Source organism: Nothobranchius furzeri, chromosome 3 (genome assembly GCF_043380555.1).
Source record: "Nothobranchius furzeri strain GRZ-AD chromosome 3, NfurGRZ-RIMD1, whole genome shotgun sequence".
NCBI classification, from domain to species: domain Eukaryota; kingdom Metazoa; phylum Chordata; class Actinopteri; order Cyprinodontiformes; family Nothobranchiidae; genus Nothobranchius; species Nothobranchius furzeri.
The window spans coordinates 31,749,698-31,893,876 of record NC_091743.1 but is presented as its reverse complement, the minus strand read 5'-3'; positions in this window follow the sequence as shown (position 1 = coordinate 31,893,876).

The window sequence follows — 144,179 nt, the reverse complement described above, 5'->3', positions numbered from 1 at the left end:
TGGACCTTGTTTTCACTCTAATGAACCCAGAATGATGTGAAATTGTGCTTCGTGCAACATAATTCTGGGTGCCATTTAAAAACCATAAGTGCTAATGACTCCATTCCTTTTTGTGGTTGTAGGGGCTGTTGATTGGAGTATACTAAAACAAACCTGATCCCTCTAGGACATTCAGAAGCCAAGTTATAAGCCCACAAATGTGTAACTGGACTACTTCTTTAAATTGACACCAGATCCGGTGACCTTTGGGACATGGTTTGACCCCATTAGGAAAGTGCTATCATCATGAAACGTTCAGATCACTTACAACTCAATAGATTCTACCTTCCTGTAACGTTTCAGCCTGATTGGACCTTGTTTTCACACAAATGAACCCAGAATGATGTGAAATTGTGCTTCGTGCAACATAATTCTGGGTGCCATTTAAAAACCATAAGTGCTAATGACTCCATTCCTTTTTGTGGTTGTAGGGGCTGTTGATTGGAGTATGCTAAAACAAACCTGATCTCTCTAGGACATTCAGAAGCCAAGTTATAAGCCCACAAATGTGTAACTGGACTACTTCTTTAAGTTGACACCAGATCCGGTGACCTTTGGGACATGGTTTGACCCCCTTAGGAAAGTGCTATCATCATGAAACGTTCAGATCACTTACAACTCAATAGATTCTACCTTCCTGTAACGTTTCAGCCTGATTGGACCTTGTTTTCACACAAATGGACCCAGAATGATGTGAAATTGTGCTTCGTGCAACATAATTCTGGGTGCCATTTAAAAACCATAAGTGCTAATGACTCCAATCCTTTTTGAGGTTGTAGGGGCTGTTGATTGGAGTACACTAAAACAAACCTGATCTCTCTAGGACATTCAGAAACCAAGTTATAAGCCCTCAAAGGTGTAATTGGACTACTTCTTTAAAGTGACACCAGGCCCGGTGACCTTTGGGACATGGTTTGACCCCCTATAGGAATGTGCGATCATCATGAAACGTTCAGATCACTTACAACTCAATAGATTCTACCTTCTTGTAACGTTTCAGCCTGATTGTACCTTGTTTTCACACAAATGAACCCAGAATGATGTGAAATTAGGCTTCGTGCAACATAATTCTGGGAGCCATTTAAAAACCATAAGTGCTAATGACTCCATTCCTTTTTGTGGTTGTAGGGGCTGTTGATTGGAGTACATTAAAACAAACCTGATCTCTATACGACATTCAGAAGCCAAGTTATAAGCCCACAAATGTGTAACTGGACTACTTCTTTAAATTGACACCAGATCCGGTGACCTTTGGGACATGGTTTGATCCCCTTAGGAAAGAACTATCATCATGAAACGTTCAGATCACTTACAACTCAATAGATTCTACCTTCCTGTAACGTTTCAGCCTGATTGGACCTTGTTTTCACACAAATGAACCCAGAATGATGTGAAATTGTGCTTCGTGCAACATAATTCTGGGTGCCATTTAAAAACCATAAGTGCTAATGACTCCATTCCTTTTTGTGGTTGTAGGGGCTGTTGATTGGAGTATACTAAAACAAACCGAATCTCTCTAGGACATTCAGAAGCCAAGTTATAAGCCCACAAATGTGTAACTGACTACTTCTTTAAAATGACACCAGATCCGGTGACCTTTGGGACATGGTTTGACCCCCTTACGAAAGTGCGATCATCTTGAAACGTTCAGATCACTTACAACTCAATAGATTCTACCTTCTTGTAACGATTCAGCCTGATTGGACCTTGTTTTCACACAGATGGACCCAGAATGAAGTGAAATTGTGCTTCATGCAACATAATTCTGGGTGCCATTTACAAACCATAAGTGCTAATGACTCCATTCCTTTTTGTGGTTGTAGGGGCTGTTGATTGGAGTACATTAAAACAAACCTGATCTCTCTAGGACATTCAGAAGCCAAGTTATAAGCCCACAAATGTGTAACTGGACTACTTCTTTAAATTGACACCAGATCCGGTGACCTTTGGGACATGGTTTGACCCCCTTAGGAAAGTGCTATCATCATGAAACGTTCAGATCACTTACAACTCAATAGATTCTACCTTCCTGTAACGTTTCAGCCTGATTGGACCTTGTTTTCACACAAATGAACCCAGAATGATGTGAAATTGTGCTTCGTGCAACATAATTCTGGGTGCCATTTAAAAACCACAAGTGCTAATGACTCCATTCCTTTTGGGGTTAATGGGGGCTGTTAATTGGAGTACTCTAAAACAAACCTGACCTCTCTAAGATATTCAGAAGCCAAGTTTTAGGCCCACAAATGTGTAACTGGACTACTTCGTTAAATTGACACCAGATCCGGTGACCTTTGGGACATGGTTTGACCCCCTTAGGAAAGTGCTATCATCATGAAACGTTTAGATCACTTACAACTCAATAGATTCTACCTTCCTGTAATGTTTCAGCCTGATTGGACCTTGTTTTCACACAAATGAACCCAGAATGATGTGAAATTGTGCTTTGTGCAACATAATTCTGGGTGCCATTTAAAAACCATAAGTGCTAATGATTCCATTCCTTTTTGAGGTTGTAGGGGCTGTTGATTGGAGTACACTAAAACAAACCTGATCTCTCTAGGACATTCAGAAGCCAAGTAATAAGCCCTCAAAGGTGTAATTGGACTACGTCTTTAAAGTGACACCAGGCCCGGTGACCTTTGGGACATGGTTTGACCCCCTATAGGAATGTGCGATCATCATGAAACGTTCAGATCACTTACAACTCAATAGATTCTACCTTCTTGTTACGTTTCAGCCTGATTGGAACTTGTTTTCACACAAATGAACCCAGAATGATGTGAAATTGTGCTTCGTGCAACATAATTCTGGGTGCCATTTACAAACCATACGTGCTAATGACTCCATTCCTTTTTGTGGTTGTAGGGCCTGTTGATTGGAGTTCACTAAAACAAACCTGATCTCTCTAGGACATTCAGAAGCCAAGTTATAAGCCCACAAATGTGTAAATGGACTACTTCTTTAAAGTGACGCCAGGCCCGGTGACCTTTGGGACATGGTTTTACCCCCTATAGGAATGTGCGATCATCATGAAACGTTCAGATCACTTACAACTCAATAGATTCTACCTTCTTGTAACGTTTCAGCCTGATTGGAACTTGGTTTCACACAAATGAACCCAGAATGATGTGAAATTGTGCTTCGTGCAACATAATTCTGGGTGCCATTAAAAACCATAAGTGCTATTGACTCCATTCCTTTTAGTGGTAATGGGGGCTGTTAATTGGAGTACTATAAAACAAACCTGATCTCTCTAGGACATTCAGAAGACAAGTTATAAGCCCACAAATGTGTAACTGGACTACTTCTTTAAAGTGACACCAGGCCCGGTGACCTTTGGGACATGGTTTTACCCCCTATAGGAATGTGCAATCATCATGAAACATTCAGATCAATTACAACTCAATAGATTCTACCTTCTTGTAACGTTTCAGCCTGATTGGACCTTGTTTTCACTCAAATGAAACCAGAATGATGTGAAATTGTGCTTCGTGCAACATAATTCTGGGTGCCATTTAAAAACCATAAGTGCTAATGACTCCATTCCTTTTAGTGGTAATGGGGGCTGTTAATTGGAGTACTCTAAAACAAACCTGACCTCTCTAGGATATTCAGAAGCCAAGTTATAAGCCCACAAAGGTGTAACTGGACTACTTTTTTAAAGTGACACCAGACCCGGTGACCTTTGGGACATGGTTTGACCCCCTATAGGAATGTGCGATCATCATGAAACGTTCAGATCACTTACAACTCAATAGATTCTACCTTCTTGTAACGTTTCAGCCTGATTGGACCTTGTTTTCACACAAATGGACCCAGAATGATGTGAAATTGTGCTTCGTGCAACAAAATTCTGGGTGCCATTTACAAACCATAAGTGCTAATGACTCCATTCCTTTTTGTGGTTGTAGGGGCTGTTGGTTGGAGTACATTAAAACAAACCTGATCTCTCTAGGACATTCAGAAGCCAAGTTATAAGCCCACAAATGTGTTACTGGACTACTTCTTTAAATTGACACCATATCCGGTGACCTTTGGGACATGGTTTGACCCCCTTAGGAAAGGGCTATCATCATGTTACGTTCAGATCACTTACAACTCAATAGATTCTACCTTTCTGTAACGTTTCAGCCTGATTGGACCTTGTTTTCACTCTAATGAACCCAGAATGATGTGAAATTGTGCTTCGTGCAACATAATTCTGGGTGCCATTTAAAAACCATAAGTGCTAATGACTCCATTCCTTTTTGTGGTTGTAGGGGCTGTTGATTGGAGTATACTAAAACAAACCTGATCCCTCTAGGACATTCAGAAGCCAAGTTATAAGCCCACAAATGTGTAACTGGACTACTTCTTTAAATTGACACCAGATCCGGTGACCTTTGGGACATGGTTTGACCCCATTAGGAAAGTGCTATCATCATGAAACATTCAGATCACTTACAACTCAATAGATTCTACCTTCCTGTAACGTTTCAGCCTGATTGGACCTTGTTTTCACACAAATGAACCCAGAATGATGTGAAATTGTGCTTCGTGCAACATAATTCTGGGTGCCATTTAAAAACCATAAGTGCTAATGACTCCATTCCTTTTTGTGGTTGTAGGGGCTGTTGATTGGAGTATGCTAAAACAAACCTGATCTCTCTAGGACATTCAGAAGCCAAGTTATAAGCCCACAAATGTGTAACTGGACTACTTCTTTAAGTTGACACCAGATCCGGTGACCTTTGGGACATGGTTTGACCCCCTTAGGAAAGTGCTATCATCATGAAACGTTCAGATCACTTACAACTCAATAGATTCTACCTTCCTGTAACGTTTCAGCCTGATTGGACCTTGTTTTCACACAAATGGACCCAGAATGATGTGAAATTGTGCTTCGTGCAACATAATTCTGGGTGCCATTTAAAAACCATAAGTGCTAATGACTCCAATCCTTTTTGAGGTTGTAGGGGCTGTTGATTGGAGTACACTAAAACAAACCTGATCTCTCTAGGACATTCAGAAACCAAGTTATAAGCCCTCAAAGGTGTAATTGGACTACTTCTTTAAAGTGACACCAGGCCCGGTGACCTTTGGGACATGGTTTGACCCCCTATAGGAATGTGCGATCATCATGAAACGTTCAGATCACTTACAACTCAATAGATTCTACCTTCTTGTAACGTTTCAGCCTGATTGGACCTTGTTTTCACACAAATGGACCCAGAATGATGTGAAATTGTGCTTCGTGCAACATAATTCTGGGCGCCATTTACAAGCCATAAGTGCTAATACTCCATTCCTTTTTATGGTTGTAGGGGCTGTTGGTTGGAGTACATTAAAACAAACCTGATCTCTCTAGGACAGTCAGAAGCCAAGTTATAAGCCCACAAATGTGTAACTGGACTACTTCTTTAAATTGACACCAGATCCGGTGACCTTTGGGACATGGTTTGACCCCCTTAGGAAAGTGCTATAATCATGAAACGTTCAGATCACTTACAATTCAATAGATTCTACCTTCCTGTAACGTTTCAGCCTGATTGGACCTTGTTTTCACACAAATGAACCCAGAATGATGTGAAATTAGGCTTCGTGCAACATAATTCTGGGAGCCATTTAAAAACCATAAGTGCTAATGACTCCATTCCTTTTTGTGGTTGTAGGGGCTGTTGATTGGAGTACATTAAAACAAACCTGATCTCTCTAGGACATTCAGAAGCCAAGTTATAAGCCCACAAATGTGTAACTGGTCTACTTCTTTAAATTGACACCAGATCCGGTGACCTTTGGGACATGGGTTGATCCCCTTAGGAAAGTACTATCATCATGAAACGTTCAGATCACTTACAACTCAATAGATTCTACCTTCCTGTAACGTTTCAGCCTGATTGGACCTTGTTTTCACACAAATGAACCCAGAATGATGTGAAATTGTGCTTCGTGCAACATAATTCTGGGTGCCATTTAAAAACCATAAGTGCTAATGACTCCATTCCTTTTTGTGGTTGTAGGGGCTGTTGATTGGAGTATACTAAAACAAACCTGATCTCTCTAGGACATTCAGAAGCCAAGTTATAAGCCCACAAATGTGTAACTGACTACTTTAAAATGACACCAGATCCGGTGACCTTTGGGACATGGTTTGACCCCCTTACGAAAGTGCGATCATCTTGAAACGTTCAGATCACTTACAACTCAATAGATTCTACCTTCTTGTAACGATTCAGCCTGATTGGACCTTGTTTTCACACAAATGGACCCAGAATGAAGTGAAATTGTGCTTCATGCAACATAATTCTGGGTGCCATTTACAAACCATAAGTGCTAATGACTCCATTCCTTTTTGTGGTTGTAGGGGCTGTTGATTGGAGTACATTAAAACAAACCTGATCTCTCTAGGACATTCAGAAGCCAAGTTATAAGCCCACAAATGTGTAACTGGACTACTTCTTTAAATTGACACCAGATCCGGTGACCTTTGGGACATGGTTTGATCCCCTTAGGAAAGTTCTATCATCATGAAACGTTCAGATCACTTACAACTCAATAGATTCTACCTTCCTGTAACGTTTCAGCCTGATTGGACCTTGTTTTCACACAAATGAACCCAGAATGATGTGAAATTGTGCTTCGTGCCACATAATTCTGGGTACCATTTAAAAACCATAAGTGCTAATGACTCCATTCCTGTTTGTGGTTGTAGGGGCTGTTGACTGGAGTACATTAAAACAAACCTGATCTCTCTAGGACATTCAGAAACCAAGTTATAAGCCCTCAAAGGTGTAATTGGACTACTTCTTTAAAGTGACACCAGGCCCGGTGACCTTTGGGACATGGTTTGACCCCCTATAGGAATGTGCGATCATCATGAAACGTTCAGATCACTTACAACTCAATAGATTCTACCTTCTTGTAACGTTTCAGCCTGATTGGACCTTGTTTTCACACAAATGGACCCAGAATGATGTGAAATTGTGCTTCGTGCAACATAATTCTGGGCGCCATTTACAAGCCATAAGTGCTAATACTCCATTCCTTTTTATGGTTGTAGGGGCTGTTGGTTGGAGTACATTAAAACAAACCTGATCTCTCTAGGACAGTCAGAAGCCAAGTTATAAGCCCACAAATGTGTAACTGGACTACTTCTTTAAATTGACACCAGATCCGGTGACCTTTGGGACATGGTTTGACCCCCTTAGGAAAGTGCTATAATCATGAAACGTTCAGATCACTTACAATTCAATAGATTCTACCTTCCTGTAACGTTTCAGCCTGATTGGACCTTGTTTTCACACAAATGAACCCAGAATGATGTGAAATTAGGCTTCGTGCAACATAATTCTGGGAGCCATTTAAAAACCATAAGTGCTAATGACTCCATTCCTTTTTGTGGTTGTAGGGGCTGTTGATTGGAGTACATTAAAACAAACCTGATCTCTCTAGGACATTCAGAAGCCAAGTTATAAGCCCACAAATGTGTAACTGGTCTACTTCTTTAAATTGACACCAGATCCGGTGACCTTTGGGACATGGGTTGATCCCCTTAGGAAAGTACTATCATCATGAAACGTTCAGATCACTTACAACTCAATAGATTCTACCTTCCTGTAACGTTTCAGCCTGATTGGACCTTGTTTTCACACAAATGAACCCAGAATGATGTGAAATTGTGCTTCGTGCAACATAATTCTGGGTGCCATTTAAAAACCATAAGTGCTAATGACTCCATTCCTTTTTGTGGTTGTAGGGGCTGTTGATTGGAGTATACTAAAACAAACCTGATCTCTCTAGGACATTCAGAAGCCAAGTTATAAGCCCACAAATGTGTAACTGACTACTTCTTTAAAATGACACCAGATCCGGTGACCTTTGGGACATGGTTTGACCCCCTTACGAAAGTGCGATCATCTTGAAACGTTCAGATCACTTACAACTCAATAGATTCTACCTTCTTGTAACGATTCAGCCTGATTGGACCTTGTTTTCACACAAATGGACCCAGAATGAAGTGAAATTGTGCTTCATGCAACATAATTCTGGGTGCCATTTACAAACCATAAGTGCTAATGACTCCATTCCTTTTTGTGGTTGTAGGGGCTGTTGATTGGAGTACATTAAAACAAACCTGATCTCTCTAGGACATTCAGAAGCCAAGTTATAAGCCCACAAATGTGTAACTGGACTACTTCTTTAAATTGACACCAGATCCGGTGACCTTTGGGACATGGTTTGATCCCCTTAGGAAAGTTCTATCATCATGAAACGTTCAGATCACTTACAACTCAATAGATTCTACCTTCCTGTAACGTTTCAGCCTGATTGGACCTTGTTTTCACACAAATGAACCCAGAATGATGTGAAATTGTGCTTCGTGCCACATAATTCTGGGTACCATTTAAAAACCATAAGTGCTAATGACTCCATTCCTGTTTGTGGTTGTAGGGGCTGTTGACTGGAGTATACTAAAACAAACCTGATTTCTCTAGGATATTCAGAAGCCAAGTTATAAGCCCACAAATGTGTAACTGGACTACTTCGTTAAATTGACACCAGATCCGGTGACCTTTGGGACATGGTTTGACCCCTTATAGGAATGTGCGATCATCATGAAACGTTCAGATCACTTACAACTCAATAGATTCTACCTTCTTGTAACGTTTCAGCCTGATTGGACCTTGTTTTCACACAAATGAACCCAGAATGATGTGAAATTGTGCTTCGTGCAACATAATTCTGGGTGCCATTTACAAACCATACGTGCTAATGACTCCATTCCTTTTTGTGGTTGTAGGGCCTGTTGATTGGAGTACACTAAAACAAACCTGATCTCTCTAGGACATTCAGAAGCCAAGTTATAAGCCCACAAATGTGTAAATGGACTACTTCTTTAAAGTGACGCCAGGCCCGGTGACCTTTGGGACATTATTTTACCCCCTATAGGAATGTGCGATCATCATGAAACGTTCAGATCACTTACAACTCAATAGATTCTACCTTCTTGTAACGTTTCAGCCTGATTGGAACTTGTTTTCACACAAATGAACCCAGAATGATGTGAAATTGTGCTTCGTGCAACATAATTCTGGGTGCCATTAAAAACCATAAGTGCTATTGACTCCATTCCTTTTAGTGGTAATGGGGGCTGTTAATTGGAGTACTCTAAAACAAACCTGATCTCTCTAGGACATTCAGAAGCCAAGTTATAAGCCCACAAATGTGTAACTGGACTACTTCTTTAAAGTGACACCAGGCCCGGTGACCTTTGGGACATGGTTTTACCCCCTATAGGAATGTGCAATCATCATGAAACGTTCAGATCACTTACAACTCAATAGATTCTACCTTCTTGTAACGTTTCAGCCTGATTGGACCTTGTTTTCACTCAAATGAAACCAGAATGATGTGAAATTGTGCTTCGTGCAACATAATTCTGGGTGCCATTTAAAAACCATAAGTGCTAATGACTCCATTCCTTTTAGTGGTAATGGGGGTTGTTAATTGGAGTACTCTAAAACAACCCTGACCTCTCTAGGATATTCAGAAGCAAAGTTATAAGCCCACAAAGGTGTAACTGGACTACTTCTTTAAAGTGACACCAGACCCGGTGACCTTTGGGACATGGTTTGACCCCCTATAGGAATGTGCGATCATCATGAAACGTTCAGATCACTTACAACTCAATAGATTCTACCTTCTTGTAACGTTTCAGCCTGATTGGACCTTGTTTTCACACAAATGGACCCAGAATGATGTGAAATTGTGCTTCGTGCAACATAATTCTGGGTGCCATTTACAAACCATAAGTGCTAATGACTCCATTCCTTTTTGTGGTTGTAGGGGCTGTTGGTTGGAGTACATTAAAACAAACCTGATCTCTCTAGGACATTCAGAAGCCAAGTTATAAGCCCACAAATGTGTTACTGGACTACTTCTTTAAATTGACACCAGATCCGGTGACCTTTGGGACATGGTTTGACCCCCTTAGGAAAGGGCTATCATCATGAAACGTTCAGATCACTTACAACTCAATAGATTCTACCTTTCTGTAACGTTTCAGCCTGATTGGACCTTGTTTTCACACAAATGAACCCAGAATGATGTGAAATTGTGCTTCGTGCAACATAATTCTGTGTGCCATTTAAAAAGCATAAGTGCTAATGACTCCATTCCTTTTTGTGGTTGTAGGGGCTGTTGATTGGAGTATACTTAAACTAACCTGATCTCTCTAGGACATTCAGAAGCCAAGTTAAAAGCCCACAAATGTGTAACTGGACTACTTCTTTAAATTGACACCAGATCCGGTGACCTTTGGGACATGGTTTGACCCCCTTAGGAAAGTGCTATCATCATGAAACGTTCAGATCACTTACAACTCAATAGATTCTACCTTCCTGTAACGTTTCAGCCTGATTGGACCTTGTTTTCACACAAATGAACCCAGAATGATGTGAAATTGTGCTTCGTACAACATAATTCTGGGTGCCATTTAAAAACCATAAGCGCTAATGACTCCATTCCTTGTAGTGGTAATGGGGGCTGTTAATTGGAGTACTCTAAAACAAACCTGACCTCTCTAGGATATTCAGAAGCCAAGTTATAAGCCCACAAATGTGTAACTGGACTACTTCTTTAAATTGACACCAGATCCGGTGACCTTTGGGACATGGTTTGACCCCCTTAGGAAAGTGCTATCATCATGAAACGTTCAGATCACTTACAACTCAATAGATTCTACCTTCCTGTAACGTTTCAGCCTGATTGGACCTTGTTTTCACACAAATCGACCCAGAATGATGTGAAATTGTGCTTCGTGCAACATAATTCTGGGTGCCATTTAAAAACCATAAGTGCTAATGACTCCATTCCTTTTTGAGGTTGTAGGGGCTGTTGATTGGAGTACACTAAAACAAACCTGATCTCTCTAGGACATTCAGAAACCAAGTTATAAGCCCTCAAAGGTGTAATTGGACTACTTCTTTAAAGTGACACCAGGCCCGGTGACCTTTGGGACATGGTTTGACCCCCTATAGGAATGTGCGATCATCATGAAACGTTCAGATCACTTACAACTCAATAGATTCTACCTTCTTGTAACTTTTCAGCCTGATTGGACCTTGTTTTCACACAAATGGACCCAGAATGATGTGAAATTGTGCTTCGTGCAACATAATTCTGGGTGCCATTTACAAACCATAAGTGCTAATGGCTCCATTCCTTTTTGAGGTTGTAGGGGCTGTTGATTGGAGTACACTAAAACAAACCTGATCTCTCTAGGACTTTCAGAAACCAAGTTATAAGCCCTCAAAGGTGTAATTGGACTACTTCTTTAAAGTGACACCAGGCCCGGTGACCTTTGGGACATGGTTTGACCCCCTATAGGAATGTGCGATCATCATGAAACGTTCAGATCACTTACAACTCAATAGATTCTACCTTCTTGTAACGTTTCAGCCTGATTGGACCTTGTTTTCACACAAATGGACCCAGAATGATGTGAAATTGTGCTTCGTGCAACATAATTCTGGGTGCCATTTACAAACCATAAGTGCTAATGGCTCCATTCCTTTTTGAGGTTGTAGGGGCTGTTGATTGGAGTATACTAAAACAATTCTGATCTCTCTAGGACATTCAGAAGCCAAGTTATAAGCCCACAAATGTGTAACTGGACTACTTCTTTAAATTGACACCAGATCCGGTGACCTTTGGGACATGGTTTGACGCCCTTAGGAAAGTGCGATCATCTTGAAACGTTCAGATCACTTACAACTCAATAGATTCTACCTTCTTGTAACGTTTCAGCCTGATTGGACCTTGTTTTCACACAAATGGACCCAGAATGATGTGAAATTGTGCTTCATGCAACATAATTCTGGGTGCCATTTACAAACCATAAGTGCTAATGACTCCATTTCTTTTTGTGGTTGTAGGGGCTGTTGATTGGAGTACATTAAAACAAACCTGATCTCTCTAGAACATTCAGAAGCAAAGTTATAAGCCCACAAATGTGTAACTGGACTACTTCTTTAAAGTGACACCAGGCCCAGTGACCTTTGGGACATGGTTTTACCCCCTATAGGAATGTGTGATCATCATGAAACATTCAGATCACTTACAACTCAATAGATTCTACCTTCTTGTAACGTTTCAGCCTGATTGGACCTTGTTTTCACAAAAATGAACCCAGAATGATGTGAAATTGTGCTTCGTGCAACATAATTCTGGGTGCCATTTAAAAACCATAAGTGCTAATGACTATATTCCTTTTAGTGGTAACGGGGGCTGTTAATTGGAGTACTCTAAAACAAACCTGACCTCTGTAGGATATTCAGAAGCCAAGTTATAAGCCCACAAAGGTGTAACTGGACTACTTCTTTAAAGTGACACCAGGCCCGGTGACCTTTGGGACATGGTTTTACCCCCTATAGGAATGTGCGATCATCATGAAACGTTCAGATCACTTACAACTCAATAGATTCTACCTTCTTGTAACGTTTCAGCCTGATTGGACCTTGTTTTCACACAAATGGACCCAGAATGAAGTGAAATTGTGCTTCGTGCAACATAATTCTGGGTGCCATTTAAAAACCATAAGTGCTAATGACTCCATTCCTTTTTGAGGTTGTAGGGGCTGTTGATTGGAGTACACTAAAACAAACCTGATCTCTCTAGGACATTCAGAAACCAAGTTATAAGCCCTCAAAGGTGTAATTTGACTACTTTAAAGTGACAACAGGCCCGGTGACCTTTGGGACATGGTTTGACCCCCTATAGGAATGTGCGATCATCTTGAAACGTTCAGATCACTTACAACTCAATAGATTCTACATTCTTGTAACGTTTCAGCCTGATTGGACCTTGTTTTCACACAAATGGACCCAGAATGATGTGAAATTGTGCTTCATGCAACATAATTCTGGGTGCCATTTACAAACCATAAGTGCTAATGACTCCATTCCTTTTTGAGGTTGTAGGGGCTGTTGATTGGAGTATACTAAAACAATTCTGATCTCTCTAGGACATTCAGAAGCAAAGTTATAAGCCCACAAATGTGTAACTGGACTACTTCTTTAAATTGACACCAGATCCGGTGACCTTTGGGACATGGTTTGACCCCCTTAGGAAAGTGCGATCATCTTGAAATGTTCAGATCATTTACAACTCAATAGATTCTACCTTCTTGTAACGTTTCAGCCTGATTGGACCTTGTTTTCACACAAATGGACCCAGAATGATTAGAAATTGTGCTTCATGCAACATAATTCTGGGTGCCATTTACAAACCATAAGTGCTAATGACTCCATTCCTTTTTGTGGTTGTAGGGGCTGTTGATTGGAGTATATTAAAACAAACCTGATCTCTCTTGGACATTCAGAAGCCAAGTTATAAGCCCACAAATGTGTAACTGGACTACTTCTTTAAAATGACACCAGATCCAGTGACCTTTGGGACATGGTTTGACCCCCTCAGGAAAGTGCTATCATCATGAAACGTTCAGTTCACTTACAACTCAATAGATTCTACCTTCCTGTAACGTTTCAGCCTGATTGGACCTTGTTTTCACACAAATGAACACAGAATGATGTGAAATTGTGCTTCGTGCAACATAATGCTGGGTGCCATTTACAAACCATAAGTGCTAATGACTCCATTCCTTTTTGGGGTAATTGGGGCTGTTAATTTGAGTACTCTAAAACAAACCTGACCTCTCTAGGATATTCAAAAGCCAAGTTATAAGCCCACAAAGGTGGAACTGGACTACTTCATTAAAGTGACACCAGGCCCGGTGACCTTTGGGACATGGTTTGACCCCCTATAGGCATGTGCGATCATCATGAAACGTTCAGATCACTTACAACTAAATAGATTCTACCTTTTTGTAACGTTTCAGCCTGATTGGATCTTGTTTTCGCACAAATGGACCCAGAATGATGTGAAATTGTGCATTCGTGCATTACAATTCTGGGTGCCATTTACAAACCATAAGTGCTAATGACTCCATTCCTTTTTGTGGTTGTAGGGGCTGTTGATTGGAGTACTCTGAAACAAACCTGATCTCTCTAGGACATTCAGAAGCCAAGTTATAAGCCCACAAATGTGTAACTGGGCTACTTCTTTAAATTGACACCAGATCCGGTGACCTTTGGGACATGGTTTGACCCCCTTAGGAAAGTGCTATCATCATGAAACGTTTAAATCACTTACAACTCAATAGATTCTACCTTCTTGTAACGTTTCAGCCTGATTGGACCTTGTTTTCACACAAATGAACCCAGAATGATGTGAAATTGTGCTTCGTGCAACATAATTCTGGGTGCCATTTAAAAACCTTAAGTGCTAATGACTCCATTCCTTTTTGGAGTAATTGGGGCTGTTAATTGGAGTACTCTAAATCAAACCTGACCTCTCTAGGATATTCAAAAGCCAAGTTATAAGCCCACAAAGATGTAACTGGAATACTTCTTTAAAGTGACACCAGGCCCGGTGACCTTTGGGACATGGTTTGATATCCTATAGGAATGTGCGATCATCATGAAACGTTCAGATCACTTACAACTCAATAGATTCTACCTTCTTGTAACGTTTCAGCCTGATTGGACATTGTTTTCGAACAAATGGACCCAGAATGATGTGAAATTGTGCTTCGTGCAACATAATTCTGGGTGCCATTTACAAACCATAAGTGCTAATGACTCCATTCCTTTTTGGGGTAATGGGGGCTGTTAATTGGAGTACTCTAAATTAAACCTGACCTCTCTAGGATATTCAGAAGCCAAGTTATAAGCCCACAAATGTGTAACAGGACTACTTCTTTAAATTGACCCCAGATCCGGTGACCTTTGGGACATGGTTTGACCCCCTTAGGAAAGTGCTATCATCATGAAACGTTTAGATCACTTACAACTCAATAGATTCTACCTTCTTGTAACGTTGCAGCCTGATTGGACCTTGTTTTCACACAAATGGACCCAGAATGATGTGAAATTGTGCTTTGTGCAACATAATTCTGGGTGCCATTTAAAAACCATAAGTGCTAATGACTATATTCCTTTTAGTGGTAACGGGGGCTGTTAATTGGAGTACTCTAAAACAAACCTGACCTCTGTAGGATATTCAGAAGCCAAGTTATAAGCCCACAAAGGTGTAACTGGACTACTTCTTTAAAGTGACACCAGGCCCGGTGACCTTTGGGACATGGTTTTACCCCCTATAGGAATGTGCGATCATCATGAAACGTTCAGATCACTTACAACTCAATAGATTCTACCTTCTTGTAACGTTTCAGCCTGATTGGACCTTGTTTTCACACAAATGGACCCAGAATGAAGTGAAATTGTGCTTCGTGCAACATAATTCTGGGTGCCATTTAAAAACCATAAGTGCTAATGACTCCATTCCTTTTTGAGGTTGTAGGGGCTGTTGATTGGAGTACACTAAAACAAACCTGATCTCTCTAGGACATTCAGAAACCAAGTTATAAGCCCTCAAAGGTGTAATTTGACTACTTTAAAGTGACAACAGGCCCGGTGACCTTTGGGACATGGTTTGACCCCCTATAGGAATGTGCGATCATCTTGAAACGTTCAGATCACTTACAACTCAATAGATTCTACATTCTTGTAACGTTTCAGCCTGATTGGACCTTGTTTTCACACAAATGGACCCAGAATGATGTGAAATTGTGCTTCATGCAACATAATTCTGGGTGCCATTTACAAACCATAAGTGCTAATGACTCCATTCCTTTTTGAGGTTGTAGGGGCTGTTGATTGGAGTATACTAAAACAATTCTGATCTCTCTAGGACATTCAGAAGCAAAGTTATAAGCCCACAAATGTGTAACTGGACTACTTCTTTAAATTGACACCAGATCCGGTGACCTTTGGGACATGGTTTGACCCCCTTAGGAAAGTGCGATCATCTTGAAATGTTCAGATCATTTACAACTCAATAGATTCTACCTTCTTGTAACGTTTCAGCCTGATTGGACCTTGTTTTCACACAAATGGACCCAGAATGATTAGAAATTGTGCTTCATGCAACATAATTCTGGGTGCCATTTACAAACCATAAGTGCTAATGACTCCATTCCTTTTTGTGGTTGTAGGGGCTGTTGATTGGAGTATATTAAAACAAACCTGATCTCTCTAGGACATTCAGAAGCCAAGTTATAAGCCCACAAATGTGTAACTGGACTACTTCTTTAAAATGACACCAGATCCAGTGACCTTTGGGACATGGTTTGACCCCCTCAGGAAAGTGCTATCATCATGAAACGTTCAGTTCACTTACAACTCAATAGATTCTACCTTCCTGTAACGTTTCAGCCTGATTGGACCTTGTTTTCACACAAATGAACACAGAATGATGTGAAATTGTGCTTCGTGCAACATAATGCTGGGTGCCATTTACAAACCATAAGTGCTAATGACTCCATTCCTTTTTGGGGTAATTGGGGCTGTTAATTTGAGTACTCTAAAACAAACCTGACCTCTCTAGGATATTCAAAAGCCAAGTTATAAGCCCACAAAGGTGGAACTGGACTACTTCATTAAAGTGACACCAGGCCCGGTGACCTTTGGGACATGGTTTGACCCCCTATAGGCATGTGCGATCATCATGAAACGTTCAGATCACTTACAACTCAATAGATTCTACCTTTTTGTAACGTTTCAGCCTGATTGGATCTTGTTTTCGCACAAATGGACCCAGAATGATGTGAAATTGTGCATTCGTGCATTACAATTCTGGGTGCCATTTACAAACCATAAGTGCTAATGACTCCATTCCTTTTTGTGGTTGTAGGGGCTGTTGATTGGAGTACTCTGAAACAAACCTGATCTCTCTAGGACATTCAGAAGCCAAGTTATAAGCCCACAAATGTGTAACTGGGCTACTTCTTTAAATTGACACCAGATCCGGTGACCTTTGGGACATGGTTTGACCCCCTTAGGAAAGTGCTATCATCATGAAACGTTTAAATCACTTACAACTCAATAGATTCTACCTTCTTGTAACGTTTCAGCCTGATTGGACCTTGTTTTCACACAAATGAACCCAGAATGATGTGAAATTGTGCTTCGTGCAACATAATTCTGGGTGCCATTTAAAAACCTTAAGTGCTAATGACTCCATTCCTTTTTGGAGTAATTGGGGCTGTTAATTGGAGTACTCTAAATCAAACCTGACCTCTCTAGGATATTCAAAAGCCAAGTTATAAGCCCACAAAGATGTAACTGGAATACTTCTTTAAAGTGACACCAGGCCCGGTGACCTTTGGGACATGGTTTGATATCCTATAGGAATGTGCGATCATCATGAAACGTTCAGATCACTTACAACTCAATAGATTCTACCTTCTTGTAACGTTTCAGCCTGATTGGACATTGTTTTCGAACAAATGGACCCAGAATGATGTGAAATTGTGCTTCGTGCAACATAATTCTGGGTGCCATTTACAAACCATAAGTGCTAATGACTCCATTCCTTTTTGGGGTAATGGGGGCTGTTAATTGGAGTACTCTAAATTAAACCTGACCTCTCTAGGATATTCAGAAGCCAAGTTATAAGCCCACAAATGTGTAACAGGACTACTTCTTTAAATTGACCCCAGATCCGGTGACCTTTGGGACATGGTTTGACCCCCTTAGGAAAGTGCTATCATCATGAAACGTTTAGATCACTTACAACTCAATAGATTCTACCTTCTTGTAACGTTGCAGCCTGATTGGACCTTGTTTTCACACAAATGGACCCAGAATGATGTGAAATTGTGCTTTGTGCAACATAATTCTGGGTGCCATTTACAAACCATAAGTGCTAATGACTCCATTCTTTTTTGTGGTTGTAGGGGCTGTTGATTGGAGTACACTAAAACAAACCTGACCTCTCTAGGACATTCAGAAGCCAAGTTATTTGCCCACAAAGGTGTAACTGTGTAACGGTTTTTAGGTTTTGCTTTATTGACTAGATGAATATGGACGTTGGGCGCCAGTCAGGTCTCCCTCCTGACACATGGGATAAAATAACAAGAAAAAATAGGCGTACAAGTTGCAATGGTGATTGAACATAAAATCTCCCGTTACACAAGGAAATATGTTACTAGACATACACCCTTACATTAAGTTGTCTGACCAAAAAAATGAAATGAATGGAGGTAATAGTCCAGAGGAAAATCAGGTTTGAGCAATTTCACAGATGCAGTTTATTTAGCTGAATTGTCCATAATGGAGGAGCGGTGCTTGCAGGTGAGTGAAGAATTTTTACCCTTGTATTGGAAAAGTTGACAGGGGTCGTTTAACAAATGAGAGTGATGAGAAGTTTGAAACACACGTTCTCACTACAAAGGAAATAATTTTCTTTTAATAATCGATTCCATTTTCATCCTGCCATTGAGCAAACCCAAATTCTGAGTTTAGTTTTCTTTTTAACTCACGTTTTAGTAGATCGTTTGCTTGACGTAAGGATCTCTTCAATGGGCAATCCGATTAAGCAATCCCCCTTTAAAAGAATTTTCAGATGAGTTTTGGCTTCATTTTCCTTTTCTCGCTACGGTCAGTAGGAACTTACATCAGTGGTCAAGTTGCGATGAATATGGTGCGTCCAGGTGATGACATCATCAAATAGCGAATTTAGAAACTTCCAGCGTCTCTTCCAGATCTGTCTCAATCCTTGAGGGATTAACAGCCTCTTTGATTAAAAAACAGTCTGTTTACTCAGTAGAAATCACTGTGCACCTGTGTTCACGTCACTCTGTTCACAGGTGGAGAGAAAGTCTGTGGAGCTTGAAGGCACTTTCTATTTTTTTCCTGTTTAGGGTGCGGCAGCCAGCTGCGCACAGGTGCAGCAGATTTATAATCAAGAAAAAAAAGGTGAGAGGAGCGGTGGAGTGCTTAGCTCTATATTGTCATGACAATTCCAGATCGTTACATCCACCCCCCCTTATGAATACCAGCATGGTAGGTGGAAAATTCACAATACCATGTCTGTACATTTTAATTGGGTTTTGATTTTGATTTTTTTATTATATTCTTTTATATTCTGTTTTCCATTAAGATTGTTGATCAATGGGAGGAAATCCAGTGAAATCTTCCTCATCACTGTCTTCTTGGAAAATCTTAATGATTTTTTGTTTCTGTAGCCTGTCCCATTCTCTTGCCGTAGGATAACAAGGTTTCATTTGCGATACATGGATTATTCTATGGTCTTCTCCAGTATCTTCCAGCACGATTTCATAAATTACAGGACCAGTCTGTTTGATGACTCGATATGGTCCTTTCCATCGAGGTGCAAGTTTTGCTGTGAATGGTTTATCACCCTTTGATAAATGATGCGTGCGTATCCAGACACGATCTTGGTCGGAGTACGTGTCATCACGGTGTCTTTTGTCATAGTGTTTTTTCTGGCTCTGTTTTGCTTTTTCCAGGTGATCTGTTGCAAATCTTTGCAGTTCAGCCAAGCTTTTGCTTGTAGAATAGGCAGGAGTATCGGGATTACTTAGATGCGGGTTGAGTTCGGCATCTAGAGGTCCTCGGAGATGGCGTCCAGTATTCAGTTCGGCTGGAGTGATTCCAGTGGATTCATGAACGGCGGTGTTTATGGCAAAACGGAATTCGGGTAAGAATCTGTCCCAAGTTTTGTGTTTTGCATCTACATATGAGGCCAACATAGTTTTAATGTTGCGATTGACTCTTTCCGTCAAATTCGTTTGTGGGTGATATGCAGAAGTTCTTTTAGGTATCACGTTCCATTTTTTACAAAGTTCATCATAAAGAGAAGAAACAAATTGAGGTCCTTGATCAGAGATTATGTATGTAGGTACACCCCAGCGAGTCAATATTTCCTTTATTAAATGTTGTCCTACAACTTCAGCTGTGGCTTTGCGTAAAGGAAACATTTCGACCCACCGGCTGTAATAGTCAACAAATACTAGCAAGTATATGTTACCATTGTTGCTGCGAGGAAAGGGGCCCATGAGATCTACTCCGAGCATTTCCCATGGTTTACTTATGGTGGGCTGTTGAAGCTTACCAGGAGGCTTTCTGGTTTCGGGTTTGCATACTTGACAAATTTGGCAACAGCGCACATAGTCTCTGACATCTAAACTCATTTTTGGCCAATAGACAAGAGCTTGCAGTCTTTTATAAGTTTTATATCTGCCTAAATGTCCTGATAAGGGATCGTTATGGTAGTGGTATAGAAGCTGTGATCGGAGAGAAGACGGTATGTAGACTTGATAAGTGGTTTTGTGAGGCAGTTTAACCACTCGGTAAACCTTGTCTTCCAATACTGTATATGTGATTACTTGACTCTCCTTTATTTCACCTTTTTCCATTATTTCAGTGTATAACTTTTGGGCAAAGGGGTCTGTTTGTTGTTCTCTCCAGATGTTTTCATCTGTAATTTGCAAAGGATCAGATGTGTCTCTTTTTGATCTCAGTACAACAGCACAAGAGGAAAAAGAATGTTCTGAGTCCATGAGTGGAGCTCGTGAAAGGGCATCCGGCACTGTGTTGTATCTCCCTTTCCTGTATTCCACAGTGAAAGTGAATTCTTGTAGACGTAGGGCCCATCGGATTAATCTGGTGCTTGGTTTTTGTGTTTTGAAAACCCAGATTAATGAAGAATGGTCGGTTACTACAGTAAATGGTTTTCCTTCCAGGTAATATCTCCATTTTTCTAATGCCCATACCACAGCGAGACATTCCTGTTCTGTCGTAGAGTAATTTCTTTCTGCTTTGTTTAGAGTTCGACTGTCAAAGGCGAGAACTTGCTCCGTACCTAACCCAGTTTGTTGGGCTAAGACTGCTCCAAGACCTACATCACTGGCATCTGTGTACACAATGAAAGGTAAGTTGAAGTTTGGATGTCCTAATACAGGAGGAGAGGTAAGCAGTTGTTTAATAGTTTCGAAAGATGTTTGACATTGAGGAGTCCAATTGAATTTTTCTCCTTTTCTTTTCAGTGCATTCAATGGTTCAGTGAGGTGAGAAAATCCAGGTACAAAGCGGTGGTACCATCCCGCCATTCCAAGAAACCATTGCAACTGTTTGAGGTTCGTTGGAACAGGGAAGTCTTGTACAGCTTTGCTCTTTTCTTCATCCACAGTTATCCCTTCTGAAGAAACAGTGTGCCCAAGAAACTTCAGGTGTGTACGGAAAAACTGACTTTTGTCCATGTTCACAGTTAAGTTAGCTTCACGTAGTTTATCCAATACAGCTTGAATATCCTGTTGATGTTGTGTATGGGAGGAAGAGTAAATGATGATATCATCAAGATATACAAAACATTTTTTTTTCCTTTGAGTTCTCCAAGGACGATTTCCATCAACCTTTGGAAAGTAGCTGGTGCGTTCTTCAATCCAAAGGGCATTACTTTGAATTGGTATAATCCAATGGGGCATACAAAAGCAGTTTTCTCTTTGTCTGTGGGGTTCATTTTGACTTGCCAATATCCACTATTGAGGTCTAAGGTGGTGAATATGGTTGCTCCAGCGCGAGATTCTAGGATTTCTTGTATGTTTGGTAGTGGGTACGAGTCTGTGTGGGTAGCAGCGTTGAGTATGCGGTAGTCTACACAGAAACGTAGTTTAGGGTCATTTTTTTGTACCAGTACAACTGGGGCAGCATATGAGGAAGTAGAAGGCTCAATGAAGCCCACAAATGTGTAACTGGACTACTTCTTTAAATTGACACCAGATGCGGTGACCTTTGGGACATGGTTTGACCCCCTTAGGAAAGTGCTATCATCATGAAACGTTCAGATCACTTACAACTCAATAGATTCTTCCTTCCTGTAACGTTTCTGCCTGATTGGACCTTGTTTTCACACAAATGGACCCAGAATGATGTGAAATTGTGCTTCATGCAACATAATTCTGGGTGCCATTTAAAAACCATAAGTGCTAATGACTCCATTCCTTTTTGTGGAAATGGGGGCTGCTAATTGGAGTACTCTAAAACAAACCTGACCTCTCTAGGATATTCAGAAGCCAAGTTATAAGCCCACAAAGGTGTAACTGGACTACTTCTTTAAAGTGACACCAGGCCCGGTAACCTTTGGGACATGGTTTGACCCCCAATAGGAATGTGCGATCATCATGAAACGTTCAGATCACTTACAACTCAATAGATTCTACCTTCTTGTAACGTTTCAGCCAGATTGGACCTAGTTTTCACACAAATGGACCGAGAATGATGTGAAATTGTGCTTCGTGCAACATAATTCTGGGTGCCATTTAAAAACCATAAGTGCTAATGACTCCATTCCTTTTTGAGGTTGTAGTGGCTGTTGATTGGAGTACATTAAAACAAACCTGATCTCTATAGGACATTCAGAAACCAAGTTATAAGCCCACAAAGGTGTAATTGGACTACTTCTTTAAAGTGACACCAGGCCCGGTGACCTTTGGGACATGGTTTGACCCCCTATAGGAATATGCGATCATCATGAAACGTTCAGATCACTTACAACTCAATAGATTCTACCTTCTTGTAACGTTTCAGCCTGATTGGACCTTGTTTTCACACAAATGAACCCAGAATGATGTGAAATTGTGCTTCGTGCAACATAATTCTGGGTGCCATTTAAAAACCATAAGTGCTAATGACTCCATTCCTTTTTGTGGTTGTAGGGGCTGTTGATTGGAGTATACTAAAACAAACCTGATCTCTCTAGGACATTCAGAAGCAAAGTTATAAGCCCACAAATGTGTAACTGGACTACTTCTTTAAATTGACACCAGATCCGGTGACCTTTGGGACATGGTTTGACCCCCTTAGGAAAGTGTGATCATCTTGAAACGTTCAGATCACTTACAACTCAATGGATTCTACCTTCTCGTAACGTTTCAGCCTGATTGGACCTTGTTATCACACAAATGGACCCAGAATGATGTGAAATTGTGCTTCGTGCAACATAATTCTGGGTGCCATTTACAAACCATAAGTGCTAATGACTCCATTCCTTTTTGTGGTTGTAGGGGCTGTTGATTGGAGTACATTAAAACAAACCTGATCTCTCTAGGACATTCAGAAGCCAAGTTATAAGCCCACAAATGTGTAACTGGACTACTTCTTTAAATTGACACCAGATCCGGTGACCTTTGGGACATGGTTTGACCCCCTTAGGAAAGTGCTATCATCATGAAACGTTCAGATCACTTACAATTCAATAGATTCTACCTTCCTGTAACGTTTCACCCTGATTGTACCTTGTTTTCACACAAATGAACCCAGAATGATGTGAAATTGTGCTTCGTGCAACATAATTCTGGGTGCCATTTACAAACCATAAGTGCTAATGACTCCATTCCTTTTTGAGTTTGTAGGGGCTGTTGATTGGAGTACACTAAAACAAACCTGATTTCTCTAGGACATTCAGAAACCAAGTTATAAGCCCTCAAAGGTGTAATTGGGCTACTTCTTTAAAGTGACACCAGGCCCGGTGACCTTTGGGACATGGTTTGACCCCCTATAGGAATGTGCTATCATCATGAAACGTTCAGATCACTTACAACTCAAAAGATTCTACCTTCTTGTACCGTTTCAGCCTGATTGGACCTTTTTTTCACACAAATGTACCCAGAATGATGTGAAATTGTGCTTCGTGCAACATAATTCTGGGAGCCATTTACAAACCATAAGTGCTAATGACTCCATTGCTTTTTGTGGTTGTAGGGGCTGTTGATTGGAGTACATTAAAACAAACCTGATCTCTCTAGGACATTCAGAAGCCAAGTTATAAGCCCACAAATGTGTAACTGGACTACTTCTTTAAATTGACACCAGATCCGGTGACCTTTGGGACATCGTTTGACCCCCTTAGGAAAGTGCTATCATCATGAAACGTTCAGATCACTTACAATTCAATAGATTCTACCTTCCTGTAATGTTTCAGCCTGATTGTACCTTGTTTTCACACAAATGAACCCAGAATGATGTGAAATTGTGCTTCGTGCAACATAATTCTGGGTGCAATTTAAAAACCATAAGTGCTAATGACTCCATTCCTTTTTGTGGTTGTAGGGGCTGTTGATTGGAGTATACTAAAACAAACCTGATCTCTCTAGGACATTCAGAAGCCAAGTTATAAGCCCACAAATGTGTAACTAGACTACTTCTTTAAATTGACACCAGATCCGGTGACCTTTGGGACATGGTTTGACCCCCTTAGGAAAGTGCGATCATCTTGAAACGTTCAGATCACTTACAACTCAATAGATTCTACCTTCTTGTAACGTTTCAGCCTGATTGGACCTTGTTTTCACACAAATGGACCCAGAATGATGTGAAATTGTGCTTCATGCAACATAATTCTGGGTGCCATTTACAAACCATAAGTGCTAATGACTCATTCCTTTTTGTGGTTGTAGGGGCTGTTGATTGGAGTACATTAAAACAAACCTGATCTCTCTAGGACATTCAGAAGCCAAGTTATAAGCCCACAAATGTGTAACTGGACTACTTCTTTAAAGTGACACCAGGCCCGGTGACCTTTGGGACATGGTTTCAGCCCCTATAGGAATGTGCGATCATCATGAAACGTTCAGATCACTTACAACTCAATAGATTCTACCTTCTTATAACATTTCAGCCTGATTGGACCCTGTTTTCACACAAATGAACCCAGAATGATGTGAAATTGTGCTTCGTGCAACATAATTCTGGGTGCCATTTAAAAACCATAAGTGCTAATGACTCCATTCCTTTTTGTGGTTGTAGGGGCTGTTGATTGGAGTACATTAAAACAAACCTGATCTCTCTAGGACATTCAGAAGCCGAGTTATAAGCCCACAAATGTGTAACTGGACTACTTCTTTAAATTGACACCAGATCCGGTGACCTTTGGGACATGGTTTGACCCCCTTAGGAAAGTGCTATCATCATGAAATGTTCAGATCCCTTACAATTCAATAGATTCTACCTTCCTGTAATGTTTCAGCCTGATTGGACCTTGTTTTCACACAAATGAACCCAGAATGATGTGAAATTGTGCTTCGTGCAACATAATTCTGGGTGCCATTTAAAAACCATACGTGCTAATGACTCCATTCCTTTTTGTGGTTGTAGGGGCTGTTGATTGGAGTATACTAAAACAAACCTGATCTCTCTAGGACATTCAGAAGCCAAGTTATAAGCCCACAAATGTGTAACTGGCCTACTTTAAAATGACACCAGATCCGGTGACCTTAGGGACATGGTTTGACCCCCTTAGGAAAGTGCGATCATCTTGAAACGTTCAGATCACTTACAACTCAATAGATTCTACCTTCTTGTAACGTTTCAGCCTGATTGGACCTTGTTTTCACACAAATGGACCCAGAATGATGTGAAATTGTGCTTCATGCAACATAATTCTGGGTGCCATTTACAAACCATAAGTGCTAATGACTCCATTCCTTTTTGTGGTTGTAGGGGCTGTTGATTGGAGTACATTAAAACAAACCTGATCTCTCTAGGACATTCAGAAGCCAAGTTATAAACCCACAAATGTGTAAATGGACTACTTCTTTAAATTGACACCAGATCCGGTGACCTTTGGGACATGGTTTGATCCCCTTAGGAAAGTACTATCATCATGAAACGTTCAGATCACTTACAACTCAATAGATTCTACCTTCCTGTAACGTTTCAGCCTGATTGGACCTTGTTTTCACACAAATGAACCCAGAATGATGTGACATTGTGCTTCGTGCAACATATTTCTGGGTGCCATTTAAAAACCATAAGTGCTAATGACTCCATTCCTTTTTGTGGTTGTAGAGGCTGTTGTTTGGAGTATACTAAAACAAACCTGATCTCTCTAGGACATTCAGAAGCCAAGTTATAAGCCCACAAATGTGTAACTGGACTACTTCTTTAAATTGACACCAGATCCGGTGACCTTTGGGACATGGTTTGACCCCCTTAGGAAAGTGCTATCATCATGAAACGTTCATGCAAAATAATTCTGGGTGCCATTTAAAAACCATAAGTGCTAATGAGTCCATTCCTTTTTTAGGTTGTAGGGGCTGTTGATTGGAGTACACTAAAACAAACCTGATCTCTCTAGGACATTCAGAAACCAAGTTATAAGCCCTCAAAGGTGCAATTAGACTACTTCTTTAAAGTGACACCAGGCCCGGTGACCTTTGGGACATGGTTTTACCCCCTATAGGAATGTGCGATCATCATGAAACGTTCAGATCACTTACAATTCAATAGATTCTACCTTCCTGTAACGTTTCACCCTGATTGTACCTTGTTTTCACACAAATGAACCCAGAATGATGTGAAATTGTGCTTCGTGCAACTTAATTCTGGGTGCCATTTACAAACCATACGTGCTAATGACTCCATTCCTTTTTGAGGTTGTAGGGGCTGTTGATTGGAGTACACTAAAACAAACCTGATTTCTCTAGGACATTCAGAAACCAAGTTATATGCCCTCAAAGGTGTAATTGGGCTACTTCTTTAAAGTGACACCAGGCCCGGTGACCTTTGGGACATGGTTTGACCCCCTATAGGAATGTGCGATCATCATGAAACGTTCAGATCACTTACAACTCAAAAGATTCTACCTTCTTGTAACGTTTCAGCCTGATTGGACCTTTTTTTCACACAAATGGACCCAGAATGATGTGAAATTGTGCTTCGTGCAACATAATTCTGGGAGCCATTTACAAACCATAAGTGCTAATGACTCCATTGCTTTTTGTGGTTGTAGGGGCTGTTGATTGGAGTACATTAAAACAAACCTGATCTCTCTAGGACATTCAGAAGCCAAGTTATAAGCCCACAAATGTGTAACTGGACTACTTCTTTAAATTGACACCAGATCCGGTGACCTTTGGGACATGGTTTGACCCCCTTAGGAAAGTGCTATCATCATGAAACGTTCAGATCACTTACAATTCAATAGATTCTACCTTCCTGTAATGTTTCAGCCTGATTGTACCTTGTTTTCACACAAATGAACCCAGAATGATGTGAAATTGTGCTTCGTGCAACATAATTCTGGGTGCCATTTAAAAACCATAAGTGCTAATGACTCCATTCCTTTTTGTGGTTGTAGGGGCTGTTGATTGGAGTATACTAAAACAAACCTGATCTCTCTAGGACATTCAGAAGCCAAGTTATAAGCCCACAAATGTGTAACTAGACTACTTCTTTAAATTGACACCAGATCCGGTGACCTTTGGGACATGGTTTGACCCCCTTAGGAAAGTGCGATCATCTTGAAACGTTCAGATCACTTACAACTCAATAGATTCTACCTTCTTGTAACGTTTCAGCCTGATTGGACCTTGTTTTCACACAAATTGACCCAGAATGATGTGAAATTGTGCTTCATGCAACATAATTCTGGGTGCCATTTACAAACCATAAGTGCTAATGACTCATTCCTTTTTGTGGTTGTAGGGGCTGTTGATTGGAGTACATTAAAACAAACCTGATCTCTCTAGGACATTCAGAAGCCAAGTTATAAGCCCACAAATGTGTAACTGGACTACTTCTTTAAAGTGACACCAGGCCCGGTGACCTTTGGGACATGGTTTCAGCCCCTATAGGAATGTGCGATCATCATGAAACGTTCAGATCACTTACAACTCAATAGATTCTACCTTCTTGTAACATTTCAGCCTGATTGGACCCTGTTTTCACACAAATGAACCCAGAATGATGTGAAATTGTGCTTCGTGCAACATAATTCTGGGTACCATTTAAAAACCATAAGTGCTAATGACTCCATTCCTTTTTGTGGTTGTAGGGGCTGTTGATTGGAGTACATTAAAACAAACCTGATTTCTCTAGGACATTCAGAAGCCGAGTTATAAGCCCACAAATGTGTAACTGGACTACTTCTTTAAATTGACACCAGATCCGGTGACCTTTGGGACATGGTTTGACCCCCTTAGGAAAGTGCTATCATCATGAAACGTTCAGATCCCTTACAATTCAATAGATTCTACCTTCCTGTAACGTTTCAGCCTGATTGGACCTTGTTTTCACACAAATGAACCCAGAATGATGTGAAATTGTGCTTCGTGCAACATAATTCTGGGTGCCATTTAAAAACCATAAGTGCTAATGACTCCATTCCTTTTGTGGTTGTAGGGGCTGTTGATTGGAGTATACTAAAACAAACCTGATCTCTCTAGGACATTCAGAAGCCAAGTTATAAGCCCACAAATGTGTAACTGGACTACTTTAAAATGACACCAGATCCGGTGACCTTAGGGACATGGTTTGACCCCCTTAGGAAAGTGCGATCATCTTGAAACGTTCAGATCACTTACAACTCAATAGATTCTACCTTCTTGTAACGTTTCAGCCTGATTGGACCTTGTTTTCACACAAATGGACCCAGAATCATGTGAAATTGTGCTTCATGCAACATAATTCTGGGTGCCATTTACAAACCATAAGTGCTAATGACTCCATTCCTTTTTGAGGTTGTAGGGGCTGTTGATTGGAGTACATTAAAACAAACCTGATCTCTCTAGGACATTCAGAAGCCAAGTTATAAGCCCACAAATGTGTAACTGGACTACTTCTTTAAATTGACACCAGATCCGGTGACCTTTGGGACATGGTTTGATCCCCTTAGGAAAGTACTATCATCATGAAACGTTCAGATCACTGACAACTCAATAGATTCTACCTTCCTGTAACGTTTCAGCCTGATTGGACCTTGTTTTCACACAAATGAACCCAGAATGATGTGAAATTGTGCTTCGTGCAACATATTTCTGGGTGCCATTTAAAAACCATAAGTGCTAATGACTCCATTCCTTTTTTTGGTTGTAGAGGCTGTTGATTGGAGTATACTAAAACAAACCTGATCTCTCTAGGACATTCAGAAGCCAAGTTATAAGCCCACAAATGTGTAACTGGACAACTTCTTTAAATTGACACCAGATCCGGTGACCTTTGGGACATGGTTTGACCCCCTTAGGAAAGTGCTATCATCATGAAACGTTCATGCAACATATTTCTGGGTGCCATTTAAAAACCATAAGTGCTAATGAGTCCATTCCTTTTTTAGGTTGTAGGGGCTGTTGATTGGAGTACACTAAAACAAACCTGATATCTCTAGGACATTCAGGAACCAAGTTATAAGCCCTCAAAGGTGCAATTAGACTACTTCTTTAAAGTGACACCAGGCCCGGTGACCTTTGGGACATGGTTTTACCCCCTATAGGAATGTGCGATCATCATGAAACGTTCAGATCACTTACAACTCAATAGATTCTACGTTCTTGTAACGTTTCAGCCTGATTGGACCTTGTTTTCACACAAATGGACCCAGAATGATGTGAAATTGTGCTTCGTGCAACATAATTCTGGGTGCCATTTACAAACCATAAGTGCTAATGACTCCATTCCTTTTTGTGGTTGAAGGGGCTGTTGGTTGGAGTACATTAAAACAAACCTGATCTCTCTAGGACATTCAGAAGCCAAGTTATAAGCCCACAAATGTGTAACTGGACTACTTCTTTAAATTGACACCAGATCCGGTGACCTTTGGGACATGGTTTGACCCCCTTAAGAAAGTGCTATCATCAGGAAACGTTCAGATCACTTACAACTCAATAGATTTTACCTTCCTGTAACGTTTCAGCCTGATTGGACCTTGTTTTCACACAAATGAACCCAGAATGATGTGAAATTGTGCTTCGTGCAACATAATTCTGGGTGCCATTTACAAACCATAAGTGCTAATGACTCCATTCCTTTTTGTGGTTGTAGGGGCTGTTGATTTGAGTACATTAAAACAAACCTGATCTCTCTTGGACATTCAGAAGCCAAGTTATAAGCCCACAAATGTGTAACTGGACTACTTCTTTAAATTGACACCAGATCCGGTGACCTTTGGGACATGGTTTGACCCCCTTAGGAAAGTGCTATCATCATGAAACGTTCAGATCACTTACAACTCAATAGATTCTACCTTCTTGTAACGTTTCAGCCTGATTGGACCTTGTTTTCACACAAATGGACCCAGAATGATGTGAAATTGTGCTTCGTGCAACATAATTCTGGGTGCCATTTACAAACCATAAGTGCTAATGACTACATTCCTTTTTGTGGTTGTAGGGGCTGTTGATTGGAGTACATTAAAACAAACCTGATCTCTCTAGGACATTTAGAAGCCAAGTTATAAGCCCACAAATGTGTAACTGGACTACTTCTTTACATTGACACCAGATCCGGTGACTTTTGGGACATGGTTTGACCCCCTTAGGAAAGTGCTATCATCATGAAACGTTCAGATTACTTACAATTCAATAGATTCTACCTTCCTGTAATGTTTCAGCCTGATTGTACCATGTTTTCACACAAATGAACCCAGAATGATGTGAAATTGTGCTTCGTGCAACATAATTCTGGGTGCCATTTAAAAACCATAAGTGCTAATGACTCCATTCCTTTTTGTGGTTGTAGGGGCTGTTGATTGGAGTATACTAAAACAAACCTGATCTCTCTAGGACATTCAGAAGCCAAGTTATAAGCCCACAAATGTGTAACTGGACTACTTCTTTAAATTGACAAAAGATCCGGTGACCTTTGGGACATGGTTTGAGCCCCTTAGGAAAGTGCGATCATCTTGAAACGTTCAGATCACTTACAACTCAATAGATTCTACCTTCTTGTAACATTTCAGCCTGATCGGACCTTGTTTTCACACAAATGGACCCAGAATGATGTGAAATTGTGCTTCATGCAAAATAATTCTGGGTGTCATTAGCACTTATGGTTTTTAAATGGCACCCAGAATTATGTTGCACGAAGCACAATTTCACATCATTCTGGGTTCATTTGTGTGAAAACAAGGTACAATCAGGCAGAAACATTACAGGAAGGTAGAATCTATTGAATTGTAAGTGATCTGAACGTTTCATGATGATAGCACTTTCCTAAGGGGGTCAAACCATGTCCCAAAGGTCACCGGATCTGGTGTCAATTTAAAGAAGTAGTCCAGTTACACATTTGTGGGCTTATAACTTGGCTTCTGAATGTCCTAGAGAGATCAGGTTTGTTTTAATGTACTCCAATCAACAGCCCCTACAACCACAAAAAGGAATGGAGTCATTAGCACTTATGGTTTGTAAATGGCACCCAGAATTATGTTGCACGAAGCACAATTTCACATCATTCTGGGTCCATTTGTGTGAAAACAAGGTCCAATCAGACTGAAACGTTACAAGAAGGTAGAATCTATTGAGTTGTAAGTGATCTGAACGTTTCATGATGATCGTACATTCCTATAGGCGGTCAAACCATGTCCCAAAGGTCACCGGGCCTGGTGTCACTTTAAAGAAGTAGTCCAATTACACGTTTGAGGGCTTATAACTTGGTTTCTGAATGTCCTAGAGAGATCGGGTTTGTTTTAGTGTACTCCAATCAACAGCCCCTACAACCTCAAAAAGGAATGGAGTCATTAGCACTTATGGTTTGTAAATTCCACCCAGAATTATGTTGCACGAAGCACAATTTCACATCATTCTGGTTGCATTTGTGTGAAAACAAGGTACAATCAGGCTGAAACGTTACAGGAAGGTAGAATCTATTGAATTGTAAGTGATCTGAACATTTCAAGATGATAGCACTTTCCTAAGGGGGTCAAACCTTGTCCCAAAGGTCACCGGATCTGGTGTCAATTTAAAGAAGTAGTCCAGTTACACATTTGTGGGCTTATAACTTGGCTTCTGAATGTCCTAGAGAGATCAGGTTTGTTTTAATGTACTCCAATCAACAGCCCCTACAACCACAAAAAGGAATGGAGTCATTAGCACTTATGGTTTGTAAATGGCACCCAGAATTATGTTGCACGAAGCACAATTTCACATCATTATGGGTCCATTTGTGTGAAAACAAGGTCCAATCAGGCTGAAACGTTACAAGAAGGTAGAATCTATTGAGTTGTAAGTGATCTGAACGTTTCAAGATGATCGCACTTTCCTAAGGGGGTCAAACCATGTCCCAAAGGTCACCGGATCTGGTGTCAATTTAAAGAAGTAGTCCAGTTACACATTTCTGGGCTTATAACTTGGCTTCTGAATGTCCTAGATAGATCAGGATTGTTTTAGTAAACTTCAATCAACAGCCCCTACAACCACAAAAAGGAATGGAGTCATTAGCACTTATGGTTTTTAAATGGCACCCAGAATTATGTTGCACGAAGCACAATTTCACATCATTCTGGGTTCATTTGTGTGAAAACAAGGTCCAATCAGGCTGAAACGTTACAAGAAGGTAGAATCTATTGAGTTGTAAGTGATCTGAACGTTTCATGATGATCGCACATTCCTATAGAGGTCAAACCATGTCCCAAAGGTCACCGGGCCTGGTGTCACTTTAAAGAAGTAGTCCAATTACACCTTTGAGGGATTATAACTTGGTTTCTGAATGTCCTACAGAGATCAGGTTTGTTTTAATGTACTCCAACCAACAGCCCCTACAACCACAAAAAGGAATGGAGTCATTAGCACTTATGGTTTGTAAATGGCACCCAGAATTATGTTGCACGAAGCACGATTTCACATCATTCTGGGTCCATTTGTGTGAAAACAAGGTCCAATCAGGCTGAAACGTTACAAGAAGGTAGAATCTATTGAGTTGTAAGTGATCTGAACGTTTCATGATGATAGCACTTTCCTAGGGGGGTCAAACCATGTCCCAAAGGTCACCGGATCTGGTGTCAATTTAAAGAAGTAGTCCAGTTACACATTTGTGGGCTTATAACTTGGCTTCTGAATGTCCTAGAGAGATCAGGTTTGTTTTAGTATACTCCAATCAACAGCCCCTACAACCACAAAAAGGAATGGAGTCATTAGCACTTTTGGTTTGTAAATGGCACCCAGAATTATTTTGCATGAAGCACAATTTCACATCATTCTGGGTCCATTTGTGTGAAAACAAGGTCCGATCAGGCTGAAACTTTACAAGAAGGTAGAATCTATTGAGTTGTAAGTGATCTGAACGTTTCAAGATGATAGCACTTTCCTAAGGGGGTCAAACCGTGTCCCAAAGGTCACCGGATCTTTTGTCAATTTAAAGAAGTAGTCCAGTTACACATTTGTGGGCTTATAACTTGGCTTCTGAATGTCCTAGAGAGATCAGGTTTTTTTTAATGTACTCCAATCAACAGCCCCTACAACCACAAAAAGGATTGGAGTCATTAGCACTTATGGTTTGTAAATGGCACCCAGAATTATGTTGCATGAAGCACAATTTCACATCATTCTGGGTCCATTTGTGTGAAAACAAGGTCCAATCAGGCTGAAACGTTCCAGGAAGGTAGAATCTATTGAGTTGTAAGTGATCTGAATGTTTCATGATGATAGCACTTTCCTAAGGGGGTCAAACCATGTCCCAAAGGTCACCTGATCTGGTGTCAATTTAAAGAAGTAGTCCAGTTACACATTTGTGGGCTTATAACTTGGCTTCTGAATGTCCTACAGAGATCAGGTTTGTTTTAGTATACTCCAATCAACAGCCCCTACAACCACAAAAAGGAATGGAGTCATTAGCACTTATGGTTTTTAAATGGCACCCAGAATTATGTTGCACGAAGCACAATTTCACATCATTCTGGGTTAATTTGTGTGAAAACAAGGTACAATCAGGCTGAAACATTACAGGAAGGTAGAATCTATTGAATTGTAAGTGATCTGAACGTTTCATGATGATAGCACTTTCCTAAGGGGGTCAAACCATGTCCCAAAGGTCACCGGATCTGGTGTCAATTTAAAGAAGTAGTCCAGTTACACATTTGTGGGCTTATAACTTGGCTTCTGAATGTCCTAGAGAGATCAGGTTTGTTTTAATGTACTCCAATCAACAGCCCCTACAACCACAAAAAGGAATGGAGTCATTAGCACTTATGGTTGGTAAATGGCACCCAGAATTATGTTGCAGGAAGCACAATTTCACATCATTCTGGGTCCATTTGTGTGAAAACAAGGTCCAATCAGGCTGAAACGTTACAAGAAGGTAGAATCTATTGAGTTGTAAGTGATCTGAACGTTTCATGATGATCGCACTTTCCTAAGGGGGTCAAACCATGTCCCGAAGGTCACCGGATCTGGTGTCAATTTAAAGAAGTAGTCCAGTTACACATTTGTGGGCTTATAACTTGGCTTCTGAATGTCCTAGAGAGATCAGGTTTGTTTTAGTATACTCCAATCAACAGCCCCTAACCCCACAAAAAGGAATGGAGTCATTAGCACTTATGGTTTTTAAATGGCACCCAGAATTATGTTGCACGAAGCACAATTTCACATCATTCTGGGTTCATTTGTGTGAAAACAAGGTCCAATCAGGCTGAAACGTTACAAGAAGGTAGAATCTATTGACTTGTAAGTGATCTGAACGTTTCATGATGATAGCACTTTCCTAAGGGGGTCAAACCATGTCCCAAAGGTCACCGGATCTGGTGTCAATTTAAAGAAGTAGTCCAGTTACACATTTGTGGGCTTATAACTTGGCTTCTGAATGTCCTAGAGAGATCAGGTTTGTTTTAGTATACTCCAATCAACAGCCCCTACAACCACAGAAAGGAATGGAGTCATTAGCAGTTATGGTTTTTAAATGGCACCCAGAATTATGTTGCACGAAGCACAATTTCACATCATTCTGGGTTCATTTGTGTGAAAACAAGGTCCAATCAGGCTGAAACGTTACAGTAAGGTAGAATCTATTGAGTTGTAAGTGATCTGAACGTTTCATGATGATAGCACTTTCCTAAGGGGATCAAACAATGTCCCAAAGGTCACCGGATCTGGTGTCAATTTAAAGAAGTAGTCCAGTTACACATTTGTGGGCTTATAACTTGGCTTCTGAATGTCCTAGAGAGATCAGGTTTGTTTTAATGTACTCCAATCAACAGCCACTACAACCACAAAAAGGAATGGAGTCATTAGCACTTATGGTTTGTAAATGGCACCCAGAAATATGTTGCATGAAGCACAATTTCACATCATTCTGGGTCCATTTGTGTGAAAACAAGGTCCAATCAGGCTGAAACGTTCCAGGAAGGTAGAATCTATTGAGTTGTAAGTGATCTGAACGTTTCATGATGATAGCACTTTCCTAAGGGGGTCAAACCATGTCCCAAAGGTCACCGGATCTGGTGTCAATTTAAAGAAGTAGTCCAGTTACACATTTGTGGGCTTATAACTTGGCTTCTGAATGTCCTAGAGAGGTTAGGTTTGTTTTAATGTACTCCAATCAACAGCCCCTACAACCACAAAAAGGAATGGAGTCATTAGCACTTATGGTTTGTAAATGGCACCCAGAATTATTTTGCATGAAGCACAATTTCACATCATTCTGGGTCCATTTGTGTGAAAACAAGGTCCGATCAGGCTGAAACGTTACAAGAAGGTAGAATCTATTGAGTTGTAAGTGATCTGAACGTTTCAAGATGATCGCACTTTCCTAAGGGGGTCAAACCATGTCCCAAAGGTCACCGGATCTTTTGTCAATTTAAAGAAGTAGTCCAGTTACACATTTGTGGGCTTATAACTTGGCTTCTGAATGTCCTTGAGAGATTAGGTTTGTTTTAGTATACTCCAATCAACAGCCCCTACAACTACAAAAAGGAATGGAGTCATTAGCACTTATGGTTTTTAAATGGCACCCAGAATTATGTTGCACGAAGCACAATTTCACATCATTCTGGGTTCATTTGTGTGAAAACAAGGTACAATCAGGCTGAAACATTACAGGAAGGTAGAATCTATTGAATTGTAAGTAATCTGAACGTTTCATGATGATAGCACTTTCCTAAGGGGGTCAAACCATGTCCCAAAGGTCACCGGATCTGGTGTCAATTTAAAGAAGTAGTCCAGTTACACATTTGTGGGCTTATAACTTGGCTTCTGAATGTCCTAGAGAGATCAGGTTTGTTTTAGTATACTCCAATCAACAGCCCCTACAACCACAAAAAGGAATGGAGTCATTAGCACTTATGGTTTGTAAATGGCACCCAGAATTATGTTGCACGAAGCACAATTTCACATCATTCTGGGTCCATTTGTGTGAAAACAAGGTCCAATCAGGCTGAAACGTTACAAGAAGGTAGAATCTATTGAGTTGTAAGTGATCTGAACGTTTCAAGATGATCGCACTTTCCTAAGGGGGTCAAGCCATGTCCCAAAGGTCACCGGATCTGGTGTCAATTTAAAGAAGTAGTCCAGTTACACATTTGTGGGCTTATAACTTGGCTTCTGAATGTCCTAGAGAGATCAGGTTTGTTTTAGTATACTCCAATCAACAGCCCCTACAACCACAAAAAGGAATTGAGTCATTAGCACTTATGGTTTTTAAATGGCACCCAGAATTATGTTGCACGAAGCACAATTTCACATCATTCTGGGTTCATTTGTGTGAAAACAAGGTCCAATCAGGCTGAAACGTTACAAGAAGGTAGAATCTATTGAGTTGTAAGTGATCTGAACGTTTCATGATGATCGCACATTCCTATAGGGGGTCAAACCATGTCCCAAAGGTCACCGGGCCTGGTGTCACTTTAAAGAAGTAGTCCAATTACACCTTTGAGGGATTATAACTTGGTTTCTGAATGTCCTAAAGAGATCAGGTTTGTTTTAATGTACTCCAACCAACAGCCCCTACAACCACAAAAAGGAATGGAGTCATTAGCACTTATGGTTTTTAAATGGCACCCAGAATTATGTTGCACGAAGCACAATTTCACATCATTCTGGGTTCATTTGTGTGAAAACAAGGTCCAACCAGGCTGAAACATTACAAGAAGGTAGAATCTATTGAGTTGTAAGTGATCTGAACGTTTCATGATGATCGCACATTCCTATAGGGGGTCAAACCATGTCCCAAAGGTCACCGGGCCTGGTGTCACTTTAAAGAAGTAGTCCAATTACACCTTTGAGGGATTATAACTTGGTTTCTGAATGTCCTAAAGAGATCAGGTTTGTTTTAATGTACTCCAACCAACAGCCCCTACAACCACAAAAAGGAATGGAGTCATTAGCACTTATGGTTTGTAAATGGCACCCAGAATTATGTTGCACGAAGCACAATTTCACATCATTCTGGGTCCATTTGTGGGAAAACAAGGTCCAATCAGGCTGAACGTTACAAGAAGGTAGAATCTATTGAGTTGTAAGTGATCTGAACGTTTCATGATGATAGCACTTTCCTAAGGGGGTCAAACCATGTCCCAAAGGTCACCGGATCTGGTGTCAATTTAAAGAAATAGTCCAGTTACACATTTGTGGGCTTATAACTTGGCTTCTGAATGTCCTAGAGAGATCAGGTTTGTTTTAGTATACTCCAATCAACAGCCCCTACAACCACAAAAAGGAATGGAGTCATTAGCACTTATGGTTTTTAAATGGCACCCAGAATTATGTTGCACGAAGCACAATTTCACATCATTCTGGGTTCATTTGTGTGAAAACAAGGTCCAATCAGGCTGAAACGTTACAAGAAGGTAGAATCTATTGAGTTGTAAGTGATCTGAACGTTTCATGATGATAGCACTTTCCTAAGGGGGTCAAACCATGTCCCAAAGGTCACCGGATCTGGTGTCAATTTAAAGAAGTAGTCCAGTTACACATTTGTGGGCTTATAACTTGGCTTCTGAATGTCCTAGAGAGATCAGGTTTGTTTTAGTATACTCCAATCAACAGCCCCTACAACCACAAAAAGGAATGGAGTCATTAGCACTTATGGTTTTTAAATGGCACCCAGAATTATGTTGCACGAAGCACAATTTCACATCATTCTGGGTTCATTTGTGTGAAAACAAGGTCCAACCAGGCTGAAACGTTACAGAAAGGTAGAATCTATTGAGTTGTAAGTGATCTGAACGTTTCAAGATGATCGCACTTTCCTAAGGGGGTCAAGCCATGTCCCAAAGGTCACCGGATCTGGTGTCAATTTAAAGAAGTAGTCCAGTTACACATTTGTGGGCTTATAACTTGGCTTCTGAATGTCCTAGAGAGATCAGGTTTGTTTTAGTATACTCCAGTCAACAGCCCCTACAACCACAAAAAGGAAATGAGTCATTAGCACTTATGGTTTTTAAATGGCTCCCAGAATTATGTTGCACGAAGCACAATTTCACATCATTCTGGGTTCATTTGTGTGAAAACAAGGTCCAATCAGGCTGAAACGTTACAAGAAGGTAGAATCTATTGAGTTGTAAGTGATCTGAACGTTTCATGATGATAGCACTTTCCTAAGGGGGTCAAACCATGTCCCAAAGGTCACCGGATCTGGTGTCAATTTAAAGAAGTAGTCCAGTTACACATTTGTGGGCTTATAACTTGGCTTCTGAATGTCCTAGAGAGATCAGGTTTGTTTTAGTATACTCCAATCAACAGCCCCTACAACCACAAAAAGGAATTGAGTCATTAGCACTTATGGTTTTTAAATGGCACCCAGAATTATGTTGCACGAAGCACAATTTCACATCATTCTGGGTTCATTTGTGTGAAAACAAGGTCCAATCAGGCTGAAACGTTACAAGAAGGTAGAATCTATTGAGTTGTAAGTGATCTGAACGTTTCAAGATGATCGCACTTTCCTAAGGGGGTCAAACCATGTCCCAAAGGTCACCGGATCTGGTGTCAATTTAAAGAAGTAGTCCAGTTACACATTTGTGGGCTTATAACTTGGCTTCTGAATGTCCTAGAGAGATCAGGTTTGTTTTAGTATACTCCAATCAACAGACCCTACAACCACAAAAAGGAATGGAGTCATTAGCACTTATGGTTTTTAAATGGCACCCAGAATTATGTTGCACGAAGCACAATTTCACATCATTCTGGGTTCAGTTGTGTGAAAACAAGGTCCAATCAGGCTGAAACGTTACAAGAAGGTAGAATCTATTGAGTTGTAAGTGATCTGAACGTTTCATGATGATCGCACATTCCTATAGGGGGTCAAACCATGTCCCAAAGGTCACCGGGCCTGGTGTCACTTTAAAGAAGTAGTCCAATTACACCTTTGAGGGATTATAACTTGGTTTCTGAATGTCCTAAAGAGATCAGGTTTGTTTTAATGTACTCCAACCAACAGCCCCTACAACCACAAAAAGGAATGGAGTCATTAGCACTTATGGTTTTTAAATGGCACCCAGAATTATGTTGCACGAAGCACAATTTCACATCATTCTGGATTCATTTGTGTGAAAACAAGGTCCAACCAGGCTGAAACATTACAAGAAGGTAGAATCTATTGAGTTGTAAGTGATCTGAACGTTTCATGATGATCGCACATTCCTATAGGGGGTCAAACCATGTCCCAAAGGTCACCGGGCCTGTTGTCACTTTAAAGAAGTAGTCCAATTACACCTTTGAGGGATTATAACTTGGTTTCTGAATGTCCTAAAGAGATCAGGTTTGTTTTAATGTACTCCAACCAACAGCCCCTACAACCACAAAAAGGAATGGAGTCATTAGCACTTATGGTTTGTAAATGGCACCCAGAATTATGTTGCACGAAGCACAATTTCACATCATTCTGGGTTCATTTGTGTGAAAACAAGGTCCAATCAGGCTGAAACGTTACAAGAAGGTAGAATCTATTGACTTGTATGTGATCTGAACGTTTCATGATGATAGCACTTTCCTAAGGGGGTCAAACCATGTCCCAAAGGTCAACGGATCTGGTGTCAATTTAAAGAAGTAGTCCAGTTACACATTTGTGGGCTTATAACTTGGCTTCTGAATGTCCTAGAGAGATCAGGTTTGTTTTAGTATACTCCAATCAACAGCCCCTACAACCACAAAAAGGAATGGAGTCATTAGCAGTTATGGTTTTTAAATGGCACCCAGAATTATGTTGCACGAAGCACAATTTCACATCATTCTGGGTTCATTTGTGTGAAAACAAGGTCCAATCAGGCTGAAACGTTACAGTAAGGTAGAATCTATTGAGTTGTAAGTGATCTGAACGTTTCATGATGATAGCACTTTCCTAAGGGGATCAAACAATGTCCCAAAGGTCACCGGATCTGGTGTCAATTTAAAGAAGTAGTCCAGTTACACATTTGTGGGCTTATAACTTGGCTTCTGAATGTCCTAGAGAGATCAGGTTTGTTTTAATGTACTCCAATCAACAGCCACTACAACCACAAAAAGGATTGGAGTCTTTAGCACTTATGGTTTGTAAATGGCACCCAGAAATATGTTGCATGAAGCACAATTTCACATCATTCTGGGTCCATTTGTGTGAAAACAAGGTCCAATCAGGCTGAAACGTTCCAGGAAGGTAGAATCTATTGAGTTGTAAGTGATCTGAACGTTTCATGATGATAGCACTTTCCTAAGGGGGTCAAACCATGTCCCAAAGGTCACCGGATCTGGTGTCAATTTAAAGAAGTAGTCCAGTTACACATTTGTGGGCTTATAACTTGGCTTCTGAATGTCCTAGAGAGGTTAGGTTTGTTTTAATGTACTCCAATCAACAGCCCCTACAACCACAAAAAGGAATGGAGTCATTAGCACTTATGGTTTGTAAATGGCACCCAGAATTATTTTGCATGAAGCACAATTTCACATCATTCTGGGTCCATTTGTGTGAAAACAAGGTCCGATCAGGCTGAAACGTTACAAGAAGGTAGAATCTATTGAGTTGTAAGTGATCTGAACATTTCAAGATGATCGCACTTTCCTAAGGGGGTCAAACCATGTCCCAAAGGTCACCGGATCTTTTGTCAATTTAAAGAAGTAGTCCAGTTACACATTTGTGGGCTTATAACTTGGCTTCTGAATGTCCTTGAGAGATCAGGTTTGTTTTAGTATACTCCAATCAACAGCCCCTACAACTACAAAAAGGAATGGAGTCATTAGCACTTATGGTTTTTAAATGGCACCCAGAATTATGTTGCACGAAGCACAATTTCACATCATTCTGGGTTCATTTGTGTGAAAACAAGGTACAATCAGGCTGAAACATTACAGGAAGGTAGAATCTATTGAATTGTAAGTGATCTGAACGTTTCATGATGATAGCACTTTCCTAAGGGGGTCAAACCATGTCCCAAAGGTCACCGGATCTGGTGTCACTTCAAAGAAGTAGTCCAATTACACCCTTGAGGGCTTATAACTTGGTTTCTGAATGTCCTAGAGAGATCAGGCTTGTTTTAGTGTACTCCAGTCAACAGCCCCTACAACCTCAAAAAGGAATGGAGTCATTAGCACTTATGGTTTGTAAATGGCACCCAGAATTATGTTGCACGAAGCACAATTTCACATCATTCTGGTTTCATTTGTGTGAAAACAAGGTACAATCAGGCTGAAACGTTACAGGAAGGTAGAATCTATTGAGTTGTAAGTGATCTGAACGTTTCAAGATGATAGCACCTTCCTAAGGGGGTCAAACCATGTCCCAAAGGTCACCGGATCTGGTGTCAATTTAAAGAAGTAGTCCAGTTACACATTTGTGGGCTTATAACTTGGCTTCTGAATGTCCTAGAGAGATCAGGTTTGTTTTAATGTACTCCAATCAACAGCCCCTACAACCACAAAAAGGAATGGAGTCATTAGCACTTATGGTTTGTAAATGGCACCCAGAATTATGTTGCACGAAGCACAATTTCACATCATTCTGGGTCCATTTGTGTGAAAACAAGGTCCAATCAGGCTGAAACGTTACAAGAAGGTAGAATATATTGAGTTGTAAGTGATCTGAACGTTTCAAGATGATCGCACTTTCCTAAGGGGGTCAAACCATGTCCCAAAGGTCACCGGATCTGGTGTCAATTTAAAGAAGTAGTCCAGTTACACATTTGTGGGCTTATAACTTGGCTTCTGAATGTCCTAGAGAGATCAGGTTTATTTTAGTATACTCCAATCAACAGCCCCTACAACCACAAAAAGGAATGGAGTCATTAGCACTTATGGTTTGTAAATGGCACCCAGAATTATGTTGCACGAAGCACAATTTCACATCATTCTGGGTCCATTTGTGTGAAAACAAGGTCCAATCAGGCTGAAACGTTACAAGAAGGTAGAATCTATTGAGTTATAAGTGATCTGAACGTTTCATGATGATAGAACTTTCCTAAGGGGGTCAAACCATGTCCCAAAGGTCACCGGATCTGGTGTCCATTTAAAGAAGTAGTCCAGTTACACATTTGTGGGCTTATAACTTGGCTTCTGAATGTCCTAGAGAGATCAGGTTTGTTTTAGTATACTCCAATCAACAGCCCCTACAACCACAAAAAGGAATGGAGTCATTAGCACTTATGGTTTGTAAATGGCACCCAGAATTATGTTGCACGAAGCACAATTTCACATCATTCTGGGTCCATTTGTGTGAAAACAAGGTCCAATCAGGCTGAAACGTTACAAGAAGGTAGAATCTATTAAGTTGTAAGTGAGCTGAACGTTTCGTGATGATCGCACATTCCTATAGGGGGTAAAACCATGTCCCAAAGGTCACCGGGCCTGGTGTCACTTTAAAGAAGTAGTCTAATTGCACCTTTGAGGGCTTATAACTTGGTTTCTGAATGTCCTAGAGAGATCAGGTTTGTTTTAGAGTACTCCAATCAACAGCCCCTACAACCTAAAAAAGGAATGGACTCATTAGCACTTATGGTTTTTAAATGGCACCCAGAATTATGTTGCACGAAGCACAATTTCACATCATTCTGGGTCCATTTGTGTGAAAACAAGGTCCAATCAGGCTGAAACGTTACAAGAAGGTAGAATCTATTGAGTTGTAAGTGATCTGAACGATTCATGATGATAGCACTTTCCTAAGGGGGTCAAACCATGTCCCAAAGGTCACCGGATCTGGTGTCAATTTAAAGAAGTAGTCCAGTTACACATTTGTGGGCTTATAACTTGGCTTCTGAATGTCCTAGAGAGATCAGGTTTGTTTTAGTATACTCCAATCAACAGCCCCTACAACCACAAGAAGGAATGGAGTCATTAGCACTTATGGTTTTTAAATGGCACCCAGAATTATGTTGCACGAAGCACAATTTCACATCATTCTGGGTTCATTTGTGTGAAAACAAGGTCCAATCAGGCTGAAACGTTACAGAAAGGTAGAATCTATTGAGTTGTAAGTGATCTGAACGTTTCAAGATGATCGCACTTTCCTAAGGGGGTCAAGCCATGTCCCAAAGGTCACCGGATCTGGTGTCAATTTAAAGAAGTAGTCCAGTTACACATTTGTGGGCTTATAACTTGGCTTCTGAATGTCCTAGAGAGATCAGGTTTGTTTTAGTATACTCCAGTCAACAGCCCCTACAACCACAAAAATGAATTGAGTCATTAGCACTTATGGTTTTTAAATGGCACCCAGAATTATGTTGCACGAAGCACAATTTCACATCATTCTGGGTCCATTTGTGTGAAAACAAGGTCCAATCAGGCTGAAACGTTACAAGAAGGTAGAATCTATTAAGTTGTAAGTGAGCTGAACGTTTCGTGATGATCGCACATTCCTATAGGGGGTAAAACCATGTCCCAAAGGTCACCGGGCCTGGTGTCACTTTAAAGAAGTAGTCTAATTGCACCTTTGAGGGCTTATAACTTGGTTTCTGAATGTCCTAGAGAGATCAGGTTTGTTTTAGAGTACTCCAATCAACAGTCCCTACAACCTAAAAAAGGAATGGACTCATTAGCACTTATGGTTTTTAAATGGCACCCAGAATTATGTTGCACGAAGCACAATTTCACATCATTCTGGGTCCATTTGTGTGAAAACAAGGTCCAATCAGGCTGAAACGTTACAAGAAGGTAGAATCTATTGAGTTGTAAGTGATCTGAACGTTTCATGATGATAGCACTTTCCTAAGGGGGTCAAACCATGTCCCAAAGGTCACCGGATCTGGTGTCAATTTAAAGAAGTAGTCCAGTTACACATTTGTGGGCTTATAACTTGGCTTCTGAATGTCCTAGAGAGATCAGGTTTGTTTTAGTATACTCCAATCAACAGCCCCTACAACCACAAAAAGGAATGGAGTCATTAGCACTTATGGTTTTTAAATGGCACCCAGAATTATGTTGCACGAAGCACAATTTCACATCATTCTGGGTTCATTTGTGTGAAAACAAGGTCCAATCAGGCTGAAACGTTACAGAAAGGTAGAATCTATTGAGTTGTAAGTGATCTGAACGTTTCAAGATGATCGCACTTTCCTAAGGGGGTCAAGCCATGTCCCAAAGGTCACCGGATCTGGTGTCAATTTAAAGAAGTAGTCCAGTTACACATTTGTGGGCTTATAACTTGGCTTCTGAATGTCCTAGAGAGATCAGGTTTGTTTTAGTATACTCCAGTCAACAGCCCCTACAACCACAAAAAGGAATTGAGTCATTAGCACTTATGGTTTTTAAATGGCACCCAGAATTATGTTGCACGAAGCACAATTTCACATCATTCTGGGTTCATTCGTGTGAAAACAAGGTCCAATCAGGCTGAAACGTTACAAGAAGGTAGAATCTATTGAGTTGTAAGTGATCTGAACGTTTCATGATGATAGCACTTTCCTAAGGGGGTCAAACCATGTCCCAAAGGTCACCGGATCTGGTGTCAATTTAAAGAAGTAGTCCAGTTACACATTTGTGGGCTTATAACTTGGCTTCTGAATGTCCTAGAGAGATCAGGTTTGTTTTAGTATACTCCAATCAACAGCCCCTACAACCACAAAAAGGAATGGAGTCATTAGCACTTATGGTTTGTAAATGGCACCCAGAATTATGTTGCACGAAGCACAATTTCACATCATTCTGGGTCCATTTGTGTGAAAACAAGGTCCAATCAGGCTGAAACGTTACAAGAAGGTAGAATCTATTGAGTTGTAAGTGATCTGAACGTTTCAAGATGATCGCACTTTCCTAAGGGGGTCAAGCCATGTCCCAAAGGTCACCGGATCTGGTGTCAATTTAAAGAAGTAGTCCAGTTACACATTTGTGGGCTTATAACTTGGCTTCTGAATGTCCTAGAGAGATCAGGTTTGTTTTAGTATACTCCAGTCAACAGCCCCTACAACCACAAAAAGGAATTGAGTCATTAGCACTTATGGTTTTTAAATGGCACCCAGAATTATGTTGCACGAAGCACAATTTCACATCATTCTGGGTTCATTTGTGTGAAAACAAGGTCCAATCAGGCTGAAACGTTACAAGAAGGTAGAATCTATTGAGTTGTAAGTGATCTGAACGTTTCATGATGATAGCACTTTCCTAAGGGGGTCAAACCATGTCCCAAAGGTCACCGGATCTGGTGTCAATTTAAAGAAGTAGTCCAGTTACACATTTGTGGGCTTATAACTTGGCTTCTGAATGTCCTAGAGAGATCAGGTTTGTTTTAGTATACTCCAATCAACAGCCCCTACAACCACAAAAAGGAATGGAGTCATTAGCACTTATGGTTTTTAAATGGCACCCAGAATTATGTTGCACGAAGCACAATTTCACATCATTCTGGGTTCATTTGTGTTAAAACAAGGTCCAATCAGGCTGAAACGTTACAGAAAGGTAGAATCTATTGAGTTGTAAGTGATATGAACGTTTCAAGATGATCGCACTTTCCTAAGGGGGTCAAGCCATGTCCCAAAGGTCACCGGATCTGGTGTCAATTTAAAGAAGTAGTCCAGTTACACATTTGTGGGCTTATAACTTGGCTTCTGAATGTCCTAGAGAGATCAGGTTTGTTTTAGTATACTCCAGTCAACAGCCCCTACAACCACAAAAAGGAATTGAGTCATTAGCACTTATGGTTTTTAAATGGCACCCAGAATTATGTTGAACGAAGCACAATTTCACATCATTCTGGGTTCATTTGTGTGAAAACAAGGTCCAATCAGGCTGAAACGTTACAAGAAGGTAGAATCTATTGAGTTGTAAGTGATCTGAACGTTTCATGATGATAGCACTTTCCTAAGGGGGTCAAACCATGTCCCAAAGGTCACCGGATCTGGTGTCAATTTAAAGAAGTAGTCCAGTTACACATTTGTGGGCTTATAACTTGGCTTCTGAATGTCCTAGAGAGATCAGGTTTGTTTTAGTATACTCCAATCAACAGCCCCTACAACCACAAAAAGGAATTGAGTCATTAGCACTTATGGTTTTTAAATGGCACCCAGAATTATGTTGCACGAAGCACAATTTCACATAATTCTGGTTTCATTTGTGTGAAAACAAGGTACAATCAGGCTGAAACGTTACAGGAAGGTAGAATCTATTGAATTGTAAGTGATCTGAACGTTTCAAGATGATAGCACTTTCCTAAGGGGGTCAAACCATGTCCCAAAGGTCACCGGATCTGGTGTCAATTTAAAGAAGTACTCCAGTTACACATTTGTGGGCTTATAACTTGGCTTCTGAATGTCCTAGAGAGATCATGTTTGTTTTAATGCACTACAATCAACAGCCCCTACAACCACAAAAAGGAATGGAGTCATTAGCACTTTTGGTTTGTAAATGGCACCCAGAATTATGTTGCACGAAGCACAATTTCACATCATTCTGGGTCCATTTGTGTGAAAACAAGGTCCAATCAGGCTGAAACGTTACAAGAAGGTAGAATCTATTGAGTTGTAAGTGATCTGAACATTTCATGATGATCGCACATTCCTATAGGGGGTCAAACCATGTTCCAAAGGTCACCGGGCCTGGTGTCAATTTAAAGAAGAAGTCCAGTTACACATTTGTGGGCTTATAACTTGGCTTCTGAATGTCCTAGAGAGATCAGGTTTGTTTTAATGTACTCCAATCAACAGCCCCTACACCCACAAAAAGGAATGGACTCATTAGCACTTATGGTTTTTAAATGGCACCCAGACTTATGTTGCACGAAGCACAATTTCACATCATTCTGGGTCCATTTGTGTGAAAACAAGGTCCAATCAGGCTGAAACGTTACAAGAAGGTAGAATCTATTGAGTTGTAAGTGATCTGAACGTTTCATGATGATAGCACTTTCCTAAGGGGGTCAAACCATGTTCCAAAGGTCACCGGATCTGGTGTCAATTTAACGCAGTAGTCCAGTTACACATTTGTGGGCTTATAACTTGGCTTCTGAATGTCCTAGAGAGATCAGGTTTGATTTAGTATACTCCAATCAACAGCCCCTACAACCACAAAAAGGAATGGAGTCATTAGCACTTATGGTTTTTAAATGGCACCCAGAATTATGTTGCACGAAGCACAATTTCACATCATTCTGGGTTCATTTGTGTTAAAACAAGGTCCAATCAGGCTGAAACGTTACAGAAAGGTAGAATCTATTGAGTTGTAAGTGATCTGAACGTTTCAAGATGATCGCACTTTCCTAAGGGGGTCAAGCCATGTCCCAAAGGTCACCGGATCTGGTGTCAATTTAAAGAAGTAGTCCAGTTACACATTTGTGGGCTTATAACTTGGCTTATGAATGTCCTAGAGAGATCAGGTTTGTTTTAGTATACTCCAGTCAACAGCCCCTACAACCACAAAAAGGAATTGAGTCATTAGCACTTATGGTTTTTAAATGGCACCCAGAATTATGTTGCACGAAGCACAATTTCACATCATTCTGGGTTCATTTGTGTGAAAACAAGGTCCAATCAGGCTGAAACGTTACAAGAAGGTAGAATCTATTGAGTTGTAAGTGATCTGAACGTTTCATGATGATAGCACTTTCCTAAGGGGGTCAAACCATGTCCCAAAGGTCACCGGATCTGGTGTCAATTTAAAGAAGTAGTCCAGTTACACATTTGTGGGCTTATAACTTGGCTTCTGAATGTCCTAGAGAGATCAGGTTTGTTTTAGTATACTCCAATCAACAGCCCCTACAACAACAAAAAGGAATGGAGTCATTAGCACTTATGGTTTGTAAATGGCACCCAGAATTATGTTGCACGAAGCACAATTTCACATCATTCTGGGTCCATTTGTGTGAAAACAAGGTCCAATCAGGCTGAAACGTTACAAGAAGGTAGAATCTATTGAGTTGTAAGTGATCTGAACGTTTCAAGATGATCACACTTTCCTAAGGGGGTCAAACCATGTCCCAAAGGTCACCGGATCTGGTGTCAATTTAAAGAAGTAGTCCAGTTAGACATTTGTGGGCTTATAACTTGGCTTCTGAATGTCCTAGAGAGATCAGGTTTGTTTTAGTATACTCCAATCAACAGCCCCTACAACCACAAAAAGGAATGGAGTCATCTGCACTTATGGTTTTTAAATGGCACCCAGAATTATGTTGCACGAAGCACAATTTCACATCATTCTGGGTTCATATGTGTGAAAACAAGGTCCAATCAGGCTGAAACGTTACAAGAAGGTAGAATCTATTGAGTTGTAAGTGATCTGAACGTTTCATGATGATCGCACATTCCTATAGGGGGTCAAACCATGTCCCAAAGGTCACCGGGCCTGGTGTCACTTTAAAGAAGTAGTCCAATTACACCTTTGAGGGATTATAACTTGGTTTCTGAATGTCCTAAAGAGATCAGGTTTGTTTTAATGTACTCCAACCAACAGCCCCTACAACCACAAAAAGGAATGGAGTCATTAGCACTTATGGTTTTTAAATGGCACCCAGAATTATGTTGCACGAAGCACAATTTCACATCATTCTGGGTTCATTTGTGTGAAAACAAGGTCCAATCAGGCTGAAACGTTACAAGAAGGTAGAATCTATTGAGTTGTAAGTGATCTGAACGTTTCATGATGATCGCACATTCCTATAGGGGGTCAAACCATGTCCCAAAGGTCACCGGGCCTGGTGTCACTTTAAAGAAGTAGTCCAATTACACCTTTGAGGGATTATAACTTGGTTTCTGAATGTCCTAAAGAGATCAGGTTTGTTTTAATGTACTCCAACCAACAGCCCCTACAACCACAAAAAGGAATGGAGTCATTAGCACTTATGGTTTGTAAATGGCACCCAGAATTATGTTGCACGAAGCACAATTTCACATCATTCTGGGTCCATTTGTGTGAAAACAAGGTCCAATCAGGCTGAAACGTTACAAGAAGGTAGAATCTATTGAGTTGTAAGTGATCTGAACGTTTCATGATGATAGCACTTTCCTAAGGGGGTCAAACCATGTCCCAAAGGTCACCGGATCTGGTGTCAATTTAAAGAAATAGTCCAGTTACACATTTGTGGGCTTATAACTTGGCTTCTGAATGTCCTAGAGAGATCAGGTTTGTTTTAGTATACTCCAATCAACAGCCCCTACAACCACAAAAAGGAATGGAGTCATTAGCACTTATGGTTTTTAAATGGCACCCAGAATTATGTTGCACGAAGCACAATATCACATCATTTTGGGTCCATTTGTGTGAAAACAAGGTCCAATCAGGCTGAAACGTTACAGGAAGGTAGAATCTATTGAGTTGTAAGTGATCTGAATGTTTCATGATGATAGCACTTTCTTAAGGGGGTCAAACCATGTCCCAAAGGTCACCGGATCTGGTGTCAATTTAAAGAAGTAGTCCAGTTACACATTTGTGGGCTTATAACTTGGCTTCTGAATGTCCTAGAGAGATCAGGTTTGTTTTAATGTACTCCAACCAACAGCCCCTACAACCACAAAAAGGAATGGAGTCATTAGCACTTATGGTTTGTAAATGGCACCCAGAATTATGTTGCACGAAGCACAATTTCACATCATTCTGGGTCCATTTGTGTGAAAACAAGGTCCAATCAGGCTGAAACGTTACAAGAAGGTAGAATCTATTGAGTTGTAAGTGATCTGAACGTTTCATGATGATCGCACATTCCTATAGGCGGTCAAACCATGTCCCAAAGGTCACCGGGCCTGGTGTCACTTTAAAGAAGTAGTCCAATTACACCTTTGAGGGCTTATAACTTGGCTTCTGAATGTCCTAGAGAGATCAGGTTTGTTTTAGTGTACTCCAATCAACAGCCCCTACAACCTCAAAAAGGAATGGAGTCATTATCACTTATGGTTTGTAAATGGCACCCAGAATTATGTTGCACGAAGCACAATTTCACATAATTCTGGTTTCATTTGTGTGAAAACAAGGTACAATCAGGCTGAAAAGTTACAGGAAGGTAGAATCTATTGAATTGTAAGTGATCTGAACGTTTCAAGATGATAGCACTTTCCTAAGGGGGTCAAACCATGTCCCAAAGGTCACCGGATCTGGTGTCAATTTAAAGAAGTACTCCAGTTACACATTTGTGGGCTTATAACTTGGCTTCTGAATGTCCTGGAGAGATCAGGTTTGTTTTAATGCACTACAATCAACAGCCCCTACAACCACAAAAAGGAATGGAGTCATTAGCACTTATGGTTTGTAAATGGCACCCAGAATTATGTTGCACGAAGCACAATTTCACATCATTCTGGGTCCATTTGTGTGAAAACAAGGTCCAATCAGGCTGAAACGTTACAAGAAGGTAGAATCTATTGAGTTGTAAGTGATCTGAACATTTCATGATGATCGCACATTCCTATAGGGGGTCAAACCATGTTCCAAAGGTCACCGGGCCTGGTGTCAATTTAAAGAAGTAGTCCAGTTACACATTTGTGGGCTTATAACTTGGCTTCTGAATGTCCTAGAGAGATCAGGTTTGTTTTAATGTACTCCAATCAACAGCCCCTACACCCACAAAAAGGAATGGAGTCATTAGCACTTATGGTTTGGAAATGGCACCCAGAATTATGTTGCACAAAGCACAATTTCACATCATTCTGGGTCCATTTGTGTGAAAACAAGGTCCAATCAGGCTGAAACGTTACAAGAAGGTAGAATCTATTGAGTTGTAAGTGATCTGAACGTTTCATGATGATAGCACTTTCCTAAGGGGGTCAAACCATGTCCCAAAGGTCACCGGATCTGGTGTCAATTTAAAGAAGTAGTCCAGTTACACATTTGTGGGCTTATAACTTGGCTTCTGAATGTCCTAGAGAGATCAGGTTTGTTTTAGTATACTCCAATCAACAGCCCCTACAACCACAAAAAGGAATGGAGTCATTAGCACTTATGGTTTTTAAATGGCACCCAGAATTATGTTGCACGAAGCACAATTTCACATCATTCTGGGTTCATTTGTGTGAAAACAAGGTCCAATCAGGCTGAAACGTTACAGGAAGGTAGAATCTATTGAGTTGTAAGTGATCTGAACGTTTCATGATGATAGCACTTTCTTAAGGGGGTCAAACCATGTCCCAAAGGTCACCGGATCTGGTGTCAATTTAAAGAAGTAGTCCAGTTACACATTTGTGGGCTTATAACTTGGCTTCTGAATGTCCTAGAGAGATCAGGTTTGTTTTAATGTACTCCAACCAACAGCCCCTACAACCACAAAAAGGAATGGAGTCATTAGCACTTATGGTTTGTAAATGGCACCCAGAATTATGTTGCACGAAGCACAATTTCACATCATTCTGGGTCCATTTGTGTGAAAACAAGGTCCAATCAGGCTGAAACGTTACAAGAAGGTAGAATCTATTGAGTTGTAAGTGATCTGAACGTTTTGTGATGATCGCACATTCCTATAGGGGGTAAAACCATGTCCCAAAGGTCACCGGGCCTGGTGTCACTTTAAAGAAGTAGTCTAATTGCACCTTTGAAGGCTTATAACTTGGTTTCTGAATGTCCTAGAGAGATCAGGTTTGTTTTAGTGTACTCCAATCAACAGCCCCTACAACCTAAAAAAGGAATGGACTCATTAGCACTGATGGTTTTTAAATGGCACCCAGAATTATGTTGCACGAAGCACAATTTCACATCATTCTGGGTCCATTTGTGTGAAAACAAGGTCCAATCAGGCTGAAACGTTACAAGAAGGTAGAATCTATTGAGTTGTAAGTGATCTGAACGTTTCATGATGATAGCACTTTCCTAAGGGGGTCAAACCATGTCCCAAAGGTCACCGGATCTGGTGTCAATTTAAAGAAGTAGTCCAGTTACACATTTGTGGGCTTATAACTTGGCTTCTGAATGTCCTAGAGAGATCAGGTTTGTTTTAATGTACTCCAATCAACAGCCCCTACAACCACAAAAAGGAATGGAGTCATTAGCACTTATGGTTTGTAAATGGCACCCAGAATTATGTTGCACGAAGCACAATTTCACATCATTCTGGGTCCATTTGTGTGAAAACAAGGTCCAATCAGGCTGAAACGTTACAAGAAGGTAGAATCTATTGAGTTGTAAGTGATCTGAACGTTTCAAGATGATCACACTTTCCTAAGGGGGTCAAGCCATGTCCCAAAGGTCACCGGATCTGGTGTCAATTTAAAGAAGTAGTCCAGTTACACATTTGTGGGCTTATAACTTGGCTTCTGAATGTCCTAGAGAGATCAGGTTTGTTTTAGTATACTCCAATCAACAGCCCCTACAACCACAAAAAGGAATGGAGTCATTAGCACTCATGGTTTTTAAATGGCACCCAGAATTATGTTGCACGAAGCACAATTTCACATCATTCTGGGTTCATTTGTGTGAAAACAAGGTCCAATCAGGCTGAAACGTTACAAGAAGGTAGAATCTATTGAGTTGTAAGTGATCTGAACGTTTCAAGATGATCGCACTTTCCTAAGGGGGTCAAACCATGTCCCAAAGGTCACCGGATCTGGTGTCAATTTAAAGAAGTAGTCCAGTTACACATTTGTGGGCTTATAACTTGGCTTCTGAATGTCCTAGTGAGATCAGGTTTGTTTTAGTATACTCCAATCAACAGCCCCTACAACCACAAAAAGGAATGGAGTCATTAGCACTTATGGTTTTTAAATGGCACCCAGAATTATGTTGCACGAAACACAATTTCACATCATTTTGGGTTCATTTGTGTAAAAACAAGGTCCAATCAGGCTGAAACATTACAAGAAGGTAGAATCTATTGAGTTGTAAGTGATCTGAACGTTTCATGATGATCGCACATTCCTATAGGGGGTCAAACTATGTCCCAAAGGTCACCGGGCCTGGTGTCACTTTAAAGAAGTAGTCCAATTACACCTTTGAGGGATTATAACTTGGTTTCTGAATGTCCTAAAGAGATCAGGTTTGTTTTAATGTACTCCAACCAACAGCCCCTACAACCACAAAAAGGAATGGAGTCATTAGCACTTATGGTTTTTAAATGGCACCCAGAATTATGTTGCACGAAGCACAATTTCACATCATTCTGGGTTCATTTGTGTGAAAACAAGGTCCAATCAGGCTGAAACGTTACAAGAAGGTAGAATCTATTGAGTTGTAAGTTATCTGAACGTTTCATGATGATCGCACATTCCTATAGGGGGTCAAACCATGTCCCAAAGGTCACCGGGCCTGGTGTCACTTTAAAGAAGTAGTCCAGTTACACATTTGTGGGCTTATAACTTGGCTTCTGAATGTCCTAGAGAGATCAGGTTTGTTTAAGTATACTCCAATCAACAGCCCCTACAACCACAAAAAGGAATGGAGACATTAGCACTTATGGTTTTTAAATGGCACCCAGAATTATATTGCACGAAGCACAATTTCACATCATTCTGGGTTCATTTGTGTGAAAACAAGGTCCAATCAGGCTGAAACATTACAGGAAGGTAGAATCTATTGAGTTGTAAGTGATCTGAACGTTTCATGATGATAGCACTTTCTTAAGGGGGTCAAACCATGTCCCAAAGGTCACCGGATCTGGTGTCAATTTAAAGAAGTAGTCCAGTTACACATTTGTGGGCTTATAACTTGGCTTCTGAATGTCCTAGAGAGATCAGGTTTGTTTTAATGTACTCCAACCAACAGCCCCTACAACCACAAAAAGGAATGGAGTCATTAGCACTTATGGTTTGTAAATGGCACCCAGAATTATGTTGCACGAAGCACAATTTCACATCATTCTGGGTCCATTTGTGTGAAAACAAGGTCCAATCAGGCTGAAACGTTACAAGAAGGTAGAATCTATTGAGTTGTAAGTGATCTGAACGTTTCGTGATGATCGCACATTCCTATAGGGGGTAAAACCATGTCCCAAAGGTCACCGGGCCTGGTGTCACTTTAAAGAAGTAGTCTAATTGCACCTTTGAGGGCTTATAACTTGGTTTCTGAATGTCCTAGAGAGATCAGGTTTGTTTTAGTGTACTCCAATCAACAGCCCCTACAACCTAAAAAAGGAATGGACTCATTAGCACTTATGGTTTTTAAATGGCACCCAGAATTATGTTGCACGAAGCACAATTTCACATCATTCTGGGTCCATTTGTGTGAAAACAAGGTCCAATCAGGCTGAAACGTTACAAGAAGGTAGAATCTATTGACTTGTAAGTGATCTGAACGTTTCATGATGATAGCGCTTTCCTAAGGGGGTCAAACCATGTCCCAAAGGTCACCGGATCTGGTGTCAATTTAACGCAGTAGTCCAGTTACACATTTGTGGGCTTATAACTTGGCTTCTGAATGTCCTAGAGAGATCAGGTTTGTTTTAGTATACTCCAATCAACAGCCCCTACAACCACAAAAAGGAATGGAGTCATTAGCACTTATGGTTTTTAAATGGCACCCAGAATTATGTTGCACGAAGCACAATTTCACATCATTCTGGGTCCATTTGTGTGAAAACAAGGTCCAATCAGGCTGAAACGTTACAAGAAGGTAGAATCTATTGAGTTGTAAGTGATCTGAACATTTCATGATGATCGCACATTCCTATAGGGGGTCAAACCATGTTCCAAAGGTCACCGGGCCTGGTGTCAATTTAAAGAAGTAGTCCAGTTACACATTTGTGGGCTTATAACTTGGCTTCTGAATGTCCTAGAGAGATCAGGTTTGTTTTAATGTACTCCAATCAACAGCCCCTACACCCACAAAAAGGAATGGAGTCATTAGCACTTATGGTTTGGAAATGGCACCCAGAATTATGTTGCACGAAGCACAATTTCACATCATTCTGGGTCCATTTGTTTGAAAACAAGGTCCAATCAGGCTGAAACGTTACAAGAAGGTAGAATCTATTGAGTTGTAAGTGATCTGAACGTTTCATGATGATAGCACTTTCCTAAGGGGGTCAAACCATGTCCCAAAGGTCACCGGATCTGGTGTCAATTTAAAGAAGTAGTCCAGTTACACATTTGTGGGCTTATAACTTGGCTTCTGAATGTCCTAGAGAGATCAGGTTTGTTTTAGTATACTCCAATCAACAGCCCCTACAACCACAAAAAGGAATGGAGTCATTAGCACTTATGGTTTTTAAATGGCACCCAGAATTATGTTGCACGAAGCACAATTTCACATCATTCTGGGTTCATTTGTGTGAAAACAAGGGCCAATCAGGCTGAAACGTTACAGGATGGTAGAATCTATTGAGTTGTAAGGGATCTGAACGTTTCATGATGATAGCACTTTCTTAAGGGGGTCAAACCATGTCCCAAAGGTCACCGGATCTGGTGTCAATTTAAAGAAGTAGTCCAGTTACACATTTGTGGGCTTATAACTTGGCTTCTGAATGTCCTAGAGAGATCAGGTTTGTTTTAATGTACTCCAACCAACAGCCCCTACAACCACAAAAAGGAATGGAGTCATTAGCACTTATGGTTTGTAAATGGCACCCAGAATTATGTTGCACGAAGCACAATTTCACATCATTCTGGGTCCATTTGTGTGAAAACAAGGTCCAATCAGGCTGAAACGTTACAAGAAGGTAGAATCTATTGAGTTGTAAGTGATCTGAACGTTTTGTGATGATCGCACATTCCTATAGGGGGTAAAACCATGTCCCAAAGGTCACCGGGCCTGGTGTCACTTTAAAGAAGTAGTCTAATTGCACCTTTGAAGGCTTATAACTTGGTTTCTGAATGTCCTAGAGAGATCAGGTTTGTTTTAGAGTACTCCAATCAACAGCCCCTACAACCTAAAAAAGGAATGGACTCATTAGCACTTATGGTTTTTAAATGGCACCCAGAATTATGTTGCACGAAGCACAATTTCACATCATTCTGGGTCCATTTGTGTGAAAACAAGGTCCAATCAGGCTGAAACGTTACAAGAAGGTAGAATCTATTGAGTTGTAAGTGATCTGAACGTTTCATGATGATAGCACTTTCCTAAGGGGGTCAAACCATGTCCCAAAGGTCACCGGATCTGGTGTCAATTTAAAGAAGTAGTCCATTTACACATTTGTGGGCTTATAACTTGGCTTCTGAATGTCCTAGAGAGATCAGGTTTGTTTTAGTATATTCCAATCAACAGCCCCTACAACCACAAAAAGGAATGGAGTCATTAGCACTTATGGTTTTTAAATGGCACCCAGAATTATGTTGCACGAAGCACAATTTTACATCATTCTGGGTTCATTTGTGTGAAAACAAGGTCCAATCAGGCTGAAACGTTACAAGAAGGTAGAATCTATTGAGTTGTAAGTGATCTGAACGTTTCAAGATGATCACACTTTCCTAAGGGGGTCAAACCATGTCCCAAAGGTCACCGGATCTGGTGTCAATTTAAAGAAGTAGTCCAGTTACACATTTGTGGGCTTATAACTTGGCTTCTGAATGTCCTAGTGAGATCAGGTTTGTTTTAGTATACTCCAATCAACAGCCCCTACAACCACAAAAAGGAATGGAGTCATTAGCACTTATGGTTTTTAAATGGCACCCAGAATTATGTTGCACGAAGCACAATTTCACATCATTCTGGGTTCATTTGTGTGAAAACAAGGTCCAATCAGGCTGAAACATTACAAGAAGGTAGAATCTATTGAGTTGTAAGTGATCTGAACGTTTCATGATGATCGCACATTCCTATAGGGGGTCAAACCATGTCCCAAAGGTCACCGGGCCTGGTGTCACTTTAAAGAAGTAGTCCAATTACACCTTTGAGGGATTATAACTTGGTTTCTGAATGTCCTAAAGAGATCAGGTTTGTTTTAATGTACTCCAACCAACAGCCCCTACAACCACAAAAAGGAATGGAGTCATTAGCACTTATGGTTTGGAAATGGCACCCAGAATTATGTTGCACGAAACACAATTTCACATCATTCTGGGTCCATTTGTGTGAAAACAAGGTCCAATCAGGCTGAAACGTTACAAGAAGGTAGAATCTATTGAGTTGTAAGTGATCTGAACGTTTCATGATGATAGCACTTTCCTAAGGGGGTCAAACCATGTCCCAAAGGTCACCGGATCTGGTGTCAATTTAAAGAAGTAGTCCAGTTACACATTTGTGGGCTTATAACTTGGCTTCTGAATGTCCTAGAGAGATCAGGTTTGTTTTAGTATACTCCAATCAACAGCCCCTACAACCACAAAAAGGAATGGAGTCATTAGCACTTATGGTTTTTAAATGGCACCCAGAATTATGTTGCACGAAGCACAATTTCACATCATTCTGGGTTCATTTGTGTGAAAACAAGGTCCAATCAGGCTGAAACGTTACAGGAAGGTAGAATCTATTGAGTTGTAAGTGATCTGAACGTTTCATGATGATAGCACTTTCTTAAGGGGGTCAAACCATGTCCCAAAGGTCACCGGATCTGGTGTCAATTTAAAGAAGTAGTCCAGTTACACATTTGTGGGCTTATAACTTGGCTTCTGAATGTCCTAGAGAGATCAGGTTTGTTTTAATGTACTCCAACCAACAGCCCCTACAACCACAAAAAGGAATGGAGTCATTAGCACTTATGGTTTGTAAATGGCACCCAGAATTATGTTGCACGAAGCACAATTTCACATCATTCTGGGTCCATTTGTGTGAAAACAAGGTCCAATCAGGCTGAAACGTTACAAGAAGGTAGAATCTATTGAGTTGTAAGTGATCTGAACGTTTTGTGATGATCGCACATTCCTATAGGGGGTAAAACCATGTCCCAAAGGTCACCGGGCCTGGTGTCACTTTAAAGAAGTAGTCTAATTGCACCTTTGAAGGCTTATAACTTGGTTTCTGAATGTCCTAGAGAGATCAGGTTTGTTTTAGTGTACTCCAATCAACAGCCCCTACAACCTAAAAAAGGAATGGACTCATTAGCACTGATGGTTTTTAAATGGCACCCAGAATTATGTTGCACGAAGCACAATTTCACATCATTCTGGGTCCATTTGTGTGAAAACAAGGTCCAATCAGGCTGAAACGTTACAAGAAGGTAGAATCTATTGAGTTGTAAGTGATCTGAACGTTTCATGATGATAGCACTTTCCTAAGGGGGTCAAACCATGTCCCAAAGGTCACCGGATCTGGTGTCAATTTAAAGAAGTAGTCCAGTTACACATTTGTGGGCTTATAACTTGGCTTCTGAATGTCCTAGAGAGATCAGGTTTGTTTTAATGTACTCCAATCAACAGCCCCTACAACCACAAAAAGGAATGGAGTCATTAGCACTTATGGTTTGTAAATGGCACCCAGAATTATGTTGCACGAAGCACAATTTCACATCATTCTGGGTCCATTTGTGTGAAAACAAGGTCCAATCAGGCTGAAACGTTACAAGAAGGTAGAATCTATTGAGTTGTAAGTGATCTGAACGTTTCAAGATGATCACACTTTCCTAAGGGGGTCAAGCCATGTCCCAAAGGTCACCGGATCTGGTGTCAATTTAAAGAAGTAGTCCAGTTACACATTTGTGGGCTTATAACTTGGCTTCTGAATGTCCTAGAGAGATCAGGTTTGTTTTAGTATACTCCAATCAACAGCCCCTACAACCACAAAAAGGAATGGAGTCATTAGCACTCATGGTTTTTAAATGGCACCCAGAATTATGTTGCACGAAGCACAATTTCACATCATTCTGGGTTCATTTGTGTGAAAACAAGGTCCAATCAGGCTGAAACGTTACAAGAAGGTAGAATCTATTGAGTTGTAAGTGATCTGAACGTTTCAAGATGATCGCACTTTCCTAAGGGGGTCAAACCATGTCCCAAAGGTCACCGGATCTGGTGTCAATTTAAAGAAGTAGTCCAGTTACACATTTGTGGGCTTATAACTTGGCTTCTGAATGTCCTAGTGAGATCAGGTTTGTTTTAGTATACTCCAATCAACAGCCCCTACAACCACAAAAAGGAATGGAGTCATTAGCACTTATGGTTTTTAAATGGCACCCAGAATTATGTTGCACGAAACACAATTTCACATCATTTTGGGTTCATTTGTGTAAAAACAAGGTCCAATCAGGCTGAAACATTACAAGAAGGTAGAATCTATTGAGTTGTAAGTGATCTGAACGTTTCATGATGATCGCACATTCCTATAGGGGGTCAAACTATGTCCCAAAGGTCACCGGGCCTGGTGTCACTTTAAAGAAGTAGTCCAATTACACCTTTGAGGGATTATAACTTGGTTTCTGAATGTCCTAAAGAGATCAGGTTTGTTTTAATGTACTCCAACCAACAGCCCCTACAACCACAAAAAGGAATGGAGTCATTAGCACTTATGGTTTTTAAATGGCACCCAGAATTATGTTGCACGAAGCACAATTTCACATCATTCTGGGTTCATTTGTGTGAAAACAAGGTCCAATCAGGCTGAAACGTTACAAGAAGGTAGAATCTATTGAGTTGTAAGTTATCTGAACGTTTCATGATGATCGCACATTCCTATAGGGGGTCAAACCATGTCCCAAAGGTCACCGGGCCTGGTGTCACTTTAAAGAAGTAGTCCAGTTACACATTTGTGGGCTTATAACTTGGCTTCTGAATGTCCTAGAGAGATCAGGTTTGTTTAAGTATACTCCAATCAACAGCCCCTACAACCACAAAAAGGAATGGAGACATTAGCACTTATGGTTTTTAAATGGCACCCAGAATTATATTGCACGAAGCACAATTTCACATCATTCTGGGTTCATTTGTGTGAAAACAAGGTCCAATCAGGCTGAAACATTACAGGAAGGTAGAATCTATTGAGTTGTAAGTGATCTGAACGTTTCATGATGATAGCACTTTCTTAAGGGGGTCAAACCATGTCCCAAAGGTCACCGGATCTGGTGTCAATTTAAAGAAGTAGTCCAGTTACACATTTGTGGGCTTATAACTTGGCTTCTGAATGTCCTAGAGAGATCAGGTTTGTTTTAATGTACTCCAACCAACAGCCCCTACAACCACAAAAAGGAATGGAGTCATTAGCACTTATGGTTTGTAAATGGCACCCAGAATTATGTTGCACGAAGCACAATTTCACATCATTCTGGGTCCATTTGTGTGAAAACAAGGTCCAATCAGGCTGAAACGTTACAAGAAGGTAGAATCTATTGAGTTGTAAGTGATCTGAACGTTTCGTGATGATCGCACATTCCTATAGGGGGTAAAACCATGTCCCAAAGGTCACCGGGCCTGGTGTCACTTTAAAGAAGTAGTCTAATTGCACCTTTGAGGGCTTATAACTTGGTTTCTGAATGTCCTAGAGAGATCAGGTTTGTTTTAGTGTACTCCAATCAACAGCCCCTACAACCTAAAAAAGGAATGGACTCATTAGCACTTATGGTTTTTAAATGGCACCCAGAATTATGTTGCACGAAGCACAATTTCACATCATTCTGGGTCCATTTGTGTGAAAACAAGGTCCAATCAGGCTGAAACGTTACAAGAAGGTAGAATCTATTGACTTGTAAGTGATCTGAACGTTTCATGATGATAGCGCTTTCCTAAGGGGGTCAAACCATGTCCCAAAGGTCACCGGATCTGGTGTCAATTTAACGCAGTAGTCCAGTTACACATTTGTGGGCTTATAACTTGGCTTCTGAATGTCCTAGAGAGATCAGGTTTGTTTTAGTATACTCCAATCAACAGCCCCTACAACCACAAAAAGGAATGGAGTCATTAGCACTTATGGTTTTTAAATGGCACCCAGAATTATGTTGCACGAAGCACAATTTCACATCATTCTGGGTCCATTTGTGTGAAAACAAGGTCCAATCAGGCTGAAACGTTACAAGAAGGTAGAATCTATTGAGTTGTAAGTGATCTGAACATTTCATGATGATCGCACATTCCTATAGGGGGTCAAACCATGTTCCAAAGGTCACCGGGCCTGGTGTCAATTTAAAGAAGTAGTCCAGTTACACATTTGTGGGCTTATAACTTGGCTTCTGAATGTCCTAGAGAGATCAGGTTTGTTTTAATGTACTCCAATCAACAGCCCCTACACCCACAAAAAGGAATGGAGTCATTAGCACTTATGGTTTGGAAATGGCACCCAGAATTATGTTGCACGAAGAACAATTTCACATCATTCTGGGTCCATTTGTTTGAAAACAAGGTCCAATCAGGCTGAAACGTTACAAGAAGGTAGAATCTATTGAGTTGTAAGTGATCTGAACGTTTCATGATGATAGCACTTTCCTAAGGGGGTCAAACCATGTCCCAAAGGTCACCGGATCTGGTGTCAATTTAAAGAAGTAGTCCAGTTACACATTTGTGGGCTTATAACTTGGCTTCTGAATGTCCTAGAGAGATCAGGTTTGTTTTAGTATACTCCAATCAACAGCCCCTACAACCACAAAAAGGAATGGAGTCATTAGCACTTATGGTTTTTAAATGGCACCCAGAATTATGTTGCACGAAGCACAATTTCACATCATTCTGGGTTCATTTGTGTGAAAACAAGGTCCAATCAGGCTGAAACGTTACAGGATGGTAGAATCTATTGAGTTGTAAGTGATCTGAACGTTTCATGATGATAGCACTTTCTTAAGGGGGTCAAACCATGTCCCAAAGGTCACCGGATCTGGTGTCAATTTAAAGAATTAGTCCAGTTACACATTTGTGGGCTTATAACTTGGCTTCTGAATGTCCTAGAGAGATCAGGTTTGTTTTAATGTACTCCAACCAACAGCCCCTACAACCACAAAAAGGAATGGAGTCATTAGCACTTATGGTTTGTAAATGGCACCCAGAATTATGTTGCACGAAGCACAATTTCACATCATTCTGGGTCCATTTGTGTGAAAACAAGGTCCAATCAGGCTGAAACGTTACAAGAAGGTAGAATCTATTGAGTTGTAAGTGATCTGAACGTTTTGTGATGATCGCACATTCCTATAGGGGGTAAAACCATGTCCCAAAGGTCACCGGGCCTGGTGTCACTTTAAAGAAGTAGTCTAATTGCACCTTTGAAGGCTTATAACTTGGTTTCTGAATGTCCTAGAGAGATCAGGTTTGTTTTAGAGTACTCCAATCAACAGCCCCTACAACCTAAAAAAGGAATGGACTCATTAGCACTTATGGTTTTTAAATGGCACCCAGAATTATGTTGCACGAAGCACAATTTCACATCATTCTGGGTCCATTTGTGTGAAAACAAGGTCCAATCAGGCTGAAACGTTACAAGAAGGTAGAATCTATTGAGTTGTAAGTGATCTGAACGTTTCATGATGATAGCACTTTCCTAAGGGGGTCAAACCATGTCCCAAAGGTCACCGGATCTGGTGTCAATTTAAAGAAGTAGTCCATTTACACATTTGTGGGCTTATAACTTGGCTTCTGAATGTCCTAGAGAGATCAGGTTTGTTTTAGTATATTCCAATCAACAGCCCCTACAACCACAAAAAGGAATGGAGTCATTAGCCCTTATGGTTTTTAAATGGCACCCAGAATTATGTTGCACGAAGCACAATTTTACATCATTCTGGGTTCATTTGTGTGAAAACAAGGTCCAATCAGGCTGAAACGTTACAAGAAGGTAGAATCTATTGAGTTGTAAGTGATCTGAACGTTTCAAGATGATCACACTTTCCTAAGGGGGTCAAACCATGTCCCAAAGGTCACCGGATCTGGTGTCAATTTAAAGAAGTAGTCCAGTTACACATTTGTGGGCTTATAACTTGGCTTCTGAATGTCCTAGTGAGATCAGGTTTGTTTTAGTATACTCCAATCAACAGCCCCTACAACCACAAAAAGGAATGGAGTCATTAGCACTTATGGTTTTTAAATGGCACCCAGAATTATGTTGCACGAAGCACAATTTCACATCATTCTGGGTTCATTTGTGTGAAAACAAGGTCCAATCAGGCTGAAACATTACAAGAAGGTAGAATCTATTGAGTTGTAAGTGATCTGAACGTTTCATGATGATCGCACATTCCTATAGGGGGTCAAACCATGTCCCAAAGGTCACCGGGCCTGGTGTCACTTTAAAGAAGTAGTCCAATTACACCTTTGAGGGATTATAACTTGGTTTCTGAATGTCCTAAAGAGATCAGGTTTGTTTTAATGTACTCCAACCAACAGCCCCTACAACCACAAAAAGGAATGGAGTCATTAGCACTTATGGTTTGTAAATGGCACCCAGAATTATGTTGCACGAAGCACAATTTCACATCATTCTGGGTCCATTTGTGTGAAAACAAGGTCCAATCAGGCTGAAACGTTACAAGAAGGTAGAATCTACTGAGTTGTAAGTGATCTGAACGTTTCATGATGATAGCACTTTCCGAAGGGGGTCAAACCATGTCCCAAAGGTCACCGGATCTGGTGTCAATTTAAAGAAGTAGTCCTGTTACACATTTGTGGGCTTATAACTTGGCTTCTGAATGTCCTAGAGAGATCAGGTTTGTTTTATTATACTCCAATCAACAGCCCCTACAACCACAAAAAGGAATGGAGTCATTAGCACTTATGGTTTTTAAATGGCACCCAGAATTATGTTGCACGAAGCACAATTTCACATCAATCTGGGTTCATTTGTGTGAAAACAAGGTCCAATCAGGCTGAAACGTTACAAGAAGGTAGAATCTATTGAGTTGTAAGTGATCTGAACGTTTCAAGATGATCACACTTTCCTAAGGGGGTCAAACCATGTCCCAAAGGTCACCGGATCTGGTGTCAATTTAAAGAAGTAGTCCAGTTACACATTTGTGGGCTTATAACTTGGCTTCTGAATGTCCTAGTGAGATCAGGTTTGTTTTAGTATACTCCAATCAACAGCCCCTACAACCACAAAAAGGAATGGAGTCATTAGCACTTATGGTTTTTAAATGGCACCCAGAATTATGTTGCACGAAGCACAATTTCACATCATTTTGGGTTCATTTGTGTGAAAACAAGGTCCAATCAGGCTGAAACATTACAAGAAGGTAGAATCTATTGAGTGGTAAGTGATCTGAACGTTTCATGATGATCGCACATTCCTATAGGGGGTCAAACCATGTCCCAAAGGTCACCGGGCCTGGTGTCACTTTAAAGAAGTAGTCCAATTACACCTTTGAGGGATTATAACTTGGTTTCTGAATGTCCTAAAGAGATCAGGTTTGTTTTAATGTACTCCAACCAACAGCCCCTACAACCACAAAAAGGAATGGAGTCATTAGAACTTATGGTTTTTAAATGGCACCCAGAATTATGTTGCACGAAGCACAATTTCACATCATTCTGGGTTCATTTGTGTGAAAACAAGGTCCAATCAGGGTGAAACGTTACAAGAAGGTAGAATCTATTGAGTGGTAAGTGATCTGAACGTTTCATGATGATCGCACATTCCTATAGGGGGTCAAACCATGTCCCAAAGGTCACCGGGCCTGGTGTCACTTTAAAGAAGTAGTCCAATTAAACCTTTGAGGGATTATAACTTGGTTTCTGAATGTCCTAAAGAGATCAGGTTTGTTTTAATGTACTCCAACCAACAGCCCCTACAACCACAAAAAGGAATGGAGTCATTAGAACTTATGGTTTTTAAATGGCACCCAGAATTATGTTGCACGAAGCACAATTTCACATCATTCTTGGTCCATTTGTGTGAAAACAAGGTCCAATCAGGCTGAAACGTTACAAGAAGGTAGAATCTATTGAGTTGTAAGTGATCTGAACGTTTCATGATGATAGCACTTTCCTAAGGGGGTCAAACCATGTCCCAAAGGTCACCGGATCTGGTGTCAATTTAAAGAAGTAGTCCAGTTACACATTTGTGGGCTTATAACTTGGCTTCTGAATGTCCTAGAGAGATCAGGTTTGTTTTAGTATACTCCAATCAACAGCCCCTACAACCACAAAAAGGAATGGAGACATTAGCACTTATGGTTTTTAAATGGCACCCAGAATTATATTGCACGAAGCACAATTTCACATCATTCTGGGCTCATTTGTGTGAAAACAAGGTCCAATCAGGCTGAAACATTACAGGAAGGTAGAATCTATTGAGTTGTAAGAGATCTGAACGTTTCATGATGATAGCACTTTCTTAAGGGGGTCAAACCATGTCCCAAAGGTCACCGGATCTGGTGTCATTTTAAAGAAGTAGTCCAGTTACACATTTGTGGGCTTATAACTTGGCTTCTGAATGTCCTAGAGAGATCAGGTTTGTTTTAATGTACTCCAACCAACAGCCCCTACAACCACAAAAAGGAATGGAGTCATTAGCACTTATGGTTTGTAAATGGCACCCAGAATTATGTTGCACGAAGCATAATTTCACATCATTCTGGGTCCATTTGTGTGAAAACAAGGTCCAATCAGGCTGAAACGTTACAAGAAGGTAGAATCTATTGAGTTGTAAGTGATCTGAACGTTTCGTGATGATCGCACATTCCTATAGGGGGTAAAACCATGTCCCAAAGGTCACCGGGCCTGGTGTCACTTTAAAGAAGTAGTCTAATTGCACCTTTGAGGGCTTATAACTTGGTTTCTGAATGTCCTAGAGAGATCAGGTTTGTTTTAGTGTACTCCAATCAACAGCCCCTACAACCTAAAAAAGGAATGGACTCATTAGCACTTATGGTTTTTAAATGGCACCCAGAATTATGTTGCACGAAGCACAATTTCACATCATTCTGGGTCCATTTGTGTGAAAACAAGGTCCAATCAGGCTGAAACGTTACAAGAAGGTAGAATCTATTTACTTGTAAGTGATCTGAACGTTTCATGATGATAGCGCTTTCCTAAGGGGGTCAAACCATGTCCCAAAGGTCACCGGATCTGGTGTCAATTTAACGCAGTAGTCCAGTTACACATTTGTGGGCTTATAACTTGGCTTCTGAATGTCCTAGAGAGATCAGGTTTGTTTTAGTATACTCCAATCAACAGCCCCTACAACCACAAAAAGGAATGGAGTCATTAGCACTTATGGTTTTTAAATGGCACCCAGAATTATGTTGCACGAAGCACAATTTCACATCATTCTGGGTCCATTTGTGTGAAAACAAGGTCCAATCAGGCTGAAACGTTACAAGAAGGTAGAATCTATTGAGTTGTAAGTGATCTGAACATTTCATGATGATCGCTCATTCCTATAGGGGGTCAAACCATGTTCCAAAGGTCACCGGGCCTGGTGTCAATTTAAAGAAGTAGTCCAGTTACACATTTGTGGGCTTATAACTTGGCTTCTGAATGTCCTAGAGAGATCAGGTTTGTTTTAATGTACTCCAATCAACAGCCCCTACACCCACAAAAAGGAATGGAGTCATTAGCACTTATGGTTTGGAAATGGCACCCAGAATTATGTTGCACGAAGCACAATTTCACATCATTCTGGGTCCATTTGTGTGAAAACAAGGTCCAATCAGGCTGAAACGTTACTAGAAGGTAGAATCTATTGAGTTGTAAGTGATCTGAACGTTGCATGATGATAGCACTTTCCTAAGGGGGTCAAACCATGTCCCGAAGGTCACCGGATCTGGTGTCAATTTAAAGAAGTAGTCCAATTACACATTTGTGGGCTTATAACTTGGCTTCTGAATGTCCTAGAGAGATCAGGTTTGTTTTAGTATACTCCAATCAACAGCCCCTACAACCACAAAAAGGAATGGAGTCATTAGCACTTATGGTTTTTAAATGGCACCCAGAATTATGTTGCACGAAGCACAATTTCGCATCATTCTGGGTTCATTTGTTTGAAAACAAGGTCCAATCAGGCTGAAACGTTACAGGAAGGTAGAATCTATTGAGTTGTAAGTGATCTGAACGTTTCATGATGATAGCACTTTCTTAAGGGGGTCAAACCATGTCCCAAAGGTAACCGGATCTGGTGTCACTTTAAAGAAGTAGTCCAGTTACACATTTGTGGGCTTATAACTTGGCTTCTGAATGTCCTAGAGAGATCAGGTTTGTTTTAATGTACTCCAATCAACAGCTCCTACAACCACAAAAAGGAATGGAGTCATTAGCACTTATGGTTTGTAAATGGCACCCAGAATTATGTTGCACGAAGCACAATTTCACATCATTCTGGGTCCATTTGTGTGAAAACAAGGTCCAATCAGGCTGAAACGTTACAAGAAGGTAGAATCTATTGAGTTGTAAGTGATCTGAACGTTTTGTGATGATCGCACATTCCTATAGGCGGTAAAACCATGTCCCAAAGGTCACCGGGCCTGGTGTCACTTTAAAGAAGTAGTCTAAATGCACCTTTGAAGGCTTATTACTTGGTTTCTGAATGTCCTAGAGAGATCAGGTTTGTTTTAGAGTACTCCAATCAACAGCCCCTACAACCTAAAAAAGGAATGGACTCATTATCACTTATGGTTTTTAAATGGCACCCAGAATTATGTTGCACGAAGCACAATTTCACATCATTCTGGGTCCATTTGTGTGAAAACAAGGTCCAATCAGGCTGAAACGTTACAAGAAGGTAGAATCTATTGAGTTGTAAGTGATCTGAACGTTTCATGATGATAGCACTTTCCTAAGGGGGTCAAACCATGTCCCAAAAGTCACCGGATCTGGTGTCAATTTAAAGAAGTAGTCCAGTTACACATTTGTGGGCTTATAACTTGGCTTCTGAATGTCCTAGAGAGATCAGGTTTGTTTTAGTATATTCCAATCAACAGCCCATACAACCATATAAAGGAATGGAGTCATTAGCACTTATGGTTTTTAAATGGCACCCAGAATTATGTTGCACGAAGCACAATTTCACATCATTCTGGGTTCATTTGTGTGAAAACAAGGTCCAATCAGGCTGAACCGTTACAGAAAGGTAGAATCTATTGAGTTGTAAGTGATCTGAACGTTTCATGATGATAGTACTTTCCTAAGGGGATCAAACAATGCCCCAAAGGTCACCGGATCTGGTGTCAATTTAAAGAAGTAGTCCAGTTACACATTTGTGGGCTTATAACTTGGCTTCTGAATGTCCTAGAGAGATCAGGTTTGTTTTAATGTACTCCAATCAACAGCCCCTACAACCACAAAAAGGAATGGAGTCATTAGCACTTATGGTTTGTAAATGGCACCCAGAATTATGTTGCACGAAGCACAATTTCACATCATTCTGGGTCCATTTGTGTGAAAACAAGGTCCAATCAGGCTGAAACGTTACAAGAAGGTAGAATCTATTGAGTTGTAAGTGATCTGAACGTTTCAAGATGATCGCACTTTCCTAAGGGGGTCAAGCCATGTCCCAAAGGTCACCGGATCTGGTGTCAATTTAAAGAAGTAGTCCAGTTACACATTTGTGGGCTTATAACTTGGCTTCTGAATGTCCTAGAGAGATCAGGTTTGTTTTAGTATACTCCAATCAACAGCCCCTACAACCACAAAAAGGAATGGAGTCATTAGCACTTATGGTTTTTAAATGGCACCCAGAATTATGTTGCACGAAGCAAAATTTCACATCATTCTGGGTTCATTTGTGTGAAAACAAGGTCCAATCAGGCTGAAACGTTACAAGAAGGTAGAATCTATTGAGTTGTAAGTGATCTGAACGTTTCAAGATGATCGCACTTTCCTAAGGGGGTCAAACCATGTCCCAAAGGTCACCGGATCTGGTGTCAATTTAAAGTAGTCCAGTTACACATTTGTGGGCTTATAACTTGGCTTCTGATTGTCCTAGTGAGATCAGGTTTGTTTTAGTATACTCCAATCAACAGCCCCTACAACCACAAAAAGGAATGGAGTCATTAGCACTTATGGTTTTTAAATGGCACCCAGAATTATGTTGCACGAAGCACAATTTCATATCATTCTGGGTTCATTTGTGTGAAAACAAGGTCCAATCAGGCTGAAACATTACAAGAAGGTAGAATCTATTGAGTTGTAAGTGATCTGAACGTTTCATGATGATCGCACATTCCTATAGGGGGTCAAACCATGTCCCAAAGGTCACCGGGCCTGGTGTCACTTTAAAGAAGTAGTCCAATTACACCTTTGAGGGATTATAACTTGGTTTCTGAATGTCCTAAAGAGATCAGGTTTGTTTTAATGTACTCCAACCAACAGCCCCTACAACCACAAAAAGGAATGGAGTCATTAGCACTTATGGTTTTTAAATGGCACCCAGAATTATGTTGCACGAAGCACAATTTCACATCATTCTGGGTTCATTTGTGTGAAAACAAGGTCCAATCAGGCTGAAACGTTACAAGAAGGTAGAATCTATTGAGTTGTAAGTTATCTGAACGTTTCATGATGATCGCACATTCCTATAGGGGGTCAAACCATGTCCCAAAGGTCACCGGGCCTGGTGTCACTTTAAAGAAGTAGTCCAATTACACCTTTGAGGGATTATAACTTGGTTTCTGAATGTCCTAAAGAGATCAGGTTTGTTTTAATGTACTCCAACCAACAGCCCCTACAACCACAAAAAGGAATGGAGTCATTAGCACGTATGGTTTGTAAATGGCACCCAGAATTATGTTGCACGAAGCACAATTTCACATCATTCTGGGTCCATTTGTGTGAAAACAAGGTCCAATCAGGCTGAAACGTTACAAGAAGGTAGAATCTATTGAGTTGTAAGTGATCTGAACGTTTCATGATGATAGCACTTTCCTAAGGGGGTCAAACCATGTCCCAAACGTCACCGGATCTGGTGTCAATTTAAAGAAGTAGTCCTGTTACACATTTGTGGGCTTATAACTTGGCTTCTGAATGTCCTAGAGAGATCAGGTTTGTTTTAGTATACTCCAATCAACAGCCCCTACAACCACAAAAAGGAATGGAGACATTAGCACTTATGGTTTTTAAATGGCACCCAGAATTATATTGCACGAAGCACAATTTCACTTCATTCTGGGTTCATTTGTGTGAAAACAAGGTCCAATCATGATGAAACATTACAGGAAGGTAGAATCTATTGAGTTGTAAGTGATCTGAACGTTTCATGATGATAGCACTTTCTTAAGGGGGTCAAACCATGTCCCAAAGGTCACCGGATCTGGTGTCAATTTAAAGAAGTAGTCCAGTTACACATTTGTGGGCTTATAACTTGGCTTCTGAATGTCCTAGAGAGATCAGGTTTGTTTTAATGTACTCCAACCAACAGCCCCTACAACCACAAAAAGGAATGGAGTCATTAGCACTTATGGTTTGTAAATGGCACCCAGAATTATGTTGCACGGAGCACAATTTCACATCATTCTGGGTCCATTTGTGTGAAAACAAGGTCCAATCAGGCTGAAACGTTACAAGAAGGTAGAATCTATTGAGCTGTAAGTGATCTGAACGTTTCGTGATGATCGCACATTCCTATAGGGGGTAAAACCATGTCCCAAAGGTCACCGGGCCTGGTGTCACTTTAAAGAAGTAGTCTAATTGCACCTTTGAGGGCTTATAACTTGGTTTCTGAATGTCCTAGAGAGATCAGGTTTGTTTTAGTGTACTCCAATCAACAGCCCCTACAACCTAAAAAAGGAATGGACTCATTAGCACTTATGGTTTTTAAATGGCACCCAGAAATATGTTGCACGAAGCACAATTTCACATCATTCTGGGTCCATTTGTGTGAAAACAAGGTCCAATCAGGATGAAACGTTACAAGAAGGTAGAATCTATTGACTTGTAAGTGATCTGAACGTTTCATGATGATAGCGCTTTCCTAAGGGGGTCAAACCATGTCCCAAAGGTCACCGGATCTGGTGTTAATTTAACGCAGTAGTCCAGTTACACATTTGTGGGCTTATAACTTGGCTTCTGAATGTCCTAGAGAGATCAGGTTTGTTTTAGTATACTCCAATCAACAGCCCCTACAACCACAAAAAGGAATGGAGTCATTAGCACTTATGGTTTTTAAATGGCACCCAGAATTATGTTGCACGAAGCACAATTTCACATCATTCTGGGTTCATTTGTGTGAAAACAAGGTCAAATCAGGCTGAAACGTTACAGAAAGGTAGAATCTATTGAGTTGTAAGTGATCTGAACGTTTCATGATCATAGTACTTTCCTAAGGGGGTCAAACCATGTCCCAAAGGTCACCGGATCTGGTGTCAATTTAAAGAAGTAGTCTAATTGCACCTTGAGGGCTTATAACTTGGTTTCTGAATGTCCTAGAGAGATCAGGTTTGTTTTAGTGTACTCCAATCAACAGCCCCTACAACCTAAAAAAGGAATGGACTCATTAGCACTTATGGTTTTTAAATGGCACCCAGAATTATGTTGCACAAAGCACAATTTCACATCATTCTGGGTCCATTTGTGTGAAAACAAGGTCCAATCAGGCTGAAACGTTACAAGAAGGTAGAATCTATTGAGTTGTAAGTGATCTGAAAGTTTCATGATGATAGCACTTTCCGAAGGGGGTGAAACCATGTCCCAAAGGTCACCGGATCTGGTGTCAATTTAAAGAAGTAGTCCAGTTACACATTTGTGGGCTTATAACTTGGCTTCTGAATGTCCTAGAGAGATCGGGTTTGTTTTAGTATACTCCAATCAACAGCCCCTACAACCACAAAAAGGAATGGAGTCATTAGCACTTATGGTTTTTAAATGGCACCCAGAATTATGTTGCACGAAGCACAATTTCACATCATTCTGGGTCCATTTGTGTGAAAACAAGGTCCAATCAGGCTGAAACGCTACAAGAAGGTAGAATCTCTTTAGTTGTAAGTGATCTGAACGTTTCATGATGATCACACATTCCTATAGGGGGGTAAAACCATGTCCCAAAGGTCACCGGGCCTGGTGTCACTTTAAAGTAGTAGTCCAGTTACACATTTGTGGGCTTATAACTTGGCTTCTGAATGTCCTAGAGAGATCAGGTTTGTTTTAGTGTACTCCAATCAACAGCCCCTACAACCACAAAAAGGAATGGAGTCATTAGCACTTATGGTTTTTAAATGGCACCCAGAATTATGTTGCACGAAGCACAATTTCACATCATTCTGGGTTCATTTGTGTGAAAACAAGGTCCAATCAGGCTGAAACGTTACAGGAAGGTAGAATCTATTGAGTTGTAAGTGATCTGAACGTTTCATGATGATAGTACTTTCCTAAGGGGATCAAACCATGTCCCAAAGGTCACCGGATCTGGTGTCAATTTAAAGAAGTAGTCCAGTTACACATTTGTGGGCTTATAACTTGGCTTCTGAATGTCCTAGAGAGATCAGGTTTGTTTTAATGTACTCCAATCAACAGCCCCTACAACCACAAAAAGGAATGGAGTCATTAGCACTTATGGTTTGTAAATGACACCCAGAATTATGTTGCATGAAGCACAATTTCACATCATTCTGGGTCCATTTGTGTGAAAACAAGGTCCAATCAGGCTGAAACGTTACAAGAAGGTAGAATCTATTGAGTTGTAAGTGATCTGAACGTTTCAAGATGATCGCACTTCCCTAAGGGGGTCAAACCATGTCCCAAAGGTCACCGGATCTGGTGTCAATTTAAAGAAGTATTCCAGTTACACATTTGTGGGCTTATAACTTGGCTTCTGAATGTCCTAGAGAGATCAGGTTTGTTTTAGTATACTCCAATCAACAGCCCCTACAACCACAAAAAGGAATGGAGTCATTAGCACTTATGGTTTGTAAATGGCACCCAGAATTATGTTGCACGAAGCATAATTTCACATCATTCTGGGTCCATTTGTGTGAAAACAAGGTCCAATCAGGCTGAAACATTACAAGAAGGTAGAATCTATTGAGTTGTAAGTGATCTGAACGTTTCGTGATGATCGCACATTCCTATAGGGGGTAAAACCATGTCCCAAAGGTCACCGGGCCTGGTGTCACTTTAAAGAAGTAGTCTAATTGCACCTTTGAGGGCTTATAACTTGGTTTCTGAATGTCCTAGAGAGATCAGGTTTGTTTTAGTGTACTCCAATCAACAGCCCCTACAACCTAAAAAAGGAATGGACAAATTAGCACTTATGGTTTTTAAATGGCACCCAGAATTATGTTGCACGAAGCACAATTTCACATCATTCTGGGTCCATTTGTGTGAAAACAAGGTCCAATCAGGCTGAAACGTTACAAGAAGGTAGAATCTATTTACTTGTAAGTGATCTGAACGTTTCATGATGATAGCGCTTTCCTAAGGGGGTCAAACCATGTCCCAAAGGTCACCGGATCTGGTGTCAATTTAACGCAGTAGTCCAGTTACACATTTGTGGGCTTATAACTTGGCTTCTGAATGTCCTAGAGAGATCAGGTTTGTTTTAGTATACTCCAATCAACAGCCCCTACAACCACAAAAAGGAATGGAGTCATTAGCACTTATGGTTTTTAAATGGCACCCAGAATTATGTTGCACAAAGCACAATTTCACATCATTCTGGGTCCATTTGTGTGAAAACAAGGTCCAATCAGGCTGAAACGTTACAAGAAGGTAGAATCTATTGAGTTGTAAGTGATCTGAACATTTCATGATGATCGCTCATTCCTATAGGGGGTCAAACCATGTTCCAAAGGTCACCGGGCCTGGTGTCAATTTAAAGAAGTAGTCCAGTTACACATTTGTGGGCTTATAACTTGGCTTCTGAATGTCCTAGAGAGATCAGGTTTGTTTTAATGTACTCCAATCAACAGCCCCTACACCCACAAAAAGGAATGGAGTCATTAGCACTTATGGTTTGGAAATGGCACCCAGAATTATGTTGCACGAAGCACAATTTCACATCATTCTGGGTCCATTTGTGTGAAAACAAGGTCCAATCAGGCTGAAACGTTACTAGAAGGTAGAATCTATTGAGTTGTAAGTGATCTGAACGTTGCATGATGATAGCACTTTCCTAAGGGGGTCAAACCATGTCCCAAAGGTCACCGGATCTGGTGTCAATTTAAAGAAGTAGTCCAATTACACATTTGTGGGCTTATAACTTGGCTTCTGAATGTCCTAGAGAGATCAGGTTTGTTTTAGTATACTCCAATCAACAGCCCCTACAACCACAAAAAGGAATGGAGTCATTAGCACTTATGGTTTTTAAATGGCACCCAGAATTATGTTGCACGAAGCACAATTTCGCATCATTCTGGGTTCATTTGTTTGAAAACAAGGTCCAATCAGGCTGAAACGTTACAGGAAGGTAGAATCTATTGAGTTGTAAGTGATCTGAACGTTTCATGATGATAGCACTTTCTTAAGGGGGTCAAACCATGTCCCAAAGGTCACCGGATCTGGTGTCAATTTAAAGAAGTAGTCCAGTTACACATTTGTGGGCTTATAACTTGGCTTCTGAATGTCCTAGAGAGATCAGGTTTGTTTTAATGTACTCCAATCAACAGCCCCTACAACCACAAAAAGGAATGGAGTCATTAGCACTTATGGTTTGTAAATGGCACCCAGAATTATGTTGCACGAAGCACAATTTCACATCATTCTGGGTCCATTTGTGTGAAAACAAGGTCCAATCAGGCTGAAACGTTACAAGAAGGTAGAATCTATTGAGTTGTAAGTGATCTGAACGTTTTGTGATGATCGCACATTCCTATAGGCGGTAAAACCATGTCCCAAAGGTCACCGGGCCTGGTGTCACTTTAAAGAAGTAGTCTAATTGCACCTTTGAAGGCATATAACTTGGTTTCTGAATGTCCTAGAGAGATCAGGTTTGTTTTAGAGTACTCCAATCAACAGCCCCTACAACCTAAAAAAGGAATGGACTCATTATCACTTATGGTTTTTAAATGGCACCCAGAATTATGTTGCACGAAGCAAAATTTCACATCATTCTGGGTTTATTTGTGTGAAAACAAGGTCCAATCAGGCTGAAACGTTACAAGAAGGTAGAATCTATTGAGTTGTAAGTGATCTGAACGTTTCAAGATGATCGCACTTTCCTAAGGGGGTCAAACCATGTCCCAAAGGTCACCGGATCTGGTGTCAATTTAAAGAAGTAGTCCAGTTACACATTTGTGGGCTTATAACTTGGCTTCTGATTGTCCTAGTGAGATCAGGTTTGTTTTAGTATACTCCAATCAACAGCCCCTACAACCACAAAAAGGAATGGAGTCATTAGCACTTATGGTTTTTAAATAGCACCCAGAATTATGTTGCACGAAGCACAATTTCATATCATTCTGGGTTCATTTGTGTGAAAACAAGGTCCAATCAGGCTGAAACATTACAAGAAGGTAGAATCTATTGAGTTGTAAGTGATCTGAACGTTTCATGATGATCGCACATTCCTATAGGGGGTCAAACCATGTCCCAAAGGTCACCGGGCCTGGTGTCACTTTAAAGAAGTAGTCCAATTACACCTTTGAGGGATTATAACTTGGTTTCTGAATGTCCTAAAGAGATCAGGTTTGTTTTAATGTACTCCAACCAACAGCCCCTACAACCACAAAAAGGAATGGAGTCATTAGCACTTATGGTTTTTAAATGGCACCCAGAATTATGTTGCACGAAGCACAATTTCACATCATTCTGGGTTCATTTGTGTGAAAACAAGGTCCAATCAGGCTGAAACGTTACAAGAAGGTAGAATCTATTGAGTTGTAAGTTATCTGAACGTTTCATGATGATCGCACATTCCTATAGGGGGTCAAACCATGTCCCAAAGGTCACCGGGCCTGGTGTCACTTTAAAGAAGTTGTCCAATTACACCTTTGAGGGATTATAACTTGGTTTCTGAATGTCCTAAAGAGATCAGGTTTGTTTTAATGTACTCCAACCAACAGCCCCTACAACCACAAAAAGGAATGGAGTCATTAGCACTTATGGTTTGTAAATGGCACCCAGAATTATGTTGCACGAAGCACAATTTCACATCATTCTGGGTCCATTTGTGTGAAAACAAGGTCCAATCAGGCTGAAACGTTACAAGAAGGTAGAATCTATTGAGTTGTAAGTGATCTGAACGTTTCGTGATGATCGCACATTCCTATAGGGGGTAAAACCATGTCCCAAAGGTCACCGGGCCTGGTGTCACTTTAAAGAAGTAGTCTAATTGCACCTTTGAGGGCTTATAACTTGGTTTCTGAATGTCCTAGAGAGATCAGGTTTGTTTTAGTGTACTCCAATCAACAGCCCCTACAACCTAAAAAAGGAATGGACTCATTAGCACTTATGGTTTTTAAATGGCACCCAGAAATATGTTGCACGAAGCACAATTTCACATCATTCTGGGTCCATTTGTGTGAAAACAAGGTCCAATCAGGATGAAACGTTACAAGAAGGTAGAATCTATTGACTTGTAAGTGATCTGAACGTTTCATGATGATAGCGCTTTCCTAAGGGGGTCAAACCATGTCCCAAAGGTCACCGGATCTGGTGTCAATTTAACGCAGTAGTCCAGTTACACATTTGTGGGCTTATAACTTGGCTTCTGAATGTCCTAGAGAGATCAGGTTTGTTTTAGTGTACTCCAATCAACAGCCCCTACAACCTAAAAAAGGAATGGACTCATTAGCACTTATGGTTTTTAAATGGCACCCAGAATTATGTTGCACAAAGCACAATTTCACATCATTCTGGGTCCATTTGTGTGAAAACAAGGTCCAATCAGGCTGAAACGTTACAAGAAGGTAGAATCTATTGAGTTGTAAGTGATCTGAAAGTTTCATGATGATAGCACTTTCCGAAGGGGGTGAAACCATGTCCCAAAGGTCACCGGATCTGGTGTCAATTTAAAGAAGTAGTCCAGTTACACATTTGTGGGCTTATAACTTGGCTTCTGAATGTCCTAGAGAGATCGGGTTTGTTTTAGTATACTCCAATCAACAGCCCCTACAACCACAAAAAGGAATGGAGTCATTAGCACTTATGGTTTTTAAATGGCACCCAGAATTATGTTGCACGAAGCACAATTTCACATCATTCTGGGTCCATTTGTGTGAAAACAAGGTCCAATCAGGCTGAAACGCTACAAGAAGGTAGAATCTCTTTAGTTGTAAGTGATCTGAACGTTTCATGATGATCGCACATTCCTATAGGGGGTAAAACCATGTCCCAAAGGTCACCGGGCCTGGTGTCACTTTAAAGTAGTAGTCCAGTTACACATTTGTGGGCTTATAACTTGGCTTCTGAATGTCCTAGAGAGATCAGGTTTGTTTTAGTGTACTCCAATCAACAGGCACTACAACCACAAAAAGGAATGGAGTCATTAGCACTTATGGTTTGTAAATGGCACCCAGAATTATGTTGCACGAAGCACAATTTCACATCATTCTGGGTCCATTTGTGTGAAAACAAGATCCAATCAGGCTGAAACGTTACAAGAAGGTAGAATCTATTGAGTTGAAAGTGATCTGAAAGTTTCATGATGATCGCACATTCCTATAGGGGGTCAAACCATGTCCGAAAGGTCACCGGATCTGGTGTCAATTTAAAGAAGTAGTCCAGTTACATCTTTGTGGGCTTATAACTTGGCTTCTGAATGTCCTAGAGAGATCAGGTTTGTTTTAGTATACTCCAATCAACAGCCCCTACAACCACAAAAAGGAATGGAGTCATTAGCACTTATGGTTTTTAAATGGCACCCAGAATTATGTTGCACGAAGCACAATTTCACATCATTCTGGGTTCATTTGTGTGAAAACAAGGTCCAATCAGGCTGAAACGTTACAGGAAGGTAGAATCTATTGAGTTGTAAGTGATCTGAACGTTTCATGATGATAGTACTTTCCTAAGGGGATCAAACCATGTCCCAAAGGTCACCGGATCTGGTGTCAATTTAAAGAAGTAGTCCAGTTACACATTTGTGGGCTTATTACTTGGCTTCTGAATGTCCTAGAGAGATCAGGTTTGTTTTAATGTACTCCAATCAACAGCCCCTACAACCACAAAAAGGAATGGAGTCATTAGCACTTATGGTTTGTAAATGACACCCAGAATTATGTTGCATGAAGCACAATTTCACATCATTCTGGGTCCATTTGTGTGAAAACAAGGTCCAATCAGGCTGAAACGTTACAAGAAGGTAGAATCTATTGAGTTGTAAGTGATCTGAACGTTTCAAGATGATCGCACTTTCCTAAGGGGGTCAAACCATGTCCCAAAGGTCACCGGATCTGGTGTCAATTCAAAGAAGTATTCCAGTTACACATTTGTGGGCTTATAACTTGGCTTCTGAATGTCCTAGAGAGATCAGGTTTGTTTTAATGTACTCCAATCAACAGCCCCTACAACCACAAAAAGGAATGGAGTCATTAGCACTTATGGTTTGTAAATGGCTCCCAGAATTATGTTGCACGAAGCACAATTTCACATCATTCTGGGTCCATTTGTTTGAAAACAAGGTCCAATCAGGCTGAAACGTTACAAGAAGGTAGAATCTTTTGAGTTGTAAGTGATCTGAACGTTTCGTGATGATCACACTTTCCTAAGGGGGTCAAACCATGTCCCAAAGGTCACCGGATCTGGTGTCAATTTAAAGAAGTAGTCCAGTTACACATTTGTGGGCTTAAAACTTGGCTTCTGAATGTCCTAGAGAGATCAGGTTTGTTTTAGTATACTCCAATCAACAGCCCCTACAACCACAAAAAGGAATGGAGTCATTAGCACTTATGGTTTTTAAATGGCACCCAGAAATATGTTGCACGAAGCACAATTTCACATCATTCTGGGTTCATTTGTGTGAAAACAATGTCCAATCAGGCTGAAACGTTACAGGAAGGTAGAATCTATTGAGTTGTAAGTGATCTGAACGTTTCATGATGTTAGTACTTTCCTAAGGGGGTCAAACCATGTCCCTAAGGTCACCGGATCTGGTGTCATTTTAAAGTAGTCCAGTTACACATTTGTGGGCTTATAACTTGGCTTCTGAATGTCCTAGAGAGATCAGGTTTGTTTTAGTATACTCCAATCAACAGCCCCTACAACCACAAAAAGGAATGGAGTCATTAGCACTTATGGTTTTTAAATGGCATCCAGAATTATGTTGCACGAAGCACAATTTCACATCATTCTGGGTACATTTGTGTGAAAACAAGGTCCAATCAGGCTGAGACGTTACAGGAAGGTAGAATCTATTGAATTGTAAGGGATCTGAACGTTTCATGATGATAGCACTTTCCTAAGGGGGTCAAACCATGTCCCAAAGGTCACCGGATCTGGTGTCAATTTAAAGAAGTAGTCCAGTTACACATTTGTGGGCTTATAACTTGGCTTCTGAATGTCCTAGAGAGATCAGGTTTGTTTTAATGTTCTCCAATCAACAGCCCCTACAACCACAAAAAGGAATGGAGTCATTAGCACTTATGGTTTTTAAATGGCACCCAGAATTATGTTGCACGAAGCACAATTTCACATCATTCTGGGTCCATTTGTGTGAAAACAGGGTCCAATCAGGCTGAAATGTTACAAGAAGGTAGAATCTCTTGAGTTGTAAGTGATCTGAACGTTTCATGATGATCGCACATTCCTATAGGGGGTAAAACCATGTCCCAAAGGTCACCGGGCCTGGTGTCACTTTAAAGAAGTAGTCCAGTTACACATTTGTGGGCTTATAACTTGGCTTCTGAATGTCCTAGAGAGATCAGGTTTGTTTTAGTGTACTCCAATCAACAGCCCCTACAACCACAAAAAGGAATGGAGTCATTAGCACTTATGGTTTTTAAATGGCACCCAGAATTATGTTGCACGAAGCACAATTTCACATCATTCTGGGTTCATTTGTGTGAAAACAAGGTCCAATCAGACTGAAACGTTACAAGAAGGTAGAATCTATTGAGTTGTAAGTGATCTGAACGTTTCATGATGATCGCATATTCCTATAGGGGGTCAAACCATGTCCCAAAGGTCACCGGGCCTGGTGTCCCTTTAAAGAAGTAGTCCAATTACACCTTTGTGGGCTTATAACTTGGTTTCTGAATGTCCTAGCGAGATCAGGTTTGTTTTAATGTACTCGCACCAACAGCCCCTACAACCACAAAAAGGAATGGAGTCATTAGCACTTATGGTTTTTAAATGGCACCCAGAATTATGTTGCACGAAGCACAATTTCACATCATTCTGGGTCCATTTGTGTGAAAACAAGGTCCAATCAGGCTGAAACGTTACAAGAAGGTAGAATCTATTGAGTTGTAAGTGATCTGAACGTTTCATGATGATCGCATATTCCTATAGGCGGTCAAACCATGTCCCAAAGGTCACCGGGCCTGGTGTCACTTTAAAGAAGTAGTCCAATTACACCTTTGAGGGCTTATAACTTGGTTTCTGAATGTCCTAGAGAGATCAGGTTTGTTTTAGTGTACTCCAATCAACAGCCCCTACAACCTCAAAAAGGAATGGAGTCATTAGCACTTATGGTTTTTAAATGGCTCCCAGAATTATGTTGCACGAAGCACAATTTCATATCATTCTAGGTCCATTTGTGTGAAAACTAGGTCCAATCAGGCTGAAACGTTACAAGAAGGTAGAATCTATTGAGTTGTAAGTGATCTGAACGTTTCATGATGATCGCACATTCCTATTGGGAGTCAAACCATGTCCCAAAGGTCACCGGGCCTGGTGTCACTTTAAAGAAGTAGTCCAGTTACACATTTGTGGGCTTATAACTTGGCTTCTGAATATCCTAGAGAGGTCAGGTTTGTTTTAGAGTACTCCAATTAGCAGCCCCCATTTCCACTAAAAGGAATGGAGTCATTAGCACTTATGGTTTTTAAATGGCACCCAGAATTATGTTGCATGAAGCACAATTTCACATCATTCTGGGTCCATTTGTGTGAAAACAAGGTCCAATCAGGCAGAAATGTTACAGGAAGGTAGAATCTATTGAGTTGTAAGTGATCTGAACATTTCATGATGATAGCACTTTCCTAAGGGGGTCAAACCATGTCCCAAAGGTCACCGGATCTGGTGTCAATTTAAAGAAGTAGTCCAGTTACACATTTGTGGGCTTATAACTTGGCTTCTGAATGTCCTAGAGAGATCAGGTTTGTTTTTATGTACTCCAATCAACAGCCCCTACAGCCACAAAAAGGAATGGAGTCATTAGCACTTATGGTTTTTAAATGGCACCCAGAATTATGTTGCACGAAGCACAATTTCACATCATTCTGGGTTCATTTGTGTGAAAACAAGGTCCAATCAGGCTGAAACGTTACAGGAAGGTAGAATCTATTGAATTGTAAGTGATCTGAACGTTTCATGATGATAGCACTTTCCTAAGGGGGTCAAACCATGTCCCAAAGGTCACCGGATCTGGTGTCACTTTAAAGAAGTAGTCCAGTTACACATTTGTGGGCTTATAACTTGGCTTCTGAATGTCCTAGAGAGATCAGGTTTGTTTTAATGTACTCCAATCAACAGCCCCTACAACCACAAAAAGGAATGGAGTCATTAGCACTTATGGTTTGTAAATGGCACCCAGAATTATGTTGCACGAAGCACAATTTCACATCATTCTGGGTCCATTTGTGTGAAAACAAGGTCCAATCAGGCTGAAACGTTACAAGAAGGTAGAATCTATTGAGTTGTAAGTGATCTGAACGTTTCAAGATGATCGCACTTTCCTAAGGGGGTCAAACCATGTCCCAAAGGTCACCGGACCTGGTGTCAATTTAAAGAAGTAGTCCAGTTACACATTTGTGGGCTTATAACTTGGCTTCTGAATGTCCTAGAGAGATCAGGTTTGTTTTAGTATACTCCAATCAACAGCCCCTACAACCACAAAAAGCAATGGAGTCATTAGCACTTATGGTTTTTAAATGGCACCCAGAATTATGTTGCACGAAGCACAATTTCACATCATTCTGGGTTCATTTGTGTGAAAACAAGGTCCAGTCAGGCTGAAACGTTACAAGAAGGTAGAATCTATTGAGTTGTGAGTGATCTGAACGTTTCATGATGATCGCATATTTCTATAGGGGGTCAAACCATGTCCCAAAGGTCACCGGGCCTGGTGTCACTTTAAAGAAGTAGTCCAATTACACCTTTGAGGGCTTATAACTTGGTTTCTGAATGTCCTAGAGAGATCAGGTTTGTTTTAATGTACTCCAACCAACAGCCCCTACAACCACAAAAAGGACTGGAGTCATTAGCACTTATGGTTTGTAAATGGCACCCAGAATTATGTTGCACGAAGCAAAATTTCACATCATTCTGGGTTCATTTGTGTGAAAACAAGGTCCAATCAGGCTGAAACGTTACAGGAAGGTAGAATCTATTGAGTTGTAAGTGATCTGAACGTTTCATGATGATAGCATTTTCCTAAGGGGGTCAAACCATGTCCCAAAGGTCACCGGATCTGGTGTCAATTTAAAGAAGTAGTCCAGTTACACATTTGTGGGCTTATAACTTGGCTTCTGAATGTCTTAGAGAGATCAGGGTTGTTTTAATGTTCTCCAATCAACAGCCCCTACAACCACAAAAAGGAATGGAGTCATTAGCACTTATGAATTGTAAATGGCACCCAGAATTATGTTGCACGAAGCACAATTTCACATCATTCTGGGTCCATTGGTGTGAAAACAAGGTCCAATCAGGCTGAAACGTTACAAGAAGGTAGAATCTATTGAGTTGTAAGTGATCTGAACGTTTCATGATGATCGCACATTCCTATAGGGGGTCAAACCATGTCCCAAAGGTCACCGGGCCTGGTGTCACTTTAAAGAAGTAGTCCAGTTACACCTATGTGGGCTTATAACTTGGCTTCTGAATGTCCTAGAGAGGTCAGGTTTGTTTTTGTGTACTCCAATCAACAGCCCCTACAACCACAAAAAGGAATGGAGTCATTAGCACTTATGGTTTGGAAATGGCACCCAGAATTATGTTGCATGAAGCACAATTTCACATCATTCTGGGTTCATTTGTGTGAAAACAAGGTCCAATCAGGCTGAAACGTTACAGGAAGGTAGAATCTATTGAGTTGTAAGTGATCTGAACGTTTCATGATGATAGCACTTTCCTATAGGGGGTCAAACCATGTCCCAAAGGTCACCGGATCTGGTGTCACTTTAAAGAAGTAGTTCAGTTACACATTTGAGGGCTTATGACTTGGCTTCTGAATGTCCTAGAGAGATCAGGTTTGTTTTAGTGTACTCCAATCAACAGCCCCTACAACCACAAAAAGGAATGGAGTCATTAGCACTTATGGTTTGGAAATGGCACCCAGAATTATGTTGCACGAAGCACAATTTCACATCATTCTGGGTCCATTTGTGTGAAAACAAGGTCCAATCAGGCTGAAACGTTACAAGAAGGTAGAATCTATTGAGTTGTAAGTGATCTGAACGTTTCATGATGATAGCACTTTCCTAAGGGGGTCAAACCATGTCCCAAAGGTCACCGGATCTGGTGTCAATTTAAAGAAGTAGTCCAGTTACACATTTGTGGGCTTATAACTTGGCTTCTGAATGTCCTAGAGAGATCAGGTTTGTTTTAGTATACTCCAATCAACAGCCCCTACAACCACAAAAAGGAATGGAGTCATTAGCACTTATGGTTTTTAAATGGCACCCAGAATTATGTTGCACGAAGCACAATTTCACATCATTCTGGGTTCATTTGTGTGAAAACAAGGTCCAATCAGGCTGAAACGTTACAGGAAGGTAGAATCTATTGAGTTGTAAGTGATCTGAACGTTTCATGATGATAGCACTTTCTTAAGGGGGTCAAACCATGTCCCAAAGGTCACCGGATCTGGTGTCAATTTAAAGAAGTAGTCCAGTTACACATTTGTGGGCTTATAACTTGGCTTCTGAATGTCCTAGAGAGATCAGGTTTGTTTTAATGTACTCCAACCAACAGCCCCTACAACCACAAAAAGGAATGGAGTCATTAGCACTTATGGTTTGTAAATGGCACCCAGAATTATGTTGCACGAAGCACAATTTCACATCATTCTGGGTCCATTTGTGTGAAAACAAGGTCCAATCAGGCTGAAACGTTACAAGAAGGTAGAATCTATTGAGTTGTAAGTGATCTGAACGTTTTGTGATGATCGCACATTCCTATAGGGGGTAAAACCATGTCCCAAAGGTCACCGGGCCTGGTGTCACTTTAAAGAAGTAGTCTAATTGCACCTTTGAAGGCTTATAACTTGGTTTCTGAATGTCCTAGAGAGATCAGGTTTGTTTTAGAGTACTCCAATCAACAGCCCCTACAACCTAAAAAAGGAATGGACTCATTAGCACTTATGGTTTTTAAATGGCACCCAGAATTATGTTGCACGAAGCACAATTTCACATCATTCTGGGTCCATTTGTGTGAAAACAAGGTCCAATCAGGCTGAAACGTTACAAGAAGGTAGAATCTATTGAGTTGTAAGTGATCTGAACGTTTCATGATGATAGCACTTTCCTAAGGGGGTCAAACCATGTCCCAAAGGTCACCGGATCTGGTGTCAATTTAAAGAAGTAGTCCAGTTAGACAATTGTGGGCTTATAACTTGGCTTCTGAATGTCCTAGAGAGATCAGGTTTGTTTTAGTATATTCCAATCAACAGCCCCTACAACCATAAAAAGGAATGGAGTCATTAGCACTTATGGTTTTTAAATGGCACCCAGAATTATGTTGCACGAAGCACAATTTCACATCATTCTGGGTTCATTTGTGTGAAAACAAGGTCCAATCAGGCTGAACCGTTACATAAAGGTAGAATCTATTGAGTTGTAAGTGATCTGAACGTTTCATGATGATAGTACTTTCCTAAGGGGATCAAACAATGTCCCAAAGGTCACCGGATCTGGTGTCAATTTAAAGAAGTAGTCCAGTTACACATTTGTGGGCTTATAACTTGGCTTCTGAATGTCCTACAGAGATCAGGTTTGTTTTAATGTACTCCAATCAACAGCCCCTACAAAAAAGGAATGGAGTCATTAGCACTTATGGTTTGTAAATGGCACCCAGAATTATGTTGCACGAAGCACAATTTTACATCATTCTGGGTTCATTTGTGTGAAAACAAGGTCCAATCAGGCTGAAACGTTACAAGAAGGTAGAATCTATTGAGTTGTAAGTGATCTGAACGTTTCAAGATGATCGCACTTTCCTAAGGGGGTCAAGCCATGTCCCAAAGGTCACCGGATCTGGTGTCAATTTAAAGAAGTAGTCCAGTTACACATTTGTGGGCTTATAACTTGGCTTCTGAATGTCCTAGAGAGATCAGGTTTCTTTTAGTATACTCCAATCAACAGCCCCTACATCCACAAAAAGGAATGGAGTCATTAGCACTTATGGTTTTTAAATGGCACCCAGAATTATGTTGCACGAAGCACAATTTCACATCATTCTGGGTTCATTTGTGTGAAAACAAGGTCCAATCAGGCTGAAACGTTACAAGAAGGTAGAATCTATTGAGTTGTAAGTGATCTGAACGTTTCAAGATGATCGCACTTTCCTAAGGGGGTCAAACCATGTCCCAAAGGTCACCGGATCTGGTGTCAATTTAAAGAAGTAGTCCAGTTACACATTTGTGGGCTTATAACTTGGCTTCTGAATGTCCTAGTGAGATCAGGTTTGTTTTAGTATACTCCAATCAACAGCCCCTACAACCACAAAAAGGAATGGAGTCATTAGCACTTATGGTTTTTAAATGGCACCCAGAATTATGTTGCACGAAGCACAATTTCACATCATTCTGGGTTAATTTGTGTGAAAACAAGGTCCAATCAGGCTGAAACATTACAAGAAGGTAGAATCTATTGAGTTGTAAGTGATCTGAACGTTTCATGATGATCGCACATTCCTATAGGGGGTCAAACCATGTCCCAAAGGTCACCGGGCCTGGTGTCACTTTAAAGAAGTAGTCCAATTACACCTTTGAGGGATTATAACTTGGTTTCTGAATGTCCTAAAGAGATCAGGTTTGTTTTAATGTACTCCAACCAACAGCCCCTACTACCACAAAAAGGAATGGAGTCATTAGCACTTATGGTTTTTAAATGGCACCCAGAATTATGTTGCACGAAGCACAATTTCACATCATTCTGGGTTCATTTGTGTGAAAACAAGGTCCAATCAGGCTGAAACGTTACAAGAAGGTAGAATCTATTGAGTTGTAAGTTATCTGAACGTTTCATGATGATCGCACATTCCTATAGGGGGTCAAACCATGTCCCAAAGGTCACCGGGCCTGGTGTCACTTTAAAGAAGTAGTCCAATTACACCTTTGAGGGATTATAACTTGGTTTCTGAATGTCCTAAAGAGATCAGGTTTGTTTTAATGTACTCCAACCAACAGCCCCTACAACCACAAAAAGGAATGGAGTCATTAGCACTTATGGTTTGTAAATGGCACCCAGAATTATGTTGCACGAAGCACAATTTCACATCATTCTGGGTCCATTTGTGTGAAAATAAGGTCCAATCAGGCTGAAACGTTACAAGAAGGTAGAATCTATTGAGTTGTAAGTGATCTGAACGTTTCATGATGATAGCACTTTCCTAAGGGGGTCAAACCATATCCCAAAGGTCACCGGATCTGGTGTCAATTTAAAGAAGTAGTCCTGTTACACATTTGTGGGCTTATAACTTGGCTTCTGAATGTCCTAGAGAGATCAGGTTTGTTTTAGTATACTCCAATCAACAGCCCCTACAACCACAAAAAGGAATGGAGACATTAGCACTTATGGTTTTTAAATGGCACCCAGAATTATATTGCACGAAGCACAATTTCACATCATTCTGGGTTCATTTGTGTGAAAACAAGGTCCAATCAGGCTGAAACATTACAGGAAGGTAGAATCTATTGAGTTGTAAGTGATCTGAACGTTTCATGATGATAGCACTTTCTTAAGGGGGTCAAACCATGTCCCAAAGGTCACCGGATCTGGTGTCAATTTAAAGAAGTAGTCCAGTTACACATTTGTGGGCTTATAACTTGGCTTCTGAATGTCCTAGAGAGATCAGGTTTGTTTTAATGTACTCCAACCAACAGCCCCTACAACCACAAAAAGGAATGGAGTCATTAGCACTTATGGTTTGTAAATGGCACCCAGAATTATGTTGCACGAAGCACAATTTCACATCATTCTGGGTCCATTTGTGTGAAAACAAGGTCCAATCAGGCTGAAACGTTACAAGAAGGTAGAATCTATTGAGTTGTAAGTGATCTGAACGTTTCATGATGATCGCACATTCCTATAGGGGGTAAAACCATGTCCCAAAGGTCACCGGGCCTGGTGTCACTTTAAAGAAGTAGTCTAATTGCACCTTTGAGGGCTTATAACTTGGTTTCTGAATGTCCTAGAGAGATCAGGTTTGTTTTAGTGTACTCCAATCAACAGCCCCTACAACCTAAAAAAGGAATGGACTCATTAGCACTTATGGTTTTTAAATGGCACCCAGAACTATGTTGCACGAAGCACAATTTCACATCATTCTGGGTCCATTTGTGTGAAAACAAGGTCCAATCAGGATGAAACGTTAAAAGAAGGTAGAATCTATTGACTTGTAAGTGATCTGAACGTTTCATGATGATAGCGCTTTCCTAAGGGGGTCAAACCATGTCCCAAAGGTCACCGGATCTGGTGTCAATTTAACGCAGTAGTCCAGTTACACATTTGTGGGCTTATAACTTGGCTTCTGAATGTCCTAGAGAGATCAGGTTTGTTTTAGTATACTCCAATCAACAGCCCCTACAACCACAAAAAGGAATGGAGTCATTAGCACTTATGGTTTTTAAATGGCACCCAGAATTATGTTGCACGAAGCACAATTTCACATCATTCTGGGTTCATTTGTGTGAAAACAAGGTCAAATCAGGCTGAAACGTTACAGAAAGGTAGAATCTATTGAGTTGTAAGTGATCTGAACGTTTCATGATCATAGTACTTTCCTAAGGGGGTCAAACCATGTCCCAAAGGTCACCGGAAATGGTGTCAATTTAAAGAAGTAGTCCAGTTACACATTTGTGGGCTTATAACTTGGCTTCTGAATGTCCTAGAGAGATCAGGTTTGTTTTAGTATACTCCAATCAACAGCCCCTACAACCACAAAAAGGAATGGAGTCATTAGCACTTATGGTTTTTAAATGGCACCCAGAATTATGTTGCACGAAGCACAATTTCACATCATTCTGGGTTCATTTGTGTGAAAACAAGGTCCAATCAGGCTGAAACGTTACAAGAAGGTAGAATCTATTGAGTTGTAAGTGATCTGAACGTTTCATGATGATCGCACATTCCTATAGGGGGTCAAACCATGTCCCAAAGGTCACCGGGCCTGGTGTCACTTTAAAGAAGTAGTCCAATTACACCTTTGAGGGATTATAACTTGGTTTCTGAATGTCCTAAAGAGATCAGGTTTGTTTTAATGTACTCCAACCACCAGCCCCTACACCCACAAAAAGGAATGGAGTCATTAGCACTTATGGTTTTTAAATGGCACCCAGAATTATGTTGCACGAAGCACAATTTCACATCATTCTGGGTTCATTTGTGTGAAAACAAGGTCCAGTCAGGCTGAAACGTTACAGGAAGGTAGAATCTATGGAGTTGTAAGTGATCTGAACGTTTCATGATGATAGCACTTTCTTAAGGGGGTCAAACCATGTCCCAAAGGTCACCGGATCTGGTGTCAATTTAAAGAAGTAGTCTAATTGCACCTTGAGGGCTTATAACTTGGTTTCTGAATGTCCTAGAGAGATCAGGTTTGTTTTAGTGTACTCCAATCAACAGCCCATACAACCTAAAAAAGGAATGGACTCATTAGCACTTATGGTTTTTAAATGGCACCCAGAATTATGTTGCACGAAGCACAATTTCACATCATTCTGGGTCCATTTGTGTGAAAACAAGGTCCAATCAGGCTGAAACGTTACAAGAAGGTAGAATCTATTGAGTTGTAAGTGATCTGAAAGTTTCATGATGATAGCACTTTCCTAAGGGGGTGAAACCATGTCCCAAAGGTCACCGGATCTGGTGTCAATTTAAAGAAGTAGTCCAGTTACACATTTGTGGGCTTATAACTTGGCTTCTGAATGTCCTAGAGAGATCGGGTTTGTTTTAGTATACTCCAATCAACAGCCCCTACAACCACAAAAAGGAATGGAGTCATTAGAACTTATGGTTTTTAAATGGCACCCAGAATTATGTTGCACGAAGCACAATTTCACATCATTCTGGGTCCATTTGTGTGAAAACAAGGTCCAATCAGGCTGAAACGTTACAGAAAGGTAGAATCTATTGAGTTGTAAGTGATCTGAAGGTTTCATGATGATAGTACTTTCCTAAGGGGATCAAACAATGTCCCAAAGGTCACCGGATCTGGTGTCAATTTAAAGAAGTAGTCCAGTTACACATTTGTGGGCTTATAACTTGGCTTCTGAATGTCCTAGAGAGATCAGGTTTGTTTTAATGTACTCCAATCAACAGCCCCTACAACCACAAAAAAGGATTGGAGTCATTAGCACTTATGGTTTGTAAATGGCACCCAGAATTATGTTGCATGAAGCACAATTTCACATCATTCTGGGTCCATTTGTGTGAAAACAAGGTCCAATCAGGCTGAAACGTTACAGGAAGGTAGAATCTATTGAGTTGTAAGTGATCTGAACGTTTCATGATGATAGCACTTTCCTAAGGGGGTCAAACCATGTCCCAAAGGTCACCGGATCTGGTGTCAATTTAAAGAAGTAGTCCAGTTACACATTTGTGGGCTTATAACTTGGCTTCTGAATGTCCTAGAGAAATCATGTTTGTTTTAATGTACTCCAATCAGCAGCCCCTACAACCACAAAAAGAAATGGAGTCATTAGCACTTATGGTTTGTAAATGGCACCCAGAATTATGTTGCACGAAGCACAATTTCACATCATTCTGGGTTCATTTGTGTGAAAACAAGGTCCAATCAGGCTGAAACATTACAAGAAGGTAGAATCTATTGAGTTGTAAGTGATCTGAACGTTTCATGATGATCGCACATTCCTATAGGGGGTCAAACCATGTCCCAAAGGTCACCGGGCCTGGTGTCACTTTAAAGAAGTAGTCCAATTACACCTTTGAGGGATTATAACTTGGTTTCTGAATGTCCTAAAGAGATCAGGTTTGTTTTAATGTACTCCAACCAACAGCCCCTACTACCACAAAAAGGAATGGAGTCATTAGCACTTATGGTTTTTAAATGGCACCCAGAATTATGTTGCACGAAGCACAATTTCACATCATTCTGGGTTCATTTGTGTGAAAACAAGGTCCAATCAGGCTGAAACGTTACAAGAAGGTAGAATCTATTGAGTTGTAAGTTATCTGAACGTTTCATGATGATCGCACATTCCTATAGGGGGTCAAACCATGTCCCAAAGGTCACCGGGCCTGGTGTCACTTTAAAGAAGTAGTCCAATTACACCTTTGAGGGATTATAACTTGGTTTCTGAATGTCCTAAAGAGATCAGGTTTGTTTTAATGTACTCCAACCAACAGCCCCTACAACCACAAAAAGGAATGGAGTCATTAGCACTTATGGTTTGTAAATGGCACCCAGAATTATGTTGCACGAAGCACAATTTCACATCATTCTGGGTCCATTTGTGTGAAAATAAGGTCCAATCAGGATGAAACGTTACAAGAAGGTAGAATCTATTGAGTTGTAAGTGATCTGAACGTTTCATGATGATAGCACTTTCCTAAGGGGGTCAAACCATATCCCAAAGGTCACCGGATCTGGTGTCAATTTAAAGAAGTAGTCCTGTTACACATTTGTGGGCTTATAACTTGGCTTCTGAATGTCCTAGAGAGATCAGGTTTGTTTTAGTATACTCCAATCAACAGCCCCTACAACCACAAAAAGGAATGGAGACATTAGCACTTATGGTTTTTAAATGGCACCCAGAATTATATTGCACGAAGCACAATTTCACATCATTCTGGGTTCATTTGTGTGAAAACAAGGTCCAATCAGGCTGAAACATTACAGGAAGGTAGAATCTATTGAGTTGTAAGTGATCTGAACGTTTCATGATGATAGCACTTTCTTAAGGGGGTCAAACCATGTCCCAAAGGTCACCGGATCTGGTGTCAATTTAAAGAAGTAGTCCAGTTACACATTTGTGGGCTTATAACTTGGCTTCTGAATGTCCTAGAGAGATCAGGTTTGTTTTAATGTACTCCAACCAACAGCCCCTACAACCACAAAAAGGAATGGAGTCATTAGCACTTATGGTTTGTAAATGGCACCCAGAATTATGTTGCACGAAGCACAATTTCACATCATTCTGGGTCCATTTGTGTGAAAACAAGGTCCAATCAGGCTGAAACGTTACAAGAAGGTAGAATCTATTGAGTTGTAAGTGATCTGAACGTTTCGTGATGATCGCACATTCCTATAGGGGGTAAAACCATGTCCCAAAGGTCACCGGGCCTGGTGTCACTTTAAAGAAGTAGTCTAATTGCACCTTTGAGGGCTTATAACTTGGTTTCTGAATGTCCTAGAGAGATCAGGTTTGTTTTAGTGTACTCCAATCAACAGCCCCTACAACCTAAAAAAGGAATGGACTCATTAGTACTTATGGTTTTTAAATGGCACCCAGAACTATGTTGCACGAAGCACAATTTCACATCATTCTGGGTCCATTTGTGTGAAAACAAGGTCCAATCAGGATGAAACGTTAAAAGAAGGTAGAATCTATTGACTTGTAAGTGATCTGAACGTTTCATGATGATAGCGCTTTCCTAAGGGGGTCAAACCATGTCCCAAAGGTCACCGGATCTGGTGTCAATTTAACGCAGTAGTCCAGTTACACATTTGTGGGCTTATAACTTGGCTTCTGAATGTCCTAGAGAGATCAGGTTTGTTTTAGTATACTCCAATCAACAGCCCCTACAACCACAAAAAGGAATGGAGTCATTAGCACTTATGGTTTTTAAATGGCACCCAGAATTATGTTGCACGAAGCACAATTTCACATCATTCTGGGTTCATTTGTGTGAAAACAAGGTCAAATCAGGCTGAAACGTTACAGAAAGGTAGAATCTATTGAGTTGTAAGTGATCTGAACGTTTCATGATCATAGTACTTTCCTAAGGGGGTCAAACCATGTCCCAAAGGTCACCGGATCTGGTGTCAATTTAAAGAAGTAGTCCAGTTACACATTTGTGGGCTTATAACTTGGCTTCTGAATGTCCTAGAGAGATCAGGTTTGTTTTAGTATACTCCAATCAACAGCCCCTACAACCACAAAAAGGAATGGAGTCATTAGCACTTATGGTTTTTAAATGGCACCCAGAATTATGTTGCACGAAGCACAATTTCACATCATTCTGGGTTCATTTGTGTGAAAACAAGGTCCAATCAGGCTGAAACGTTACAAGAAGGTAGAATCTATTGAGTTGTAAGTGATCTGAACGTTTCATGATGATCGCACATTCCTATAGGGGGTCAAACCATGTCCCAAAGGTCACCGGGCCTGGTGTCACTTTAAAGAAGTAGTCCAATTACACCTTTGAGGGATTATAACTTGGTTTCTGAATGTCCTAAAGAGATCAGGTTTGTTTTAATGTACTCCAACCACCAGCCCCTACACCCACAAAAAGGAATGGAGTCATTAGCACTTATGGTTTTTAAATGGCACCCAGAATTATGTTGCACGAAGCACAATTTCACATCATTCTGGGTTCATTTGTGTGAAAACAAGGTCCAGTCAGGCTGAAACGTTACAGGAAGGTAGAATCTATGGAGTTGTAAGTGATCTGAACGTTTCATGATGATAGCACTTTCTTAAGGGGGTCAAACAATGTCCCAAAGGTCACCGGATCTGGTGTCAATTTAAAGAAGTAGTCTAATTGCACCTTGAGGGCTTATAACTTGGTTTCTGAATGTCCTAGAGAGATCAGGTTTGTTTTAGTGTACTCCAATCAACAGCCCCTACAACCTAAAAAAGGAATGGACTCATTAGCACTTATGGTTTTTAAATGGCACCCAGAATTATGTTGCACGAAGCACAATTTCACATCATTCTGGGTCCATTTGTGTGAAAACAAGGTCCAATCAGGCTGAAACGTTACAAGAAGGTAGAATCTATTGAGTTGTAAGTGATCTGAAAGTTTCATGATGATAGCACTTTCCTAAGGGGGTGAAACCATGTCCCAAAGGTCACCGGATCTGGTGTCAATTTAAAGAAGTAGTCCAGTTACACATTTGTGGGCTTATAACTTGGCTTCTGAATGTCCTAGAGAGATCGGGTTTGTTTTAGTATACTCCAATCAACAGCCCCTACAACCACAAAAAGGAATGGAGACATTAGAACTTATGGTTTTTAAATGGCACCCAGAATTATGTTGCACGAAGCACAATTTCACATCATTCTGGGTCCATTTGTGTGAAAACAAGGTCCAATCAGGCTGAAACGTTACAGAAAGGTAGAATCTATTGAGTTGTAAGTGATCTGAACGTTTCATGATGACAGTACTTTCCAAAGGGGATCAAACAATGTCCCAAAGGTCACCGGATCTGGTGTCAATTTAAAGAAGTAGTCCAGTTACACATTTGTGGGCTTATAACTTGGCTTCTGAATGTCCTAGAGAGATCAGGTTTGTTTTAATGTACTCCAATCAACAGCCCCTACAACCACAAAAAGGATTGGAGTCATTAGCACTTATGGTTTGTAAATGGCACCCAGAATTATGTTGCATGAAGCACAATTTCACATCATTCTGGGTCCATTTGTGTGAAAACAAGGTCCAATCAGGCTGAAACGTTACAGGAAGGTAGAATCTATTGAGTTGTAAGTGATCTGAACGTTTCATGATGATAGCACTTTCCTAAGGGGGTCAAACCATGTCCCAAAGGTCACCGGATCTGGTGTCAATTTAAAGAAGTAGTCCAGTTACACATTTGTGGGCTTATAACTTGGCTTCTGAATGTCCTAGAGAAATCAGGTTTGTTTTAATGTACTCCAATCAGCAGCCCCTACAACCACAAAAAGAAATGGAGTCATTAGCACTTATGGTTTGTAAATGGCACCCAGAATTATGTTGCACGAAGCACAATTTCACATCATTCTGGGTTCATTTGTGTGAAAACAAGGTCCAATCAGGCTGAAACGTTACAAGAAGGTAGAATCTATTGAGTTGTAAGTGATCTGAACGTTTCATGATGATCGCACATTCCTATAGGGGGTCAAACCATGTCCCAAAGGTCACCGGGCCTGGTGTCACTTTAAAGAAGTAGTCCAATTACACCTTTGAGGGATTATAACTTGGTTTCTGAATGTCCTAGAGAGATCAGGTTTGTTTTAATGTACTCCAACCAACAGCCCCTACAACCACAAAAAGGAATGGAGTCATTAGCACTTATGTTTTGTAAATGGCACCCAGAATTATGTTGCACGAAGCACAATTTCACATCATTCTGGGTCCATTTGTGTGAAAACAAGGTCCAATCAGGCTGAAATGTTACAAGAGGGTAGAATCTATTGAGTTGTAAGTGATCTGAACGTTTCAAGATGATCGCACTTTCCTAAGGGGGTCAAACCATGTCCCAAAGGTCACCGGATCTGGTGTCAATTTAAAGAAGTAGTCCACTTACACATTTGTGGGCTTATAACTTGGCTTCTGAATGTCCTAGAGAGATCAGGTTTGTTTTAGTATACTCCAATCAACAGCCCCTACAACCACAAAAAGGAATGGAGTCATTAGCACTTATGGTTTTTAAATGGCACCCAGAATTATGTTGCACGAAGCACAATTTCACATCATTCTGGGTTCATTTGTGTGAAAACAAGGTCCAATCAGGCTGACACGTTACAAGAAGGTAGAATCTATTGAGTTGTAAGTGATCTGAACGTTTCATGATGATCGCACATTCCTATAGGGGGTAAAACCATGTCCCAAAGGTCACCGGGCCTGGTGTCACTTTAAAGAAGTAGTCTAATTGCACCTTTGAGGGCTTATAACTTGGTTTCTGAATGTCCTAGAGAGATCAGGTTTGTTTTAGTGTACTCCAATCAACAGCCCCTACAACCTAAAAAAGGAATGGCCTCATTAGCACTTATGGTTTTTAAATGGCACCCAGAATTATGTTGCACGAAGCACAATTTCACAACATTCTGGGTCCATTTGTGTGAAAACAAGGTCCAATCAGGCTGAAACGTTACAAGAAGGTAGAATCTATTGAGTTGTAAGTGATCTGAACGTTTCATGATGATAGCACTTTCCTAAGGGGGTCAAACCATGTCCCAAAGGTCACCGGATCTGGTGTCAATTTAAAGTAGTCCAGTTACACATTTGTGGGCTTATAACTTGGCTTCTGAATGTCCTAGAGAGATCAGGTTTGTTTTAGTATACTCCAATCAACAGCCCCTACAACCACAAAAAGGAATGGAGTCATTAGCACTTATGGTTTTTAATTGGCACCCAGAATTATGTTGCACGAAGCACAATTTCACATCATTCTGGGTTCATTTGTGTGAAAACAAGGTCCAATCAGGCTAAAACGTTACAGAAAGGTAGAATCTATTGAGTTGTAAGTGATCTGAACGTTTCATGATGATAGTACTTTCCTAAGGGGATCAAACAATGTCCCAAAGGTCACCGGATCTGGTGTCAATTTAAAGAAGTAGTCCAGTTACACATTTGTGGGCTTATAACTTGGCTTCTGAATGTCCTAGAGAGATCAGGTTTTTTTAATGTACCCCAATCAACAGCCCCTACAACCACAAAAAGGATTGGAGTCATTAGCACTTATGGTTTGTAAATGGCACCCAGAATTATGTTGCATGAAGCACAATTTCACATCATTCTGGGTCCATTTGTGTGAAAACAAGGTCCAATCAGGCTGAAATGTTAAAAGAAGGTAGAATCTATTGAGTTGTAAGTGATCTGAACGTTTCATGATGATCGCACATTCCTATAGGGGGTCACACCATGTCCCAAAGGTCACCGGATCTGGTGCCAATTTAAAGAAGTAGTCCAGTTACATCTTTGTGGGCTTATAACTTGGCTTCTGAATGTCCTAGAGAGATCAGGTTTGTTTTAGTATACTCCAATCAACAGCCCCTACAACCACAAAAAGGAATGGAGTCATTAGCACTTATGGTTTTTAAATGGCACCCAGAAATATGTTGCACGAAGCACAATTTCACATCTTTCTGGGTTCATTTGTGTGAAAACAAGGTCCAATCAGGCTGAAACGTTACAGGAAGGTAGAATCTATTGAGTTGTAAGTGATATGAACGTTTCATGATGATAGTACTTTCCTAAGGGGGTCAAACCATGTCCCTAAGGTCACTGGATCTGGTGTCATTTTAAAGTAGTCCAGTTACACATTTGTGGGCTTATAACTTGGCTTCTGAATGTCCTAGAGAGATCAGGTTTGTTTTAGTATACTCCAATCAACAGCCCCTACAACCACAAAAAGGAATGGAGTCATTAGCACTTATGGTTTTTAAATGGCATCCAGAATTATGTTGCACGAAGCACAATTTCACATCATTCTGGGTTCATTTGTGTGAAAACAAGGTCCAATCAGGCTGAGACGTTACAGGAAGGTAGAATCTATTGAATTGTAAGGGATCTGAACGTTTCAAGATGATAGCACTTTCCTAAGGGGTCAAACCATGTCCCAAAGGTCACCGGATCTGGTGTCAATTTAAAGAAGTAGTCCAGTTACACATTTGTGGGCTTATAACTTGGCTTCTGAATGTCCTAGAGAGATCAGGTTTGTTTTAATGTACTCCAATCAACAGCCCCTACAACCACAAAAAGGAATGGAGTCATTAGCACTTATGGTTTTTAAATGGCACCCAGAATTATGTTGCACGAAGCACAATTTCACATCATTCTGGGTCCATTTGTGTGAAAAAAGGGTCCAATCAGGCTGAAATGTTACAAGAAGGTAGAATCTCTTGAGTTGTAAGTGATCTGAACGTTTCATGATGATCGCACATTCCTATAGGGGGTAAAACCATGTCCCAAAGGTCACCGGGCCTGGTGTCACTTTAAAGTAGTAGTCCAGTTACACATTTGTGGGCTTATAACTTGGCTTCTGAATGTCCTAGAGAGATCAGGTTTGTTTTAGTGTACTCCAATCAACAGGCACTACAACCACAAAAAGGAATGGAGTCATTAGCACTTATGGTTTGTAAATGGCACCCAGAATTATGTTGCACGAAGCACAATTTCACATCATTCTGGGTCCATTTGTGTGAAAACAAGATCCAATCAGGCTGAAACGTTACAAGAAGGTAGAATCTATTGAGTTGAAAGTGATCTGAAAGTTTCATGATGATCGTACATTCCTATAGGGGGTCAAACCATGTCCCAAAGGTCACCGGATCTGGTGTCAATTTAAAGAAGTAGTCCAGTTACATCTTTGTGGGCTTATAACTTGGCTTCTGAATGTCCTAGAGAGATCAGGTTTGTTTTAGTATACTCCAATCAACAGCCCCTACAACCACAAAAAGGAATGGAGTCATTAGCACTTATGGTTTTTAAATGGCACCCAGAATTATGTTGCACGAAGCACAATTTCACATCATTCTGGGTTCATTTGTGTGAAAACAAGGTCCAATCAGGCTGAAACGTTACAGGAAGGTAGAATCTATTGAGTTGTAAGTGATCTGAACGTTTCATGATGATAGTACTTTCCTAAAGGGATCAAACCATGTCCCAAAGGTCACCGGATCTGGTGTCAATTTAAAGAAGTAGTCCAGTTACACATTTGTGGGCTTATAACTTGGCTTCTGAATGTCCTAGAGAGATCAGGTTTTTTTTAATGTACTCCAATCAACAGCCCCTACAACCACAAAAAGGAATGGAGTCATTAGCACTTATGGTTTGTAAATGGCACCCAGAATTATGTTGCATGAAGCACAATTTCACATCATTCTGGGTCCATTTGTGTGAAAACAAGGTCCAATCAGGCTGAAACCTTACAAGAAGGTAGAATCTTTTGAGTTGTAAGTGATCTGAACGTTTCGTGATGATCACACTTTCCTAAGGGGGTCAAACCATGTCCCAAAGGTCACCAGATCTGGTGTCAATTTAAAGAAGTAGTCCAGTTACACATTTGTGGGCTTATAACTTGGCTTCTGAATGTCCTAGAGAGATCAGGTTTGTTTTAGTATACTCCAATCAACAGCCCCTACAACCACAAAAAGAAATGGAGTCATTAGCACTTATGGTTTTTAAATGGCACCCAGAAATATGTTGCACGAAGCACAATTTCACAGCATTCTGGGTTCATTTGTGTGAAAACAAGGTCCAATCAGGCTGAAACGTTACAGGAAGGTAGAATCTATTGAGTTGTAAGTGATCTGAACGTTTCATGATGATAGTACTTTCCTAAGGGGGTCAAACCATGTCCCTAAGGTCACCGGATCTGGTGTCATTTTAAAGTAGTCCAGTTACACATTTGTGGGCTTATAACTTGGCTTCTGAATGTCCTAGAGAGATCAGGTTTGTTTTAGTATACTCCAATCAACAGCCCCTACAACCACAAAAAGGAATGGAGTCATTAGCACTTATGGTTTTTAAATGGCATCCAGAATTATGTTGCACGAAGCACAATTTCACATCATTCTGGGTACATTTGTGTGAAAACAAGGTCCAATCAGGCTGAGACGTTACAGGAAGGTAGAATATATTGAATTGTAAGGGATCTGAACGTTTCATGATGATAGCACTTTCCTAAGGGGTTCAAACCATGTCCCAAAGGTCACCGGATCTGGTGTCAATTTAAAGAAGTAGTCCAGTTACACATTTGTGGGCTTATAACTTGGCTTCTGAATGTCCTAGAGAGATCAGGTTTGTTTTAGTGTACTCCAATCAACAGCCCCTACAACCACAAAAAGGAATGGAGTCATTAGCACTTATGGTTTTTAAATGGCACCCAGAATTATGTTGCACGAAGCACAATTTCACATCATTCTGGGTTCATTTGTGTGAAAACAAGGTCCAATCAGACTGAAACGTTACAAGAAGGTAGAATCTATTGAGTTGTAAGTGATCTGAACGTTTCATGATGATCGCATATTCCTATAGGGGGTCAAACCATGTCCCAAAGGTCACCGGGCCTGGTATCCCTTTAAAGAAGTAGTCCAATTACACCTTTGTGGGCTTATAACTTGGTTTCTGAATGTCCTAGCGAGATCAGGTTTGTTTTAATGTACTCGCACCAACAGCCCCTACAACCACAAAAAGGAATGGAGTCATTAGCACTTATGGTTTGTAAATGGCACCCAGAATTATGTTGCACGAAGCACAATTTCACATCATTCTGGGTCCATTTGTGTGAAAACAAGGTCCAATCAGGCTGAAACGTTACAAGAAGGTAGAATCTATTGAGTTGTAAGTGATCTGAACGTTTCATGATGATCGCACATTCCTATAGGCGGTCAAACCATGTCCCAAAGGTCACCGGGCCTGGTGTCACTTTAAAGAAGTAGTCCAATTACACCTTTGAGGGCTTATAACTTGGTTTCTGAATGTCCTAGAGAGATCAGGTTTGTTTTAGTGTACTCCAATCAACAGCCCCTACAACCTCAAAAAGGAATGGAGTCATTAGCACTTATGGTTTTTAAATGGCTCCCAGAATTATGTTGCACGAAGCACAATTTCACATCATTCTAGGTCCATTTGTGTGAAAACTAGGTCCAATCAGGCTGAAACGTTACAAGAAGGTAGAATCTATTGAGTTGTAAGTGATCTGAACGTTTCATGATGATCGCACATTCCTATTGGGAGTCAAACCATGTCCCAAAGGTCACCGGGCCTGGTGTCACTTTAAAGAAGTAGTCCAGTTACACATTTGTGGGCTTATAACTTGGCTTCTGAATATCCTAGAGAGGTCAGGTTTGTTTTAGAGTACTCCAATTAGCAGCCCCCATTTCCACTAAAAGGAATGGAGTCATTAGCACTTATGGTTTTTAAATGGCACCCAGAATTATGTTGCATGAAGCACAATTTCACATCATTCTGGGTCCATTTGTGTGAAAACAAGGTCCAATCAGGCAGAAACGTTACAGGAAGGTAGAATCTATTGAATTGTAAGTGATCTGAACGTTTCATGATGATAGCACTTTACTAAGGGGGTCAAACCATGTCCCAAAGGTCACAGGATCTGGTGTCAATTTAAAGAAGTAGTCCAGTTACACATTTGTGGGCTTATAACTTGGCTTCTGAATGTCCTAGAGAGATCAGGTTTGTTTTAATGTACTCCAATCAACAGCCCCTACAACCACAAAAAGGAATGGAGTCATTAGCACTTATGGTTTGTAAATGGCACCCAGAATTATGTTGCACGAAGCACAATTTCACATCATTCTGGGTTCATTTGTGTGAAAACAAGGTCCAATCAGGCTGAAACGTTACAAGAAGGTAGAATCTATTGAGTTGTAATTGATCTGAACGTTTCAAGATGATCGCACTTTCCTAAGGGGGTCAAACCATGTCCCAAAGGTCACCGGACCTGGTGTCAATTTAAAGAAGTAGTCCAGTTACACATTTGTGGGCTTATAACTTGGTTTCTGAATGTCCTAGAGAGATCAGGTTTGTTTTAATGTACTCCAACCAACAGCCCCTACAACCACAAAAAGGAATGGAGTCATTAGCACTTATGGTTTGTAAATGGCACCCAGAATTATGTTGCACGAAGCAAAATTTCACATCATTCTGGGTTCATTTGTGTGAAAACAAGGTCCAATCAGGCTGAAACGTTACAGGACGGTAGAATCTATTGAGTTGTAAGTGATCTGAACGTTTCATGATGATAGCATTTTCCTAAGGGGGTCAAACCATGTCCCAAAGGTCACCGGATCTGGTGTCAATTTAAAGAAGTAGTCCAGTTACACATTTGTGGGCTTATAACTTGGCTTCTGAATGTCTTAGAGAGATCAGGGTTGTTTTAATGTACTCCAATCAACAGCCCCTACAACCACAAAAAGGAATGGAGTCATTAGCACTTATCAATTGTAAATGGCACCCAGAATTATGTTGCACGAAGCACAATTTCACATCATTCTGGGTCCATTGGTGTGAAAACAAGGTCCAATCAGGCTGAAACGTTACAAGAAGGTAGAATCTATTGAGTTGTAAGTGATCTGAACGTTTCATGATGATCGCACATTCCTATAGGGGGTCAAACCATGTCCCAAAGGTCACCGGGCCTGGTGTCACTTTAAAGAAGTAGTCCAGTTACACCTATGTGGGCTTATAACTTGGCTTCTGAATGTCCTAGAGAGGTCAGGTTTGTTTTTGTGTACTCCAATCAACAGCCCCTACAACCAAAAAAAGGAATGGAGTCATTAGCACTTATGGTTTGTAAATGGCACCCAGAATTATGTTGCACGAAGCACAATTTCACATCATTCTGGGTCCATTTGTGTGAAAACAAGGTCCAATCAGGCTGAAACGTTACAAGAAGGTAGAATCTATTGAGTTGTATGTGATCTGAACGTTTCATGATGATCGCACATTCCTATAGGGAGTCAAACCATGTCCCAAAGGTCACCGGGCCTGGTGTCACTTTAAAGAAGTAGTCCAGTTACACCTTTGAGGGCTTATAACTTGGCTTTGGAATATCCTAGAGAGGTCAGGTTTGTTTTAGAGTACTCCAATTAACAGCCCCCATTACCCCAAGAAGGAATGGAGTCATTAGCAGTTATGGTTTTTAAATGGCACCCAGAATTATGTTGCATGAAGCACAATTTCACATCATTCTGGGTTCATTTGTGTGAAAACAAGGTCCAATCAGGCTGAAACGTTACAGGAAGGTAGAATCTATTGAGTTGTAAGTGATCTGAACGTTTCATGATGATAGCACTTTCCTATAGGGGGTCAAACCATGTCCCAAAGGTCACCGGATCTGGTGTCACTTTAAAGAAGTAGTTCAGTTACACATTTGAGGGCTTATGACTTGGCTTCTGAATGTCCTAGAGAGATCAGGTTTGTTTTAGTGTACTCCAATCAACAGCCCCTACAACCACAAAAAGGAATGGAGTCATTAGCACTTATGGTTTGGAAATGGCACCCAGAATTATGTTGCACGAAGCACAATTTCACATCATTCTGGGTCCATTTGTGTGAAAACAAGGTCCAATCAGGCTGAAACGTTACAAGAAGGTAGAATCTATTGAGTTGTAAGTGATCTGAATGTTTCATGATGATAGCACTTTCCTAAGGGGGTCAAACCATGTCCCAAAGGTCACCGGATCTGGTGTCAATTTAAAGATGTAGTCCAGTTACACATTTGTGGGCTTATAACTTGGCTTCTGAATGTCCTACAGAGATCAGGTTTGTTTTAGTGTACTCCAATCAACAGCCCCTACAACCACAAAAAGGAATGGAGTCATTAGCACTTATGGTTTTTAAATGGCACCCTGAATGATGTTGCACAAAGCACAATTTCACATCATTCTGGGTTCATTTGTGTGAAAACAATGTCCAATCACGCTGAAACGTTACAGGAAGGTAGAATCTATTGAGTTGTAAGTGATCTGAACGTTTCATGATGATAGCACTTTCCTAAAGGGTCAAACCATGTCCCAAAGTTCACCGGATCTGGTGTCACTTTAAAGAAGTAGTCCAGTTACACATTTGTGGGCTTATAACTTGGCTTCAGAATGTCCTAGAGAGATCAGGTTTGTTTTAGTGTACTCCAATCAACAGCCCCTACAAGCACAAAAAGGAATGGAGTCATTAGCACTTATGGTTTGTAAATGGCACCCAGAATTATGTTGCACGAAGCACAATTTCACATCATTCTGGGTCCATTTGTGTGAAAACAAGGTCCAATCAGGCTGAAACGTTACAAGAAGGTAGAATCTATTGAGTTGTAAGTGATCTGAACGTTTCATGATGATCGCTCATTCCTATAGGGGGTCAAACCATGTCCCAAAGGTCACCGGGCCTGGTGTCACTTTAAAGAAGTAGTCCAGTTACACCTTTGTGGGCTTATAACTTGGCTTTTGAATGACCTAGAGAGATCAGGTTTGTTTTAGAGTACACAAATTAACAGCCCCCATTACCCCAAGAAGGAATGGAGTCATTAGCAGTTATGGTTTTTAAATGGCACCCAGAATTATGTTGCACGAAGCACAATTTCACATCATTCTGGGTTCATTTGTGTGAAAACAAGGTCCAATCAGGCTGAAACGTTACAGGAAGGTAGAATCTATTGAGTTGTAAGTGATCTGAACGTTTCATGATAATCGCACATTCCTATAGGGGGTCAAACCATGTCCCAAAGGTCACCGGGCCTGGTGTCACTTTAAAGAAGTAGTCCAGTTACACCTTTGAGGGCTTATAACTTGGCTTTGGAATATCCTAGAGAGGTCAGGTTTGTTTTAGAGTACTCCAATTAACAGCCCCCATTACTCCAAGAAGGAATGGAGTCATTAGCAGTTATGGTTTTTAAATGGCACCCAGAATTATGTTGCACGAAGCACAATTTCACATCATTCTGGGTTCATTTGTGTGAAAACAAGGTCCAATCAGGCTGAAACGTTACAGGAAGGTAGAATCTATTGAGTTGTAAGTGATCTGAACGTTTCATGATGATAGCACTTTCCTATAGGGGGTCAAACCATGTCCCAAAGGTCACCGGATCTGGTGTCACTTTAAAGAAGTAGTCCAGTTACACATTAGAGGGCTTATAACTTGGCTTCTGAATGTCCAAGAGAGATCAGGTTTGTTTTAGTGTACTCCAGTCAACAGCCCCTACAACCACAAAAAGCAATGTAGTCATTAGCACTTATGATTTGGAATTGGCACCCAGAATTATGTTGCACGAAGCACAATTTCACATCATTCTGGGTCCATTTGTGTGAAAACAAGGTCCAATCAGGCTGAAATGTTACAAGAAGGTAGAATCTATTGAGTTGTAAGTGATCTGAACGTTTCATGATGATCGCACATTCCTATAGGGGGTCAAACCATGTCCCAAAGGTCACCGGATCTGGTGTCACTTTAAAAAAGTTGTCCAGTTACACATTTGTGGGCTTATAACTTGGCTTCTGAATGCCCTAGAGAGATCAGGTTTGTTTTAGTGTACTCCAATCAACAGCCCCTACAACCACAAAAAGGAATGGAGTCATTAGCACTTATGGTTTTTAAATGGCACCCAGAATTATGTTGCACGAAGCACAATTTCACATCATTCTGGGTTCATTTGTGTGAAAACAAGGTCCAATCACGCTGAAACGTTACAGGAAGGTAGAATCTATTGAGTTGCAAGTGATCTGAACGTTTCATGATGAAAGCACTTTCCTAAGGGGTCAAACCATGTCCCAAAGTTCACCGGATCTGGTGTCAATTTAAAGAAGTAGTCCAGTTACACATTTGTGGGCTTATAACTTGGCTTCCGAATGTCCTAGAGAGATCAGGTTTGTTTTAATGTACTCCTATCAACAGCCCCTACAACCACAAAAAGGAATGGAGTCATTAGCCCTTATGGTTTGTAAATGGCACCCAGAATTATGTTGCACGAAGCACAAGTTCACATCATTCTGGATCCATTTGTGTGAAAACAAGGTCCAATCAGGCTGAAACGTTACAAGAAGGTAGAATCTATTGAGTTGTAAGTGATCTGAACGTTTCATGATGATCGCTCATTCCTATAGGGGGTCAAACCATGTCCCAAAGGTCACCGGGCCAAGTGTCACTTTAAAGAAGTAGTCCAGTTACACCTTTGTGGGCTTATAACTTGGCTTCTGAATGACCTAGAGAGATCAGGTTTGTTTTAGAGTACTCCAATTAACAGCCCCCATTACCCCAAGAAGGAATGGAGTCATTAGCAGTTATGGTTTTTAAATGGCACCCAGAATTATGTTGCACGAAGCACAATTTCATATCATTCTGGGTTCATTTGTGTGAAAACAAGGTCCAATCAGGCTGAAACGTTACAGGAAGGTAGAATCTATTCAGTTGTAAGTGATCTGAACGTTTCATGATGATAGCACTTTCCTATAGGGGGTCAAACCATGTCCCAAAGGTCACCAGATCTGGTGTCACTTTAAAGAAGTAGTCCAGTTACACATTTGTGGGCTTATAACTTGGCTTCTGAATGTCCTAGAGAGATCAGGTTTGTTTTAGTGTACTCCAATCAACAGCCCCTACAACCAGAAAAAGGAATGGAGTCATTAGCACTAATGTTTTTTAAATGGCACCCAGAATTATGTTGCACGAAGCACAATTTCACATCATTCTGGGTTCATTTGTGTGAAAACAAGGTCCAATCAGGCTGAAACGTTACAGGAAGGTAGAATCTATTGAGTTGTAAGTGATCTGAACTTTTCATGATGATCGCACATTCCTATAGGGGGTCAAACCATGTCCCAAAGGTCACCGGGCCTGGTGTCACTTTAAAGAAGTAGTCCAGTTACACCTTTGAGGGCTCATAACTTGGCTTTGGAATATCCTAGAGAGGTCAGGTTTGTTTTAGAGTACTCCAATTAACAGCCCCCATTACTCCAAGAAGGAATGGAGTCATTAGCAGTTATGGTTTTTAAATGGCACCCAGAATTATGTTGCACGAAGCACAATTTCACATCATTCTGGGTTCATTTGTGTGAAAACAAGGTCCAATCAGGCTGAAGCGTTACAGGAAGGTAGAATCTATTGAGTGGTAAGTGATCTGAACGTTTCATGATGATAGCACTTTCCTACAGGGGGTCAAACCATGTCCCAAAGGTCACCGGATCTGGTGTCACTTTAAAGAAGTAGTCCAGTTACACATTTGAGGACTTATAACTTGGCTTCTGAATGTCCAAGAGAGATCAGGTTTGTTTTAGTGTACTCCAATCAACAGCCCCTACAACCATAAAAAGGAATGGAGTCATTAGCACTTATGGTTTGGAAATGGCACCCAGAATTATGTTGCACGAAGCACAATTTCACATCATTCTGGGTCCATTTGTGTGAAAACAAGGTCCAATCAGGCTGAAACGTTACAAGAAGGTAGAATCTATTGAGTTGTAAGTGATCTGAACATTTCATGATGATAGCACTTTCCTGAGGGGGTCAAACCATGTCCCAAAGGTCACCGGATCTGGTGTCAATTTACAGAAGTAGTCCATTTACACATTTGTGGGCTTATAACTTAGCTTCTGAATGTCCTAGATAGATCAGGTTTGTTTTAGTGTACTCCAATCAACAGCCCCTACAACCACAAAAAGGAATGGAGTCATTAGCACTTATGGTTTTTAAATGGCACCCAGAATTATGTTGCACGAAGCACAATTTCACATCATTCTGGGTTCATTTGTGTGAAAACAAGGTCCAATCACGCTGAAATGTTACAGGAAGGTAGAATCTATTGAGTTGCAAGTGATCTGAACGTTTCATGATGATAGCACTTTCCTAAGGGGTCAAACCATGTCCCAAAGTTCACCGGATCTGGTGTCAATTTAAAGAAGTAGTCCAGTTACACATTTGTGGGCTTATAACTTGGCTTCCGAATGTCCTAGAGAGATCAGGTTTGTTTTAATGTACTCCAATCAACAGCCCCTACAACAACAAAAAGGAATGGAGTCATTAGCACTTATGGTTTGTAAATGGCACCCAGAATTATGTTGCACGAAGCACAAGTTCACATCATTCTGGATCCATTTGTGTGAAAACAAGGTCCAATCAGGCTGAAACGTTGCAAGAAGGTAGAATCTATTGAGTTGTAAGTGATCTGAACGTTTCATGATGATCGCTCATTCCTATAGGGGGTCAAACCATGTCCCAAAGGTCACCGGGCCAAGTGTCACTTTAAAGAAGTAGTCCAGTTACACCTTTGAGGGCTTATAACTTGGCTTCTGAATGACCTAGAGAGATCAGGTTTGATTTAGAGTACTCCAATTAACAGCCCCCATTACCCCAAGAAGGAATGGAGTCATTAGCAGTTATGGTTTTTAAATGGCACCCAGAATTATGTTGCACGAAGCACAATTTCATATCATTCTGGGTTCATTTGTGTGAAAACAAGGTCCAATCAGGCTGAAACGTTACAGGAAGGTAGAATCTATTCAGTTGTAAGTGATCTGAACGTTTCATGATGATAGCACTGTCCTATAGGGGGTCAAACCATGTCCCAAAGGTCACCAGATCTGGTGTCACTTTAAAGAAGTAGTCCAGTTACACATTTGTGGGCTTATAACTTGGCTTCTGAATGTCCTAGAGAGATCAGGTTTGTTTTAGTGTACTCCAATCAACAGCCCCTACAACCACAAAAAGGAATGGAGTCATTAGCACTTATGGTTTTTAAATGGCACCCAGAATTATGTTGCACGAAGCACAATTTCACATCATTCTGGGTTCATTTGTGTGAAAACAAGGTCCAATCAGGCTGAAACGTTACAGGAAGGTAGAATCTATTGAGTTGTAAGTGATCTGAACTTTTCATGATGATCGCACATTCCTATAGGGGGTCAAACCATGTCCCAAAGGTCACCGGGCCTGGTGTCACTTTAAAGAAGTAGTCCAGTTACACCTTTGAGGGCTCATAACTTGGCTTTGGAATATCCTAGAGAGGTCAGGTTTGTTTTAGAGTACTCCAGTTAACAGCCCCCAATACTCCAAGAAGGAATGGAGTCATTAGCAGTTATGGTTTTTAAATGGCACCCAGAATTATGTTGCACGAAGCACAATTTCACATCATTCTGGGTTCATTTGTGTGAAAACAAGGTCCAATCAGGCTGAAACGTTACAGGAAGGTAGAATCTATTGAGTGGTAAGTGATCTGAACGTTTCTTGATGATAGCACTTTCCTACAGGGGGTCAAACCATGTCCCAAAGGTCACCGGATCTGGTGTCACTTTAAAGAAGTAGTCCAGTTACACATTTGAGGACTTATAACTTGGCTTCTGAATGTCCAAGAGAGATCAGGTTTGTTTTAGTGTACTCCAATCAACAGCCCCTACAACCACAAAAAGGAATGGAGTCATTAGCACTTATGGTTTGGAAATGGCACCCAGAATTATGTTGCACGAAGCACAATTTCACATCATTCTGGGTCCATTTGTGTGAAAACAAGGTCCAATCAGGCTGAAACGTTACAAGAAGGTAGAATCTATTGAGTTGTAAGTGATCTGAACGTTTCATGATGATAGCACTTTCCTAAGGGGGTCAAACCATGTCCCAAAGGTCACCGGATCTGGTGTCAATTTAAAGAAGTAGTCCAGTTACACATTTGTGGGCTTATAACTTAGCTTCTGAATGTCCTAGATAGATCAGGTTTGTTTTAGTGTACTCCAATCAACAGCCCCTACAACCACAAAAAGGAATGGAGTCATTAGCACTTATGGTTTTTAAATGGCACCCAGAATTATGTTGCACGAAGCACAATTTCACATCATTCTGGGTTCATTTGTGTGAAAACAAGGTCCAATCACGCTGAAACGTTACAGGAAGGTAGAATCTATTGAGTTGTAAGTGATCTGAACGTTTCATGATGATCGCACATTCCTATAGGGGGTCAAACCATGTCCCAAAGTTCACCGGGTCTGGTGTCACTTTAAAGAAGTAGTCCAGTTACACCTTTGAGGGCTTATAACTTGGCTTTGGAATAGCCTAGAGAGGTCAGGTTTGTTTTAGAGCACTCCAATTAACAGCCCCCATTACCCCAAAAAGGAATGGAGTCATTAGCACTTATGGTTTTTAAATGGCACCCAGAAATATGTTGCACGAAGCACAATTTCACATCATTCTGGGTTCATTTGTGTGAAAACAAGGTCCAATCAGGCTGAAACGTTACAGGAAGGTAGAATCTATTGAGTTGTAAGTGATCTGAACGTTTCATGATGATAGCACTTTCCTATAGGTGGTCAAACCATGTCCCAAAGGTCACCGGATCTGGTGTCACTTTAAAGAAGTAGTCCAGTTACACATTTGTGGGCTTATAACTTGGCTTCTGAATGTCCTAGAGAGATCAGGTTTGTTTTAGTGTACTCCAATCAACAGCCCCTACAACCACAAAAAGGAATGGAGTCATTAGCACTTATGGTTTTTAAATGGCACCCAGAATTATGTTGCACGAAGCACAATTTCACATCATTCTGGGTTCATTTGTGTGAAAACAAGGTCCAATCAGGCTGAAACGTTACAGGAAGGTAGAATCTATTGAGTTGTAAGTGATCTGAACTTTTCATGATGATCGCACATTCCTATAGGGGGTCAAACCATGTCCCAAAGGTCACCGGGCATGGTGTCACTTTAAAGAAGTAGTCCAGTTACACCTTTGAGGGCTCATAACTTGGCTTTGGAATATCCTAGAGAGGTCAGGTTTGTTTTAGAGTACTCCAGTTAACAGCCCCCAATACTCCAAGAAGGAATGGAGTCATTAGCAGTTATGGTTTTTAAATGGCACCCAGAATTATGTTGCACGAAGCACAATTTCACATCATTCTGGGTTCATTTGTGTGAAAACAAGGTCCAATCAGGCTGAAACGTTACAGGAAGGTAGAATCTATTGAGTGGTAAGTGATCTGAACGTTTCTTGATGATAGCACTTTCCTACAGGGGGTCAAACCATGTCCCAAAGGTCACCGGATCTGGTTTCACTTTAAAGAAGTAGTCCAGTTACACATTTGAGGACTTATAACTTGGCTTCTGAATGTCCAAGAGAGATCAGGTTTGTTTTAGTGTACTCCAATCAACAGCCCCTACAACCACAAAAAGGAATGGAGTCATTAGCACTTATGGTTTGGAAATGGCACCCAGAATTATGTTGCACGAAGCACAATTTCACATCATTCTGGGTCCATTTGTGTGAAAACAAGGTCCAATCAGGCTGAAACGTTACAAGAAGGTAGAATCTATTGAGTTGTAAGTGATCTGAACGTTTCATGATGATAGCACTTTCCTAAGGGGGTCAAACCATGTCCCAAAGGTCACCGGATCTGGTGTCAATTTAAAGAAGTAGTCCAGTTACACATTTGTGGGCTTATAACTTAGCTTCTGAATGTCCTAGATAGATCAGGTTTGTTTTAGTGTACTCCAATCAACAGCCCCTACAACCACAAAAAGGAATGGAGTCATTAGCACTTATGGTTTTTAAATGGCACCCAGAATTATGTTGCACGAAGCACAATTTCACATCATTCTGGGTTCATTTGTGTGAAAACAAGGTCCAATCACGCTGAAACGTTACAGGAAGGTAGAATCTATTGAGTTGTAAGTGATCTGAACGTTTCATGATGATCGCACATTCCTATAGGGGGTCAAACCATGTCCCAAAGTTCACCGGGTCTGGTGTCACTTTAAAGAAGTAGTCCAGTTACACCTTTGAGGGCTTATAACTTGGCTTTGGAATAGCCTAGAGAGATCAGGTTTGTTTTAGAGCACTCCAATTAACAGCCCCCATTACCCCAAAAAGGAATGGAGTCATTAGCACTCATGGTTTTTAAATGGCACCCAGAAATATGTTGCACGAAGCACAATTTCACATCATTCTGGGTTCATTTGTGTGAAAACAAGGTCCAATCAGGCTGAAACGTTACAGGAAGGTAGAATCTATTGAGTTGTAAGTGATCTGAACGTTTCATGATGATAGCACTTTCCTATAGGTGGTCAAACCATGTCCCAAAGGTCACCGGATCTGGTGTCACTTTAAAGAAGTAGTCCAGTTACACATTTGTGGGCTTATAACTTGGCTTCTGAATGTCCTAGAGAGATCAGGTTTGTTTTAGTGTACTCCAATCAACAGCCCCTACAACCACAAAAAGGAATGGAGTCATTAGCACTTATGGTTTTTAAATGGCACCCAGAATTATGTTGCACGAAGCACAATTTCACATCATTCTGGGTCCATTTGTGTGAAAACAAGGTCCAATCAGGCTGAAACGTTACAAGAAGGTAGAATCTATTGAGTTGTAAGTGATCTGAACGTTTCATGATGATAGCACTTTCCTATAGCGGTTCAAACAATGTCCCAAAGGTCACCGGATCTGGTGTCAATTTAAATAAGTAGTCCAATTACACATTTGTGGGCTTATAACTTGGCTTCTGAATGTCCTAGAGAGATCAGGTTTGTTTTAGTGTACTCCAATCAACAGCCCTTACAACCACAAAAAGGAATGGAGTCATTAGCACTTATGGTTTGGAAATGGCACCCAGAATTATGTTGCACGAAGCACAATTTCACATCATTCTGGGTCCATTTGTGTGAAAACAAGGTCCAATCAGGCTGAAACGTTACAAGAAGGTAGAATCTATTGAGTTGTAAGTGATCTGAACGTTTCATGATGATAGCACTTTCCTATAGGTGGTCAAACCATGTCCCAAAGGTCACCGGATCTGGTGTCAATTTAAAGAAGTAGTCCAATTACACATTTGTGGGCTTATAACTTGGCTTCTGAATGTCCTAGAGAGATCAGGTTTGTTTTAGTGTACTCCAATCAACAGCCCCTACAACCACAAAAAGGAATGGAGTCATTAGCACTTATGGTTTTTAAATGGCACCCAGAATTATGTTGCACGAAGCACAATTTCACATCATTCTGGATCCATATGTGTGAAAACAAGGTCCAATCACGCTGAAACGTTACAAGAAGGTAGAATCTATTGAGTTGTAAGTGATCTGAACGTTTCATGATGATCGCTCATTCCTATAGGGGGTCAAACCATGTCCCAAAGGTCACCGGGCCAAGTGTCACTTTAAAGAAGTAGTCCAGTTCCACCTTTGTGGGCTTATAACTTGGCTTCTGAATGACCTAGAGAGATCAGGTTTGTTTTAGAGTACTCCAATTAACAGCCCCCATTACCCCAAGAAGGAATGGAGTCATTAGCAGTTATGGTTTTTAAATGGCACCCAGAATTATGTTGCACGAAGCACAATTTCATATCATTCTGGGTTCATTTGTGTGAAAACAAGGTCCAATCAGTCTGAAACGTTACAGGAAGGTAGAATCTATTCAGTTGTAAGTGATCTGAACGTTTCATGATGATAGCACTTTCCTATAGGGGGTCAAACCATGTCCCAAAGGTCACCAGATCTGGTGTCACTTTAAAGAAGTAGTCCAGTTACACATTTGTGGGCTTATAACTTGGCTTCTGAATGTCCTAGAGGGATCAGGTTTGTTTTAGTGTACTCCAATAAACAGCCCCTACAACCACAAAAAGGAATGGAGTCATTAGCACTAATGTTTTTTAAATGGCACCCAGAATTATGTTGCACGAAGCACAATTTCACATCATTCTGGGTTCATTTGTGTGAAAACAAGGTCCAATCAGGCTGAAACGTTACAGGAAGGTAGAATCTATTGAGTTGTAAGTGATCTGAACTTTTCATGATTATCGCACATTCCTATAGGGGGTCAAACCATGTCCCAAAGGTCACCGGGCCTGGTGTCACTTTAAAGAAGTAGTCCAGTTACACCTTTGAGGGCTCATAACTTGGCTTTGGAATATCCTAGAGAGGTCAGGTTTGTTTTAGAGTACTCCAATTAACAGCCCCCATTACTCCAAGAAGGAATGGAGTCATTAGCAGTTATGGTTTTTAAATGGCACCCAGAATTATGTTGCACGAAGCACAATTTCACATCATTCTGGGTTCATTTGTGTGAAAACAAGGTCCAATCAGGCTGAAACGTTACAGGAAGGTAGAATCTATTGAGTGGTAAGTGATCTGAACATTTCATGATGATAGCACTTTCCTACAGGGGGTCAAACCATGTCCCAAAGGTCACCGGATCTGGTGTCACTTTAAAGAAGTAGTCCAGTTACACATTTGAGGACTTATAACTTGGCTTCTGAATGTCCAAGAGAGATCAGGTTTGTTTTAGTGTACTCCAATCAACAGCCCCTACAACCACAAAAAGGAATGGAGTCATTAGCACTTATGGTTTGGAAATGGCACCCAGAATTATGTTGCACGAAGCACAATTTCACATCATTCTGGGTCCATTTGTGTGAAAACAAGGTCCAATCAGGCTGAAACGTTACAAGAAGGTAGAATCTATTGAGTTGTAAGTGATCTGAACATTTCATGATGATAGCACTTTCCTAAGGGGGTCAAACCATGTCCCAAAGGTCACCGGATCTGGTGTCAATTTAAAGAAGTAGTCCAGTTACACATTTGTGGGCTTATAACTTAGCTTCTGAATGTCCTAGATAGATCAGGTTTGTTTTAGTGTACTCCAATCAACAGCCCCTACAACCACAAAAAGGAATGGAGTCATTAGCACTTATGGTTTTTAAATTGCACCCAGAATTATGTTGCACGAAGCACAATTTCACATCATTCTGGGTTCATTTGTGTGAAAACAAGGTCCAATCACGCTGAAATGTTACAGGAAGGTAGAATCTATTGAGTTGCAAGTGATATGAACGTTTCATGATGATAGCACTTTCCTATAGGTGGTCAAACCATGTCCCAAAGGTCACCGGATCTGGTGTCACTTTAAAGAAGTAGTCCAGTTACACATTTGTGGGCTTATAACTTGGCTTCTGAATGTCCTAGAGAGATCAGGTTTGTTTTAGTGTACTCCAATCAACAGCCCCTACAACCACAAAAAGGAATGGAGTCATTAGCACTTATGGTTTTTAAATGGCACCCAGAATTATGTTGCACGAAGCACAATTTCACATCATTCTGGGTCCATTTGTGTGAAAACAAGGTCCAATCAGGCTGAAACGTTACAAGAAGGTAGAATCTATTGAGTTGTAAGTGATCTGAACGTTTCATGATGATAGCACTTTCCTATAGCGGTTCAAACAATGTCCCAAAGGTCACCGGATCTGGTGTCAATTTAAAGAAGTAGTCCAATTACACATTTGTGGGCTTATAACTTGGCTTCTGAATGTCCTAGAGAGATCAGGTTTGTTTTAGTGTACTCCAATCAACAGCCCTTACAACCACAAAAAGGAATGGAGTCATTAGCACTTATGGTTTGGAAATGGCACCCAGAATTATGTTGCACGAAGCACAATTTCACATCATTCTGGGTCCATTTGTGTGAAAACAAGGTCCAATCAGGCTGAAACGTTACAAGAAGGTAGAATCTATTGAGTTGTAAGTGATCTGAACGTTTCATGATGATCGCACATTCCTATAGGGGGTCAAACCATGTCCCAAAGGTCACCGGAACTGGTGTCACTTTAAAGAAGTAGTCCAGTTACACCTTTGAGGGCTTATAACTTGGCTTTGGAATATCCTAGAGAGGTCAAGTTTTTTTTAGAGTACTCCAATTAACAGCCCCCATTACCCCAAAAAGGAATGGAGTCATTAGCAGTTATGGTTTTTAAATGGCACCCAGAAATATGTTGCACGAAGCACAATTTCACATCATTCTGGGTTCATTTGTGTGAAAACAAGGGCCAATCAGGCTGAAACGTTACAGGAAGGTAGAATCTATTGAGTTGTAAGTGATCTGAACGTTTCATGATGATAGCACTTTCCTAAGGGGGTCAAACCATGTCCCAAAGGTCACCGGATCTGGTGTCAATTTAAATAAGTAGTCCAGTTACACCTTTGTGGGCTTATAACTTGGCTTCTGAATGACCTAGAGAGATCAGGTTTGTTTTAGAGTACTCCAATTAACAGCCCCTATTACCCCAAGAAGGAATGGAGTCATTAGCAGTTATGGTTTTTAAATGGCACCCAGAATTATGTTGCACGAAGCACAATTTCACATCATTCTGGGTTCATTTGTGTGAAAACAAGGTCCAATCAGGCTGAAACGTTACAGGAAGTTAGAATCTATTGAGTTGTAAGTGATCTGAACGTTTCATGATGATAGCACATTCCTATAGGGGGTCAAACCATGTCCCAAAGGTCACCGGGCCTGGTGTCACTTTAAAGAAGTAGTCCAGTTACACCTTTGAGGGCTTATAACTTGGCTTTGGAATAGCCTAGAGAGGTCAGGTTTGTTTTAGAGTACTCCAATTAACAGCCCCTACAACCACAAAAAGGAATGGAGTCATTAGCACTTATGGTTTTTAAATGGCACCCAGAATTATGTTGCACGAAGCACAATTTCACATCATTCTGGGTCCATTTGTGTGAAAACAAGGTCCAATCAGGCTGAAACGTTACAGGAAGTTAGAATCTATTGAGTTGTAAGTGATCTGAACGTTTCATGATGATAGCACATTCCTATAGGGGGTCAAACCATGTCCCAAAGGTCACCGGGCCTGGTGTCACTTTAAAGAAGTAGTCCAGTTACACCTTTGAGGGCTTATAACTTGGCTTTGGAATAGCCTAGAGAGGTCAGGTTTGTTTTAGAGTACTCCAATTAACAGCCCCTACAACCACAAAAAGGAATGGAGTCATTAGCACTTATGGTTTTTAAATGGCACCCAGAATTATGTTGCACGAAGCACAATTTCACATCATTCTGGGTTCATTTGTGTGAAAACAAGGTCCAATCAGGCTGAAACGTTACAGGAAGGTAGAATCTATTGAGTTGTAAGTGATCTGAACGTTTCATGATGATACCACTTTCCTATAGCGGGTCAAACCATGTCCCAAAGGTCACCGGATCTGGTGTCAATTTAAAGAAGTAGTCCAATTACACATTTGTGGGCTTATAACTTGGCTTCTGAATGTCCTAGAGCGATCAGGTTTGTTTTACTGTACTCCAATCAACAGCCCTTACAACCACAAAAAGGAATGGAGTCATTAGCACTTATGGTTTGGAAATGGCACCCAGAATTATGTTGCACGATGCACAATTTCACATCATTCTGGGTCCATTTGTGTGAAAACAAGGTCCAATCAGGCTGAAACGTTACAAGAAGGTAGAATCTATTGAGTTGTAAGTGATCTGAACGTTTCATGATGATCGCACATTCCTATAGGGGGTCAAACCATGTCCCAAAGGTCCCCGGGCCTGGTGTCACTTTAAAGAAGTAGTCCAGTTACACCTTTGAGGGCTTATAACTTGGCTTTAGAATATCCTAGAGAGGTCAAGTTTGTTTTAGAGTACTCCAATTAACAGCCCCCATTACCCCAAGAAGGAATGGAGTCATTAGCAGTTATGGTTTTTAAATGGCACCCAGAAATATGTTGCACGAAGCACAATTTCACATCATTCTGGGTTCATTTGTGTGAAAACAAGGGCCAATCAGGCTGAAACGCTCCAGGAAGGTAGAATCTATTGAGTTGTAAGTGATCTGAACATTTCATGATGATAGCACTTTCCTAAGGGGGTCAAACCATGTCCCAAAGGTCACCGGATCTGGTGTCAATTTAAATAAGTAGTCCAGTTACACATTTGTGGGCTTATAACTTGGCTTCTGAATGTCCTAGAGAGATCAGGTTTATTTTAGTGTACTCCAATCAACAGCCCCTACAACCACAAAAAGGAATGGAGTCATTAGCACTTATGGTTTGTAAATGGCACCCAGAATTATGTTGCACGAAGCACAATTTAACATCATTCTGGGTTCATTTGTGTGAGAACAAGGTCCAATCAGGCTGAAACGTTACAGGAAGGTAGAACCTATTGAGTTGTAAGTGATCTGAACGTTTCATGATGATAGCACTTTCCTAAGGGGGTCAAACCATGTCCCAAATGTCACCGGGCCTGGTGTCACTTTAAAGAAGTAGTCCAGTTACACCTTTGTGGGCATATAACTTGGCTTCTGAATGACCTAGAGAGATCAGGTTTGTTTTAGAGTACTCCAATTAACAGCCCCCATTACCCCAAGAAGGAATGGAGTCATTAGCAGTTATGGTTTTTAAATGGCACCCAGAATTATGTTGCACGAAGCGCAATTTCACATCATTCTGGTTTCATTTGTGTGAAAACAAGGTCCAATCAGGCTGAAACGTTACAGGAAGGTAGAATCTATTGAGTTGTAAGTGATCTGAACGTTTCATGATGATAGCACATTCCTATAGGGGGTCAAACCATGTCCCAAAGGTCACCAGATCTGGTGTCACTTTAAAGAAGTAGTCCAGTTACACATTTGTGGGCTTATAACTTGGCTTCTGAATGTCCTAGAGAGATCAGGTTTGTTTTAGTGTACTCCAATCAACAGCCCCTACAACCACAAAAAGGAATGGAGTCATTAGCACTTATGGTTTTTAAATGGCACCCAGAATTATGTTGCACGAAGCACAATTTCACATCATTCTGGGTTCATTTGTGTGAAAACAAGGTCCAATCAGGCTGAAACGTTACAGGAAGGTAGAATCTATTAAGTTGTAAGTGATCTGAACGTTTCATGATGATCGCACATTCCTATAGGGGGTCAAACCATGTCCCAAAGGTCACCGGGCCTGGTGTCACTTTAAAGAAGTAGTCCAGTTACACCTTTGAGGGCTTATAACTTGGCTTTGGAATATCCTAGAGAGGTCAGGTTTGTTTTAGAGTACTCCAATTAACAGCCCCCATTACCCCAAGAAGGAATGGAGTCATTAGCAGTTATGGTTTTTAAATGGCACCTAGAATTATGTTGCACGAAGCACAATTTCACATCATTTTGGGTTCATTTGTGTGAAAACAAGGTCCAATCAGGCTGAAACGTTACAGGAAGGTAGAATCTATTGAGTTGTAAGTGATCTGAACGTTTCATGAAGATAGCACTTTCCTATAGGGGGTTAAACCATGTCCCAAAGGTCACCGGATCTGGTGTCACTTTAAAGAAGTAGTCCAGTTACACATTTGAGGGCTTATAACTTGGCTTCTGAATGTCCTAGAGAGATCAGGTTTGTTTTAGTGTACTCCAATCAACAGCCCCTACAACCACAAAAAGGAATGGAGTCATTAGCACTTATGGTTTTTAAATGGCACCCAGAATTATGTTGCACGAAGCACAATTTCACATCATTCTGGGTCAAATTGTGTGAAAACAAGGTCCAATCAGGCTGAAACGTTACAAGAAGGTAGAATCTATTGAGTTGTAAGTGATCTGAATGTTTCATGATGAGAGCACATTCCTATAGGGGGTCAAACCATGTCCCAAAGGTCACTGGGCCTGGTGTCACTTTAAAGAAGTAGTCCAGTTACACCTTTGAGTGCTTATAACTTGGCTTTGGAATAGCCTAGAGAGGTCAGGTTTGTTTTGGAGTACTCCAATTAACAGCCCCCATTACCCCAAAAAGGAATGGAGTCATTAGCACTTATGGTTTTTAAATGGCACCCAGAATTATGTTGCACGAAGCACAATTTCACATCATTCTGGGTTCATTTGTGAGAAAACAAGGTCCAATCAGGCTGAAACGTTACAGGAAGGTAGAATCTATTGAGTTGTAAGTGATCTGAACGTTTCATGATGATAGCACTTTCCTATAGGGGGTCAAACCATGTCCCAAAGGTCACCTGATCTGGTGTCACTTTAAAGAAGTAGTCCAGTTACACATTTGTGGGCTTATAACTTGGCTTCTGAATGTCTTAGAGAGATCTGGTTTGTTTTAGTGTACTCCAATCAACAGCCCCTACAACCACAAAAAGGAATGGAGTCATTAGCACTCATGGTTTTTAAATGGCACCCAGAATTATGTTGCACGAAGCACAATTTCACATCATTCTGGGTTCATTTGTGTGAAAACAAGGTCCAATCAGGCTGAAACGTTACAGGAAGGTAGAATCTATTGAGTTGTAAGTGATCTGAACGTTTCATGATGATAGCACATTCCTATAGGGGGTCAAACCATGTCCCAAAGGTCACCGGGCCCGGTGTCACTTTAAAGAAGTAGTCCAGTTACACATTTGTGGGCTTACAACTTGGCTTTGGTATATCCTAGAGAGGTCAGATTTGTTTTAGAGTACTCCAATTAACAGCCCCCATTACCCCAAGAAGGAATGGAGTCATTAGCAGTTATGGTTTTTAAATTGCACCCAGAATTATGTTGCACGAAGCACAATTTCACATTATTCTGGGTTCATTTGTGTGAAAACAAGGTCCAATCAGGCTGAAACGTTACAAGAAGGTAGAATCTATTGAGTTGTAAGTGATCTGAACGTTTCATGATGATCGCACATTCCTATAGGGGGTCAAACCATGTCCCAAAGGTCCCCGGGCCTGGTGTCACTTTAAAGAAGTAGTCCAGTTACACCTTTGAGGGCTTATAACTTGGCTTTGGAATATCCTAGAGAGGTCAAGTTTGTTTTAGTGTACTCCAATTAACAGCCCCCATTACCCCAAGAAGGAATGGAGTCATTAGCAGTTATGGTTTTTAAATGGCACCCAGAAATATGTTGCACGAAGCACAATTTCACATCATTCTGGGTTCATTTGTGTGAAAACAAGGGCCAATCAGGCTGAAACGCTACAGGAAGGTAGAATCTATTGAGTTGTAAGTGATCTGAACGTTTCATGATGATAGCACTTTCCTAAGGGGGTCAAACCATGTCCCAAAGGTCACCGGATCTGGTGTCAATTTAAATTAGTCCAGTTACACATTTGTGGGCTTATAACTTGGCTTCTGAATGTCCTAGAGAGATCAGGTTTATTTTAGTGTACTCCAATCAACAGCCCCTACAACCACAAAAAGGAATGGAGTCATTAGCACTTATGGTTTGTAAATGGCACCCAGAATTATGTTGCACGTAGCACAATTTCACATCATTCTGGGTTCATTTGTGTGAGAACAAGGTCCAATCAGGCTGAAACGTTACAGGAAGGTAGAAACTATTGAGTTGTAAGTGATCTGAACGTTTCATGATGATAGCACTTTCCTAAGGGGGTCAAACCATGTCCCAAATGTCACCGGGCCTGGTGTCACTTTAAAGAAGTAGTCCAGTTACACCTTTGTGGGCATATAACTTGGCTTCTGAATGACCTAGAGAGATCAGGTTTGTTTTAGAGTACTCCAATTAACAGCCCCCATTACCCCAAGAAGGAATGGAGTCATTAGCAGTTATGGTTTTTAAATGGCACCCAGAATTATGTTGCACGAAGCGCAATTTCACATCATTCTGGGTTCATTTGTGTGAAAACAAGGTCCAATCAGGCTGAAACGTTACAGGAAGGTAGAATCTATTGAGTTGTAAGTGATCTGAACGTTTCATGATGATAGCACATTCCTATAGGGGGTCAAACCATGTCCCAAAGGTCACCAGATCTGGTGTCACTTTAAAGAAGTAGTCCAGTTACACATTTGTGGGCTTATAACTTGGCTTCTGAATGTCCTAGAGAGATCAGGTTTGTTTTAGTGTACTCCAATCAACAGCCCCTACAACCACAAAAAGGAATGGAGTCATTAGCACTTATGGTTTTTAAATGGCACCCAGAATTATGTTGCACGAAGCACAATTTCACATCATTCTGGGTTCATTTGTGTGAAAACAAGGTCCAATCAGGCTGAAACGTTACAGGAAGGTAGAATCTATTGAGTTGTAAGTGATCTGAACGTTTCATGATGATCGCACATTCCTATAGGGGGTCAAACCATGTCCCAAAGGTCACCGGGCCTGGTGTCACTTTAAAGAAGTAGTCCAGTTACACCTTTGAGGGCTTATAACTTGGCTTTGGAATATCCTAGAGAGGTCAGGTTTGTTTTAGAGTACTCCAATTAACAGCCCCCATTACCCCAAGAAGGAATGGAGTCATTAGCAGTTATGGTTTTTAAATGGCACCTAGAATTATGTTGCACGAAGCACAATTTCACATCATTTTGGGTTCATTTGTGTGAAAACAAGGTCCAATCAGGCTGAAACGTTACAGGAAGGTAGAATCTATTGAGTTGTAAGTGATCTGAACGTTTCATGATGATAGCACTTTCCTATAGGGGGTTAAAACATGTCCCAAAGGTCACCGGATCTGGTGTCACTTTAAAGAAGTAGTCTAGTTACACATTTGAGGGCTTATAACTTGGCTTCTGAATGTCCTAGATAGATCAGGTTTGTTTTAGTGTACTCCAATCAACAGCCCCTACAACCACAAAAAGGAATGGAGTCATTAGCACTTATGGTTTTGAAATGGCACCCAGAATTATGTTGCACGAAGGACAATTTCACATCATTCTGGGTCAAATTGTGTGAAAACAAGGTCCAATCAGGCTGAAACGTTACAAGAAGGTAGAATCTATTGAGTTGTAAGTGATCTGAATGTTTCATGATGAGAGCACATTCCTATAGGGGGTCAAACCATGTCCCAAAGGTCACTGGGCCTGGTGTCACTTTAAAGAAGTAGTCCAGTTACACCTTTGAGGGCTTATAACTTGGCTTTGGAATAGCCTAGAGAGGTCAGGTTTGTTTTGGAGTACTCCAATTAACAGCCCCCATTACCCCAAAAAGGAATGGAGTCATTAGCACTTATGGTTTTTAAATGGCACCCAGAATTATGTTGCACGAAGCACAATTTCACATCATTCTGGGTTCATTTGTGAGAAAACAAGGTCCAATCAGGCTGAAACGTTACAGGAAGGTAGAATCTATTGAGTTGTAAGTGATCTGAACGTTTCATGATGATAGCACTTTCCTATAGGGGGTCAAACCATGTCCCAAAGGTCACCGGATCTGGTGTCACTTTAAAGAAGTAGTCCAGTTACACATTTGTGGGCTTATAACTTGGCTTCTGAATGTCTTAGAGAGATCAGGTTTGTTTTAGTGTACTCCAATCAACAGCCCCTACAACCACAAAAAGGAATGGAGTCATTAGCACTTATGGTTTTTAAATGGCACCCAGAATTATGTTGCACGAAGCACAATTTCACATCATTCTGGGTTCATTTGTGTGAAAACAAGGTCCAATCAGGCTGAAACGTTACAGGAATGTAGAATCTATTGAGTTGTAAGTGATCTGAACGTTTCATGATGATAGCACATTCCTATAGGGGGTCAAACCATGTCCCAAAGGTCACCGGGCCCGGTGTCACTTTAAAGAAGTAGTCCAGTTACACCTTTGTGGGCTTATAACTTGGCTTTGGAATATCCTAGAGAGGTCAGGTTTGTTTTAGAGTACTCCAATTAACAGCCCCCATTACCCCAAGAAGGAATGGAGTCATTAGCAGTTATGGTTTTTAAATGGCACCCCGAATTGTTGCACGAAGCACAATTTCACATCATTTTGGGTTCATTTGTGTGAAAACAAGGTCCAATCAGGCTGAAACGTTACAGGAAGGTAGAATCTATTGAGTTGTAAGTGATCTGAACGTTTCATGATGATAGCACATTCCTATAGGGGGTCAAACCATGTCCCAAAGGTCACCGGGCCCGGTGTCACTTTAAAGAAGTAGTCCAGTTACACCTTTGTGGGCTTATAACCTGGCTTTGGAATATCCTAGAGAGGTCAGGTTTGTTTTAGAGTACTCCAATTAACAGCCCCCATTACCCCAAGAAGGAATGGAGTCATTAGCACTTATGGTTTTTAAATGGCACCCAGAATTGTTGCACGAAGCACAATTTCACATCATTTTGGGTTCATTTGTGTGAAAACAAGGTCCAATCAGGCTGAAACGTTACAGGAAGGTAGAATCTATTGAGTTGTAAGTGATCTGAACGTTTCATGTTGATAGCACATTCCTATAGGGGGTCAAACCATGTCCCAAAGGTCACCGGATCTGGTGTCACTTTAAAGAAGTAGTCCTGTTACACCTTTGAGGGCTTATAACTTGGCTTTGTAATATCCTAGAGAGGTCAAGTTTGTTTTAGAGTACTCCAATTAACAGCCCCCATTACCCCAAAAAGGAATGGAGTCATTAGCAGTTATGGTTTTTAAATGGCACCCAGAAATATGTTGCACGAAGCACAATTTCACATCATTCTGGGTTCATTTGTGTGAAAACAAGGGCCAATCAGGCTGAAACGTTGCAGGAAGGTAGAATCTATTGAGTTGTAAGTGATCTGAACGTTTCATGATGATAGCACTTTCCTAAGGGGGTCAAACCATGTCCCAAAGGTCACCGGATCTGGTGTCAATTTAAAGAAGTAGTCCAGTTACACATTTGTGGGCTTATAACTTAGCTTCTGAATGTCCTAGATAGATCAGGTTTGTTTTAGTGTACTCCAATCAACAGCCCCTACAACCACAAAAAGGAATGGAATCATTAGCACTTATGGTTTTTAAATGGCACCCAGAATTATGTTGCACGAAGCACAATTTCACATCATTCTGGGTTCATTTGTGTGAAAACAAGGTCCAATCACGCTGAAACGTTACAGGAAGGTAGAATCTATTGAGTTGTAAGTGATCTGAACGTTTCATGATGATCTCACATTCCTATAGGGGTTCAAACCATGTCCCAAAGTTCACCGGGTCTGGTGTCACTTTAAAGAAGTAGTCCAGTTACACCTTTGATGGCTTATAACTTGGCTTTGGAATAGCCTAGAGAGGTCAGGTTTGTTTTAGAGCACTCCAATTAACAGCCCCCATTACCCCAAAAAGGAATGGAGTCATTAGCACTTATGGTTTTTAAATGGCACCCAGAATTATGTTGCACGAAGCACAATTTCACATCATTCTGGGTTCATTTGTGTGAAAACAAGGTCCAATAAGGCTGAGACGTTACAGGAAGGTAGAATCTATTGAGTTGTAAGTGATCTGAACGTTTCATGATGATAGCACTTTCCTATAGGTGGTCAAACCATGTCCCAAAGGTCACCGGATCTGGTGTCACTTTAAAGAAGTAGTCCAGTTACACATTTGTGGGCTTATAACTTGGCTTCTGAATGTCCTAGAGAGATCAGGTTTGTTTTAGTGTACTCCAATCAACAGCCCCTACAACCACAAAAAGGAATGGAGTCATTAGCACTTATGGTTTTTAAATGGCACCCAGAATTATGTTGCACGAAGCACAATTTCACATCATTCTGGGTCCATTTGTGTGAAAACAAGGTCCAATCAGGCTGAAACGTTACAAGAAGGTAGAATCTATTGAGTTGTAAGTGATCTGAACGTTTCATGATGATAGCACTTTCCTAAGGGGGTCAAACCATGTCCCAAAGGTCACCGGATCTGGTGTAAATTTAAAGAAGTAGTCCAGTTACACATTTGTGGGCTTATAACTTAGCTTCTGAATGTCCTAGATAGATCAGGTTTGTTTTAGTGTACTCCAATCAACAGCCCCTACAACCACAAAAAGGAATGGAGTCATTAGCACTTATGGTTTTTAAATGGCACCCAGAATTATGTTGCACGAAGCACAATTTCACATCATTCTGGGTTCATTTGAGTGAAAACAAGGTCCAATCACGCTGAAACGTTACAGGAAGGTAGAATCTATTGAGTTATAAGTGATCTGAACGTTTCATGATGATCGCACATTCCTATAGGGGGTCAAACCATGTCCCAAAGTTCACCAGGTCTGGTGTCACTTTAAAGAAGTAGTCCAGTTACACCTTTGAGGGCTTATAACTTGGCTTTGGAATAGCCTAGAGAGGTCAGGTTTGTTTTAGAGCACTCCAATTAACAGCCCCCATTACCCCAAAAAGGAATGGAGTCATTAGCACTTATGGTTTTTAAATGGCACCCAGAATTATGTTGCACGAAGCACAATTTCACATCATTCTGGGTTCATTTGTGTGAAAACAAGGTCCAATTAAAGCTGCAAGCAGCGTCGTTCGGCCCTCGCAGCTCCGCGCCGCTCCGGCCTGGCCGGCAGCCCGGGGCACCAGGGCACGTCCGCAGAACACAAACGTCGACCACCCCAACACCAGAAACTGCTAACGGCCACCTTGTCCGCAACTCACCCTGACTCAGCATCCCCTTTGAGCCCACCATTATATTTTATGTCTCACCACTAGGGAATCCTCTATCTTTACCACACTGGTGGTGTGATGACAGTGACCAACTTTAATGCTATTCTGACCATGTTTTTTAAAGTTATCGAAGGATAACGTTATCTAGGTGGCTCTGTGACCAACTACAGAAAAGTCCCATTGAGGTCAGCTTTGGTGACATTATATAACATTCACCAACCGTTTGTGCCTCATTGGCTAAAGGGCATGATTGTTCATTGCCATATTCAGTTTCGGGCAAATCGGAGGCCGTTTGTGGAAGTTACAGTCAAATGTAAGGTCATGGCGTCACGCCAGCATTCACCATGACATCAAAGCCCCTCCCTTTCTGGAAAGCTATCAGATCTGAATGGTCTTTAAAACATCATGAAGACACTGTATGACCTGAGTGTCATTTTCATTAAATTAGAGGGGACAAATATGGGCATTTCACCATAAAACAATAGACTTCCTGTTGTCAGGGGGCGGGGCTTAGGTGATGTCAGCTGTCCACATTTTCTTTGTCTTGAGATGTGGTCAGTGATCACACAGACAAAGTTTGAATTAGATCTGATCATGCACATGGGAGTTATTAAGTCAAGTAATGTCATGGCGAAAGGTCAAAGTTTGAGGCTTAGCCACGCCCACACCTTTATACTTATTTAAAATCCGACGGTTGAATTTTTTCCCCTTTGACTTAAAAGTACATAGCATAAGTTTGAAGGTGATCGGTGTAAAGGGCAACGGGCCATCAATGTCCAAACAACGTGTGCGAAAACCACTAAATCGAGTACTTGGACCAAAATGGCCGACCTCCTGTGCGAAATTGCGCTTGGCTCCAAGAGACTTTTTTGTAGGGCCAGAGACCCTACATGAGTGTACCAATTTTCGTAATCCTCAGTCAAACCTTGTCTTGGGGCTGACAGTTTTAATGGTCCTAGGGGGCGCTATTTCAGAATATAGGCCACGCCCACAAATCTCAGATGCCCATTTCTATTGGGGGTCAGACTAGGATCACTCACCAGACATTTTGTGGCGATGTCACGATAATTGAAGAAATGAGAGGCAAACGTATTGCCATGGCGTGATGGCGAATTTCGCCATGCTCCCAAAGCCCCGCCTTTTTTCAAAACCTGCCAGTACTGTAGACCAAGTGACCTCAACTTGTCAGCTGCTATTTACCAGAGATTCCAGGTGATTGGGTAAAAGGAGTCCAATAGGGAGCTGTGAAAAAAGAGTGGCGTGGCGAAAGGTCAAAGTTTGAGGCTTAGCCACGCCCACACCTTTATACTTATTTAAAATCCGACGGTTGAATTTTTTCCTCTATGTCTTAAGAGTATATAGCAGAAGCTCGAAGGCGATTGGTGAAAAGGGCGACGGAGCATCACTCTCCAAACAACGTGTGTGAAAACCACTAAATCGAGTACTTGGACCAAAATGGCCGACTTCCTGTGCGACTTTGCACTTGGCTCCAAGAGACTTTTTTGTAGGTCCTGAGACACCACATTAGTGTACCAAATTTCGTAATCCTCAGTCAAAGCATGGCTTGGGGCTGACAGTTTTAATGGTCCTAGGGGGCGCTAATACAGAAAATAGGCCACGCCCACAAACTTAAGCTGACCTTTTCTATTGGGGGTCAGACTAGGATCACTCACAACAATGGTCGAGGTGATATCACGATAAATGAAGAAATGAGAGAAAAACGTATTTCCATGGCGTGATGGCGAATTTCGCCATGCTCCCAAAGCCCCGCCTTTTTTCAAAACCTTCCAGTACTGGAGACCAAGTGACCTCAACTTGCCTGCTGCTATTTACCAGAGATTCCTGGTGATTGGGTAAAAGGAGTCCAATAAGGAGCTGTGAAAAAAAGAGTGGCGTGGCGAAAGGTCAAAGTTTGAGGCTTAGCCACGCCCACACCTTTATACTTATTTAAAATCCGACGGTTGAATTTTTTCCTCTATGTCTTAAGACTATATAGCAGAAGTTTGAAAGTGATTGGTGAAAAGGGCGACGGAGTATCACTCTCCAAACAACGTGTGTGAAAACCACTAAATCGCGCACTTGGACCAAAATGGCCGACTTCCTGTGCGACTTTGCACTTGGCTCCAAGAGACTTTTTTGTAGGTCCTGAGACACCACATTAGTGTACCAAATTTCGTAATCCTCAGTCAAAGCATGGCTTGGGGCTGACAGTTTTAATGGTCCTAGGGGGCGCTATTTCAGAAAATAGGCCACGCCCACCAGATGTTCACACCAGATCTTTTGGGGGGCCGGACTAGGATCACTCACAAGAAGTTTCGTGACGATATCTTTGGAAATGACGAAATGGGAGGCAAACGTAAGGCCACGGCGGTACGCCTGAATTCGCCGCGCCGCCACAGCCCCGCCCTCTGCCGAAAACTCCCATAAAGTGACGCCAAGCAACCCCCACTTGTCTTGAGTTACCAGCTACAAATTTGTGGTGATTAAGTGAAATGGGGCAATTTGGGACCTTTCACAGTAAAACTTGATTTTTTTGGTCCTGAGGGGGCGGGGCTTGTGTGATGTCATCATCCGACCATTCAATTTACTTTGTGGGTGGATGACGAATGATCACAGAAAGTTTGGTAACTCTATTCCATTCAGTTATGAAGTTATAGCAATTTAAATATTTTTGGCGAGTAGTCAAACTTCGAGGCCTGGCCCCGCCCCTTCAACATATACGAAAACTCAGAATTCTCATCTCATTTTGTTCGCCCATCCCTTCTTAGCAATTTTACACAATTTTTGAGACGATCGTGCGAAAAATGATCGAGCAATCCAATCAGGAACGGACCCTAAAAACGGCAAAAACTGCAAAAAATCGCCATTTCAACCCAAAATGGCCGACTTCCTGTTTGATATTGACCATGGTTGCAAGAGACTTTTCTGTGCGGACTGTTGAGTACTACAAGTGTACCAAATTTCATAACTGTACGATAAACTAAGCTTTATGGAGAGGGGTTTTTTTCACTTTCTAGGGGGCGCTGTTCAGCCATTTTCTTTGTGATTTTTTTGGGACCTTTAAAATATCAAATTTTTCACCAGGCCTGACAAGTTTGCAAAATATTGTGAGTTTTGGGGTATGTTAAGGTCCCCAAAAAGCCGTTCAAAGGGGCACGAGAATAATAAAAAAAAAGAAAGAATAATTAAAGCTGCAAGCAGCGTCGTTCGGCCCTCGCAGCTCCGCGCCGCTCCGGCCTGGCCGGCAGCCCGGGGCACCAGGGCATGTCCGCAGAACACAAACGTCGACCACCCCAACACCAGAAACTGCTAACGGCCACCTTGTCCGCAACTCACCCTGACTCAGCATCCCCTTTGAGCCCACCATTATATTTTATGTCTCACCACTAGGGAATCCTCTATCTTTACCACACTGGTGGTGTGATGACAGTGACCAACTTTAATGCTATTCTGACCATGTTTTTTAAAGTTATCGAAGGATAACGTTATCTAGGTGGCGCTGTGACCAACTACAGAAAAGTCCCATTGAGGTCAGCTTTGGTGACATTATATAACATTCACCAACCGTTTGTGCCTCATTGGCTAAAGGGCATGATTGTTCATTGCCATATTCAGTTTCGGGCAAATCGGAGGCCGTTTGTGGAAGTTACAGTCAAATGTAAGGTCATGGCGTCACGCCAGCATTCACCATGGCATCAAAGCCCCTCCCTTTCTGGAAAGCTATCAGATCTGAATGGTCTTTAAAACATCATGAAGACACTGTATGACCTGAGTGTCATTTTCATTAAATTAGAGGGGACAAATATGGGCATTTCACCAAAAACAATAGACTTCCTGTTGTCAGGGGCGGGGCTTAGGTGATGTCAGCTGTCCACATTGTCGTTGTCTTGAGATGTGGTCAGTGATCACACAGACAAAGTTTGAATTAGATCTGATCATGCACATGGGAGTTATTAAGTCAAGTAATGTCATGGCGAAAGGTCAAAGTTTGAGGCTTAGCCACGCCCACACCTTTATACTTATTTAAAATCCGACGGTTGAATTTTTTCCCCTTTGACTTAAAAGTACATAGCATAAGTTTGAAGGTGATCGGTGTAAAGGGCAACAGCCCATCAATGTCCAAACAACGTGTGCGAAAACCACTAAATCGAGTACTTGGACCAAAATGGCCGACCTCCTGTGCGAAATTGCGCTTGGCTCCAAGAGACTTTTTTGTAGGGCCAGAGACCCTACATGAGTGTACCAATTTTCGTAATCCTCAGTCAAACCTTGTCTTGGGGCTGACAGTTTTAATGGTCCTAGGGGGCGCTATTTCAGAATATAGGCCACGCCCACAAATCTCAGATGCCCATTTCTATTGGGGGTCAGACTAGGATCACTCTCCAGACTTTTTGTGGTGATGTCACGATAATTGAAGAAATGAGAGGCAAACGTATTGCCATGGCGTGATGGCGAATTTCGCCATGCTCCCAAAGCCCCGCCTTTTTTCAAAACCTGCCAGTACTGTAGACCAAGTGACCTCAACTTGTCAGCTGCTATTTACCAGAGATTCCAGGTGATTGGGTAAAAGGAGTCCAATAGGGAGCTGTGAAAAAAAGAGTGGCGTGGCGAAAGGTCAAAGTTTGAGGCTTAGCCACGCCCACACCTTTATACTTATTTAAAATCCGACGGTTGAATTTTTTCCTCTATGTCTTAAGAGTATATAGCAGAAGCTCGAAGGCGATTGGTGAAAAGGGCGACGGAGCATCACTCTCCAAACAACGTGTGTGAAAACCACTAAATCGCGCACTTGGACCAAAATGGCCGACTTCCTGTGCGACTTTGCACTTGGCTCCAAGAGACTTTTTTGTAGGTCCTGAGACACCACATTAGTGTACCAAATTTCGTAATCCTCAGTCAAAGCATGGCTTGGGGCTGACAGTTTTAATGGTCCTAGGGGGCGCTAATACAGAAAATAGGCCACGCCCACAAACTTAAGCTGACCTTTTCTATTGGGGGTCAGACTAGGATCACTCACAACAATGGTCGAGGTGATATCACGATAAATGAAGAAATGAGAGGCAAACGTATTTCCATGGCGTGATGGCGAATTTCGCCATGCTCCCAAAGCCCCGCCTTTTTTCAAAACCTTCCAGTACTGGAGACCAAGTGACCTCAACTTGCCTGCTGCTATTTACCAGAGATTCCTGGTGATTGGGTAAAAGGAGTCCAATAAGGAGCTGTGAAAATAAGAGTGGCGTGGCGAAAGGTCAAAGTTTGAGGCTTAGCCACGCCCACACCTTTATACTTATTTAAAATCCGACGGTTGAATTTTTTCCTCTATGTCTTAAGACTATATAGCAGAAGTTTGAAAGTGATTGGTGAAAAGGTCGACGGAGTATCACTCTCCAAACAACGTGTGTGAAAACCACTAAATCGCGCACTTGGACCAAAATGGCCGACTTCCTGTGCGACTTTGCACTTGGCTCCAAGAGACTTTTTTGTAGGTCCTGAGACACCACATTAGTGTACCAAATTTCGTAATCCTCAGTCAAAGCATGGCTTGGGGCTGACAGTTTTAATGGTCCTAGGGGGCGCTATTTCAGAAAATAGGCCACGCCCACCAGATGTTCACATCAGATCTTTTGGGGGGCCGGACTAGGATCACTCACAAGAAGTTTCGTGACGATATCTTTGGAAATGACGAAATGGGAGGCAAACGTAAGGCCACGGCGGTACGCCTGAATTCGCCGCGCCGCCACAGCCCCACCCTCTGCCGAAAACTCCCATAAAGTGACGCCAAGAAACCCCCACTTGTCTTGAGTTACCAGCTACAAATTTGTGGTGATTAAGTGAAATGGGGCAATTTGGGACCTTTCACAGTAAAACTTGATCTTTTTGGTCCTGAGGGGGCGGGGCTTGTGTGATGTCATCATCCGACCATTCAATTAACTTTGTGGGTGGATGACGAATGACCACAGAAAGTTTGGTAACTCTATTCCATTCAGTTATGAAGTTATAGCAATTTAAATATTTTTGGCGAGTAGTCAAACTTCGAGGCCTGGCCCCGCCCCTTCAACATATACGAAAACTCAGAATTCTCATCTCATTTTGTTCGCCCATCCCTTCTTAGCAATTTTACACAATTTTTGAGACGATCGTGCGAAAAATGATCGAGCAATCCAATCAGAAACGGACCCTAAAAACGGCAAAAACGGGAAAAAATCGCCATTTCAACCCAAAATGGCCGACGTCCTGTTTGATATTGACCATGCTTGCAAGAGACTTTTCTGTGCGTACTATTGAGTACTACAAGTGTACCAAATTTCATAACTGTACGATAAACTAAGCTTTATGGAGAGGGTTTTTTTTCACTTTCTAGGGGGCGCTGTTCAGTCATTTTCTGTGAGATTTTTTTGGGACCTTTAAAATATCAAATTTTTCACCAGGCCTGACAAGTTTGCAAAATATTGTGAGTTTTGGGGTATGCTAAGGTCCCCAAAAAGCCGTTCAAAGGGGCACGAGAATAACAAAAAATAATAATAAAGAAAAATTAAAGCTGCAAGCAGCGTCGTTCGGCCCTCGCAGCGAAGCTGCTCGCCCTCCTTCCGCACCCCCTCCGCATGGGAGTTGTTAAGTCAAGGAATGTAATGGCGAAAGGTCAAAGTTTGAGGCTTAGCCACGCCCACACCTTTATACTTATTTGAAATCCGATGGTTGAAATTTTCCCCCTTTGTCTTAAGAGTATGTAGCAGAAGTTTGAAGGCGATTGGTGAAAAGGGCGATGGTGCAACACTCTCCAAACAACGTGTGCGAAAACCACTAAATCGAGTACTTGGACCAAAATGGCCGACTTCCTGTGCGACTTTGCACTTAGCTCCAAGAGACTTTTTTGTAGGTCCTGAGACACCACATTAGTGTGCCAAATTTCGTGTTCCTCAGTGAAAGCATGGCTTGGGGCTGACAGTTTTAATGGTCCTAGGGGGCGTTATTTCAGAAAATAGGCCACGCCCACAAACTTCAGCTGTCCATTTCTATTATGGGTCAGAGTAGGATCACTCATCAGAAATTGTGTGGCGATGTCACAATGATTGAAGAAATGAGAGACAAACGTATTTCCATAGCATGATGGCAAATTTCGCCATGCTCCCAAAGCCCCGCCTTTATTCGAAACCTGCCAGTACTATAGACCAAGTGACCTCAACTTGTCTGCTGCTATTTGCCAGTGATTGCTGGTGATTGAGTAAAAGGAGTCCAATAGGGAGCTGTGAAAAAAAGAGTGGCGTGGCGACAAGTCAAAGTTTGAGGCATAGCCACGCCCACACCTTTATACTTATTTAAAATCCGACGGTTGAATTTTTTCTTCTATGTCTTAAGAATGTATAGCAGATGTTTGAAGGTGATTGGTGAAAAGGGTGATGGAGCATCACTCTCCAAACAACGTGTGCGAAAACCACTAAATCGAGTACTTGGACCAAAATGGCCGACTTCCTGTGCGACTTTGCACTTGGCTCCAAGAGACTTTTTTGTAGGTCCTGAGACACCACATTAGTGTACCAATTCTCGTACTCCTCAGTCAAAGCATGGCTTGGGGCTGACAGTTTTAATGGTCCTAGGGGGCGCTATTTCAGAAAATAGGCCACGCCCACCAGATGTTCACATCAGATTCTTTTGGGGGCCGGACTAGGATCACTCCCAAGAAGTGTCGTGGCGATATCTCTAGAAATGACGAAATGGGAGGCAAACGTAAGGCCACGTCGGTACGCCTGACTTCGCCGCGCCGCCACAGCCCCGCCTTCTGCAGAAAACTCCCATAAAGTGACGCCAAGAAACCCCAACTTGTCTTCAGTTACCTGCTACAAATTTGGGATGATTATTTGAAAGGGCGATTTTTTGAAAATTTCCCAGTAAAACTTGACCTTTTAAGTCCTGAGGGGGCGGGGCTTATGTGACATCATCAATCGAACATTCATTTGTCTTCGGGGGGCGATGCCGATTGTCTATAGAAAGTTACTTTAACTGTAATTCTTTCATTTATGAAATTATAGCAATTTGAATTTTTTTGGCGAGTGCTCGAACTTTGAGGCCTGGCCCCGCCCCTTCAGTATTTACGAAAAGTCAATTTTATTGTCTCATTTTAATCGTCCATCGCTTCTGTTCGATAGCACACTATTTTTGAGACGATCGTGCGAAAAATGACCAAACTGTTCAACCAAATATAGACCCTAGAAATGGCCAAAACGGCTAAAAATCTCCATTTCAACCCAAAATGGCCGACTTCCTGTTTGATATTGACCATGGTTGCAATAGACTTTTCTGTGCGGACTGTTGAGTACTACAAGTAAACCAAATTTCATAACTGTACGATAAATTAAGCTTAATAGAGAGGGGTATTTTTCACTTTCTAGAGGGCGCTGTTCAGCCACTTTTTTATGAACTTTCACATTGCCACTGAAATACGTAAATTTCACGCACTTTCTATATTGGGCCAGAATTTGGTGAGTTTTTGGATATGCTAAGACCCCCTAAAGGCCACCCAAAGACGCGGAAGAAAAAAAAAATAATAATAATAATAATTAAAGCTGCAAGCAGCGTCGTTCGGCCCTCGCAGCTCTGCGCCGCTCCGGCCTGGCCAGCAGCCCGGGGCACCAGGGCACGTCTGGCAGAACAGAATCGTCAACCACCCCGACGCCAGAATCTGCAAATGGCTTCCTAGTCCGCACCTCACCCTGACTCAGCATCCCCTCTGAGCTCACCATTAAATTGAATTGTAAGGTTACGGCGTTACGCCAGAATTCGCCATGGCATAAAAGCCCCTCCCTTTCTGGAAAGCAATCAGATCTGAATGGTCATTACAACATCATGAAGACAGTGTATGACCTTAGTGTCATGTTCACTAAATTAGAGGGGACAAATATGGGTATTTCAGAATAAAAAATAGACTTCCTGTAGTCAGGGGGCGGGGCTTAGGTGATGTCAGCTGTCCACATTGTCATTTTTTACAGATATGGTCAATGATCACACAGACAAAGTTTGAAAAAGATCTGATCATGCACATGGGAGTTATTAAGTCAAGTAAAGTAATGGCGAAAGGTCAAAGTTTGAGGCTTAGCCACGCCCACACCTTTCAACTTTTGAAAAATCCGACGGTTGAATTTTTTCCCCTACGTCGTATGAGTATACAGCAGAAGTTTGAAAGTGATTGGTGAAAAGGGCGACAGAGCATCACTCTCCAAACAACGTGTGCGAAAACCACTAAATCGCGTACTTGGACCAAAATGGCCGACTTCCTGTGCGACTTTGTCCTGGCTCCAAGAGACTTTTTTGTAGGTCCTGAGACACCACATTAGTGTACCAAATTTCGTAATCCTCAGTCAAAGCATGGCTTGGGGCTATTAGTTTAAATGGTCCTAGGGGGCGCTATTTAAGAGAATAGGCCACGCCCACAAACTTCAGCTGTCTATTTCTCTTGGGGGTCAGACTAGGATCAATCACCAGAAGTTTCGTAGCGATATCACGATAACTGAAGAAATGAGAGGCAAACGTATTTCCATGGCGTGATGGCGATTTTCGCCATGCTCCCAAAGCCCCGCCTTTTTTCAAAACCTGCCAGTACTGGAGACTAAGTAACCTCAAGTTGTCTACTGCTGTTTCCCACAGAATCCTGGTGATTGGGTAAAAGGAGTCCAGTAGGGAGCTGTGAAAAAAAGAGTGGCGTGGCGACAGGTCAAAGTTTGAGGCTTAGCCACGCCCACACCTTTCAACTTTTGAAAAATCCGACGGTTGAATTTTTTCCCCTATGTCTTAAGAGTATATAGCAGAAGTTTGAAGGAGATTGGTGAAAAGGGCGACGGAGCATCACTCTCCAAACAACGTGTGCGAAAACCACTAAATCGCGTACTTGGACCAAAATGGCCGACTTCCTGTGCGACTTTGCACTTGGCTCCAAGAGACTTTTTTGTAGGTCCTGAGACACCACATTAGTGTACCAAATTTCGCAATCCTCAGTCAAAGCTTGGCTTGGGGCTATTAGTTTAAATGGACCTAGGGGGCGCTATTTAAGAGAATAGGCCACGCCCACAAACTTCAGCTGTCTACTTCTCTTGGGGGTCAGACTAGGATCACTCACCAGAAGTGTCGGAGCGATATCACGATAACTGAAGAAATGAGAGGCAAACGTATTTCCATGGCGTGATGGCGATTTTCGCCATGCTCCCAAAGCCCCGCCTTTTTTCAAAACCTGCCAGTACTGGAGACCAAGTAACCTCAAGTTGTCTACTGCTGTTTCCCACAGAATCCTGGTGATTGGGTAAAAGGAGTCCAGTAGGGAGCTGTGAAAAAAAGAGTGGCGTGGCGGCAGGTCAAAGTTTGAGGCTTAGCCACGCCCACACCTTTCAACTTTTGAAAAATCCGACGGTTGAATTTTTTTCCCTATGTCTTACGAGTACATAGCAGAAGTTTGAAGGAGAATGGTGAAAAGGGCGACGGAGCATCACTCTCCAAACAACGTGTGCGAAAACCACTAAATCGCGTACTTGGACCAAAATGGCCGACTTCCTGTGCGACTTTGCACTTGGCTCCAAGAGACTTTTTTGTAGGTCCTGAGACAGCACATTAGTGTACCATATTTCGTAATCCTCAGTCAAAGCATGGCTTGGGGCTGACAGTTTTAATGGTCCTAGGGGGCGCTATTTCAGAAAATAGGCCACGCCCACCGGATGTTCACATCAGATCTTTTGATGGGCCGGACTAGGATCACTCACAAGAAGTTTCGTGACGATATCTTTGGAAATGACGAAATGGGAGGCAAACGTAAGGCCAAGGCGGTACGCCTGAATTCGCCGCGCCGCCACAGCCCCGCCCTCTGCCGAAAACTCCCATAAAGTGACGCCAAGCAACCCCCACTTGTCTTGAGTTACCAGCTACAAATTTGTGGTGATTAAGTGAAATGGGGCAATTTGGGACCTTTCACAGTAAAACTTGATCTTTTTGGTCCTGAGGGGGCGGGGCTTGTGTGATGTCATCATCCGACCATTCAATTTACTTTGTGGGTGGATGACGAATGACCACAGAAAGTTTGGTAACTCTATTCCATTCAGTTATGAAGTTATAGCAATTTAAATATTTTTGGCGAGTAGTCAAACTTCGAGGCCTGGCTCCGCCCCTTCAACATATACGAAAACTCAGAATCCTTATCTCATTTTGTTCGCCCATCCCTTCTGAGCAATTTTACACAATTTTTGAGACGATCGTGCGAAAAATGATCGAGCAATCCAATCAGAAACGGACCCTAAAAACGGCAAAAACGGCAAAAAATCGCCATTTCAACCCAAAATGGCCGACTTCCTGTTTGATATTGACCATGGTTGCAAGAGACTTTTCTGTGCGGACTGTTGAGTACTACAAGTGTACCAAATTTCATAACTGTACGATAAACTAAGCTTTATGGAGAGGGGTTTTTTTCACTTTGTAGGGGGCGCTGTTCAGCCATTTTCTTTGCGATTTTTTCGGGACCTTTAAAATATCAAATTTTTCACCAGGCCTGACAAGTGTGCAAAATATTGTGAGTTTTGGGGTATGTTAAGGTCCCCAAAAAGCTGTTCAAAGGGGGCACGGAATAACAAAAAATAATAATAATCAGAGCAAAAACAAGAGGCCTTCGCAGCGCTTTCGCTGCTCGGGCCTAATTAAAGCTGCAAGCAGCGTCGTTCGGCCCTCGCAGCGAAGCTGCTCGCCCTCCTTCCGCACCCCCTCCGCATGGGAGTTGTTAAGTCAAGGAATGTAATGGCGAAAGGTCAAAGTTTGAGGCTTAGCCACGCCCACACCTTTATACTTATTTGAAATCCGATGGTTGAATTTTTCCCCCTTTGTCTTAAGAGTATGTAGCAGAAGTTTGAAGGCGATTGGTGAAAAGGGCGATGGTGCAACACTCTCCAAACAACGTGTGCGAAAACCACTAAATCGAGTACTTGGACCAAAATGGCCGACTTCCTGTGCGACTTTGCACTTAGCTCCAAGAGACTTTTTTGTAGGTCCTGAGACACCACATTAGTGTGCCAAATTTCGTGTTCCTCAGTGAAAGCATGGCTTGGGGCTGACAGTTTTAATGGTCCTAGGGGGCGTTATTTCAGAAAATAGGCCACGCCCACAAACTTCAGCTGTCCATTTCTATTATGGGTCAGAGTAGGATCACTCATCAGAAATTGTGTGGCGATGTCACAATGATTGAAGAAATGAGAGACAAACGTATTTCCATAGCATGATGGCAAATTTCGCCATGCTCCCAAAGCCCCGCCTTTATTCGAAACCTGCCAGTACTATAGACCAAGTGACCTCAACTTGTCTGCTGCTATTTGCCAGTGATTGCTGGTGATTGAGTAAAAGGAGTCCAATAGGGAGCTGTGAAAAAAAGAGTGGCGTGGCGACAAGTCAAAGTTTGAGGCATAGCCACGCCCACACCTTTATACTTATTTAAAATCCGACGGTTGAATTTTTTCTTCTATGTCTTAAGAATGTATAGCAGATGTTTGAAGGTGATTGGTGAAAAGGGTGATGGAGCATCACTCTCCAAACAACGTGTGCGAAAACCACTAAATCGAGTACTTGGACCAAAATGGCCGACTTCCTGTGCGACTTTGCACTTGGCTCCAAGAGACTTTTTTGTAGGTGCTGAGACACCACATTAGTGTACCAATTCTCGTACTCCTCAGTCAAAGCATGGCTTGGGGCTGACAGTTTTAATGGTCCTAGGGGGCGCTATTTCAGAAAATAGGCCACGCCCACCAGATGTTCACATCAGATTCTTTTGGGGGCCGGACTAGGATCACTCCCAAGAAGTGTCGTGGCGATATCTCTAGAAATGACGAAATGGGAGGCAAACGTAAGGCCACGTCGGTACGCCTGACTTCGCCGCGCCGCCACAGCCCCGCCTTCTGCAGAAAACTCCCATAAAGTGACGCCAAGAAACCCCAACTTGTCTTCAGTTACCTGCTACAAATTTGGGATGATTATTTGAAAGGGCGATTTTTTGAAAATTTCCCAGTAAAACTTGACCTTTTAAGTCCTGAGGGGGCGGGGCTTATGTGACATCATCAATCGAACATTCATTTGTCTTCGGGGGGCGATGCCGATTGTCTATAGAAAGTTACTTTAACTGTAATTCTTTCATTTATGAAATTATAGCAATTTGAATTTTTTTGGCGAGTGCTCGAACTTTGAGGCCTGGCCCCGCCCCTTCAGTATTTACGAAAAGTCAATTTTATTGTCTCATTTTAATCGTCCATCGCTTCTGTTCGATAGCACACTATTTTTGAGACGATCGTGCGAAAAATGACCAAACTGTTCAACCAAATATAGACCCTAGAAATGGCCAAAACGGCTAAAAATCTCCATTTCAACCCAAAATGGCCGACTTCCTGTTTGATATTGACCATGGTTGCAATAGACTTTTCTGTGCGGACTGTTGAGTACTACAAGTAAACCAAATTTCATAACTGTACGATAAATTAAGCTTAATTTTTGAATTTTTTTGGCGAGTGCTCGAACTTTGAGGCCTGGCCCCGCCCCTTCAGTATTTACGAAAAGTCAATTTTATTGTCTCATTTTAATCGTCCATCGCTTCTGTTCGATAGCACACTATTTTTGAGACGATCGTGCGAAAAATGACCAAACTGTTCAACCAAATATAGACCCTAGAAATGGCCAAAACGGCTAAAAATCTCCATTTCAACCCAAAATGGCCGACTTCCTGTTTGATATTGACCATGGTTGCAATAGACTTTTCTGTGCGGACTGTTGAGTACTACAAGTAAACCAAATTTCATAACTGTACGATAAATTAAGCTTAATAGAGAGGGGTATTTTTCACTTTCTAGAGGGCGCTGTTCAGCCACTTTTTTATGAACTTTCACATTGCCACTGAAATACGTAAATTTCACGCACTTTCTATATTGGGCCAGAATTTGGTGAGTTTTTGGATATGCTAAGACCCCCTAAAGGCCACCCAAAGACGCGGAAGAAAAATAATAATAATAATAATAATAATAAATAATAATAATAAACGGAGCAGATACAATAGGCCTTCGCAGCTTCACTGCTCGGGCCTAATAAATAATAATAATAAACGGAGCAGATACAATAGGCCTTCGCAGCTTCACTGCTCGGGCCTAATAATAAACAGAGCAAAAACAAGAGGCCTTCGCAGCGCTTTCGCTGCTCGGGCCTAATAAACAGAGCAAAAACAAGAGGCCTTCGCAGCGCTTTCGCTGCTCGGGCCTAATCAGGCTGAAACGTTACAGGAAGGTAGAATCTATTGAGTTGTAAGTGATCTGAACGTTTCATGATGATAGCACTTTCCTATAGGTGGTCAAACCATGTCCCAAAGGTCACCGGATCTGGTGTCACTTTAAAGAAGTAGTCCAGTTACACATTTGTGGGCTTATAACTTGGCTTCTGAATGTCCAAGAGAGATCAGGTTTGTTTTAGTGTACTCCAATCAACAGCCCCTACAACCACAAAAAGGAATGGAGTCATTAGCACTTATGGTTTTTAAATGGCACCCAGAATTATGTTGCACGAAGCACAATTTCACATCATTCTGGGTCCATTTGTGTGAAAACAAGGTCCAATCAGGCTGAAACGTTACAAGAAGGTAGAATCTATTGAGTTGTAAGTGATCTGAACGTTTCATGATGATAGCACTTTCCTATAGCGGTTCAAACAATGTCCCAAAGGTCACCGGATCTGGTGTCAATTTAAAGAAGTAGTCCAATTACACATTTGTGGGCTTATAACTTGGCTTCTGAATGTCCTAGAGAGATCAGGTTTGTTTTAGTGTACTCCAATCAACAGCCCCTACAACCACAAAAGAAATGGAGTCATTAGCACTTATGGTTTTTAAATGGCACCCAGAATTATGTCACACAAAGCACAATTTCACATCATTCTGGGTCCATTTGTGTGAAAACAAGGTCCAATCAGGCTGAAACGTTACAAGAAGGTAGAATCTATTGAGTTGTAAGTGATCTGAACGTTTCATGATGATCGCACATTCCTATAGGGGGTCAAACCATGTCCCAAAGGTCACCGGGCCTGGTGTCACTTTAAAGAAGTAGTCCAGTTACACCTTTGTGGGCTTATAACTTGGCTTTGGAATATCCTAGAGAGGTCAAGTTTGTTTTAGAGTACTCCAATTAACAGCCCCCATTACCCCAAAAAGGAATGGAGTCATTAGCAGTTATGGTTTTTAAATGGCACCCAGAAATATGTTGCACGAAGCAAAATTTCACATCATTCTGCGTTCATTTGTGTGAAAACAAGGGCCAATCAGGCTGAAACGCTACAGGAAGGTAGAATCTATTGAGTTGTAAGTGATCTGAACGTTTCATGATGATAGCACTTTCCTAAGGGGGTCAAACCATGTCCCAAATGTCACCGGATCTGGTGTCAATTTAAAGAAGTAGTCCAGTTACACATTTGTGGGCTTATAACTTGGCTTCTGAATGTCCCAGAGAGATCAGGTTTGTTTTAGTGTACTCCAATCAACAGCCCCTACAACCACAAAAAGGAATGGAGTCATTAGCACTTATGGTTTGTAAATGGCACCCAGAATTATGTTGCACGAAGCACAATTTCACATCATTCTCGGTTCATTTGTGTGAAAACAAGGTCCAATCAGGCTGAAACGTTACAGAAAAGTAGAATCTATTGATTTGTAATTGATCTGAACGTTTCATGATAATAGCACTTTCCTAAGGGGGTCAAACCATGTCCCAAAGGTCACCGGATCTGGTGTCAATTTAAAGAAGTAGTCCAGTTACACCTTTGTGGGCTTATAACTTGGCTTCTGAATGTCCTAGAGAGGTCAGGTTTGTTTTAGAGTACTCCAATTAACAGCCCCCTTACCCCAAAAAAGAATGGAGTCATTAGCACTTATGGTTTTTAAATGGCACCCAGAATTATGTTGCACGAAGCACAATTTCACATCATTCTGGGTTCATTTGTGTGAAAACAAGGTCCAATCAGGCTGAAACGTTACAGGAAGGTAGAATATATTGAGTTGTAAGTTATCTGAACCATGTCCCAAAGGTCACCGGATCTGGTGTCAATTTAAAGAAGTAGTCCAGTTACACCTTTGTGGGCTTATAACTTGGCTTCTGAATGTCCTAGAGAGGTCAGGTTTGTTTCAGAGTACTCCAATCAACAGCCCCTACAACCACTAAAAGGAATGGAGTCATTAGCACTTATGGTTTGTAAATGTCACCCAGAATTATGTTGCACAAAGCACAATTTCACATCATTCTGGGTCCATTTGTGTGAAAACAAGGTCCAATCAGGCTGAAACGTTACAAGAAGGTAGAATCTATTGAGTTGTAAGTGATCTGAACGTTTCATGATGATCGCACATTCCTATAGGGGGTCAAACCATGTCCCAAAGGTCACCGGGCCTGGTGTCACTTTAAAGAAGTAGTCCAGTTACAACTTTGTGGGCTTATAATTTGGCTTCTGAATGTCCTAGAGAGGTCAGGTTTGTTTTAGTGTACTCCATTCAACAGCCCCTACAACCACAAATAGTAATGGAGTCATTATCACTTATGGTTTGTAAATGGCACCCAGAATTATGTTGCACAAAGCACAATTTCACATCATTCTGGGTCCATTTGTGTGAAAACAAGGTCCAATCAGGCTGAAAAGTTACAAGAAGGTAGAATCTATTGAGTTGTAAGTGATCTGAACGTTTCATGATGATAGCACATTCCTATAGGGGGTCAAACCATGTCCCAAAGGTCACCGGGCCTGGTGTCACTTTAAAGAAGTAGTCCAGTTACACATTTGTGGGCTTATAACTTGGCTTCTGAATGTCCTAGAGAGATCAGGTTTTTTTTCGAGTACTCCAACCAACAGCCCCTACAACCACAAAAAGTAATGGAGTCATTAGCACTTATGGTTTTTAAATGGCACCCAGAGTTATGTTGCACGAAGCACAATTTCACATCTTTCTGTGTCCATTTGTGTGAAAACAAGGTCCAATCTGGCTGAAACGTTACAAGAAGGTAGAATCTATTGAGTTGTAAGTGATCTGAACGTTTCATGATGATCGCACATTCCTATAGGGGGTCAAACCATGTCCCAAAGGTCACCGGGCCTGGTGTCACTTTAAAGAAGTAGTCCAGTTACACCTTTGTGGGCTTATAACTTGGCTTCTGAATGTCCTAGAGAGGTCAGGTTTGTTTTAGAGTACTCCAATCCACAGCCCCCATTACCACTAAAAGGAATGGAGTCATTAGCACTTATGGTTTTTAAATGGCACCCAGAATTATGTTGCACGAAGCACAATTTCACATCATTCTGGGTTCATTTGTGTGAAAACAAGGTCCAATCAGGCTGAAACATTACAGGAAGGTAGAATCTATTGAGTTGTAAGTGATCTGAACGTTTCATGATGATAGCACTTTCCTAAGGGGGTCAAACCATGTCCCAAAGGTCACCGGATCTGGTGTCAATTTAAAGAAGTAGTCCAGTTACACATTTGTGAGCTTATAACTTTTCTTCTGAATGTCCTAGAGAGATCAGGTTTGTTTCAGAGTACTCCAATCAACAGCCCCTACAACCACAAAAAGGAATGGAGTCATTAGCACTTATGGTTTGTAAATGGCACCCAGAATTATGTTGCACGAAGCACAATTTCACATCATTCTGGGTCCATTTGTGTGAAAACAAGGTCCAATAAGGCTGAAACGTCACAAAAAAGTAGAATGTAGTGAGTTGTAAATGATTCCTGTGCTTCATGATGATAGCACATTCCTAAGGGCGTCAAATCAGGTCATAAAGGTCACCGGATCACTTGTTCCTTAAAGGCAGGGTTCCAAACACACATTTGGGGGCTTATAACTTGGCTTCTGAATGTCCTAGAGAGGTCAGGTTTGTTTTAGAGTACTTCAATTAACAGCTCCTACAACCCCAAAAAGGAATGGAGTCATTAGCACTTATGGGTTTTAAATGCCACCCAGAATTATGTCGCACAAAGCACAATTTCACATCATTCCTGGTCCATTTCTCAGAAAAAAGCTTCAATCAGGCTGAAACGTCACAGAAAAGTAGAATCTATTGAGTTGTAAAGGATTCCTGTGTTTCATGATGATAGCACATTCCTAAGGGCATCAAATTAGGTCATAAAGGTCACCGGATCACTTGTTCCTTAAAGGCAGGGTTCGAAACACACATTTGGGGGCTTATAACTTGGCTTCTGAATGTCTCAGAGAGGTCAGGTTTGTTTTAGCGTACTCCAATCAACAGCCCCTATTACCCCAAAAAGAAATGGAGTCATTAGCACTTGGTTTTTAAATGGCACCCAGATTTATGTTGCACGAAGCACAATTTCACATCATTCTGGGTCCATTTGTGTGAAAACAAGGTCCAATCAGGCTGAAACGTTACAGGAAAGTAGAATCTATTGAGTTGTAATTGATCTGAACGTTTCATGATGATAGCACTTTCCTAAGGGGGTCAAACCATGTCCCAAAGGTCACCGGATCTGGTGTCAATTTAAAGAAGTAGTCCAGTTACATATTTGTGGGCTTGTAACTTGGCTTCTGAATGTCCTAGAGAGATCAGGTTTGTTTCAGAGTACTCCAATCAACAGCCCCTACAACCACTAAAAGGAATGGAGTCATTAGCACTTATGGTTTGTAAATGGCACCCAGAATTATGTTGCACAAAGCACAATTTCACATCATTCTGTGTCCATTTGTGTGAAAACAAGTTCCAATCAGGCTGAAACGTTACAGGAAGGTAGAATCTATTGAGTTGTAAGTGATCTGAACGTTTCATGATGATCGCACATTCCAATAGGGGGTAAAACCATGTCCCAAAGGTCACCGGGCCTGGTGTCACTTTAAAGAAGTAGTCCAGTTACACTTTTGTGGGCTTATAACGTTTCTTCTGAATGTCCTAGAGAGGTCAGGTTTGTTTTAGAGTACTCCAATTAACAGCCCCTACAACCCCAAAAAGGAATGGAGTCATTAGCACTTATGTTTTTTAAACGGCACCCAGAATTATGTTTCACAAAGCACAATTTCACATCATTCTGGGTCCATTTATGTGAAAACAAGGTCCGATCAGGCTGAAACGTCACAGAAAAGTAGAATCTATTGAGTTGTAAAAGATTCCTGTGTTTCATGATGATAGCACATTCCTAAGGGCGTCAAATCAGGTCATAAAGGTCACCGGATCACTTGTTCCTTAAAGGCAGGGTTCCAAACACACCTTTGGGGGCTTATAATTTGGCTTCTGAATGTCTCAGAGAGGTCAGGTTTGTTTTATGGTACTACAATCACCAGCCCCTATTATCCCAAAAAGGAATGGAGTCATTAGCACTTATGGTTTTTAAACGGCACCCAGAATTATGTTGCACAAAGCACAATTTCACATCATTCTGGGTCCATTTATGTGAAAACAAGGTCCAATCAGGCTGAAACGTCACAGAAAAGTAGAATCTATTGAGTGGTAAAAGATTCCTGTGTTTCATGATGATAGCACATTCCTAAGGGCGTCAAATCGGGTCATAAAGGTCACCAGATCACTTGTTCCTTAAAGGCAGGGTTCCAAACACACCTTTGGGGGCTTATAACTTGGCTTCTGAATGTCTCAGAGAGGTCAGGTTTGTTTTATGGTACTCCAATCAACACCCCCTATTACCCCAAAAAGGAATGGAGTCATTAGCACTTGGTTTTTAAATGGCACCCAGATTCATGCTGCACGAAGCACAATTTCACATCATTCTGGGTCCATTTGTGTGAAAACAAGGTCCAATCAGGCTGAAACGTTACAGGAAGGTAGAATC